This window comes from Mytilus edulis, chromosome 8 (assembly GCF_963676685.1).
Source record: "Mytilus edulis chromosome 8, xbMytEdul2.2, whole genome shotgun sequence".
NCBI classification, from domain to species: Eukaryota; Metazoa; Mollusca; class Bivalvia; order Mytilida; family Mytilidae; genus Mytilus; species Mytilus edulis.
The window spans coordinates 14,271,284-14,380,126 of NC_092351.1; the positions used below are offsets into that span (position 1 = coordinate 14,271,284).

Below are 108,843 nucleotides of genomic sequence, written 5' to 3' on the forward strand. Positions count from 1 at the left end.
CTTCATGTTTGATATTTCCCTTGACTTATATGCGTTTTTTTAACAACACAGAAAATCAGAATTAAGCAATATTTATATTTAATGTTTTTATAAATTTAGAAACACGTCAGAGGGAATTCCCCAGTTGTTGTCGAGCCTGCAACTTTTGTTGCAGAAAGCTCGACATAGGGATAGTGATCCGGCGGCGGCTACGGCGGCGGTGTTAGCTCACTTCTTAAAAGCTATATATTTTAGAAGGTGGAAGATCTGGATGCTTCATATTTTGTATATAGATGCCTCATGTTACGAAGTTTCCGTCATTCACATGTCCAATGTCCTTGACCTCATTTTCATGGTTCAGTGACCACTTGAAAAAAAAGTTCAGAATTTTTGTAACATTGAACTCTCTCTTATTATAAGTAATAGGATAACTATATTTGATATGTGCGTACCTTGCATGGTCCTCATTCCCGTCAGACAGTTTTCACTTGACCTCGACCTCGTTTCATGGATCAGTGAACAAGGTTAAGTTTTGGTGGTCACGTCCATATCTCAGATACTATAAGCAATAGGGCTAGTATATTTGGTGTATGGAAGGACTGGAAGGTGTACATGTCCAACTGGCAGGTGTCATCTGACCTTGACCTCATTTTCATGGTTCAGTGGTTATAGTTAAGTTTTTGTGTTTTGGTCTGTTTTTTTCATACTTTATGCAATAGGTCTACTATATTTGTTGTATGGAATGATTGTAAGGTGTACATGTCTAGCAAATGTCATCTGACCTTGACCTCATTTTCATGGTTCAATGGTCAAAGTTAAGTTTTTAAGTTTTGATCTTTTTATCTAATATTATATGCCGAAAGTCAACTATATTTAGTGTATCGAAATATATTATGATCTATATGTCAGTCCCGCAGGTTTTATTTGACCATGACCTCAATTGCACGGTTCATTGGACAGTGTTAAGTTTTTGTGTTTTGGTCTATTTTTCTTAAAACTATAAGTAATAGGTCAACTATGTTTGTTGTATGGAAGCATTGTTAGCTGTACATGTCTGCCTGGCATGGTTCATCTGACCTTGGTTCATTTTCATGGTTCATTGGTCTTTGTTTAACTATATGGTTTAATGTTAAGTTTATGTGACAGTTGTAATAACGCTTTATACTTAGGACTATCAACATAATATCAATGATTAGTAAAGAAGGCGAGACATTTCAGTGTGTGCACTCTTGTGATAAAAATGCGAGAGTTCTCTGAATTCCGATAAATCTATTTCTGTCATATAAGAACTGAAGTGGAGTTTCTCTTATATGTCACTGTTATGAAACTGATATTTGATAATGTACTTCCATAAAGAAATAGAGAACCATCTAGGTCATTTAATTAATGTACGTTCTTGCTACAGGGTTTGTTTAGGTAATTGTGCGCATGCATATAGTTTTCTCGACTTCAAGGGGTTACTCTGGATTGCCCACTCAATTGACTAATTTATAACACATGGGATCCTTTCTTTGTCTATCTGCTATTGAGGGTTATTGTTGTTGCATTATTTTAAATCATATGCATCATTTAAATTAAAATAAATGTAGTCCACATCGTAAAAGTAACTACAACACCCCTTCAGGCGAAATGAAGTCTTCCATATTATCGTTTCGAGTTGTCTCCCTTCCAAAAGAAACTTCCGTGAATTCTGAATCAAAACAACACGTTGAGAAAAATAAACTTGTTCTGTCAATAAACATCGTATTATATTGAAAACGATTTAAACCGAGGAATGTGTACGGAAAGAAGTCATAATCACTGACCCAAAGGAAATTAAATATTTAAAGATTTAGGAATGGGGTTCCTCCTAGAATAAACGTAGGAAAATAGGTGATACATGTACATGTAAGATACGAGGTGAAATACCTTCTATCACTCTGAGTCTCAGTGACTGCTGAGGAAAGTAAACTTAGAATTGATAGTACAAAACTAAAACACAATAGGCCTAAGAATATTGTTCACATACTTTTATTGGGGATTGGCTATTTTTTAACTATTTAGATTACATATATTTTACATTTTACATGTGCAGTTGAATTATTTTTGAAAATAATATTATCCAGCTACATGTATACATGTGTCAATGAAAACAATGGCAATCGTATACCTCAGAGCAATCTGCTCTTTGATTAGGGAAATTTGACTTCCTATGAAAATGACTTGTTTTGTATGGATCAGCCTTACACAAAAATGTGAAAGCAGGCCCTTACTGACATGTCAGATTTGTATATTACAGTTGGTGTGGGTATTGTACTGTGACTTGTTATGCTTGGACTATGATGGTAATGTGACAGACACTTGTGTGTTGGCATTGTTAGCTGCACTCAAAAATGGTAAGTAACAAAAGTTATAACATTACAAAATTATTTTTTTTTATAAATAAAAAAAGACTAGTAATAGGTCATATTTGAAAATTCTGTATACAACCAACTAAGACTAAGAGATTAAGTGCTTTTCATAAGGTGATTGCACCTGTCCATTGTCGAGGCAGTATTCCCTATCCCTAGATCTCTATTAAACCTGAAGTTGAGCATCAACAATCAGTCAGTCTTAATTATTTTTTGGGTAATTGAAGTTCATAAGTTGTCTAAATAATATTCAAATTACATTCAAATCACATCTCAATTATAAATCTCTTTGTAATTTCAAGTTATTATAGAAATAAGAGTATGTGGTATGATTGCCAATGAGATAACTATTCACCAGAGACCGAATGACATAGAAGTAAGCATCTATACATCACTAAATGGCCTTCAACAATGAGCAAAACCCATTCTGCATAGCAAGCCATTAAAGCCCGGAAATGACAAAAGAGAAAACTTTACAGCCTATATGATGGACAACCACTGAATTACAGATTCCCTGACTTGCTTACTCCAAAGCATTGCAGGCAATTACAAAATTTAAAAAAAGTAGCAACATTTTACCATTTTACAGTCAGGACAATTGTATGAATCAGTTAATACCTTTAATAAAAAATATGGTGTGGAATTTTATATCTATTCATTGTTTTTCATTCCATTTTATATTTAGTATGTTTACCAACTATCAGTATAAATGAAGAAACAGACAATCCTGAGACAGACCTAACAAAGAGGGTACCATTACCTATATCATCACAACCTGTATCGTCTACATACGCTATATTTGATGAGTAAGTGGAATAGGTTCATACAATTTTTATTATTTTTTATATATCTCGTAGCTAATGCCCCTTTAAGTGATTTTGGCTTTGGAAAATTGAAAATCATCATTTTAAGATCAAAGGAAACACCAGAATCACTTAGATAAGTGATAACTGAATTTATTTAATCACTGACATGTGTGATAATGAAATCACTTGTTTTAGTTGTACCCCTGAAGTCTGTTGGAAGATTACTATGTTTTGTTTCTTTAGATTGTTCCTTAAAATATATTGAAAGATTTGAATTATATTGGTGATTATGAGACAGTTTACCCTTATGACGTCCTTAAAAAAAAATAATTGTGATTTCTAGGGTTAAACAGAGTCAAACTTGTTCATGAGGTTTTATTTTTGTGTTTTTCTTTTCCTGATTCTTATCTTCCTTAAAGAAAAAATATCCTCCCAAAATAAACTCCAATTTATTAAAACCTTAAACTTTACAAATGACATAATTAGTAAACGGAACAGATCTCTATTTCATTTTGAACAATGACTTCAAAAGAGTTTTGGAGTGATATAAAATGCACCATTATTGTTTAAACATTTAGAAGAATTCTTGTTGTTGCATTTGTAATAATTTAATTAACAATGGCAATGATGTGAGACATGACATCATGTTAGCCTGTGTTAAGAATTAGTTTGATTGATGGTGTTTTAACGCCTTTTTTGGGCTATTTCGGGGAGGCCAGTTTTTATTAGTGGAGGAAGAGCAGAGAAAACCAACCATCTTCAATAGAAACGTTAGAAATTAGAAATGTGACAGATAATTAGATTTAAAGAAAGAATTTGTATACCTATTTCTTGAGGTTGCCATTGTTATAGATCAGATAGTTGTTTGTTTGTATTTTTATATTGATTTATAAATTTCAGTAACATCCTGTTTGTTGACCCCACAGCGGAGGAAGAGAACTTAGCAACTGGTATTGTAACCATAGTAACAACAGATGATAAATTATGTCTAGTTCACAAACCTGGTAATTAATTTTTAAGCAACCATCAACCATTTTACTGATTTTGAAAGCTCAAAGATGAAAATTCTAAAAATAAATTGATGAATTTTTTACAGATATGTTTGAAAGAATACATTACCCATACCACATCTTCCTATATTCATTAACAATTGCTCTGCAATACAAATGGATTTTTTTCTGTAAGTGGGTGATGAAATTAATATAAACATTATCATGAAATTTTTTTGGTGCAGTATAGTGAAGCTATTACATGTACCAAAGCCATCCAATTAATAAAATTTATCTTTTTTATGACCCACATAGGGGCATTTTGTTTATTCGTGATATGATCTTTCTAATTTACATGCCAAATTAGAGTGTTTACCTCAAATACTTGATCCACTGAACATAGAAAATGATTGTGCATGCGGGACATCCGAGTACTAGTATGGACACATTCTTGTTTTATTAAGGTTTTGCAAGGAAATTTTTTGAAAATGATGTGACTCTATGCAGATAAAATGTAACCAAAAGCACTCTTTAACTATAAATTAACCATCAATTCAGCAAGTTTTTTTGTTTTGTTTATATAATGTTTTTTTATTTAAATGTTTCCTTTTATAACCATGTGAGCTGTTTCTAAATATGAATATTTCCATTTGTAGGTGGTAGTCCATTACGTCCTGAACAGCTGACCAACTGTTTTGACAGATCATTTGACAGAAGTAAAGAAATTAGTAGACTTATTGATGAAACAATACACAGTATAGATAGATGAAATAAAATAGTTGTGTTTCTACATTTACTTTATTATGGTTTGAAGGAAATTTGACATTGGAGGATGTACTGTGGATTTATTTATTTTCGTGTGTACCAATTTTCATGGATTGAGGAGCAATGGTATTTTCGTGGATATTGGATTTTGTGGTTTTGCCAATCTCTGTATACATTCTTATAGAAATTTGTAGTTGTTGTACTTTAGAATTCCAGGTTCCTGGGTAACAATAAAATCCACTTAAATTGGTATCCAACGAATAATAATGAATCCACAGTATTGATTGTTTGTTGTTGTAAGTTAAATGTTGAAGGCAAATATTTCATGCATATTCAGGATGATGGCAAACTCAATCATCCATCTTTTTATTGTATAAAATATTAAAGAAAGAAAAAGCATATTAATTCGTAACTGCAATTATATAAAGTTGATCAGAATTAGTTATTTTAGTTACTTTATAGTATTTAAAAGCTTGCTCGCATTGAGTTCAAATGGTGTGTATGCTAAATCTCTAAAATTATGAGTAGGACTTGAATGCAATTATGTAGAGATTGTGTATAACTATATTTAGTATATGTTTTCCTTGTACAGACAGGGTCCACCTGACCTCATCCTCATTTCATGGATCATTGATCACAGTTATAGTTATATAATTAGGTCTACTGTGGATTTATTTATTTTCGTGGATTGCTGAAAACTTGCATATTTGAGGATATATGATTTCATGTTTTTGCTAATCTCTGTCTACAAAGGCTATTGAAAATATGTTATTTGTTGATGGTTCACCTGTACCAACAAAACCCATGAAAAATTGGTATCCAACGAATTATAATGAATCCACAGTATTTCTCAAATACTATAAGCAATAGGTCAACTATATGTGGTATATGAAACGATTGTAGGTGGTACATGCCTGTCTGACATGTTTCCTTATCCTCATACTCATGGTTCATTGGTCAATGTTCAGTTTTTGTGTTTTGATCTGTTTTTCAAATATCATATTCACTATAGGTCAACTATATTTGGTGTATGGAATAATTGTAAAGTATACATGTCTGTAGGGCATGTAGGGAAGATTTCACCTGGATGATAATAGGTTGGGCTGATGCTCTTAGTAAAATGCTTCTCATCTTAAAGACTTTAAACATAAAATCAATGATTAGATTAATTGTTGTTGGTGTTTTAACGCCACTTTTGGGCTATTTTGTTGCGGCAGTTTTTTGGGTAGAGGAAGCAGTAGTGCCAAGAGAAAACTACGGTTCTTCGATAGGAAAACTGACAATTCTAGTCAAAGACGCTTGGAGGCAAGTGCACGGGCACGAGGGGGTTCAAATTCACAACCTCACTGGCTAGTGATTACAGTAGTAGAACTACTAAGGCCACTTGGCCATCAAGGCCCCTCAATGATTAGTAAAGCAGGCAACCATTTCAGTGTTTACCTTCTTGTTATTAATTACATCGTAATAACAAATTTTATGAACCATCGTTTTGAGCTAGGATTTCAACAAAAGCCGATATATAAGTTTATTATATTTTAATTGATTCCCAGTATAAGATTTTATCCTTTAGCAGTGAAAAATATTAACATTCTTAGTTATCTCGTATGATTCATTAGAAAATGCAGATTTCCAGGTACCAAAGGGATATTGCCAGAAATTACATGAGACCAATTTAATCAACTTCATTGGTATAAATTCTCACAGAATTAGAGAACATGATATATCCTCGATTAGTATTTGGTTTCAAAATTTATTTATCAGTAACCATTTTCAAAACGACTGCAAGAATGTACCATGGAATCCACCAAAGAACATGTATTGCTTTGGTTGCATCAGTACCAGTTTCTTTTTCTATATATATGTAAACCGTCACATTCTCTGAATTTAAATCAATCTGTTCAAACCATTCATTTTAAAAACAAGTACTTTTTAACAAAACTTTGGAATGGACTGGGAAATTATAATTAATTAAGCAGAATATTTGGATAGCATTCTATTCAATTTTGTATGCAAGTCATGTTTGAGATTATTAACACACGTCATCAACGTTATTTCTTGGTTTTCTACGGTTTAAAATGGAATTTAGAATTAAATTATAAGAAATGACTGTAATATTTTCTGTCTATGAAGAAATAACATAAATAATTTGGTGCACTCTGAATAACTCGCATAGAGAGTTATTTAACAATGTGCACCACATTTTTTATGTTATTTCGAATAGACAGAAAAAATATTACAGTCATTTCTTATAATTTAATTCTAAATTCCATTTTAAACTGTAGAAAACCAAGAAATAACATTGATGACGTCACGATCACATGACTAAATTATGTCTATGGGCTGATAACAAAATAACGTCAGCCAATCAGAAGACGCGTTACATCCAAAATTAAATTATACAGATATAATCATAAATACAGATTACTCTACAGCAGGAACATGTGTATATTATTAGTAATGACATGACAAAAATGGTCATTTGACTCCTTAAGGAGTTACAGCCCTTTACAGTCAATTTTTAACAATTTTCATAAATTTTGAAATTTTTTGTAAATTTTTAACAAAATATTTTCCTCTGTATTAACTAATGGGCCAAGTTCATTAAAGATGAAGATAATTGTAAGAAGCAAGAATGTTCAGTAAAGTAAGATCTACAAACACATCATCATCACCAAAACACAATTTTGTCAATAATTCCATCTGTGTCTTTTGTTGAATATGCACATAGACCAAGGTGAGCGACACAGGTTCTAAAGAGCCTCTAGTTTTCGTTGGTACCGATTTACATGAATGAAGGAACAATTGTATTTTCGTAGATATTTGATTTTGTGGTTTTGCCAAAGTCTGCATACATTCTTACAGAAATTTTATGCCGCACCTACTATAGTAGAGGGGCATTATGTTTTCTGGTCTGTGCATCCATCCGTTCGTTCGTAGCACCATGCGTCCATTTGTCGGTCTATCCCGTTTCAAGTTAAAGTTCTTTGTCAAGGTAGTTTAGACCAATTTATTAGTAATTGAAAATAATAATAAAAAAATCTAAAATATTCAACAATTCGTCGATCTTCGATTATAATGGAGAAGCCAAACATCACTACAAAAGCAAAACATAAAACATCTTTTTCATTGTGCATTGTAAAATAAGTATGTGACCAATTCTATCAGAAGTAATGGACTTCCTTTTATTTGTTCCTATTTAGCCACAAAAAACGTATAGAACTAAGGCAGCAACCATTTGATTTTCTGGGGGGGGGCTATGGTTTTTTTTGGAAAAAAAAGTTTGTTTCCAGGTTTTGGTGAAAAAAATTATTTGTTTTGGACCCTGAGTAAAAAAAATTGTTTGTTTCACCCTCAGCTGCCACTATATGTAATGCTAAAATTGAAAGAAAAAAATTGTCTTCGGTTTGTCGCTAAAAAAATAGATTGTTCTTCGCCGAAGGCGAAAAAAAAAGTTTGCACAGAAAAAAAAACCATAGCCCCCCCCAGAAAATCAAATGGTTGCTGCCTAATGTCACATGTTCCTATAGAAGTTTTCATCAGGCATGATCTAGACCAGAAGTTCTGGAACCTAAGCTTTATAAGGCATGCTCTAGATCAGAAATTCAGAAAGCATTATCAGGCATGATCTAGACCAAAAGTTCAGGAAGCTTTATCTGGCATGACCTTGACCAAAATATCTGGAGGTTTATCAGGTATGAACTGGAACAATAGTTCTAGAAGCTACAACATTTTGAGCAGTCTAAAGCAAGTGAGCCAAAATAGAAGCACCAAATTAATGTAAAATCATCTCTGAGGAAAATTACTTGGAGCATGGATCTCTTTAAAAGCTCAGATGTCCCCAAAGGCCAAGTGAGCTATTCTGATCATATGGTTCTCTTTTGCAAAAAATCTTTTCTGAAACTACTGGGCTTAATTTAATTAAACTTAGCCACAATTATCGTTCAGTTTTCAAGATGGTCAAATAATCTGAACATCTTAAAATGACTCCTTCAATGACAAATCTAACAGGACAAACAATACAGAAGATAGAAAGAAACTTAACTGTAAAAAATAACAGCAGTACAAGATCAACAAAAAGTTTAATTTTTATACGACCGCAAAAATTGAAAATGTTTTTGTCGTATATTGGTATCACGTTGGCATCAGCGTCGTCATCGTCGTTGTTGTCCGAATACTTTTGGTTTTTGCACTATAACTTTAGTTTAAGTAAATAGAAATCTATGAAATTTAAACACAAGGTTTATGACCACAAAAGGAAGGTTGGGATTGATTTTGGAAGTTTTGGTCCCAACAGTTAAGGAATTAGGGGCCAAATAAGCATTTTCTTGGTTTTCGCACTATAATGTTAGTTTAAGTGAATAGAAATCTATGAAATTTTGACACAAGGTTTATGACCACAAAAGGAAGGTTGGGATTGATTTTGGGAGTTTTGGTTTCAACTGTTTAGAAAATAGGGGCCAAAAAAGGGCCCAAATAAGCATTATTGTTGTTTTTTGCACAATAACTTTAGTATAAGTGAAAAGAAATCAATGAAATTTAAACACAAGGTTTATGAACACAAAAGGAAGGTTGGGATTGATTTTGGGAGTTTTGGTCCCAACAGATTAGGTATAAGGGGCCCAAAGGGTCCAAAATTAAACTTTGTTTGATTTCATCAAAAATTGAATAATTGGGGTTCTTTGATATGCTGAATCTAACTGTGTATGTAGATTCTTAATTTTTGGTCCCATTTTCAAATTGGTCTACATTAAGGTCCAAAGGGTCCAAAATTAAACTTAGTTTGTTTTTTAAAAAAAAATTGAATTCTTGGGGTTCTTTGATATGCTGAATCTAAAAATGTACTTAGTTTTTTTACGACCGCATTGGTCGTATATTGGTATCACGTTGGCGTCCACGTCATCGTCGTCTTCTTCGTTGTTGTCATCGTCGTCGTCCAAATTCTTTTGGTTTTCGCACTATAACTTTAGTTTAAGTAAATAGAAATGTATGAAATTTAAACACAAGGTTTAATTTATGACCATAAAAGGAAGGTTGGGATCGATTTTGGAAGTTTTAGTCCCAACAGTTTAGGAATTGGGGGCCAAAAAGGGCCCAAATAAGCATTTTCTAGGTTTTCGCACTATAACTTTAGTTTAAGTAAATAGAAATCAATGATATTTTGACACAAAGTTATTGACCACAAAGGGAAGGTTGGGATTGATTTTCTGTGTTTTGGTTCCAACTGTTTAGGAATTAGGGGCCAAAAAAGGGCCCAAATAAGCATTATTCTTGGTTTTCGCACCATTACTTTAGTATAAGTAAATAGAAATCATTGAAATTTAAACACAAGGTTTATCAACACAAAAGGAAGGTTGGGAGTTGAGGTCCCAACAGTTTAGGAATTAGGGTCCAAAAAGGGGCCCAAATAAGCATTTTTCTTGTTTTTTTCGCACCATAACTTTAGTATAAGTAAATAGAAATCTATGAAATTTAAACACAAGGTTTATGACCATAAAAGGAAGGATGGGATTTATTTTGGGGAGTTTTGGGGTCCCAACAGTTTAGAAATAAGGGGCCCAAAGGGTCCAAAATTAAACTTAGTTTGATTTCATCAAAAAATTGAATAATTGAGGTTCTTTGATATGCTGAATCTAATTGTGTGTGTAGATTCTTAATTTTTGGTCCGGTTTTCAAATTGGTTTACATTAAGGTCCAAAGGGTCCAAAATTCAACTTGGTTTGATTTTAACAAAAATTGAATTCTTGAGCTTCTTTGATATGCTGAATCTAAACATGTACTTAGATTTTTGATTATGGGCCCAGTTTTCAAGTTGGTCCAAATCAGGATCCAAAATTATTATATTAAGTATTGTGCAATAGCAAGAAATTTTCAATTGCACAGTATTCAGCAATAGCAAGAAATCTTCAATTATACAGTATTGTGCAATAGCAAGAATTTTTCAATTGCACAGTATTGCGCAATAGCAAGAAATATCTAATTGCACAATAAAATTTTCAATAGGAGTTATCTTTCTTTGTCCAGAATAGAAGTTGAATCAACTTAAATCATTGTTTTATACAATATACAATGTACTACCAACTGATAAATTAAAACAATCTTTACCATTCAGTGATAACAAGCACTTTTTTTTATATTTTAATATTTTACGATGTATTTAAATGAGTATATAGTTATTGTTGCAAACTCCATTAGTAATTTGTATTGAATCAGTTTTGGAATAAGGGAAAGGGGGATGTAAAAAAAATTTGGGAGGGGGGGGTCAATTTTTCCCATTTCAGATTTCATAAATAAAAAGAAAATTTCTTCAAACATTTTTTTGAGAGGATTAATATTCAACAGCATAGTGAATTGCTCAAGGACAGAGAACAAATTTATAAGTTTATTAGACCACATTCATTCTGTGTCAGAATCCTAAGCTGTGTCAACTATTTAATCACAATCCAAATTTAGAGCTGAATCCAGCTTGAATGTTGTGTCCATACTTGCCCCAACCGTTCAGGGTTCAACCTCTACGGTCGTATAAAGCTGCGCCCTGCGGAGCATCTGGATTTTTATAAATAAGGCCGTTATTTTTCTCGTTTAAATTGTTTTACATTGCCTTATCGGGGCCTTTTATAGCTGACTATGCAGTATTGGCTTTGCTCATTGTTGAAGGCCGTACGGTGACCTATAGTTATTAATGTCTGTGTCATTTTGGTCTCTTGTGGACAGTTGTCTCATTGGCAATCATACCACATCTTCTTTTTTATATTTTAGTAATGAATTGTATTTAAGTCTACATTGTTGGAGAGAATTCATTGTTGAAGAAGCACATAGACATAGGTGGGCTATACATGCCCTTTAAAGCATCTAGTTACTTTTTTTCGCTTTAAATCTATCTTTTGTAAATATTCTTTGAAATTTCAACTCACACAATTTTGATCAGTTCAAAAAGTTATTAACATATGTCAAATAAAAAAAGTCAGTCTGAGTGTATAAAATTTTAAGCCACTGAGGAGTAACAATACAAACTTTCCAAATAACTGAGTAAATGAACCAACATAAATGAAGAGGACAGTCTGATTTTGTTGAGAACAAGTCCTAATCTAGATAAGTTGTACAGCGCCATAATGAGTTGATTGACCGTTATGGAATGTATCTTTCACATGATGGATATGTTCCAATTGTTATCTTAATCCCGTCCCCATTTTCCTCGAATCTGAGTTACCGAATTAGACTTAGCACCGGTTTTGTACTTAAACGCGCAACATGATAGGTGCCCTGTGTGGAGCTGAAACGGCTTACCCTTCCGAAAAACTTGAAATAACCCCAGTTTTTGGTGGGGTTCGTCTTTAGTTTCATATATATAGTGATTTGTGTACTGTTGTTTTTTAGTCCTGGCGTTGTCAGTTTATTCTCGACTTATGAGTTCGAAAGTCCCTTTTGTATCTTTCACTTCTCTTTGATAATATATTGTGCGTTACATGTCAAGGGTGAAAGTTTTTTTTCTACCTTGGAAATAATTTGAAAAGAAGAGCAACATGTATGAACTTCAGTTATTGTACAAAAGTGTACACATGAAGTAAGTAAACAAAATCGTAAGGGTTTCGCGGAAGCCAGTGTCTCGGCTTCTTTTGCTGTTAATCACAGGCTCAATGAAAATGAGGGGAAAAATCAATAAAATTTTCCTGTTGATATATGTTTTCATTATAAAAAGCTTCTGTCGAAGTTTGGTAAAAATCCAAGATCGTTTATGAATCTTATAAATGTTTTAAAAACTTTAACTGCAGACTGTATGTAATGTTAACTGGAAGAAAAACTGAGTCCATTTATAAGTAAAATACAGATAGACAGGTACAAAATTTCCCTTAAGATAGTAGCTTTTGATCATAAACAAGCTTCTGTTCAAAGGAAGAAATCCAGTATAGTTTCAGAAAGTTATTAAAATTTACCATCAAATGTATTTTATAAATCACATAAATGCTGAAACATTAATGTCACTGTGTCCAAAGTGAACGCTGCTTATAATTGGAAATACTATCAATCATCAATATAAAAATAAAGTGATGTGGTATAATTGCCAATGAAACAACTGTCCACCAAAGTTCAAACGTAGTGGATGTAAGCAACTATTGGCAACCGTTCGACCTTCAACAATGAGAAAAAAAAATCCCGTGTTGTCTGTTATAAAAGGCTCCGACTTGAAAAATATTTAATACCCTCTTTTTTTACTTTGAGTTTTTAATACATAAGTTATTCTCTAGTCGTTGTCTTGTAAGTACTAAGTAATAGAACTTAGTTTCATAGGGTTCTACAATTTGTTCTCTTGTTTATCGATCCAGGCGGGGAGAGGGGGTTAGAACCCCCTTTTAACGATCAATGCATTTGAATTGGAACATGGTTTGAACCCCCTTTTCATCCTGGGTTGGGAACCCCCTTTTGAAAATAGCTCGATCCGTCCCTCAGGGCTGCAATGTCCGATAGAAGAGATTCCGAATTTAGATGTCGAAATATAGATTCAGCGGAATATAAATTTAATATGATATATATTATTTTTGTATTAAGTGATTCTCTAGAAGACATGATAACGGTATAATAAGTCGAAAATGGATTTACAATAAGAATATCAAGAAAAGTGTTTAATTAATGAAATTACACCTCTAAGTCAATAAGAGATTAAATCTCATCAAACAGTATTGCGATTATGAACTATGAACTACGTATGCATTAATTCTATATACACCATATCTACATCTTTAGGTCAAGCCTTACAACCCGATAATAACAAATTTAGATATCGCTAACTATTTCTTTTATGATCTTTTATTATCTCTTTATCAATATAAAACTTAAGATTGATTGATGATTATTTTCTGTCCAGTGACACATATTTCAATCATTCAGGACGAATATAAAGATAAGGAGTATGCATGGTGTGTTTGGTAGAGAGAAAAAAATATTCAAATAAAGTTAATATAAGCAATTACAGGTCATCGTACGGATACCGGTATTCGGCTTTTATATGCCCCGACTTTACAAATAAGAAAAATTTAACGGCCTTTTACGAGGGGGGTGGCAAGGGGGTCCCAATAACAGCAAAACAGCAAATTGATTTGGCTCATAACAGATAACAAGGAATTAAAATGGACAAAAACAGATAACAGTAAATGAAATATTAAAATAATTCGGTCTTTGACAAATCAGTATTTCTAATTAAGGATATAATCCTTTGTAATGCATTCCCTTTTCTATGACTTTGTTTTTAGTATTAATTTATGTATCTAGAATGTGTTAAAATTACTACTCAATATATTATAATATTTTTTATACGCTCGTTTACGAAACGTATTATGGTATACTGTTGTCCGTCTGTTGTCAACATGTCAGACATTTACTCAAAAACTCTTTAACCAATTTGTATTAAACTTTGGGAAATTGTTTATATCTATTGACGTGAGCTCCCTTTTTTTTTTTTTTTTTTTTTTTTTTTTTTTTTATCAATTTTAGATTTTAAGTTTCTGGGTAATGGGTTTTTATTCAATAAAATTGGTGTTTTTTTTTAGTTTTCGGATAATATCTCAAAAATGCTTTCACAAAGCAAGGAATTTTGGTGAATTGTTTATATCTATTAACATGAGGTCACTTTCAATTTTTATAAATTTTAGATTTTACGTTTCCGAGTTAACGGGTTTTATTAATTAAAAAGGGGGGATTTTCCAGTTTTCAGACATTAACACAAAAAATGTGTTCAGCAGTTCTCATGAAACTTTGCTGAAATGTTTATATCTATTGTTGTAAACTCCCTTTCGATTTTTATTAATTTAGATTTTATGTTTTGAGTTAAGGGATTTTATTCATTAGAAAAAGGTGGTATTTTCTAGTTTTCAAAAATAACTCAAAAATGCTTTCAGCAGTTCTCATGAAACGTTGGTGTATTGTTTATATATATTGACTAAAGCTCCATTTGTTGCTAATAAAAAAAAAATGACCTTAAAGAGTTTGAATATTCTGACTTTTTCTAAATGACCATTTAATGAGGTGTGCGAATTTTTCTTAATAAGACTATGAGGCAAAGTGGTATATAGGGTAGAAAAATCAAAAGCACCAATTATAAGCATGCAATTTATCAAGTACTTCGAACGAATTTTGACACTCCAAAAGCAATTTATTCCACTATTTTCAAAGGCCTTATTTGAACAATTTTTTATCAGCTGATGTTTTTGATTGTACCAAGTGTACTAGTAAGTAGAATACATAGTTTAGTAGGGAAACAATGGCTTGAAACGAAATAAATCTTTGTTTGTAATGAGTTATGTGCAGCTTTGGACCCAAGTACATGGTTGGAACTTTCATTGTACAATGCATTTGGTTTTGCTTTGAAAAGAATCACAGAGCTGAGTATATGTACCATGTTATATAAAAGGTCAAGTGGTTGTTAGGACCTAGTCCTTAATTGAGATTCTTGTCAGATATTCCTGGACATATGTTTTAATTCCTATTTGTCATATTAAGAATTGTTTTAATTTAATATGTTCGTAGTGTACGGGAAACAAAGAACATTATTCTCATACAAAAAATTAAGATAATTCTAAATACACATTCATAAAAAAAAATGGAATTTATTACAAAAGATAATCATAAGATATACTTGAATTGTCCTGGACCTCACTTCTGAGATGGGTATATGTTAATGGAATCCTTCCCTGAATACGGGACAAACATATTAGTAGTGGTAGACCCCAATGTCCAATGATCTTCAATTTATACCGAATATTGACTGTCAAACAAAAATGCTAACATTCCTATTTTCAATAACAGTTAACAGCAAATACATTATCACAATAACAGATAACAAAAAAACTAAAAGCCCAATAACAGCTAACAAAGAAGAAGACAATAACAGATAACAACAAACAAAGAAGAAGACAATAACAGATAACAGCAAATATATTTTCAAAATAACAGATAACAAAGAATTAAATTGCCCCATAACAGCATAACAGTTAAACCCCTTGCCCCCCTCTTTTACAGCTATTTTCCTAATTTCCTATATATTGTTTGGAGATGTCAATCTTAATTACAAAGCTTGAATAAACAATTATACAGTACAAACAAAGCAATCAAGCCTACCAATGTTTTACTCTACAAGCATTGGGAAAATAGCTGTAAATTTTAAACAGGCACATTACATAATTAATGTAGCGGGGTTTCATAAAGTTAATTGAACGCTTTCAAAGGAACATAAGACCGTGGCTCAATTACAAGTAACAAGTAATCTTAAGTTGACGCCACTTCGATCGTGCCTAAAACAACCTTTACAAATTCCATATAGATGATAGATCCATATATATACATAAGCCTATCAAAAATTTCAATGAAACTAATTAAATCACATCATACATCTATAACATGTGTTTATAAGTTAAACACTGGTGTGTAAAAAGGTCAAAAATTTTAAAACAAATATAATCACCCACAAATAGTTTTTCTTGGAATCTATTTGAATTTTAAATTTTAATCTGTTTACATCATTTAAGTTAAGTTTCTATATATATAAATATGATCTATGTTTAGACCAGGAAGTGATATGCGATTGAGAGTAATTAACTAACAAACATGATACGAAAGGTAAGAATTGAACTTTGATTATAAACTAATTCATGACAAATTCATTAGCTGTTCTTTCATGTCTTCTTCAACCATGTATAATATTTTTCATCTTCATTTCTAGTTTTCGTTTTATTTTCCTTCTTTCCTTCTGTATTGTAATGGCGGAGAAACTTTCTAAACAATATGGGGTAATGTATTTACGCTTCTCTACTTTGTTAGTCTTGTATGTTTTTTAATTCTAGTCCATATATAACTTTGGTTTGGTGTGACGTCCATTTTCATTGCAATTTGACTAGTACCCATTTTGATAATGGGCCAGCTTAAATAAGCTCGCCTTTGGGTGCGGGATTTTCTTGCTGTGTTGAAAGACCCATTGGTGGCACTGTGCTGTTTTCGGCTCCTTGGTCTGGTTGTTGCCTCTTTGACACATTTCCCATTTCCATTCTGAATTTCACCATTTATGTGTTTATGTATTGGGCTGAATGAGTTACACATCTAATATATATTATAAAGATAATATATGATTGATGATGATGGTATATATATGGCTGCATGAGTAACGTATGTATAGCGGTTAAACTGATGTATGTCTCCAAAAAGCCCATCAGAGCTCCATATCAGAGCTTGTGTTTGTAATGTTTCATAGATTTTGATCTCATTTCACGGTCCACTGAACATTGAAAATGATGGACACATTTTTGATAACATGATAATTCACCCCGTTGATATATTCAGAGCATGGTTTATTAGGATAACGGTTGTAGTCTCAAGTCTACATCGAGTAATTCACTTGTAAACGTTATTTCTTTCCGTGAATATTTTTGTTTGGTTAATTGTATTGTTATAAATAGGGCCTTTTGTTTTTGACGTTTTGTCATGTCGGGACCCATTATAATTGAGCTATTTAAACGGTGTGTATGGGTTTTGCTCATTGATGAAGACATTTATAAGGTAAAATTCAATTGCTTAAATCCACTTCTTTTGAATTCTCGTGGAAAATTGCCTTACTTGCAACTATGCCACATTTCCTGATTCATATATACTAGTAGTATATATATGTATGCAATACTATACGTACATGTCCACCTCTGTTTTATTTGATGACCATTAGATTTTCAGAGGGTTTGGGAAGGAGGAAATGATTTAACTGACCTAAGCAATACTAAAGGTCATTATCTTTTACCAGGTTCAATCCACTATTTTCTACATTTGAAAATATATGTACCAAGTCAGAAATATGACAGTTGTTATCCATTCGTTCGATGTGTTTAATCTTTTGATTTTACTATTTGAACTTTCCGTTTTGAATTTTCCTTGGAGTTCAGTATTTTTGTGATTTTACTTCATTGATTTGCCTAATAAAATTGAGAATGGAAATGGGGAATGTGTCAAAGAGACAACAACCCGACCAAATAAAAAACAACAGCAGAGGGTCACCAACAGGTCTTCAATGTAGCGAGAAATTCCCGCACCCGGAGGCGTCCTTCAGCTGGCCCCTAAACAAATATATACTAGTCCAGTGATAATGAACGCCATACTTATTTCCAAATTGTACACAAGAAACTAAAATTAAAATAATACAAGACTAACAAAGGCCAGAGGCTCCTGACTTGGAACAGGCGCAAAAATGCGGCGGGGTTAAACATGTTTGTGAGATCTCAACCCTCCCCCTATACCTCTAACCAATGTAGAAAAGTAAACGCATAACAATACGCACATTAAAATTCAGTTCAAGAGAAGTTCGAGTCTGATGTCAGAAGATGTAACCAAAGAAAATAAACAAAATGACAATAATACATAAATAACAACAGACTACCAGCAGTTAACTGACATGCCAGCTCCAGACTTCAATTAAACTGACTGAAAGATTATGATTTCATCATATGAACATCAGGCACAATCCTTCCCGTTAGGGGTTTAGTATCATACCATCATAACATATATGAGAAGAACATAACCCGTGTCATGCCAACAACTGTTTTTAGAATAAATGTGTTTAGTTCCGATGCATGCATGGCTTACAGAGAATTTCCTTCACCCTCAGAGATAATGTGACGGGGTTAAGCATGCCTGTTAGCGCTCAACGTATGTTTATTTTCTTTATTTTTAGGAGAAATAAACGTAAAAACCATCAAGCTCAAAGACAGACGATAAACAGGGATACCGATAACAGTATGGTAAGGGCAATATATCGAACTGACTTTGTAAGATAGATCTTATCTAATGCCATGATAAATTTTCTAGTATTTTATTCATTTTATATGCCTGCAGAAGAACGTTTTGCAAGTATTTCAAACCGGTGTTCAACAAAATTTTTTGCTTGAAAACCTTGGGTTATATCGAAAACGGAGAGGGGATGTGATCGGATCCTTGTTTGACCTAAACTTTACTGAATTTTAGCTTTTGTTTCATTCCAAATATATTTATTTTAACATCAGTGGGCGTCTTATTTGTCAATTTCTTTAGACCCAGTTGATTTAAAAAAAAAAAAAACAACAACATAATCCTTGTTGCCGAAGTTGAAAATACATGTTTTCATTCTAATAATATGCAACAAGAAGATTCTGACCCCCCAGTCAATGCAAATGTGCACTACCTTGATTTATTATACATACGCCTGTTTATAATTATCATATAACCCACGTTTTCGGCTTTTAAAAATATGCCAAATATTCCAATACCATATAGACTTGACTAATTATTACATTTGAGTATAGCATCAGTGAGCATTTTGTTTGGATGAATTTGAAGTATGCCATGGACAAGCATTTATTAAACTGCTGTAAAAATGGTATGATGACAAGTACACATGATTCGGGAATAGGGCCGAAGGGGCCTTATTAAAACAGTAAAATCATCTAAGATCAATTTTGTTGGAGATGTTTTCAATCTAGAACTTAAAAAAATGAACTAAATTTGGGAATCGAAAAGTAACTAACAAAACATTACAATAAAGTTTAGCCAGTACCGAAGCACTGGCTTCCGAGCTAATAACACACTCGGGAATGTTTTAAAGTTCACAACAGCTGATAGTTAAATAAAGGATATCATTTTTTTGCACAAAACATGAATTTTGAAAAATATGAAATTGAAACAACCTCGACGTGTTATCTATGATGGTTATTAAAAAAACCATGGCAACCCCTGTACATTGATATCACATGTTTATAATAACTGCAATTGGTGTTCGTAGTAAGTTATTCACTTTATATTTTCATTTTGTGTAGAGCGATGACAGTCTAATATGTATAGAAGAAGACCCTGTGCCTGTGAAGAGGAGGAAAATAGACATTCAGAATGTACCCTTACGGTACGTTTAATTGATTAATTTGCTATTCTACGCATTAATATACATGGTCGAATTTAAATAAACTTCACAGTCTATTCCACACCATATAGATTGAAGTTTTGATCGATTTTCAGTTTTAATTTTCAATGAATTGTGCGTTTATGTCGGTTATGTAATGGTTTGGTCGTTATCACCGTATAAGCGGCCTGGGGAAGGTATCTGTCGTTAGATACGGTATTGGGTGATATTGAGGCTTTAAATTTAGGTTTGGGAAATATGGGATCCCTGTTTGTCTATAGATTAAATGGTAGTGTTTATAATGGTAGTTGTAAATTCAAAGATATTCAAATAGAGTTCTTCAAAATTAGAAGTGAAAGTACCATGATGAAGCGTCGGGGAAAATTGCTATTGGTTGAATTAGAAACACAAAGATAAGCACTATGCTAGAGGCGAGGTACAATTCAAATTACAAACATAAGATTTAAAATGCTGGTGTGAGAAATTGAATGCAGATGCCTTTTATAAAATGAAAAGTTTTTGGATAAATAAAGTGTTTTACTGTCAGATAAAACGTTCTATAAATATTTGCTATTACAAAAATGATTTACTAACTGCTTTCAAACTCTCCGGAAATGACATTCCTTTATGATGGTCGTTTAAGAAGTAAACTTTATATCCCTGCAGACATGGCCGCCACATGGCTTAGATAGTTTAACTGTCAAAGATTAAAAAAAAAAAAAAAAAAGAACCCGAATCATACAATTGATTTCAATTTTTTGTTAGTTTCCAGATGGTTTAAAAACTATTAATTTTCTGTTTATTTTTTGTCACTTTGATTCATATTGAGATACAAAAAAAACCCACAATTTTGTTGATTGTTCAACTCCTAAATTCAGGTTGAATGAACATTATCAACAATAAATCTATTGAAAATTTTATATTGTAGAGAGGTTTTGCTTGAACCTTATAGAAGAATTTGGAAACGGCTGATGTCGACATTTCCCTTCAGGTATCAATTTTGACATTCTAGAGTAGTACCCGTCACGGTTTAACTTTTTGCAATAAAGGTATGCCAGTTAAGCAATTCACGCTACATCTAACTATTAGCTAACAAGTTAGTTTCTTCAAGGTTATCGTTTTTGTCTCTTTCTTATTTTCTGTCTCCAACAGCTTTGTTGGCCCAATAGATCTTAGTTCTGGAATCAGATCTTTATAAAACTATAGTGACTTACTATGAGGGTTCGATCATGGGACCATTTAAGTTTGATCAATTATATAAGTAAATAAGACAAAAGTTTCTCCAACTTTCCAATAATGTCCTCTCCTATATACACAATGATAACACTATTATGTTTCTCAATGCTTGCGGTGATTTCCAAGTCCCTTTGGTGTATTAGTTCCAGGTGTGCTGCATTTTATACATTAACCGAACCACCTAGTGAACATCTTACTAAAGAGCTTCACAAATATCTACGAGAACGGGTAAATGTTTCCTCTCTGCAAACCGTTGTTTGGAAACAAATGTACGAGGAATTTCAAACGTGAAAGGAACTACACTGGACAGCCTGTTTCATTCAACCTTTACATTACAGCTGTACCCTGAGTATAAGTCCAATTGCATATATAAACTGACAATTTACATTCAAAATGGATTATTCTAATACGCTAATGTCAAAGCAGATGTACCGTCCGTTACCAAAGTCTATTTGGTCTTGCATTATTTCATTTAAAAAAGTAAACAGATATAGTGTTAATAATTGGTTCCAGGTATATTGAAATCATGGAAGGCATGAAGATTTACAAAACATCTAGTTATCCTTTCACCGTTACACTCAGTTTTGGAATCTTGAATAATGTATATTGACCATTTGATATTGACTTACATGTACATGTGTAAGACTAGCTGTTACTGTTCACTAAGGTAGCAAAATACTATTTTGTAGGTATTTAGGAAGATGTATATTAATACGTTGCTGTAAACGTGTTTTACACTATTGGGGCTTTTCACGTTGGCTAAGGTAATGTTTATTAGACTGTGTATGTGCATCCATCGAGTCCCCCTTTGCTTTGTGGTTTGTTCTTCCTGCTTCAAAAATACTTCGGGTTTCGGTATTTTTGTTATTATATTCTTTCCTTTACTCCTCGACTAATATCTTAATGCGTAACATTAGTTAAAACCAAAGAATGTATATTGATTGCCAATATGTGACACTTTACTTTCCGATGGGCAAGTATAATAACTTATTACAGATACATTTTTACTCGTCCAAAATTAAGCGACTTGACTATGTGAAATTCTACATTTTGCATTAAAATTAAGATTAATAACGAATTTATTTACAAATTCAGAAAAAAGAAAAAAAGGTAATGGTCCTAACTTTATATTATTGGATTCTGCATGTTAGAATACCCTTTTCACATTTGCATACATATATAAACACGCCAATAGTTATATTTGAATGTTTGCATAAATTGCATGCGTATATTGGGGATTTTGAATCGGTTCAACGTTTTGATTTTTCTACCCTATAAAGGCTATATATACCATTTTGCCTCATATTCTCATAAAGAAAAAAATCACACATCTAACTAAATGGGCATTAAAAAAGTTAGAATGCGAATGTTTAAACATTTTTAGGTCATTTTTAAGTAGCAACAAGCAAAAGAACTATGTCAATTGGACATGCTTTGATACTATATCTGCCCTTGAATTTATACTAGATAACATTTTGTTCGCTTTGAAGATTCCGTATATCTTCAAGTTATCGGAATTCCAATGGGGACTAACTGTGCACTACTTATTACGGACCTGTTTTTGTATTGTTATGAGTTCCAATTTATGACTAAAATCAGCAAAGACCCATCGAAACAACATTTTATCGAAAATTGAACAATGCTTTTAGATTTTTGGATGATTTATTGGCTCTCAATAATGACGACTTTAGTATGTATACTAAAGAAATTTATCCTGTAGAACGAACTTCAAATAAAGCTAATACTGACAATGACCACTGCCCTTTCTCGATTTTGATATCTATATCATTAATGGGAAGCTTAATATAAAAATTTATGATAAAGGAGAAGATTTTTCATTTCCTATCGTTAATTATCAATTTTTAGATGATGACGTTCCCTTGTCACCATCTTATGGTGTTTATATATCTCAACTTGTACGATTCGTTCGTGTTTGTAACAATGTATTAGATTTTAGCAAGATAAATTAATGTATTACTGAAAAATTATTACACAAGGGTTTTCGTTATCACAAACTAGTCAAAACATTTACTAAATTTTATCATCGGTACAAGGACATCATTCGTAATATAACTCAACATGTAGACATCTTATACGTTCAGGTATTTCACATCCAATTGTTTATGGTAATATTCTTTACAAAGCACATAAATGTCAGTATTCACCTCAAAATCTAACAAAACCTTTGAACAGACTTATTAAGAAGGGATATAGTTACGATACTGTTGTCAGGTCATTAAAGATTGCATATTTTGGCTTTGATAATGATTCACTTATAGGGTCTTTGCATCGGAAGTAAACATATTTATTCTAAAACCAGTTGTTGGCATGACACGGATTATGTTCTTTCATATATTTTATGATGGTATAATACTACCTTAACGGGAGGGATTGTGTTTGATATTCATATGATGAAGACCTATTCTTTCAATCAGTTTAATTGAGGTCTGGAGCTGGCATGTCAGTAACTGCTAGTAGTCCTTTGTTAATTTATGTATTATTGTCATTTTGTTTAGTTTCTTTTGTTACCTATTCAGACATCGGACTCGGACTTCTCTTAAACTAAGTTTTACTATGCGTATATTTGTGCGTTTGTTTTTTCTACATTGGTTAGAGGTATAGGGGGAGGGTTGAGATCTAAAAAAAACCAAATGTTTAACCCCGCCGCATTTTTGCGCCTGTCCCAAGTCAGGAGCCTATGGCTTTTGTTAGTCTTGAAAGATTTTTAATTATAGTTTCTTGTGTATAATTCGGAGTTTAGTATGACGTCCATTTTCACTGAACTAGTAACATATTTGTTGAGGGGCCAGCTGAAGCACTCCTTCAGGTGCGGGAGTTTCCCGCTGCACCGAAGAACCTTTGGTGGCCTTCGGCTGTTGTCTATTCTATGGTCGGGTTGTTGTCTCTTTGACCCATTCCCTATTTCCATTCTCAGTTTTATTGAAGAAAAGTAATGATAATGAAATTGTAGAATTATTTAATTTTTTAAATTAATTTTACAATGTTTTATGTATAATTCTTTAGGAAAAGAACACAATTAATGGACAGCGAAAATGATGATCCGTAAGTATAGTAGTTAAAATGGTACATACTTTATATCTTTTCTTTATCACTTAATAGTTATTTTGTTAAATGAAGATCGAATTGACACTGTAGTCAGTTTTGATTGTATATGTATAAGTTCCTCGTTCATTATAATCATAATACGGAAACAATATTAACCTAAAACAAGAAAGAATACAGGTTCCGATGACAGGTTTATATACCTGAACTCCTGTTTATTTATATCATAGAAAAGAATGGATATTTAAATCCATCCATGACACAAAATCAGCATATGCACATCAAATAAACACAAACAGCAAAGTAAGCGATTTTATTGCTTTACTTTGTCTCAAAGTCACAATGAGGCCTTCAACATGGAACAAAAAATCCACCTCACTCCAACTTTAAGACGTTCCATAGCACCGGATTGAGCGGGATTCTTTGATAAAAAATTCGGAAGGACTTTAAAATGTAACGCCACCAACTCAGGCCCAGTCAAAGAGAAAGTATAAGTACTATATATTATATATTTAAATGAAAATAATTCTTATGCATTGGTATCAATATCAAACTATGTAGAAGATAATTGGTAATTTAGGTATCAAATGAAAAGTAAGAACAAATGACCATTGTACACCATCTTTTGTGATTTCAATTTTGAATAAAACAATTCTGTATCAATGAATTCAAAAAGTGAAGGCATAATATTGCCTGTTCCTCAGATATGAATTCACAATCTTGCATATGTGGTTCCAATAACCCATTGATATATTTCCAGATATCATGCTTACAGCTGGGAGTTCATCGTCATATGACCACCTGCAATAAATTAACGCACATATAAAAACCCTATATGTGGGTTATTCGTCAATGAGACAGCAATTAAAACAACCAATAGACACCATGAGATCAACAAGAAGCCCTTCATAATAGACAGATATCTGAGAATAACTAGTCAGTAATCTGCATTATATAACATTCAATGTTGAAGCTCTATTCACAAGAAAATTCAAAACGAGAAATAAAAAAGATTTGTCAAAGATATCAAGTTATTGAATTCGAACACCTGACAAGACTTTCAACTTCAAAAGACTCATCAGTTACGTTCGAATACAAGAAAATATGAAAGGCACACATGTGCATAGCGAGTTGCTACCTTAGTCCAATAAGTACAATAACAAACATTATTAATTGATAATTTTAATCAGAAATATTTAAATAATGTCTTGCAAATGGTTATGACTGTGGCTGAAAACTACTAGTTCCGATACCTACTAATGAATATTTAGTTATTTCTAAATGTTTTATTCAATTAATATTTTTCGCCAGAGCGGGATTATACTTTTTCTGTCTTTCTGTTTTATATTAGTAATATTAATGGTGTTATATTTAAAGCGATGAAGAAGAAAGACGGGAGCTAGTAAATCAGATAAGAAGTCTACAGTCGCAGTAAGTTGCTTCGTTTTAACGATATGCATAGTTCCAAAAATGAAGGCAGTAGTATACCTCTGTTCGAAATTCATAAATCGATTGAGAAAAAACAAATCCGGGTTACAAACTAAAACTGAGGGAAACACATCAAATATAAGATGAGAACTACGACACAACAGAAACACAACATTAAAATGTAACAATGGCTATTTTCCTGACTTGGTACAGGACATTTTAAGAAAAAAATGGTGGGTTGAACCAGCTTTTGTGGCTTGCCAAATCTCCCGCTTTTATGGCAATGTTAAATAAAACATTAAAATGCCAACATTACATGACAGGACTACAATACAAATAAATGGGAGACATATAGGATGGAGAAAGACTCGAATAATAGCTATAGTCCATCAGCTAGTTTTCAAAAGAGCTCTAGTTAAGGAGTTTGTGTTACACCCCAGGGAACCGCGATTTTTTTTGATAGAATTCAACTTCATTACCTTATTGATAAAATACAAGGTGTTAGACTTTAAAAAAAAAGTGTCCAAAAGAGGTTTAATAACGTCCCTTTCAATGGTCCTCTAATTTATTCATTACGATTAAGTATTTTGTATTCAAAATTTTTAATATAAAGCGATTAAAAAAATAAAAGTATGAGTATAAACATCCAAAACAGATATAAAAATATCATATTTAATGTAACACTTTAGATTTTTTGCTTTAAAATTATGTTTATTTACATTACAAACAATCCGATTTTTTGGGTTAAAATTAAGGCATATTTTCTCATTTCATACAGAAATTCATTATACAATTACCCGTTTTTGTGAATTAAATTTTAGAATTGATCATTATGCAATGTTTAAACTATTCGCAGTATATATATATTGTCTAAAATATGAATTATTTAAAAAAATATATGTACGTGCAAATACTTGTAAAATACCGGAAATCATCACATTACCGTCTTCGATTCAGTATACAACATGTACAATGTATTCACACATAAATATTATCGATTTGCAACGGAAACAAAAATTAAATTGTCGATTTATGTTGGTTTTGTGAGATAAATTATTTTATAAAGTGAATGTGTAACGTAATTTTTATGAAAAAAATACAAATTAAAGTTACTTTTTTTGCGTTCAGAAAAGATGCACTCTATCGAACTCAATTAAGGTGTACTTGATAACTGTTTGTGTTTTAAGGTCTGTGGTGATTGAGTTAAGACTATAAAGTCATTCAATCGACAAACATCCAAACATTGCTTTGAACGAAAGTCAAATAGTCAGTTGTGGGATTTGGTCAGAGTTTTTACTTTCTTAGGTTTTTTAGAAATACAAGAAAAACTGGCATTGTTGGTTTCAGTTTTAATAAAGATTCTGTTAAACATTGGTTGTTAAATGCACATGAAAAAGCTTCAATGTCGAGATTTGGTAGGAATTGGTTAACCCTGAAACATCTGCACTAAAAGAACTTAGAAAAACTCGAATGAAGCGATATGAAACTGATGTTTTGAAATTGCTTCAGATTCTGCAAAGCTTGCCAAATTCATTTGAAACATCTGAGCAGGTATATGTCTTGTTCTCAGGTGAGGTTGCTTCTTTGGAATTATTGTGCTACCTTCTAAACGCGTATGAAAAGGGAAAATATGCATCAGAAATTTTTATTTCTGAACAGCTTGTTCAAAAGTCAAACGATATCTTCAAAAGAAAATCATTGCTTACATTTTCCAAAAAAAAAAATAAAAAATAAATAAATAAAAGGCAAGCAGTTAATGACTGATAAGAACAAACAACATTGAGAGCAGATAACAAAAATTGTCGCCTGCTTGTCATAGCCCAGACAAGACAGTTGGTTATGCGAGAGGTTCTCCAGTTTGAATTAGGTCCTCTTCCATGACCTCATGCGATCATTGATGGGACACATGTGGTGGTGATCTGGTGGTCTTTTAGTTTGCACAAACACTCCATCTCTCACTTGTTTACTTATACCATATATTTGCATAAAAAGCAGCAAACATGTAGTTTGTACAAAGCATAAAATCTTACATTTATTAAGAGGTAAAATTTATTTGTATTAAGTTTTTAAAAACAATTTATTTGTTTGATGACCAGTGCTTTCTTGAAAATTTGTTCTATCTAGCCATTACCATGTAATTTATTTGTGTATATAAACTGTATTTCAATAGCACATAGGTATTGTAAGACTGATTGACAATTTGTGGTATTGTGCTCATATGTGGATGTACATATACATTTGGTTATGATTTTAATCTGTACTATTAAAAAGATGGTAGAAACCGGTAAAATAAACCACAACTCAAACAAAAAGGGTATGAAATATAAAGAATAACTTGGAATAGTTGGAATGAAGCAATCCATCCTGATTTAGTCTGTATTCTGTTTGTACTTTTTGGTTGTGACATTAATATTTAAATCAAACATGTTTTAGTTGATTGACATGTATAATGTTCGTAGGTTTGATATAGCATACACACTTTTACTTTCAGACTGGATAATTTAGACAGTGAACATAAGGCACTCCGTTACAGGTAAAGGAAATAATTAGATATTTTAACATGGTATCTTTTTCAAAAATAAAGGAGAGTATGTGCGTTCATATAATCATGTTTTATAGGCAAGTGCTTTTCTCAAAGCGATGATACCTGTAATGTCGATCAAAATATCTAATCACTGGAAGCGACCAATGTTTATTTTAAACACCATCTATAAGGTCGTGTCACATTTTAATTCTAAGTCATGGAAACAAGATTTCTATACTATAAAACAAACATATTAACAAAAATATCAAATTCGAATGTAAAATAAAAGGAGAGAGGTCCATAAAACCTGACAAAATCGAAGCTCGACTTTATAAACTGCACAATTCCTTAATATTTGTGAATACACGTAAATTATCAGAAGAAAGGTCCCATATGCAGTTGGACATACACGAATATAAAAGTAAATGAATAAAGATCCATGTGACAATGTGTTGTTTAGAAGCCAATGCATAGTCGAGACGTTGGGGTGTTCATTAGCTAGAAAACGAAATTAACAGAATTCAGAATGCCGAATTCTATTATGTGCTTCTGATTTAAAGAGGTATACATTTCTTCTTGTGTCTTGTAGTACAGGAAGTACGTTCTAGAAAAGCTTGGGAGATCTAGATACATAGAAAGTGTATAGTAACTAAGTGCTTTCTGTATTTAAAGCATCATTACAAAAATTATAATTATTGACTTAAACTACAAAATATTAATAATTTTTTTTTCCTTTCGATCTTAAATCTTTATCTATGACAATGAGTATGATCAATATATGATAGTTTAAAAAGTTATTATTTTCAGGCACCATGAAGAAACAGCTAACAATCAAAGAGAAATAGAACATTTTAAACAATTGAATAGAAATAGTGAATTAAGGTAAATTATGTATGTATATATAAAGGTATATTCGAAACTGAAACAGGCCGTTTAAGCAAATGATGAATACATCAAATTATACAATGTGATATCAACAGATAATCTAAATAATTTATATACAGAAAAAAATCGTATAGTGTGAGTTTGGTTTTATACTTTGTAAAAGTGAAATACATTTCTGAATATGTTGTAGGACTCTAAAATTGTACTTGTTATCCGCCTACAGACTATTCTATATTTTGTGGATATAGTTTAACGAGGAGTTATTCCAATACTCTCTTGACGAATTTAATTTTGTTGGTTTAACTGAAAAAAGAAAAAACATGTTTTGGTTCATTGTTTTCGTAAATAAAAGAGTAGTTAAAAGATGTCAACCAAGAGATTTTTGTAAGATACCAGATAAAAGTTGATTAATATTCGCTTTACAAATTTGACTTCTTTTTGATATATTCTTTTTTTGTTATACATGAATGAGCAATAGTTAACGAAAAACAAGATCATCTACAAAGATGGGAGTGAGCGAAAAATATATTTTGGTATCTTTGATGAGTTTTTACATTAATTTTATTTACCATAAATCGATATATTCTATTTCTTGTCAAATTTAGGTGGTTTTTCTCCGGGCACGCCGGCTCCCTCCAACAATATAAACTTGCCGTCAAGAAATAGCATAAATGCGGTGCTTAAAAGTGTCGTTAAAACACCAAAAATCAAAAATAAATCTTGTCAAATTTACTATGTTCTGGCTATTCCATTGATATCCCAAATGATATTCTTGAACAAAAATAAGCACAATATGACTTTACTCATTGTTTCTTTTGAAGGTATTGAAAACAAAATTCTTGTTTTTGCAGCTTTAAAGGATTAGTCATAGCTATTTTGACAAAGACGAGTACCCATTTGTCTTTTCAGGAATACATTGCTTAGCAATTGGGTGTAATTTCTTTTACTCATTATATTTTCTATATGAAATGTTATTTTTTTTCACAAATATTTATTGATAGGATTATGGAATTGAATCGAGAAAGAGATGAATTGAAAAAGGCAAAAGACGAGGCACTTTCAAGGTAAAAATAAGGAAATACAAAACCTCCTTTTGTTTTTAGAGACAGATATTTCAATTGAAAAAAAAGATGTTAATTGATTTCGTTAATTAATTTTTTCTTCTTTTTCTCTGTGGAACACATTTCAAATTTTGAAAATAATCAAACCTTAAACATTTTTGCAAGTGCAACACTATAGCTAGCATGATGGAAATAAATGCCATTTTATAGGTTAAGTGAGATGATGGGTGTAAAATTGAGAGAGAATAATCCTGCCATCACTGACTTAAATGATCCCAATCGTCCAATGAAACTTGGAGAACAGTTTAATGAGCTCTATGAAAATGAATGGACAGAAGCATTTTTAGAGCTACAAGATCTGAAAACTGACGACACTTCGTTAAATGAAGAACAGGCTGTCAAAATTTTACTGAATATATTAAAGGTGAATAAATATGTAGTCAATTTCACAATTGAAAAGTTATTTAAGTATTGTTGATATGACACATTTATTTGATAAATATGTAGCATTGCATCATGATTTTTTATAAACAAAGAAAACCAATATACCAGCTGGAGTCCGAACCCATTAACAGTAACCCTCCCATCTACCAAACGAGTTAAAGGGTATCAGGAAGAACAAGTTTTATGTCTTATGATTTCAATCCGAAGGACCAAATGTGTTTGAAGCAAGTTTATGCGTTTCCCTCAGTTTTAGTTTGTATCTTTTCTCAATCGGAATTTATGAGTTTCGAACAGCAGTATACTACTGTTGCCTTTAATTATAACACATACTTTTCATTTCAATTTTAAAAAGGTATCAACTAATTTTGTATATTTAAAGAATGTATTTCATCAAAATATACAAAAATTAAATTCAGTTTAAATGTACATTCATTTCATTTGATATACAGGTCGACGTTTGTCATAAATACAATTCAATTTTATATTTTCAATCTACATTATGACTTTTTTCATAGGAGATAAATGAGCAGAGTATTGCAGAATTGACACTTCAATTATCTGGCTTGCTGCAGTCAGTTCAGGTCAGTTTGTATAAGTATTAGGTTTTTTTTTTGGGGGGGACCACAGAACATGCGTGATATATGCTTTCCACTGGGCCTTAAGCAAACATCAGTAACTAAAACTATAACTGTATACATGTTTTATCTATATATCGATACCATTTCATGCATTGATTAATTTGTCTAGTTTATTGCAAAGCATAACGACATACTTACTTAACGACAAAATACATTAGTTTTAAGAGAGTAAAAAATATCTCCTCAAATGTAATTGCATCATTGCTCATTATTTAATTTGAATTATTGAAATTATTATATCTGACATTTATCACACTGAAACTAAAACTGACATTCTTCTGAAGCCATAGTTAACATAAAGCAATAGCAACATATATATAGATGTTTAACCTTATGTTCCAACTGATTATGTTTTATTTGTTTAGGGTCTTCCTGAAGATGATATCAAAGATTTTATCAAATCAATCAAAGATGCGTATAAAGCTAATTCAGGGAAATATGCTTCCTTAATACACAAGGTATGTTGATAGTTTTTTGAATCTTTGAGATTCAGAATTGTAATCACCCATGACTAGTGATATTTGTCGTGTCTAGGGAACAAAATCGTACATCTTTTTAATAAACAAACAGTATTTCAAGACCAAGAATCTTAATAATATATTAAATTTCCTTATGTTAATATTAGATAAAAATTAATTTGTCTTAGATTTTTGTTGTGCCAAATGTAGGAAGATTTTAATTTAAACTACAATGTTTTAATGTTGATAAAACCGTGTTGCATAGTAATTTCAATTTTGTAAAACTCTCAATCAGAATCTTAAATTGAAAGTAAGGACACTTTTTATTATGTTTAGTCGTCATAACTTGATGACTTTTTACTGTTGAATTGTAAACTATGTTCTATTATTTACTTTTAGAAAATTAGTACGGACGCTCTACATTGCCCAACAGTCGTAAAGTATGTTCAATGTTGTGAGTCGTATATAGAAAACTGTGCAAAGATCTGCTACCTAGCGGCTGTACAAGATCCTCCTATGTTGCTCCATTTTGACCCAGAAACTGTGTACGATAAACAAATTTTCAAAGAGTACACAACAATGGGACGCAGAGTAAAGTTTTTGGTGTGGCCTGCTTTATTTTTACACAAAGGTGGTCCTCTTCTTTCAAAAGGGGTTGTACAACCTTTACCAGATGTTGATTGAACCTTTATTCTTCAAGTTATTTAATCACAACGATAAATATATTATACCTAGAATCATTATTTTTGTTTTCATTCAATATTATACATATTCTGATATCAGTACATGTATGAGATATACTTGAATATCAGTAATAATTCAGGTTATGTAATATAAGTCAGGTAAATACAATAAAAGTTTTAGTTAAAAATGAATTTCTAAGTTATTAATTTCAAACTAGTTGCAGTACCATTAAAGTCAGATTATGGGATTTAGTATTTACTATGTCTGGTTCAATTGAAGTAAGGAAGAATACTATAGGTTTGTTGTCATAGGTAAATGCCAAAATATTTGAAAGCTAGGGATGTATAAAACACGTAAACGTTATGAGCTTTCTGACCAAAGGGACATTCATTTAAAGTCAACATTGTATAAGGGAGCTAGAACCTTTATTTCTGTGAGCTTTAAGATCAAAAGGACCTTAAAAGAATAGCCGAAATGTACGATAATATTATTTATTTATGTATTTCTCTGTCTTCAGTATTCTTGCATTTATTTTTACTGTATTCTTGTCTTGTAATGTTGTCATTTAAGTGGTATATTTATCATTGCCTTAAAAAAAGTGCGATGTTTTGCTAGCAACAAAACCATGTTCAACCCACCATTTTTCTTGAAATGTCCTGTTACAAGTCAGGAATAGGGCAGATGTTATCTTATAGTTCGATTCTATGTTTATTGCATTGTCGTTTGTTTTTTGTTGCACTTCAGTGTTTCTTATGTTTCGTTGTTTTCCTCTTATAGTTGATGTGTTTCCCTCGGTTTTAGTTTGTAACCCGTATTTGTTTTCTCTCAATCGATTTATGACTTTGGAACAGCGGTATATAACTGTTGCCTTTATTTATTTATTGATGTTGGAACCGTAATTTCGTAATTCGTTACCGAGATTTTTTATGTATGTTTTAATTCATGTATGTCAGTACATCTATAAAACGTTTAACAATTCAATACAATTTCGATTATGAATAATACATTTGAATCATGTTTACTCTGAACATCAGGACACAATGTTCCAAATTGACAGAAATAGTGTTTTTAACTTTTTGCACTTTAGTAATACATAATCTGGAATTTGTGAAGTTTGCTTTCAAGGCGATATCTTGCTTGTCATATTACAAATGCGCGAAATAATGATTTTCGAAGGAGTATGCGTTTTGTTGGAATGAAAACTCTACTGATAATGTGATAACGAGAATATGCTATGTCCTGTCATTTATCACTGGATTAAGTCAATACACGATATGCATTTTACTAAATATACACTGTTATTTGGATGGAGAGTTGTCTCATTGGCACTCACACCGCATCTTCCTATATCTACTTATCCCAATACTTAAAAATAACAGAATTGAATGTTGATGTTAAACCTTAAATAAGTGGATTTCCAATTGCTCATAATACACCTACGTGTACAAGTATCCACCAAACACCAAAATAAATCAGGATTTAATAGAATACAGATACCAAAGCAATTTTTTTTTAAACCGATACGCCAAATTACAAGGTGTAATCGACTACGGGTTCTATATGGTTTTCAACGATTTGAAAAACCAATGTGTATAACAGGCTACAAAAGACTCTAAAATAACAGAATAGCCTGTCGTTTCACATGTTTCATAGCTGCGTTTGAGATTTTTTTTTGCCATTTGCATATGGACTTTCTGTTTAGAATTTTCATCCGATATATAAAAAAGAAGATGTGGTATGATTGCCAATGAGACAACTATCCACAAAAGATCAATATGACACATACATTAACAACTATAGGTCACCGTACGGCCTTCAACAATGAGCAAAGCCCATACCGTATAGTCAGCTATAATAGGCCCCGATAAGACAATGCAAAACAATTCAAACGAGAAAACTAAAGGCCTTATTTATGTAAAAAAAAAAATGAACGAAAAACAAATATGTAACACATAAACAAACGACAACCCCTGAATTACAGGCTCCTGACTTGGGACAGGCACATACATAAATAATGTGGCGGGGTTAAACATGTAAGCGGGATCCCAACCCTCCCCCTAACCTGGGACAGTGGTATAACAGTACAACATAAGAACGAACTATAAAAAGAAGTTGAAAAAGGCTTAACTCATCAGATGGACAAAAATACAAGTGGACGTAGCCGGGTACTTATACAGCTCGTTTTAATGTTATTTTAGTTTTGTCCTGATGTTTAGGTGTTCTGAAGGTTAGCTGCTTCATTGCTAGAATCATTGGATGTTCTGATGGTTAACTGTTTCATAGCTGGACTTATTAGATGATCTTATGGTTAGCTGTTTCATTGCTGGAATTATTGGATGATCTAATGGTTAGTTGCTTCATAGCAGGAATCATTAAATGGTCTAGTAGTTAGAAGTTCAATAGAGCTCTGGAATACTTCAATGCTCCAATGGTCAGCGGTTTGAAAGCTTGAATCCTTAAATGCCGTCATGATCATCCTTTTCAAAGTTCGAATATCTGTTTCTGATGCTCAACTGTTTAACGGCTGTAACCATGGAATGTTCCGTTGGTTAGCCTTTTCAAAGATACAACTATTGAATGCTCTGTTGATCATCAGTTTTTGGACGGATATCGCTCTCCCAGGAGCTCAATCTTTACCGGTGCCACGATAAATAAGACAGAATTTGATTTGTATCCGCGTTAAACAGATTGTTGTTTGCTTCTGACAAGTAAGAAAACAAAATGCAATAAAGTTAAAAGAGCGGCGAAAGCTACCAAAGGTAAAACAAACCTAATAAGTCGAAAATAATCTGACAACGTCATGTCTAAACAAGAAAAACGACAAACATACAACATGGAATTGTGTCTGGCAAAAATTAAGAACGGACCATTGAAAAGTTCCCACAAGCGTTCGTTTTCATGGAAGGAGCATCCGTCATCTTCCCTGTCAAACTACGTATTACTCTGTATTAAATATGAATTCTTCACACCAAAACGGACGACTATGAACACCATATGTTTCCATAGTTATATGCAGTATTCATAGTCCAATCCATTTAGTTTAATAAAATTGAAAAGATGTATTTTGATTTCATTGAAACCTGGTATTATAATAATATTGAATAAAAAATCATCCTTTTTGTATTGCTCATAACATGACCTCTTACGTTCTGAAGATACCCGATGTAATAAAAGTGATTTTCTTGATCTTTTTCTATTATAAGTGGTATCAATATGATATCTGATGCAGAAGATAAACTTATTTTTCACTTTTTCTTTTTATCTATTACACATGGTTATATTTTTGCATGTATTCTTTTGATATCAAACTTAGAACATTTATCGGGCTTTGGTATTTTTTTATTCTGAGTTAACTCAAAGTTTTACAATTTTTACATTATTTTATGCTTTCTTGGAATGATGCCGTTGGCGTATTCCCAAAATCCAGTGTACTTCAATATACAGTCATGCAATGTATCGTGCTTCCTACTATACATTAAGGAGCTGTTACAGAAACATTATCCTCGGAATATTTCTACAAAAACAGAAAATAGGACGGAAAGATGCACACAGTTGTAGTTGATAAAATGCAAATATCAGTTGTTGTTATCGTACTTGTTGTGTTTGCTACCAAAAAGTCTTATGGGTACAGAAATTATGTGATTAGGCAAATGGAACGGAACCTGAATGATCTGAAGAACATGAAATGGTGTGAAGGAACTGTGAAAGGTATTTTAACTAATGTTTACTTTCTTCACGAGTTCATCTTGTTCCTAAGTTTGACTTTTGACTACTAGTTTCAATGGCACTTTAAATGGGTAGATTATCGGATGTATTTGAATATAACGTGTAGCGGCTAATTTCAATTGCATATAAGATCTAGAGCTAGGACTTGTCAAAAATTATATGCATGATATATCGTTTTTATATTAAATCAACACAATAAACAGAACGTGTTAATCTCCTGATAACATATAATAGAAAGACATGCTACTCACCGGGAAATTATGACTCGTCTGAGTGAAACAGTCTTCTTTGATCTTACTCATAAATGCCAAGTGTTTATAGGAAAAGCAGTCAATTCAATTTGACACCACTGTTTCGAACCGGTCGCCGATCGTATCCTCCACCCCCTATACTCAAGGAAACACGCTACATCGAGACCAAAGAGGCACCAACAGGCTTATCGGTTATTTCTGAATTATTTCTATACATTGTAATACAGTTGTATCATGGCAAAATTATATCTCATTGTTTTGTTATATATTCAACAAATGTTAAAGTGGATAATAACATTTTAATTTTATAATTAAAGTGACTCTCGTCGTTTTTTCTTGTATTTATAGCTAAAGCAGGAGTTACATATGTTAGATGGGGCAGAAATACTTGCGCAGGGGATGCAACACTTGTGTATAATGGTGTGTAACTTTTATTTCTTCCTCCATGATTCATGCAATTAAGAAAATACTGACTATTTCAAACTTTCGTAACCGGAATTACTGTGCAAATGGTTAAATTTTGAATCAGTTAGAAATAACCATGTAGACTATTTATTTATCAACCTTATACATGTTATAGACAGGAACGATTTAAAACTTGACATTTGCTATATACAATTGTATTCTCTTTTAAACTGTATTTGTTTTTGTAAATTGTATTGGAATGATATTTCTTATTGACATACTGTATACTACACATCTATTTGTGTATGTAAGATAATGATAGTTTCAATTTTCTTGATTAAAAAAACGAGCGTTAACGATCATTGCAAGATGCCCAAAATGCCCTAGTTTTTTTTTGAAATCTGGGAATAAGAATTATAATCAAACAATTTAAACATACAGTGAGTGGTCAGTGAGAATATTTATATTGTAGTTCTGCACTATAATTTAATAGTGTAAAGAATATTTTTATTTTTTTTTGAATTTTTCAAACATTATATTATACAATGCTATAGCAACACATTATTCATTTGTTTTCCTACAGTAAGGGTAAATAAATTCAAGGCAAGAGATGCAACTGGTCTCTCTTTCTCTCTTTTACTCCTGTATTTTGCTTTTGACACCAAATAATACTTAAAACTGTTTTGTTTTAGGATTATTGCCTGAATTCAAAATATTCAAATTTCAATCATTAGAAACGTTCTGCATTTACGACGTTCTTTAAATGTCACTCAATGATGTATTTTTTTCTTCATTATATTGGAAATAGGAAGGGATCCAGAAAACAAAATTTTGAATTAGTACTTTTATCTAAATTATAAGGCAGAATATATCAAAGGGACAAACAGTTTTTTTAATTATAGTAAAAAAAACCCAGACAATACATGCAGATACGTAGACAGAACAAACATCTCCTATACCAAACAGACCAATAATAATACTACATATGATCTTATCTCGAGATTTGTTTTAATAAAAAAAATAATTCTATTCAATTTTAAACGATTTGTCTTGATTTGTTTTTTTTATTATTATTGTAAGGTTACATGGCTGGAAAACATTATTCGAGTGGCGGAAATGGTGCTAATATTCTATGTCTCCCAAAAGATCCCGAATGGAAAAGGTATGCTAACGGTTTGAACAGTTTAACTTCCAGAATTTTTGGACTAGAAATGGACATTTTAAACAACAACCAGGCATTTGGGAGTTCGTCGAATGCAAAAACTATGCCATGCGCGGTATGCAAAACATCCAGGAGATCAGCTGTCCTCATGGTTCCGGGACGAATGACTTGTCACAGCGGCTGGCACAAAGAATTTTAAGGATATTTAGTAGCACATGCAAGTCGAACGGGACGAATTGCAACTGAGTATATTTGTGCAGATGAAAATTTGGAATCAGTTCCCGGTTGAGGTAGAGATGATAACGAGGCTGTTTTGTATCCAGTTGAAGTTGGGGGCTGTGCTACTTTGAAATGCCCTCCTTACGTAAAAGGGAGAGAGTTGACATGTGCCGTCTGCTCACAGTAGACTAGAAATAATATTGAATAAAGTATTTATTAAGGAGAACTTTTATTTATAAACATTTATAATAGGCTAGTATTATTTTATTGGAGCAAATCAGTTGTGTTCGGTAATTTAATGCGAAATGAATTACATCATACATATTTGTAAAGCCCTCTCGAAACACTGATTTTGCATATCTCGAACATTTTTAATATGTGTTAAAATACTGGTAAAAATCCAAGGAATGCTATTCCATAATTTATAGCTCATTCACTACATGTACTAGTTATGTAATTTGGCAATTATCTAATTAAGAAATTAGTTAATATCTATAGAAGAATTATTACTCAAATAACTAACAACAGTATTTAGGAAACCGTAAAAAATAGTTAATGATCAACAAAGCTAAAGGCTGCATGATGATTAGAACTTAATGATGCCTTTTTAAAATCAGGCCAGTACTTCGCCCCTATTCAACCATCGGGATATCTGATATCAGATTATGACTGAACAACAGACAATATATCAAATGAAAACTATATTTATTTACAAATGTACAATAAACTCATTAAACAAAGTCGGATAAACAAGAGTCAGAAAACTTTCTTAAATGAAGTTTAATTTCAAATATAAAATGAAAAAAATTAAGCGTTCTCAGAGTTAGTCTTATGTAAAGTAAATTTGGTTCGCGTTGTGTTTTTAACGAGGTAAAAGTTGCATCAAGAAGGGGTGACCAACTCTGGCGAACTGCACCGAATTGGTGGCTCTATGCTCAAATAGGGCTATTTTAGTCCCGGAGAGCCTCGAGTGGCATGAGACATTGCAGCGAGTATTTGGAGGCCTGTGCAAAGCCGACTCCGACTGAATATTATATGAAAATCATAAACTTGTCAATAATCAGGCTAACTTTATCAGAAAAGGTACTGAAGAAAAGTTGAATAAATGAATATTCCTGTTTCATTACAGAAACATCAAAAGTTGAATACTAACACAGTTATTTAACGATTCTTTTCTTTTATCTTTAAATTAAATTAAACTTTAAATAAACATTTAATTACTAAGTAATTAATCTGTCCAAATTCAGGGGGATTAACCAAGGCACATCTATTACAACAGTATAACTCGAATGTTATTTTAATTTGTATTAATTTTGATTAATATTTTTTTTTTCTGAGAGGTGCTCTTAAAAAAACTATTTTTTTTAGCATTAGAAAGCAAGAACATTCTAAATATGCAACCGATTAGTCGAGTATCATTTTGGTAATCGATACTCGGTACTACCGAGCGATACTCGATTACTCGAGTACTCGTTGACATCCCTAATTATAATCATGAATTTATCTAGTCAACTCTGCTATAAAGTTAATATTATACTTCCATTCTAGTTGTTGGAACTATATTGCAATTCCCTTTTCCGTCTGTCCGTCCTTCCATGCATCCAAGAAATATTTTCGTCAAGTTTACCTCACAAACTACTTACCTCAATGATTTCATATTTCATCAACAGCTTGATATTTGTAATGTGTGAGCTTTTATATTAGGGTTCTTTCAAATACCTCTATGATCTGTTGGCAAATACTTTGAATTATCAATATATTAAATGAACTTAAACTTTTCGGATTCATATTTCTCAAATAACATTCAACAGAATCATTCATATAATGTCAGCAGCTAAACAGTGATGGGTTGTATCATGCCTACAACTTTCGGATCTAACAGACACGAACTACCTGTTTACCGATACTTTAAATTATAAGTGGAGAATGCTTAGAAAGATTATACGTGTATTCTTGTTATTAGTAAACGATGTCCTATTGTAAAGCATTCTCATTTGAAGATCATGTTCTGATGGTTTTGTAACGTAAACACAGGGTAAGCGTGTCTGTTTCTATTTTAGAATGAGTCCGTTACGAGTTTGAAACTGGATCCAAAATGTTCAAGTTACAAAATTTACAAAATAAATAACAAGTAAACTTTATTCATAAATTAACGTCAATGAACCAAAACATATACAACTGCTCTTTGCGTTCTCTATTAAACAATCTATATAACTATTCTACTTCAAATATATACAACTAGTACAAATTTGTACTATTACATATTACAAATTTGTCCTGGGTCAGGAACATTCTTGTCCTCCCGGTTCAATTATGTACTCAACAAGTTTACACATTTTTCCTTGTCCTTTCGGTACAATTATGTACCTTCCAAGTTGGTCACACAGACTCACACTTGTCCTATACAGTACAACAATACGGTTCAGCTTGTAAACGTACAAGTCTGTATTTCTAACAGGCATTAACCTTTTCCTTATTATAATTTATATATTTGAAAAAATAACATAAAATATAGGTCACCGATGAGTTAAACAAGAACTATCTTTAAAAAAGATATCCGACGTATTTAAATTTGAGTATGTGTTTAAAACTATCATTTCGATAAAAGAGGGACGAAAGATACCAAAGGGACAGTCAAACTCATAAATCTAAAACAAACTGACAACGCCATGGTTAAAAATGAAAAAGACAAACAGAAAAACAGAAAAACAATAGTACACATGACACAACATAGAAAACTAAAGAATAAACAACACGAACCCCACAAAAAACTAGGGGTGATCTCAGGTGCTCCGGAAGTGTAAGCAGATCCTGCTCCACATGTGGCACCCGTCGTGTTGCTTATGTGATTACAAATCCGGTAAATAGTCTAATTCGGTAGGTCACATTCATGAAAGGGAAGGGGGTTGTAGTTACGACGTAAGGAACATATCCGATATCATTTGTGAAACGGTTATTCCATAACGGTCAACCAACTCGTGATGGCGTCCGTAAAATTTACGAAGGGATGATTTCAACTTCACCATTTGGAACTCTTGGTTTAATAGCTTCCTTGTGAGCAGTAACCCTCTATCAAGAAAATCATGATAGGAAATGCAAGCACGGGAATATTGTATCAATTGGGAGATATATACCCCGTATGCAGGTGCTGCTGGAATGTTGCTACTTAGAAATGGAAAGTTCACAATTGGAAAGCTGAAATCATCTCTTTTGTCGTAAAGTTTTGTTTTCAACCGACCCTCATTGTTAATTTCTAGATGTAAGTCAAGATATGAAGCCGACTTAACTGTATCTGTAGTATCCTTTATCTCCAATTTGATGGGATAGATGCGTTCAACATAGTCACCAAATTTTGAATTGTTTAGTGAAAGAACGTCATCTATATAGCGGAAAGTAGAGTTAAAGGATATTGCTAACTTCTTATCTTTCTTTCTAAGAAGTACCTGCATGAAGTCAGCCTCATAATAATAAAGAAACAAGTCGGCAAGTAGAGGGGCACAGTTTGTTCCCATTGGGATGCCGACAGTCTGTTGAAAAACACGTCCTCCGAACGTTACAAATATGTTGTCAATCAAGAAATCAAGCATCTTGATAATATCGGTTTCAGAGAATTTTTTGTTTGAATCAGAGTGATTCTTTACAAAGTATGATTTATCCCTCTCTCAGACAAGATACTTGTTTCTACGTTGGCCATTCTTTTTTATGAAGCAAAGTAATACCAACTCTTTCAATTTGTCTTTTAGTTTGGAATGTGGAATACTTGTGTAAAGAGTAGAAAAGTCAAATGTTTTAATACTGTTACAAGATGAAAGAGAGTTATATTGTATGTACTTTAAAAGATCTTTGGAATTTTTAAGTATCCATATCTGATTCACGCCACCTCTAGAATAGGTATGGAACGCCGGAACTGTCTTATAGTGTAAATATTTAATGTGTTATGTCGCTTTGTCTTTACGTTCTGTCGTTTCTTCTTTATGTTATGTGCAAATGTCTGTATTTCATGACATGGCATCTCTGTGTTATGTCAAATTAGTTATTTGTTTGGTCAAACAGTAGTATGATTTGTCATTGCCGAAGTTTGTTGTGTACAATAGGCATTACATCATGCTTATACTATTATATATTCTGTGAATACTTCGAAACTTTATGATCAACCACCTTTACATTCTCTCATATTTTATCTATGTTCTATCTATTCTTCTTTTATGTAAGTCAGTTAAAAATTGTGTCCTGTTGCAAGTGTGATTGTTATGCCGAATTCTCTATAGGTTTTGTTTTGATACACCTTTGTTCTACGTAAACCTTATGATATTATAGTCTTTTGGCGTTATGTTGTGTTAATACATATATATCTCCAGTGAAAAACACAACACATTATGGTATAGTTCCTATGCGTTTTGCCGAACAATTGATACTCTCTGTGAGCATTCATTACGTCATATTGGTTGAAATATTGAACAAAAAGATAAATTCATATCAACAACTGTGGAATAATGTATTGATTATAAATGTACTTTGTCGGTAAACGTGAAATTTATTTGTACGAGATTTAGAAACAGGACGAAAAGCGAGGCTTACCGAATTTTCTCCTGTTTCGCAGCGAGAACTAATACAATTTATATTTCTGACAATGTGCATATATTGTTTACAATTTACACCTGGCATTTGAGCATAAGTTGTTTAAATCTTAACCATTGTCTTTGATTTTTACAATTATTGAAACGCGGACTCGAAGAAAACCCCAAAATGAACTATTACCCAGAAAGAAATATCCATATTACCGATTGATCAACATGGAAACGGATAGTAGGAAAATTTATTTGTACATGTACAAACAATGCAAAAAAAAAAAGTTGTTTATCTGTTATTTGTATACAATAACTAGCTAATTACAGGATAAAAGCGAATTACTTAACTGTAACCATTTTTTTAAAACTGGTGAAGAATTAAATTGGGTAGAAAAATAAAAAGATTAGATGACTATGCGGTATGTTTTTTTTTGTTAAAGGCCATAATAAGATCTATTGTTATTTATTTCTTTGTCATTTGGTCTCTCGTGGAGAATTGTCTCATTGGCATTCATACCACATTTTTGTATAGATAGTCAGGTTTTTTTTTCTGAAATTCAAAGGGAAAATTATGTTATGATGACCATTTTAGCAACGAAATTATTTATTTATTCTTATAGACAACAAAATAAACGATATGCATATCACTTATACAAGAAATAATAGAAGAAAACATTTCAATTTACTATAATATGTATTTTTTTGTATCGTTCTTGATGACACGGTTCGGAAAGTTACCGGACCAAATACGGATAAATGAAAGTCATCATCTGGAGTTTCAAGTTGCGGGATTTAATTTCGAGTATGGCCAGCGAAGGTGAAACAAGGCTGATAACCCTTTCATTTAAAAAAAATATATGTGTATGCGTCATTTTTGTAGATTACAGATTACAGTTCTTAATATGAAAACAAAAGTTTTTTTGGAGAAAATGCAGCTTTTTGTTACACCATTCTATCTGTCTGATCAAAAATCGGATCAAATTTTTCCAACTTCCTTGTTAGTTTTAAAAAAATTTGTCAGATAAGAGGGGCGGGTCACCTGACCACCCCTTTTCAGGACACCCACTCGTCTCAACATGCCTTGTCAGGGACGGAGGAAACAATAAGTCTTAGGAAGGTTATTCATAATAATATTCACAACTGTTAAAGGAAATAAACGAAAATAAAATCTTAAACATTTGTAGGATTCCTTAGCTGCTACATGAATCGTGGGAGACGTAATTACATTTGTAGCATTAATCTAGTACACTTTTCTCGCTAGATGAAAACCCTACTGGGAGGGTAATAACAAATCATCCTGGTCTCTTGTGAAGAGTTGTCACATTGGCATTCATACCACATCTTTCTTTTTATATCGAATTGTTCCTTTCGGTTGCACCTCTTGAAAACTAAAGTCGTGTCTGTATATTTGTCACAATGTTCAACAAGAAAAGTAAACAAATTTTTAAAGCATGGATGCATAACGCACACTCTTTAAGTAGAGCAAAATAATTTCCCATAAAACTAGATACATTGTATGTATATAGCATTTTTACACCAATCAAAATGATTAATATAAAAATTCACAGTTTGTTAGAAAGGTCAAACTTTTAATTTTCTTCATTTTTAAAATGCATATCATTGATGCGTTTTGTTTTAATCTGTGTCAAAAAAGCGTTTACCAGAACGTAATAGGTGTTTGGACATAACGTAATAGGTGTTTGCACATAACGTAATAGATGTTTGGACATAATGTAATAGGCATTTGCACATAACTTACATGGTGTTTGCACATAATGCAAGGGGTATTTGCACATAACGTAATAGTGTTTGCACATAATGATGTAGTTTTTAGACATAACCTAATAGGTATTTGCACATAACGTAATAGGTGTTTGCACATACGGTAAACGATGTTTGCACATAAGGTAAACGATGCTTGCACAAAACGTATTAGTTGTTTGCACATAATATAAAAGGCATTTGCACATGACGTAATGAATGCTCACAGAGAGTATCAACTGTTCGGCAAAACGCATAGGAATTATACCATGATGTATTGTGTTTTTCACCGAAGATACATATGTATAAACACAACATAACGCCAAAAGACTATAATATCATGAGATGTACATAGAACAAAGGTGTATCAAAACAAAAGCTTTAGAACATTTGACATAACAATAACACTTGAGACAGGATGCAATTATATTACGTAAAAGAAGAACAGACACAGCATAGATGAAATATGACAGAATGTATAGGTGGTTGATCATAAAGTTTCGAAGTATTCACAGAATATATAGTAGTTACAGCATAATGTAATGCATATTTTACACAACAAAGTTTAGTAATGACAAATCATACAATTGTTTGACCAAACAAATTACTAGTTTTACATAACAAAGAGATGCCGTGTCAGGAAATAAAGGCATCTGCACATAACATAAAGAAGAAATGACAGGACGTAAAGGCAAATCGACAAAATACATTAAATAGTTACACTATAAGACAGTTCCGGCGTTCCATAATAGGCAGTTTCACAATAACTTTGAAGCCCGTCTTTGATTGCTGATAAAAAAAAAGGTTTCGTGATAACCTTCAGAAGCGTGATAACCTTCAGAAGCACAAAGATACCATTTAAATAACGTTTTCTCTGTTTGTGTTCAGTATTCTCGGTCCTCGTATAGTTCTGTTTACATTCACCAAAACCCCGCGGAAATATCACATGCGTAGGTGCGTTCTAAAAGTCATGTACGTTCGTACAACAAAGTTTACATTAAAAATTATATAATTGTCCCGAATAAACAGCTGTCACGAATGCAAAGAGCTATTGGAGCTAATTTAATAAAAATATAAATCTTTGTAAGATCTAGTTCATAAATTTATAGTTTTTTCACTTGCTTTCCATCACGATATAATTAACGAGACGTTTTTTTCAAACACAACAAAATCACCCACCATGACAGCATTTTGTCCAATCACAGAAAGGATTTTCGAGCATGCGTATTCTGTTGCCATAGTTAAGCGTCCTTAAGTTTAAAGGACACAAACCGAAACTTATACCGACTACGTCTGAAAAAGATATTGCAATTTTAAAACAAAAAAATGGCATTGTTTTCACCAAAGGGAGATAATTTGGAGTATTTTCAATGATATCAACATTTTTTAAAAGTCATCTGGGGCCAAAACGAATTGATTTTTGTACCATAGCATAAAGTAACAACTAATAGTGAAATAAATAAAATTTATATGTAATGAAAAAACATTTTTTGATGATTTTTTTGTACCCTCAAGTACTAATAACTATCATAAGAGAAAACGATCTCTAATAACAACGTACAGTAACTTCAGGTCTTCGTCTTCTAAATGTATAAAAATCGACCCGGAGGAAGGAATCTCTCCTAATTATATACCCTAATGGTAGCTATACCATTCTTAAAGGAGGGGTGTTCTATCAAAGTGCCTCTTAATTCATATAACAGTTTCCTTTGATACACCCCTTCAAATTTGACCTGACCCAAAGTTCACCCGCGAAACATCTGATTCTTTCTATGTTAAAGTATTATACAAATGTATAAATTAAGGCTTCTGCCAAACTGTAACTAAGGCAGCAACCATTTGATTTTCGGGGGGGGGGGGGGGGGGATATGTTTTTTTTTTGGAAAAAAAGTTTGTTTCCAGTTTTTGGAGAAAAAAATAATTTGTTTTTGATTCCGAGAAAAAAAAATTGTTTATTTCATCCTCAGCTGCCACTATATGTAATACTACAATTGAAAGAAAACAATTGTTTTCGACTTGTGTCGAAAAAAATAGATTGTTTTTCGCCGTAGGCAAAAAAAAAAACAGCTTGTACAGAAAAAAAACCCATAGCCCCCCCCCCCCCCCCCCCCGCCTCTTGAAAATCAAATGGTTGCTGTCTAAGGTGAACTATTGAACCTATGATCTAAAATCATCACAGTTCTATTCACTCACTCAAATTTTAGTATACAAATAATCATAAAAAAGATTTGTTATATATACTCCGTACAAGTGTTGTCTTGTCACGCATACGACAAACATCCGTAAAGACAAGACAAAGCAAGCTTACATTCCGTCCTCGTTGTGTTGTTAACATTTATATACAGTCTGTAGTTATTTTCTAGACTTCAAAAACGTTTAAGCAAATTTCAATTATTGGAACTTTACTAAACTAAAACAAAAGTTTCATTCCAATGAAGAGATGGCACTCAGAGCAAAATTAAAAGAGAAAACAAATTCCAATTTTTCAATTTTTATTGATAAATGAACTTCGTACTGTTGCAGGTGATAAAAAATAGCTCATCAAAAAGTGGATGTATAAAAATCGATGATAGTAGGTGGAATTGCAATAACAATAGTCAAGAGAAAGATAGACTTCTCCTGGTTTGTCAACCCTCATAGAACTTAATGCAACTTTTGATGTAAATTTCTTTATTGTCAAGAAAAATCATCTGCCAATAAATTTTGATTAATTCATTTTCTATACTAATAAATGTACTTATGGTGAGTTAGGAAGATTTCAGTTCATATACGGTCTATAATCAATTCCGAGATACCGTTTATTGTAAAATTTGCGGGTTTTCTCCCATTTTTAGTATTTTACTCAGAAATAGAAAAGTTTCTTGCAGTCAACATTTAGATACAGTCTGAGGTAAAAGTTAATAAAACTAAACCAAATGTTTTTCTACGGAAAATAAAGTTATCAGCAATATAATCATTTCGGAAATTTTGAAAGCATCAAACGTTAAAGAGCCATAAACTAAAACGATACAAAAACTCTTGGAATGGTATAAGAATGACAATTAGGTACGCAAACAGAGGGGAGTGCAGAGTGTAATGAAAAAAAGAAAACAATTAAAATATAGACATGATCAAAATAAAAAGATGAAAGAAAGATAGACAATCTACTACCCCCCCCCCCCCCCCAAGCAAACAAAATAAAAAACAAAACGAAAAACAAAAATAAAAACAAAAAAACCCAAAAAAACAACAAACTAACAGACACATACAGACGTCAAACTAATTCAAGATTAAAAGACACAGCTACATTCGGAAAACTGGTGTATGGTAGTTTTGGAACTCATATGTTCCAGAAGGTTACATCAACTTCACAAGTGACAATGTATTGATGAGTAATCACAAGGAGCAAGACATTATGTAACTGTAATTTATTATGCAGACCTTCAAGTATAGCCAAACTCTGATTCGGAAAGTAGTCGGAAATAACCTTTACTTTCGTTTTCTGTTCCTTTTTCGGTTATAAGAGATACAAGTTCTGTGCCACTGTTATTGATTTTCAAAGCCATGGTTCGCTTCCCTGTCATCCGCTCAGTTAGTTTAAAGTGCAATGACCCAATCCGGCGACAGCCGTCATCTGTGACATACTTTGGTGATTTACTCAAAGTATCATAAAAAGTAAAATTTACGCTAGCCTGATCTTTATATAGAGGAACATATTCCTGTTCTTCGAGATATTTGTCCTCTCCAACTTCCAGAATCTGACCTATTTCTATATGTTTATCAAAAACATCTGTGCACCGTTCAACACCGTCTACAATAATTTTCTTTGATTCTGGATCACCGTCTCTAAATGCTCGTGTTGTTCCGATACCATATGTGAATCTTGCAACGCGACTAGTTATTGTTCCAGGATCACATCCGAACATAACAGCACCTTTTAATACCGCTAGTTCCGGATCTTTAGGAATGACCATTCCAATGTTTGGGAATTTCGTTTTGAGCGCATCGGTTAGAACTGTTGAAGCTGAATGTCCACCAACAACCAACAACGTTTTGACCCCCTTTAATTCCCTTTTCGATAGCAATCTCTCTAGTTCTCGAATAACATTTTCAAGAGAATAATCGTAGAAAGTTTTAATCAAATTGTTTTTGATTCGAAATATATCTCTGTTAATTTTTACCCGATCTTTGAAATTCGTTTTTTTTACAGCCTCAGGCAACGAAAGTGATCTAATGGCCTCGAAAGTCTCGGTCCATTCAATAGGTAATCTAAGTCTTACTTGCCCTTCCGGTTCGCCTTCATCTTCTGTTTTGAATGATGTCTTTGCATTTTCAAAGTTACGTAGTAGTGAATAAAATGCCGACGGATTTCTTTCTTTGATGATATTTATAACATCATTACCAAATATCTCTTCCAGAAAATTATAAAACTGTTTATTAACTGTTATTCCTCCCCAGTGACCTCCACAAGCCGGGTGCACCTCTTTAAGTGTGTTCTCCCCTGTCACTTCATGTACAGCAATATCAGTTGTCCCACCTGGAAAGTACAATAAATAATGTTTAATTTAATAAACAATTTTGATGCAAAAAAACGACCTTTTTACTGTTGTACATAGAAAACAACTACCAAATTGCTTAACTTCTAGATATTGCGAAAATATATTCCATTCAATTATTTTTGCCAAATATAAAACATTGTACCTCCTTGGTCAAGCACAATGAATTGTGCTCCTGGTGCCATTTCTGCAATACTTTTACTCCCATCACCTTCTGTTTGAACACCAACTGGTACCATTCGACAGTAAATAGAAGCTGCTTCTGGTTCCAGTGCTAACATGAGCTGGTTGTGATCTATTCCTGCCTACGGAAAATAAACACAATCGAATTTAAGAATTAAAACAGGTTTGAGCTTTCTGAAAAGCTATGTACTGTTCGCTCTATCATAATTTAAGGTAATATGTTGATTTAGTATTGGAAATGAATAATTTTTAGATATTGATTGATATAAAATGGATGTACTTTAAAAGTGTGCGTTTTACATCCATGCTTTTAAAAATCTGGAATTACTTGTTTAAAATTAAAACAATTATAAATAGACACGACTCTGTGGGTGTGCCTCTTTGTTGGAGGTTTTGCCTAGATTGTCAGAATTTATAAAATACAGATACTGCATTTTTGTAAACATTGTATAGGTAGTTATCAAAGGTACCAGGATTAAATTTTTAGTACGCCAGACGCGCATTTCGTCTTTATAAGACTCATCAGTGACGCTCAGATCCAAAAAGAAGTGCCTAATACGACTAAGGTAATCTATTCCTGGGATAAGAAAATATAATGTCCATTGAAACTAATAACTCTGCACTTTGATATGGATACTTCTTAATGTATGGTTGTACTGAATATGCATGAAATATTTCCCACTGAAAGTAACGTTAGCAACAAACAACAAAATATATCGTATTTGGGTAATACATAAATCTATATGAAATGAGAAGATATATACGGTATGATGAGTGCCAATGAGACAACTCTCAACCAGAGACCAATTGACATAAAACGTAATAAATTGCAATGTTTCCCCATTTAGATCCGAAAAGGAGGAAGATACATATTTTACTTTAATATAAAAAGTTTGTCGGGATTACAAGTTAAACGGGTCTTGCTTATAAAATTCAATTTACTTTCTTTAATAGCGGTACAATTAGATTAAGAAATGAAACGATTGTCAGAAAAAAGGTTAATTATAATTCATCTCGTATCTTATCTCATCTTGTATGATGTGGAGAAGTATATTGCAAATGGCACGCTTTAGGCCCAATTTTCAAGTTCTATACATGCGAATCTTATTGCAGAGAAATAAAAACAAAATTGAAGTGTGAGTGCTGCAAAAAAATCGATTTTGATATGGTCTATGTATGTACTTTTGTAAGCATAATTTACACAAACGAAATATCATGTAATCTCATATTTGAAAACCTATAAATTTTGATAATTTAACATTTTCCAAAATCTGACCATAATCAACACTATTTGTTTTTGCCAAAAAATAGCGTTGGTCGTTACAGGAACGCATATTCAGTAATATTGTAATACTTTATATATAAAACATATCATTCATTCGAATTTTCGTGGATATAACACTGTTTTGAAGAATACAAACACCCCTGCTAAAGTTATTATGCGTCTGACAAGCAAATTTTTGACGTTTTGTCAAAATGTTGTCTTTATTTTAGACTATAGTAAAATATGATAAAACAATTTGTACTTTTTTTCGAAATAGTGTTTACCTGTATAGTCTATGGATATAAGTTTCATATATTTTTGCTATTATGATTTTATAGAAAAGCTGTTTATAATATAAGTGTGGACTTGTTGAATACACGGTATTGACGCAATAAAAGAGGGACGAAAGATACCAAAGGGACAGTCAAACTCATAAATCTAAAACAAACTGACAATAACGTGCGTAACGTCTGAACATTTGGTGCAAGTTTGAAGACACTATTCAAGCTTGATACTGTCTGAATTTGGATAGTTATCATAATTTGGGTGTCTGACACAAAATAAATGTGATGAAAGATCTTAAAAATTTGAAATGGGTTGAAATATTTGTTTTGATTTTCAATGGAAAATTTCTTACAATTGCGCAATACTGTGATATTGTGCAATACTGTGCTATTGTTCATTACTGTGATATTGTGCAATATTGTGATACAACCTAGTACTATGCTCTTGTGCAATACTGTGCAATTGAAGATTTCTTGCTGTTGCGCATTTCTGTGCTATTGATGATTTCTTGCTGTTGCGCATTACTGTGAAATTGAAGATTTCTTGCAATTGCGCAATACTGTGCTATAGCGCAATACTGTGCAATTGAAGATTTCCTGCTATTGCACAATACTTCATATAATAATTTACACTTCGTATTCAGTGTGTATCTCCTGCCATATTAGCAGTTTTTGCCTATTATATATCTAAGGGTTTAAGAACATCAGTTGTTCGACCTGTTAGTCAAATGCGTTTTGTTTAAATATACTTTTGCACTTTTTTGGTCTTTTGGAAAATGTTGTTTCTGCTGTTTTTAGACCCTTCTACAACGAAAATTGTTTTATATGCACACGAATAAAAATTGCGGTTTTTATCCAACGCAATCATAGGTTTGAACGTAGTTTTCAATTTAGACTCGTTTATATTTTTTCGTTTGGGCTTGTATCATTTTTTCCCTCCGGTTTATATGATCCGTTCATCCTATATTGACTCTTAAAAGTCAAGAGTTTATCTAAAAATGAGGGTACTTTTTCTTAAAATGAGGGTACTTTTTATATGGCCTTCCAAATACCGTTTCGATCCCTAACATCACTGAAGAGACATTTATTGTCGAAATCCGGATCTGGTGTACAAAAAAATATTGACACCTTATGTTTGTGGCATAACATCTTGGCCACAAGTTTATTGTATTCTGTTTAGTATCAAATTTATATTAAGATCCATGTTGTTATATCTTGTGATCAATTTTATTTGGCAATCGCCAATGGCGTTGTTATGCCACTAATTCATAAACTGTAAGGATCATAACCCCTAAATCAATCCAAACCACATTTTCGTGGTTTCAAACCTTGTGTTTAAAGTTCATAGAGATATATTCACTACACTTTTGTCCGGAAACCAAGTGTCTTCGGACAACGCTGACGAAGACGACGACAACGTGATATATGCGGTTGTATAAACATCAGAACAATTTGTTAAGGGAAATTTCGTTTTGAACTTTCTTAAAGTTCTGTACTTTTGTTATTTTATTTTTACAGGTTACATATTCACTTGTGATCAGCTCGAATGTCCATTGATATACAATAAATATCCATATGCAAATATCTATATTGTAATTACTAATTGATATGAATCACATAAGATTATGGTAAAACTTATTACCTCTTTAGCACATTCTCTCATAAACTGCTTTGCTCTCAAATCCCAAATTGCAGGAACAGTAATGACCCACTGAATGTTTTTACACTCTTCACCTGAAGTCATTAACGCGTCTAGTAACGTATCTCGAAGGAAGCGGATTACAGCCGCAAATACCTTTACTGCTTTCATCTTTTTTCTCTTATTAACATCATCTTCTTTAATCGTTTCCTCTAAGTACATTTCTGTGGTAAGGTCCTATAAACAAATGAGACGATATTGTGAGGTATAAGAGTTTAAAAAAGTAAAGTTGTGGTCAATCTGGGACATACCTTTATTGATTACGTATATCTTATTGGAGCTTGCAGAGAAACGCCTTATGGTAATCTGTGAGTTCATCTGGTCACGAACCACATTCGATGCAAGTACTAAGGCTTCTACGCCACAACCGATGCGGAATTTGATTGCATAGAAAAACTGCATGCACTTCAATGGTTATCAATATATTGCCTAATTTGTTCTTTGAATTTCAGCAGTATAAATTATACCGATGCTGTAAGATTACTTTATTAACAGCATAAATAAAATACGTTATCTCACAAAACACTTCAGAAAAAATTAAAACCTAAACCACTATGTGGAATAAAACCTCCTGAAAGTGAAATATTAGAATGAGGGAAGAGGATATGATAATGAGTGCATTAATTCGTTTCTTTTCTCCAATGAAAAGTCTGTTTAACAGCTAGTTTCATCGTAGCATGTTGATCTATTATAATAAAAATTCATAATATCTAATAAAATTTGTAGATTTAGCTAACAAAGTCCTAATATTTGTATAAAGTAACATTCGTTTATAGTGAAAAAATGTTTCAACGTCAAATAAGCTACACTTTATAATTGCTTGCTAGTCCCTCTCTGTGATTAATATTGGATAACTCTGGCTAATTTCCCAATCAATATATCATGAAGGGGAGATAAGTAATTTGACTTTCATTTATAGTCTTTTTCATAAATGATGAACGGTTCTTTATATTGGTATGTAATCTTTATATTGGTATGTAATCCTTTTAAATGTTTCAAATTTATGAAATTATATTCGTAAATCCATGTATTTGATACACCAATATAAAAAAACTAAAGCATATTGAATTGATACAGTTTATCATTATTCAAAATCAAATCTGAAACCTAAACTTAATTATAAAATAATGAATCTGTTAAAGGGAGACAACATTCGCATAACAATTTTTCGAATCAGCACATAATTCAAAGGAATGTCACTCTTGCATACAAAAGGCACATCAATATAATTAATTAACTGTGCATTCGTGCTCCACCTTCATTGAAGATTCTAAATTATAAATATTACCAAAAGTTGTTAATCTATAGGATAGTGAAGACTAATGAAAGCTAACTCACTGTAAACAATATTACTTTGAAATTTTTTAAAACTTACTCAGAAATTTTTTCGAGCCACTTGATTTTCATAGCTCATAATTAACGTTTTTACACAATATTTTAATAAAGTAGTTAAAGATTATTTGCTTCTCAAAGTGTAAGACGCAATACAAATCGTATGCTTGCATAAACTTACCCACATACAGTTTTAATAAAGTCCTGAACATTTCGACATTGTTTTGTTTATTTTTATCAATGAACACTGGACACTTTAAATTTGCAAAACACCTCAAATAAGAGCTACAGTGTCATGTATATAACCAAAATGTGGGGAATTACATGGGATTCAATAATTTCATTAGTTTTCTACTGTTACTATTATATTTATTTTGCTATTTGATTTATAAAAACATGGGATTTTCATTATCCCATGGGACAGGGCAAAATCCCATGGGATTTACCATTATCCCATGGGATTTTGGTTAAATCCCATGGGATTTTTTTTGGTCCCATGGGATTTTTTTTGGTCCCATGGGATAATTGTAGTCCCATGGGATATTTGTTGTCCCTTGGGACAAAAATAATCCCATGGGATTATTATTATCCCATGGGATTTTTAATATCCCATGGGACAAAATAAAATCCTATGGGATTCAAATTATAAATATATAGATATAAATATACAGTATGTGTATGTTGCAATGAATGCTGTTTGGTAGTAAAAAGTTTTAAATGTATACAAATTTGTTTTATATTTTATATATATATATATATATATATAATTTTTTTTTTCATTTTGTCACAAACATGTTTTTTGTTTGTTAATATGACAATAAAGATTATAATTATAATTCTGATTTTGGAATGTATAATAAAATTTAAGGTCAAAGAGTAAAGTTCTTTCACTGAAACAAAATGATGACATGTTTAAATAAATGAAAAAATATTGTTTTGAAATCTTTGTCTTGTTTATTTTATAATGAAAAATAGAACTGAAAAAAAATATTCTGACTAAATAGTTTACTCTTTTCATGAGGTAAGGTTTTCTTTGTTATAGCTTCATTGCAATACATGAATATGCAAACAATTTGAATGATATACCTTTGTGGTGTACATAATATTATGCTTATATTTGCAAATTTATAATTTAAACACTTTTTGTGTTACAGTTTTAGTTTTCTTTTTCGCTGCTTGCTATGTACAATTATTCAGTCCACTATATAAGAGTCAAGTCAATAAATTATTTCATCCACTAGAATATTCCCGCAATTCTTAGACAAAACATTTTTCCATCTGTTCTTCAAAGATCTTCCTCCGTACATCTTTATTGGATGGAGCGATTCAAATGAGAAGACAAAGCAGGTTTATTTGGACAACAAAATACTAATATTTTTTTCATTTGTTCCTTCTTTCAATTGATAATTACATTGTTGCATTTACATGATCAAGTTCTTGAGCATCTATGATCGTGATGATATGACTCCTTTTTGTTTATAGTCATTATGTAGAAATTTCCTTTTTCTATTAAATGTAGGAAAAAAACGTTCCATTTCAAATTAATTTAAAAAGTCGCACTATTGAGAAAAATATCATCTTCAAAGTTTTCTGTTCAGTATTGATCTGTTGAATGATGACTATGAAAACCGAGATGTCTGACCTACAAATACACAAAACTCAAAAATATCAGTGAAGAGAAATACAGCAATAAAATGGCTATTTTATCATGTTTATGAACATTTTAATAAACTATCATTTAAATATCTATTGTTAGTACTCTTATTTCAGTGCTTTGCGTCTATGATTTACATATTACTGGTTATTGTTTGGTTCCTTGTTGCAGTCTTTTGAGTTAAGCCCATTGCAACAAATTTTTACAATTTGTTCAAATGTTGTGCTGTTATTAAAACCACTGTCCGGTATAGCGTTTGCTCATTGTCAAAGGCTGTACAGTGAACTATTTTTGTTAAATTAAGGGGGCTCGCAGGTTTCAATCAATTTTTTTTCTTAATTAAAATTACGCTATATTTTTCTATAAATGAACTTTTATCTTATACTTTATAGAACTAGAGGCTCTCAAGAGCCTGTGTCGCTCACCTGTTACTGTATCTACTGATGTTGGCCAATCTTGGTTGGTAGGTGGGGTCATTAGACACTTTTTTTAAATAGATACCCTAGTAATGATTGTAGCCAAGTTTGGTTAAATTTGGCCCATAGTTTTAGAAAAGAAGATTTTTGTACAAGTTACAAAAATGACGAAAAGTTGTTCAATATTGACTATAAAGGGCAATAACTCCTTAAGGGGTCCTCTAACAATTTTGATCATGTTGACTTATTTGTAGATCTTACTTTGCTGAATATTATTGCTGTTTACAGCTTATCTCTATCTATAATAGTATTCAAGATAATAACCAAAAACTGCAAAATTTCCTTAAAATTACTAATTTTAGGGCAGCAACCCAACAACGGGTTGTCGGATTCATCTGAAATTTGTGAGGGGATAGATCTTATTCTGAATGACATTTGAATCTTGAAAGATTTGCCCTAAATGTCTTAGTTTCAAAGATATAAAGCAAAAACTGCATTTTACCACTATGTTCTAATTTTAGCCATGTTGGCCATTTTGTTTGGTAGGCGGGGTCATCAGACACATTTTTTAAACTAAATACCACAATAATAATTGTGGCCAAGTTTGGTTAAATTTGGCCAAGTAGTTTCAGAGAAAAAGATTTTTGTAGAAGTTACAAAAAATGACGAAAAGTTGTTAAAAATTGACTATAAAGGGCAATAACTCCTTAAGGGGTTGACTGACAATTTTGGTCATGTTGACTTATTTGTAGGTCAACTTTGCTCAACATTATTGCTGTTAACAGTTTATCTCTATCTATAATAGTATTCAAGATAATAACCAAAAACTGCAAAATTTCCTTAAAATAACCAATTCAGGGGCAGCAACCCAACAACAGGTTGTCCGATTTGTCTGAAAATTTCTGGGCAGATAGATCTTGACCTGATCAACAATTTTACCTCAGGTCAGATTTGCTCTAGATGCTTTGGTTTCAAAGATATAAGCCAAAATATACATTTTACCCCAGTGTTCTATTTTTAGCCATGGCGGCCATTTTGGTTAGATGGCCAGGTCATCGGACACATTTTTTAAACTAGAAACCCCAAGGATGATTGTGGCCAAGTTTGGTTAAATTTGGCCCAGTAGTTTCAGAGGAGAAGATTTTTGTAAAAGTTTACGGATGACGGACGCAGGACGATGGACGCCGGACGACAGACAACGGACGCCACGTGATGAGAAAAGCTCACTTGACCTTTCAGGTCAGGTGAGCTAAAAATAGAAAAATTAAATTAAAAAAATGGGGACACCATTCATTCACACTCACAATCCGCCTTTGAAAGAAGCATATATACATTTTTGTAAAGGTACTTTTTTTTCTGTTGAACTAATAGGAGAAATAGAGGTAATTTTGAAATGAAAAAAGAACTTAATTACAGAAATCGCTTAAATTTTACAATAGTTTATTTCAAGTAGTTAGTTGAAAATGATAACAAAAAATATAGGTCACTCAGATGAGCTAAAAAAGATATTACAATTCTCATGCCAAAAAATGGCATTTCTGCACCAAAGGGAGATAATTTGGAGCTTTTTCAATGATATATACATTTTAAAAGTTGTCTGGGGCCAAAACGAATTGATTTTTAAGAATGATTTCTGTACCATATGATAAAGTAAAAACTAATAAAGTTATAAATAAAATTAGTTATGAAAAAAAAAATTTAATATTTTTCTGAAATTTTTATACCCTCGAGCCTCCTTTAATGTCATTTGATCTCTATTGGAGAAAAGTCTTATTTGAAATCAGACTGCTTCTTATTTTTATATCAACTCAGCCATATTATGCCTGTCCAATATCAGGAGCTTGTAGTGGTTGATGTTGGTTCATATCCGTCATTTTTGTTTTTCATAATATTTTGTTTTTTTATAAATTAGTCTGGTATATTTGAAGTTTGAATTGATGCTTCATTTCAAATTTTGTTAGCGTTGTCTTTTATAGATTACTATATCATGTATAGGGTATGAGTTTTTTAATTACTAACAGGTCATCATTGGCCTCTAATAAGTTATTACAATGGTTACATCCACTTAATTGAACTCTGATGGATAGTTTTCTCATTTATCGTACCACATCTTATTTTAATAAATATTTAATCATTACTCAAGGGCTATTACTTTTTTTAACAGTGGACTTACCATTTAGGCTTTGTTGACCTTTGTAAATCTATTTTTGTTGTTAATTTCTTCTGTTCATAGTTTCCCTTTATCTTTAATATTCTTTCCCTACACATAAAAGGGTAAACAATATCATTTAATGACAAAAATAACTACTGTTTTTGTTGTCATTTCCGGACCTTTTATAGCTGACAATGCAGTATAACTAGGAGTACTCTCAGATCCCTATTAAAAAAAAAAATGATGACAAAGTGTGACAAACATGGTCAAAAAATAAGTCATTGCTAATCTTTTTTCTATCATTTTTCTTTAATCCAGAAACATTCAAGTTTACAAAACTACCAAGGGTTAATGCAAAATAATAAAAACAAAAATTTTAACAACATTTTACTCATAAGAATTCATCCACTTTTCAAAGGAAACAACAAAATAATAATATCAACTGACAAACATAAATAAGAATATAAACATCAATGTAATTTTTTTGTTTGTTGCAATAAAGGTACTAAATGATTTTCCTGCAATTTTTTTTTTACTTATAAACAGTTTTTTTTTAAATATGTAAATTTCACCAATTTTTAGTGTATTCTTTAATATCTTATTTCAAAAGTTTTTATATCTCTTTGCAAAAGCTTTAATTTTATATAAAAAGTATAAGGAAGCAAACATATATGATCTAATTACATCCTCTGAAAATTTCACAACAATTGCTTCAGTCAATTCTAAGTTTTCTTCATTTAAAAAATACAAACATGTGTTTTTTATCCTTTTGTTACACTCCTGACATATTTTTTCAGTAACTGTAAGACTGTTTTTTAATAGAATGTTTAGAAAATCAGTAATGATATCTATTTTAGATTTACAATCTCGCAAATAAATAAATTTATTAGATATTTGATTACATATTTTTTTAATTTCTGAGCAAAGAGCAAACTTTAACATGTTTAATGAGAATTACACTTTAATTTTTAAGAATCTTTGGTGAATAGTGTGCAGAAAAATCACTTTTACAAGACAGATCGGCTTTCTCATTACATTGTAAAGATGTTACAATTATGTTACATATTGAATTTTGTTATAGATAAGCTACATCAGAAACTTGTCAGGAGTGTAACAAATGTTACACTCCTGACCATAATTTATTGCTACCATATTTTAACCTGAAACTGACCTGAAATCATGTAGAGTCTTTATATTTCACATATTATTTTAGTGCAAATTAAGAACAGGTTAAAAAAAATTATATACTTCTTACATATTTACAAATTTTGCTAATTGTCTATTTAAAAAAAAAGATGGCTTTCCTTTAAACCTTGTTCAGTCTCTTGTTTGATACTATATATATGCTGTTTTTATGTCAGATAATGTGTTATGATAAGTTTGTTCGTAATACCAAAGATGGTAGCAGTATGTGCTCTGTATATTAAAAATTGTCCAAAAATGTACCCAAAAATGTCAGGAGTGTAACGCTTTAAAATGTTTAAGTGTAACATTCATGTTGTTTTTTATAGAAACAATGTTGTTATTATTGGTTTTCTTTTCTGGAATTTGAGTGTGAACACCATCTGTTGCATATTTTCAGTAACAAACATGCCATTATTATGGCCTTTATTGCTTGTTTATGCTCAATACTTGTATGTCAGGACTGTAATACATTTAAACAAGCTAGTTCAATTGCAATTTTAGTTCAAAAATTTCAAAAGTAATGATGTAGACTTGTATTCTGTGTTAAGCTGAGGTGTAGTAATGTCATTTTATAATAATTGTCAGCTTGTTTTTCTTCCAATAACTTACCTTTGCTTATAAGATTGAAATAAGGCATTTTTTTGTGTTACACTCCTGACATTGAATTATTGAGCATACAAAAGCAATGAAGGCCATAATAATGGCATGTTTGTTACTGATAAACTGTAACAGGTAATGTTCACTGAAATTCAAGAAAAAACAACAACTATAACAACATTGTTTCTAAAAAAAATACATCTTAACCCAATTGTTACACTCCTGACAGACCTGGGTAGTCCTCTTATTGTAACCATAATATTCCAGTAGTAGAACTTCAGGGTCAACTGGATGCACCTGTGCCAAGCTATGATACTAAACAAAAAAAATAAACCGTGCAAGATGTACAGAAACATGTTATTTCACCTACAAAGACATTTTCTGGCAGCATACTGACTTTTACTAACATTTTTTTTTTTACACAAACTTATTTGACTTACCTTCATGACCTTATGAGGCTCATAAAAATGTAAATATATGGAAGAATTTAACAAGAAATCATAGTCAAGATATAATAGTTGGATGAAAGATATTGTTTGGTATTGTATCTGCCCTTATTTATTCTATATCATCAATGGATGGACATGCTCTCTTCTAAATGTCACACTAAAAGCGTTACACTCCTGACATTTTGAGGTACAATTTTGGACAATATTTTTTAAACAGAGCACATTTGTCTTTGGTAGTTAGGACCAACTAATCATAATACATTATCTGACCTAAAAACATTACAGATATAGTATCATACAAGAGACTGACTAAGGTTTAAAGGAAAGGCATCATTTTTTTAGAAATAGCCCAGATCTGTTAATTGTGTCTTTTTGTGTAGGGATGTATAAATACCCGGCCACGTCCACTTGTATTTTTGTCCATCTGATGAGTTAAGCCTTTTTCAACTGATTTTTATAGTTTATTCTTATGTTGTACTGTTATACCACTGTCGCAGGTTAGGGGGAGGGTTGGGATCCCACTAACATGTTTAACCCCGCCACATTATTTACGATATGCCTGTCCCAAGTCAGGAGCCTGTAATTCAGTGGTTGTCGTCTGTTTATGTGTTGCATATTTGTTTTTCATTCATTTCTTTATATAAATAAGGCCGTTAGTTTTCTCGTTTGAATTGTTTTACATTGTCTTAGCGGGGTCTTTTACAGCTGACTATGCGGTATGGGCTTTGCTCATTGTTGAAGGCTGTACAGTGACGTTTAGTTGTTAATGTCTGAGTCATTTTGGTCTCTTGTGGACAGTTGTCTCATTGGCAATCATACCACATCTTCTTTTTTATATTTGTTCATTGTTAAGGCTGTAGGGTGACCTTGAGTTGTTAATTTCTGTTTCATTTGGTCTCTCATGGGGAGTTGTCCAATCATACTCCATCTTCTTTTTTTATATTGTCCTATGTACTATGAAAATAAAGTAAGATGAAACTTCTCAGTCAGACATATGCACCTAGTTGACCTTTTGCTAATTTGAAAACAAGAAAATAGAGAAACTGGCCAAAAAAACCTAAAAGGTAACATTAAGCAATGAACCATAAAAATGAGGTCAAGATTGAATAAAACATGCCAGTCTAGCATGTACATCCCTAAAAATTTTCATACAAAAAATATACTTGACATGTTGCATACAACATTTTTTGTACAATATTAGACCCGACCAAAACACAAAAACTTAACAATAACCACTGAACAATGTAAAATGAGGTCAGAGGATAGAAAACCAGATAAATTGACACAAATCACTGTGGTAAGACAAAATGTGCCATAATATTAGTCCAAATGATAATGAAGTCTTGCATGGCTATTCTGTTCTGTTCTGGTTTAGAAAATCCCTCCTTCTGGCTTCAAAGGAGCACTTCGCACAATGACGAATAAATGTTTATATATATATATATATACCTAAAAAGACATACTAAGTACGCCTCGTGAGATGAGTGTTGGTTACTGTCAAAGACCCTTACGCTTGCTTGGCGGAAGGTTTTTAATTGTGAATACGATTTCGTAGTCCATGAAGAGCAAAGCAAAGCTTCCTTGTCATGTATTCTACATGAATTCTACAGTATAGCAGGCATCCATGCATTTACATTTGCAACCACAAGCACATATAAAGCTACTAGGGTCCAATATAAATTAAGTTAGTGTCTAGCTATTTCAACTTTTTTCTTGGACGCCGTCATAGTAAAAAAAAATCCTTTCAAGGCGTAATAATTGTTTGTATTAAAAAAGAAGAAACCTAAATCTTACTTGTTAGTTGTTACGGGCTAACAAAAAGGATTTTTTAAAAGTTGGTTATACATACAATACAACATAAACTCAAGAGCTTTTATCCAACATACATACATGTATATGACAAGCACAATACATAAAACATTAAGTTCATCACTGAGATAGTAGTCTCAGATAGAGGGAGACGGGGCCAACCAAAACCATATTCAATCTGAATGTAGGACAGAAAGTCACAGGACAAAAAGTCACGGTCAACAAGTCACAGACAAAAAGTCACAATTCAGTTTAGAGATTATTTTTCTTTGTCAGAACAAGAAAACACTTTTTTTTGTATTTTTCTTCAAGTTTTATATAAGAAGCAACTTAGTAATTAAAATTTATTCAATAAATATCAATAATAATCAAATAATTGTTATGAAAACAAAATGTCAAAGTGGCTTGGTACTTAAATGGCTTCAATTTGCCAATAAATATGGCCCCATAAATATATCCTTTGCAAGATTAAAATATATATAATACATTTCAATTTATCATGTTTATCAAGCTTTATGAGCAATTTCCTTAAATTAAAAATGAATATATGTAATAAAAAGAAAATATTTCAAGATCTTTTTCATATATATTCAAACCATGGGCCAATTGTCAACAATTTGTTTGTGACTTTATGTCCTGTGACTTTTTGTCCTGCGACTTTCTGTCCATTTACCTTCAATCTAAATCAGTGAACTGAATTATTGTTTTTGCAATATTCCGGGTAACGAGTCGATATCTGTTATTAATCATGCAAATTGCGAGTCAACACTTACACACCTTTTTTTCAGAATGTCAGCTAAAAACAAAGAACCACTGGTGATAGGGGAGTGTAACCGATGAATTGATCCTGAATCAGATAAGATTTTCCAAGTATTACAGAGAACCTCTTTATTTGATCACACTCGCCTGGAGATTTAATAATAAGGCTACTAAAAACATTTTATTTCCCCATGTTCGCTGTTTTTCGCTATAATTATTAAGCTGAATAAAGCTATTTGAAAAATACATTAATTTGTGTTTTTTACTACTACAAGATATTTGAATAAAATGCTAATTACGCACCAGTTGCTGAGCAGAGAATGATTCTAAGCCAGGAACAGCATATAAAAAGTGTTAACAGTAAGAATAGAAATTCCCTGTAAAAAGGCAGTCAAATTTTAACAGAAATGTAACTTAATGATGTATATCAAGTTCCAACACCTCACCCAGCACCCTGGCCCAGCACACTGAGTTAGCAAACTAGTGTGTGTCAGTCTTATAATATAAATCTGCGTAAGTTCATATCGTTAGATTTATCGTTTGTTTGGATAGTTTTAGGATCGTTGTAAAATTATATATCTTAAACTTTGTTAAAATACTATCTTAAATTGTTCAATTCGTTATATTTCATAATTTTGTTAAAGTGTACTTTTTAAAGTGTTAAATTTTAAAGATATAAAAATGAATATATCTTAAACTTTGTTAAAATACTATCTTAAATTGTTCGATTCGTTATATTTCATAATTTTGTTAAAGTGTACTTTTTATAAAGTTTTAAATTTTAAAGATATAAAAATGAATATGTATATATATATATTCCATTTTGATTTGAAGAAGAAGAAAATCTGTTTGAACTGTAATGACATGGTCAGTCAACTGATTTGTTGCAAAGCTGATTACAGGTAATTATAACATACAGTAATTTTCCATTACGACAGGGCGTGTACTCTCCGGTGTGTATAACGTAAAGTTTTCTAGAGAACATCCTGTCTACGTGTAATACAGATCTCGGATACAGATTGATGACATTACACAACATTTCTTTTGTTAAATGTGCTTAGGTATCTCTGTGTCTATTCCCTATTTCAACACCACAAATTTTTCGAAGAAAGAAAATCAAAAAATCAATTATATTATGAAATAAAGAAGAAAAGTAGCAAATATTAACTTCAGTAACTATTAACTGCGCATTGAGTAAACAAATTTCAATATTGCATGAACCAACAAATGGAAGTTTTTAACGACCTTGACTGGCTATACAGCCCTTGCACAGTCGGTAATGAACCAACCCTTGACAAAACGTATACATATAGGCCTATGCAGAAGTGTTTAAAAAGACCAATTCCTATTGGTTATATTTCACACTAGGACCTTAGATAACTAGAACTAAGCAGTGGTTGATCCAGAAATTTTCATAAGTGGGGACCCATTGACTCGGCCTAAGAGGGGTCCCTGCCAGTCATGCTTCAGTGATTCCCTGTATAATCTCCCATTTTCCAAGATTAGTGGCTGGAACCTAAATCCGCCTCTGCTACTTGGGAAGTCATTTTGTCTGATACACACATATAAATACCTATTATGAACAAAATGCTTCAAATATATGCATAAATAATAATGGTACGTCTAAAAACCGTCAAGGGTCTCCTCGGTGCACGCAAGACATAAAAAGTCACTTAGGACATGTATTTTAGTGTTGAGGGTATTCATTCGATTCATAACTTATTTCATAATCTTGTAATTTTTGTTTTGATAAAATTTTAAACATAAATACATGTATTGAGACATATATTACATATTATATGTCTCTGATAAAATAAAACCAACTTTAAAGAAGTTATTTAAGTTTGAATCGGCTGTCACCTGTGTTTTGCATTGGGATGCCAAAACATTAATGGTATTTACAAAAATGCCAAAACCTGCAAATATATTTTAGGCAAAAAGAGACATTTATAAATCGATGATTTTTACACTAAACGTTTTTGTAATTTGTTATAGAAATATTAATAAGTACATGTACATAGTTTTATCAAGGATTTGTATAGTAACTATACACATCCTTGGTTTTATAAAGTCCTTCATTGCTTCAACCCCTTCACTGGGGTAAAGCTGATGACCGTAACTGCATTCACGGTCATCCCAAGATGTCGGATGAAAAATTAGGTCAGTTTCAGTATTGTCTGTTAAAGTGTTTCTATATCATTTTCTTTACAAATCATACATTGAAACGATGAATATTTATAAAAGAATCACTCGAAAATCACTAATTACTTCCGAGAAATGTACATGAAACGGGAAATTTGATTTGAAAAAATCTTTAAGATGACCGTAAATCATAATCAAAATATTTTCAAGATGACCGTAACATAAAACAAGGATGACCGTGATTGGTAAAAAGATGACCGTAACTTGTAAAGGATGACCGTAATTTTATAAAGACTGACTGTAATTTATATAGGACGACCGTAACTTTTATAGGATGACCATCAATTCTAAGAAATATCCGTATTGTATTCAAAGCTTTTTTGTTGAGTTTGTCGATCTCAATAAGGGCTCGGTTAGCGGATATAAATATGTTTCATAAATTTCTTTTTTTAAACTATAATATAATTGGCCATATTTAGGATTTATAACAATGATAGTAAATTGCATATTTCTCGTAAACAATGAAATATTTATTGATATCGACGTTAAAATTTTAACACAAATTGACAGCGATACGACGAAAATTTGAAGAAACATGAATGTGTCCCTAGTACACGGATGCCTCATCTACACTATCATTTTCTATGTTTAGTGGACTATGAAAATGGGATGAAACTGTAATTTGGCATTAGAATTAAAAAGATAATACCATAGGGAAAAAGTGTACTAAGTTTCAATTTTATTTAACTTGAAGCTGGACAAACGGACAAACAAACAGACGAACGGACGAACATACGCACAGACCAGAAAAACATAATGCCAATAAATGAAGCATTAAAAACATTATTATACATACGAATATTTGGTAATCGAGCCCATGTGTATGGTTCCAGAGGAAGCAGATTAAAATCTTAATTTGTCTTGATATATGCAGGCGGAAACACTTTTGAAATAGAACAAAAGAATCGCAGCTCTGTGTTTATCGAGAAAGCGATAAATGTTAACTGTAATGTTTGATATAGTAAATTAAGTAACAAAATTTTAAAAAAGTTAATAGAAACAAATAAAACGACAATTTTCTTATTTTAAAAACACCATTTGCATAAGTTTTCAATGTATCTATTACATAGTAATGCAAAACAATAAGATATCAAGTCGACGACATGGTTCTTATCGGGGCCTTTTATAGCTGACTATGCGGTATGGGCTTTGCTCATTCTTGAAGGCCTTACGGTTACCTATAGTTGTTAATGTTTGTGTCATTTTGGTCTTTTCTGGATAGTTGTCTCATTGGCAATAATACCACATCTTCTTTTTTTTTATATATAGTAACTATATGGATGTAGAAAATGCATAACCTCCGATTTTTTTTATCACGGACGGAGAACATACCATTCTTTAGTTCTGAAATTTTCGTGTCTGCCCTTCCATTATGTGAATCAAGAAAAAATTTCCCAAAACAGGTAACGATTGTATCGAAAAGAGAAAAATCGAGTGTACCTTTTTATGTTAGGGCATGTTTGGGGTGTATATTTTGTCTTTAAAACGTACAAAGCAAAAGTATTTTATAAAGCATCTCGCTTCAGATTCTATCATTATTATATATCAAAGCTACAGGTTGACTTTATAACGTAAAAAAATGACAGTACGAAAATATGAAATATATGGGTAAAGTGAGATACCTATCTAATGAATCACAAAAACAGAGTAGGTGTGTTCGAATAGCTATTTTTTCTAAAAGTACTTGACGACAGTCTTTTAATTTGGATGATGAAAATGGATATCTTCGAAAAAATATGATTTTCTTGTGTGTGATAACTAGGGTTTATAATCTTCAACCACTGAAAATGTTTAGTCTGCCCTTCCACGAAATATTTAATTAGAATTTTTTTAAATGCTTAAGAATTTTCAAAAATTCCATCTGACATCCGAACAGACAATATTTTTAAGTTTTTTTCAATGCAGACAAGATCATTAACGAATGTTCATTAGCTAGTAGATACATTTGTTTTTTAAAATATAACTGACATATAACGATCGATCGAAATGGTGCTATGTGGATAAATTTATCAGTTTTCAAGAGCAAAATTGGCAGAGCGTCATCCCTACAATGGCTTCCATTTCTACGATTGTGAGCATGAACTGGCGTAATGGGGAGATAATTTTGAAGAAGTAGAATCCTGACTGTATGAATAACATTTCTGTATACAAATTGACAAAGTTCCGCCTTGTGATACGCTTTTCGTACAATACTATTTTAAGGATCTACTTTGCTGGAGCTCACCTTCACTAGTTTATTCGAATGATATTTTCAAATTATTTCTTTTATTTTATTTGCACGACAAAATGAAAGACGATATAATATCAATGGATGTACATGCAATTTTTTGGCATTTTTAAAAATGTGTATTTATTATATGTCATTAAAAGGAATCCCAGAAACAAAAAAAAAATCTTTTGTCGAGCAGTTGAAGGCTGTGCACCGCATTTTTTTCATTATGCTTGTAAGGTGTCATTTTATCGCGCTTTTGTAGCATGTTTTCCCGTCTTGTTCATTTGCATGTCTTTTGGCAAATTCATTTTGAAAATTAAACCCTCCACTGTAAAAAAGATACATATGGTAATCTTTGCATTTGAAGCAAGTCTTATTTTCTTCTACCTATAGGATAAAACTCTCATATTAATATGTGTATACCAACACGATTAATCATTTGATACAAAAAGATAGTTATATAAATACGGATATTTATTAGAATTGAGGGTCATCCTTTAAAAGTTACGGTCATCATTTACAAATTACGGTCATCTTAAAAGCAGTTACGGTCAGCCTTGTTATGAATCGCTGATTCTGTTACGGTCATCTCGATTGTGATTTACGGTCATCTTGGCGATTTTTTCAAATCAAATTTCCCGTTTCATGCACATTTCTCAGAAGTAATTAGTGATTTCCGAGTGATTCTTTTATAAATTTACATCGTTTCAATGTATGATTTGTAAAGAAAATGATATAGAAACACTTTAACAGACAATACAGAAACTGACCTAATTTTTAATCCGACATCTTGGGATGACCGTGAATGCAGTTACGGTCATCAGCTTTACCCCAGTGACCCCTTGGTGAAATTTAAATGGCGAGACGATAATTAATAAACTATCTATCAATCTATCGACATGCGCCGTTTTTTGGGATTTTAGAATACGTCACGGATGACCGATACCAATCATCATTTGAATTATGTCAATTGATCTTTAATGATTAGAACTGATTGGTGATGGCAGAGAATGTGTCTCTGTTGATGGTTATAAACACATAGAAGTAAACTTTACAAAAAAAGTTTACTTGGAAAAAAATATAAAATTATATGAATATGCTAAAAAAATAATTCTTTGGTATGTAATAATTGAAGACGTTTAGAAATATAAAAAATCTTCACATAGTTGGGAAATTTTCTATTCACGTAATATCATTTAAAAACGTTTAGAAATATAGATCTTTTTCGATGTACAATTTGGCCCGCTTGGAGATCTTATATTTTAATAATTGTTTGTCTACTTTCGTCTATTTATATTGCTGAAATTCTTTAATCAAGGATTTGTACAAGCCCTTGCTATAATATAATGAATCTCGTCCGCCAATATCACCATAATTACTTAAAGAACAGAAACAATCTTATCCTAAATAGTTTGCCATCTAACAATTCAAAAAGAAATTTTGAGTCGAAACTGAAGTACCAAATCTTTAAAAAGAATCACCTTTTGTTGTAACAGTATAGACGTCGAAAATTAAACTGTATATATATATATATATATGTATTCTTTTTTCAAAACTCCTGAAATAATTTAATATTATCTTTAGACAGCTTTCATATGCAAATCTTTTTAGAAGTATGTGAGCGTTTTACCCCCCCCCCTTTTTTTCCTTCTATAAAATTTATTTGTAAACGATTTTGTGTCTTAATTTGTGTTTGCTAATTAACTGGGGTTCATACTGTCAAAAGTCAAAAATGTCTCCTTGCGTATAAGTTATTGATAAAAAAAATATTTGAAGCCGCCAGAAGAATAAATCATTTCCTCAAGGACGTATATTAGACGTATATATGTTAGTTATACGTCCTTGATTTCCTGAACTTAAATACATTTATCTGTCAGTTAATAAAGACAATTTGCCTAAAACATTCTCTCATATATTTAATCAATTGTAAAATAATTAATTCAACGACTTTCTTTCACTTTTTACTTTTCTTCTTCAGTTTTTTTTTAACCCATTGCTCTGCATTTATTCGAAAAATAATTACTGATCACAATTTTTTCGAATGCTTTTTATCCTATTTTCGTATCGAACTTACATGTTTGCAGTTGAACGGAATTAAGTACATTTTTCAGGAATTTACAACTTAAATTTTCAGCAACAAAATTCCACACTTTTTTACTTGGATTTTTTTTTTCTGTTTTGAAGGCGCCACCAGTGACCCCGTAGAACACATAACCAACACCTCACATGGCGTATTCACGATGTTGAGGTATTGACATACAATCACATTTATCAATATACAGCAAGTAGGTAATTTGGTGTTGAATGCCAGTAGGTCAGAATTTGTTAATTGAATTTTACCTGTAAAAGGGTCACTAGCTGTCAAATTCAGGTTCATCGATTTAAATCAAATTCACATAACGTGTGGTGTTGAATTGTTTATTAAAATTCCACGCACAATCTTGGCTGATATGCATAAAACCATTATTTCATGAACCTGCATGAAATAATTATTTATATTGACTTATCACAGAACTAAAAAAATAAACCACCGAAAGTCCACATAAGAGGTTATTTAACAGAATAGAGAATAACGGGCAAAGAAAAAAAGGAATAAAGAATAGTGAAAGAAAGAGAATAATGGTAAAAAGTGTAAGTCATTAAAAATATAGCTTAAAAAAAAGAAGCCTCTTGCATCAATTTGAGGAATTTACCCAAGGTTAATTTTACGGCGGCTTATTTCATTTTGGATTAAAAATAAACACAATTGACAAGTTTCCTTCCCCTGCATTTTCGATCGCACATGTAAATAGCACGTTGGTCTCAAGTAAGACACTGATACATTACAACACTTGCCGTCAGTATTTCAAAATATTAATTGAGAAGGTATAGAAAATTAATGCACGAATACTATTATCCACCACAGGCTTAAATCGTTAGTCCGCAAACAACGAGGGTGATAAAAAACCCCAGCACTTTGAAAACAGCCACCGGCATGCTATGAATATTTGACAGCTTCCCAAATTAGTAACTATCAATTTCTACCCATAGAAAACTTTTGTCCTTCTTTATCAAAAATGAAATATGTTGATATTAATGGTATAAAGGTTAAATCAATTTATTCATATATATTTGACCGACTAGAATTAATTGGGGAATTTAAACCATTTTTTATTGTATAAGTGATAAAACTATTTATATCAGAACATATCAGGGTGATTGAAATGAGGAAAAGGGGGGGGGGGGGGGGGGGTGATCAGGTTTTTTTGGGGGAAGAAAGAAGGGAGGGTGAGTCCCTCAGGGGTAATTCCCACCCCCTTCAATTTGAGAATATGCTATTATCTTGTAAACGGTTTAGATCCCCACCCCTAAACCATATATATTCTTGAATGGGACAATAAAACGAATCAATTAAAATTAAAGGGAAGTCCCTGGGGGTCACCCCACCCAGATCAATTTGAGAATGTGTGTGCTTTTATCTTGTAAACGGTTTAGATCCCCACCCCTAAACCATATATATTCTTGAATGTGATTTTAAAACAAATCAATTAAAATTAAAGGTTAGTCCCTGGGGGTCACCCATCCCCGTTCAATTTGAGAATGTGCTTTTATCTTGTAAACGGTCCAGATCCCCACCCCTAAACCATATATATTATTGAATGGGACGATAAAACAAATCAATTAAAAGGAAGTCCCTGGGGGTCACCCCATCCCGTTCAATTTGAGAATGTGCTATTATCTTGTAAACGGTCAAGATCCCCACCCCTAAACCATATATATTCTTGTATGGAACAATAAAACACATCAAATGAAATATAGGGAGAGTCCATGGGGGGTCACCCCCACCCTCACATGTTTGAAAAACTTTTAAATGGTTGAGATCCCCAGTGGTTAAGTGAAAAAAATTCTGGATCACAGGGGGAGGATTCTAGGGGTTGGAAGTTCAACTTGGAACCCCCCCCCCCTTTTTTTTGGACAATCAATGCATTTGAATGGGAACATATAGTTGGAACCACCCCTCCTAAATCTTGGGTTGGGAAAAGGGAACCCCCTTTATAAAATGGCTGGATCCATCCAGGCATACCATCTAGTTAGCTATTAAGGCTTTAAAAATATGAAATAAATCAAACAAGGAAATTAACGGTGTAGGCAACTGTTTTGAATTTAAAAAAAAAGCCTTTATTAACAATGTTAAATTTTGTGTGCATTTATTTTTGCTTATTTTCAATAACAAATAAATAATGGACAGAATTGCGTGATTGATTATTGTAATTTACGAAAAATCTGCATACATGTTATAAAATGGGAAGTAGAAACTGGGAATTTGTCAAAAAGACAACAACACAACCAAAGAGCAGACAACGGACGAAGGTCACCTATGGGTCTTCAATGCAGTGAGGAAATTTTGGCACTGGTCTTCAGCTCATAAATATGTCTCAGAAATGAGAATGATATACAGCTCTCATTTGCATTAATAAAAATCTCACAATATGTTCTGAATATCAGAATATACAGTATTGCAAGATACTCTCATATTGTACACATTGAGCTGAGAAACTGTAAAATTAATCATGCTAATTTAACATTTAAGTCCTCGGAATCAATCTTAATATGCATACTGTTGTACAAAGGAATATAAGTATGCAAAAGACATATATATATATGGTCTTCAAAAATAAGAGTATCAACATGATCAATGCTATTAATTTATGACAAGATCTTAATCAAGTAATAATTTTGGTTTGTTTAAACATTTCGGAGGTTAGGCCAAAATTAAAAATATGTTTGTTTCCCCTCCCCCCACCCGGGTCAAAAATAAGCCCCTGGGTCAAAAAATTATTTTCCACAAAAAAATCGAAATTATTTTTTTCCTGAAAATAATTTGTTTCCATTTTTGGAAATTTAAGTGCTTGAAAGCAGAAGGATTGATAATCTAAATAAATACAATCAAATTGAGCACAAACAACTGATAAGTGGCCTGGACTGGACAAGTCAAACCATTCATGTGACCATGCTATGACAATCACATCCAGTTAAAAAAAAAAAAAAAAAAAGAACCTGCCTTCCTGGTCTGTTTACAAAGGGTAAACCGGGAGGGGAAACAGACATTCTTTTAAATGTGACCTTAGTATGACCTCCTTTTTTGTGATGATGTTTTCCTTTTAAACTTGGAAAAATTGTTTGTATCAACAAAAATAAAAACACAAAGTTAATCTAGAATTATGTTTTTAGTGGAAGAAGACGTCAAGTCTTCTGAAGACTTAAGGGGCCGACCATTTGCATTGAGTCTCCGTATGCCGCATTCATTTCGTGTATTACAATTTCAAAACAACTTAGATTCCTGACACCGATTTTTACACATGATTAGGCATCTGAATCATTTAATTTGTAAATTATGATTGTAAAACAATCACTATCGTAAATATGACCCTTTTATTTATGTAAATTATTAGATTTCATCTCATCCACATGAACGTTATTTGTTTACTTGTAACAGGATGTTTTAACTGTAGATATTTGTATTACGCATGCGTGAATTTGGTATCGGGACAACTCGCCCTGTTTAGAAGTTCGCCCTTGAAGTTACGAATTTTCAATCCTGCATACAAGAAGATTTTGTTTTTATATAAATAAAAGGATATATAAAGTGTTGTCATTATTCATGGTTTTCCTTTGTCATGTGAATTAGATGCCCTTCGTAACATACATGTGAACCTTCCGTTAAGGAGAAAAAACTCCCGTGTATGAAATTTTTCAGACGCCATATTTGATCATTTCTTACTACTGTACGGGTGTAATTGACACCTGTGTTAAATTTTACCTGAACATCAAAGAAGATGTATAATTATATGGCTTCACTTGACAGCTTGGGTGTCAAACATACTGGTAATCAACGATGTTTACCTCCGGCTAACTGCCGTTGTGTTATCAAAACGATGTGTATTGGGAATATTGAAATACTTTTTTGTTACTTCCCTTTGTTTTATCCTGTTTTCAGTTATTTTGCTTTTAAAAATGTAAATTGTAAAAAGACTATAAATGATTAATATTTTAATCAAATAATCATAAAAGGATGTTGATTAAATGAATTTAAATGATTTTGGACAAATAAAAAAATTAATATTTATAAATTATTTAGCAATCTAGACCTCCTTTCAAGGATTAAATTGAAGTTTATATCATAAATTTGTTGACAACTGAGTAGAAGTTAACTTACAATATGTGCAACTAGACTAATAAAAGGTCTAGTAGTTAGATTAATTCCTAGTAAAATCTTGAAATTTAAATTTGTAAATGTTAGTACATATTAGATTTTATTGTGTAAGCTAAGAAATAGCAAGACATTTTACACTGTTTTTAAGTCTTTTTTAATAAGCTTTCTACAAATATGACTTTCATAATGCTTAAAATCCATGCAGTACTAGTGTTAGTGTATGCTATTTTTTTAATTAATTTACGATGTTGCAAATATACATGTGGAGCTTATTTCTTTCTTATTTGTCTATACATTTACAAATGATAAGGAGATGGAGACATGAACAAAAATATATACAGATAAGATATATAAATATAATGATTCATTTGCAAGCAGTGAACAATCATTTGTCAAAAACAAAACAAAACAAGAAACAGATTCTTCTTATTATTTTATAGAGAGGCAATAAGGGAACTATAAACATTACAATTTGATGGAAATTTGAAGAAAAAACACAATTTCTACATCATTTGGTTACATTTACGACAAAATTTATGTCAATAAAAAAACATGATGTTTTGACCATTCAGTACTTAATAGATGCATAGTTCTTGGGGAAAAGTTTCATCAAATAATATGAATATAAATGACTTTTTTTGTGCTCATTTTTTACAGTGGGTTGTGATGATCTTCCAGTTAGGTTACCCTCATTTGGAGTGTTGTTCCCAACCTGTTAAAGGTCCATCTGCATAATTCAAAATTGGAAATTTCAACAAGCATCTAATATTCTTAATTTGGAAAATAAACCCTTGTCTGCTAGCTTCATGTATATTTTTTCTTCCGATTTAATATATAACTAGAATCATGCAACCAGACTTAAGGAAAAGGCATGTAAGTTCATCATACAAATATGACACTTTTTCTAGACAATCCAGATTTTGCAAAATACGTCGCTAAAAATTGTAACCTTTAAAATTGTTGTTGTGCAGTAAAAACCCATATGGGAACTTTCAAAAGTTGGCAGGTATGTAACAAGTCTTGCTATTTTAATGCTCCATTTATGGGCATTATGTTTTCTAGTCTGTCCGTCCGTCCTGCTTCTGGTTATAAAGTTTATGGTCGAGGTAGTTTTTGATGAAGTTGAAATCCAATCAACTTGAAACTTAGTACACATGTGTTCCTCTTGATATGATCTTCTTAATTACTGCCAAATTAAAGATTTTACCTAATTTTCATAGTCAACTGAACATAGAAAATGATTGTACGGATGGGAAATCCATGTACGTATGACCTTTTCTTGTTTGAAGAAAAAAAAAATACATTTTAAAGATAATAGAACAAAGCAGCCTGGGTAAGTGGGGCTGCTTTTATGGTTATTCAAGTTACCTTTTATTCACCTTCTTCCACTTCAGAGCTATCAGCTCTTTGATTATCATTTTGTTTTGTTTAGATCATGTAGCTTGTCAGCAAGATGAAAAGAAAAAAAAATAAGCAGCTCAAAAGTCAAAATGTGGATAAGCTGAGGTTCAAGGTCCTACTTTTGCGGATTTTCATATTTTGCATGAATGAATTTAAAGTTTATACCATGGACCGCAGAGAAAGAAAAAAAGACTTTTCAATTTTCCGGCTTCTGAAGGATAAATGTAAAACATCTTGTTTTTGGTAAGTTTTATTCTCTGCTTTAATAGTGTTAGTGTATTCATCTGTCCAGTCCTTCCTCTAAATTGTATCCTCTTTAATTTTTTGATGAGTGTTTGCCATGAATTTCAGTAAGTAGCCTGTGGATTTACATATATTAGTGGCAGATCCAGAAATTTTCATAAGTGGGGGCCCTCTGACTGACCTAAGAGGGGGCCCGCTCCAGTCATGCTTCAGTGATTCCTATATAAGCAACCAAATTTTATCCCAAAAAGGGGGGGCCCGGACCCCCTGCCCCCCCTCCCCCCTCCCCCTAAATCTGCCTCTGTATATATATACTCAAAATTTAGTACGAATATTAAGGGATTTTAGCATGACATCCTGTTGAATGCTTGTTAATCATGTTTATGTTCCAGACCATATGAGTATTTTGACTACGCGTACAGTCTGCCCAATTTTAAGAAGTTGGTCAAGTTTATTAGAAACAAATATACATTACAGATCAACATAACTGAAATCTTTAATAGATTAATACAAAAAGTTAAATTGCAGTAGAAATAAAAATACATGTTTGGTTGAGCTCTGGTATTAGACAGTACAAGTACCGGGTATACTCAAATGGTCTGATTGTATGAATATGGTCGGACTGTTAGAGTATACTTATATGTTTCGGACTGTAAACGTATGGTCCAAATACTTATACAGGCGGGGATCCAGAAGGGGGGGGGGGGGTTCCGGGGGTTGGAACCCCCCTCTTTTTTTTTGGCCGATCAATGCATTTGAATGGGAGCATATAGCTGGAACCCCCCCTTTTTAAAATGGCTGGATCCGCCCCTGCTTATATGGTCTGGAACATTTATACATGTCTTAAAATTAGTATCTGACAAACACATTGGTGTTTGTGAACTTGGTAATAAGTTATTTGATAGAAATATAATGTTTTCAGATTATAAAAATAAAAAATATCCCATATTTACTTTTAATAAAGAAGAAGATTATTGATGTATGTATAACTGTAAAATGAGACAGTAAGCCAACAACACAAAAAATAAGGATAAAACAATATATATTTTTTTTGTATCAATGTTATAATTTCCAATATGTCCGAAGATTTCAAGGTATTTTTACATTGAAATAAAGCACAAATTGAACTCTGTCAGATCTTCAAAAGCTTAAAGATATATTGTTTCTGTTGTCTGCATTTTGTATAATATATTGAAAATTCTAGTGAATAATGGAATATGTTATTATAATTGCCTAAAGTTTTAACATTGATCTTTATATATATGAAATATATAACTTGGGAAAATACCCAAATGTTATAAAGAAGAATAAATTAATTGATTGTTATATACCGGTAGTATTAAAATAGGAAGATGTGGTATATTGCTAATTTGACAACTCTCCATCAGAGACCAAAGGATGTAAGAGGTTAGCAACTGATGACACTGGACAACCTTTAACAATCAGTGAAATCCATGCAGCATAGCTATTTTTATTAAAAATCATATTATTGCTACTTGTATGCAAAAACATTTATATAATACTTCAGATTTTATTGGTTCTTTTTCAGAAGGATTGAAATTCATCACCTAGAATAAATGGAGGAAACATAGAAACAAGACCAGAATAAAATTCAAAGACAAAAGTTGGATCAGCTATTATTTTCATCACTCAGTCAATGATTTAAAGTTCTTTTAAATACCAAAAGATATTGAAACCACAATAATGTCAATGTTCTGTGCTGAATGACCAAAAAGTGGACTATAGGATCACACAATGCTGGATGATAAGAAACTATTAATGTTTTGTGTGGAGGGATATTGTGAAAAAAATAGATTTACTTAAATAGCTACTGTAAATTCAAGAATTATTGTGAGGGTTTATATTTGCAAAAATTGCAACACAGTTGTAAACGCAATAATTTAAACTCCCATTTAGAAATATTTTATATGAATTAAACTGATCTCAAAATCGTAAAAAATTAAAATCTCATTTTAGTCTTAAATGACAAAAATCCAATAATAAATGCACGCAATAATTTCTGAATTTACAGCACTAGTATGTTCAGCCTTATATTAGAGTTTTTCATTGATTTCAAATGGTAAATAATAGTGTTTCAAGAAAGTATTCTATAATTTATAAATAAACATATATTGATACTCACATTATCTACTTTGTTGTTTAAAGGTTTAGTTTTGAACAGTTATAGAACAATATGTTGAATTAACATTTCCAAAGAAAAAAGATATTCAATTAAAAAGATTCATCTTATAACAATTTACTACCAAATAGAATACATTGTAACATACACATTACTGTATATTTATATCTATATATTTATAATTTGAATCCCATGGGATTTTAATTTGTCCCATGGGATATTAAAAATCCCATGGGATAATTATAGTCCCATGGGATTTTTTTTGTCCCATGGGACAACAAATATCCCATGGGACTACAATTATCCCATGGGACAAAAAAAAATTTTGGTTAAATCCCATGGGATTTTGCCCTGTCTCATGGGATATTGAAAATCCCATGTTTTTATAAATCAAATAGCAAAATAAATATAATAGTAACAGTAGAAAACTAATGAAATTATTGAATCCCATGTAATTCCGCACATTTTGGTTATATACATGACACTGTAGCTCTTATTTGAGGCGGCGGCGGATTTGCAAATGAGTGTTTTGCAAATTTAAAGTGTCCAGTGTTAATACCTGTTTTAACAAATCACAAGTGCATGTTAAGATCCGACTAAATACCTATATCCAGATATCGTCAGGTAAATACGTTTCATGATTTCATGATTTGAAACGAATCGTGTGACAGATCACAAAACTCAATATTTGTCGTCGCATCTTGTCTCGCTCACTACTTTCGATGTTAATTGATTGGCTCAGTTTATGTTTTCTAACTTGGTGTTTATATTACTATCCTGGTATTTATGTTTTAATTGGTATCGTTATAATTCTGTTAGCTACTGTTGCTTATAATTTATGCAGGTTAATCATTTTTTTTTCCAAATTGCATAAATTTTATTTGATTGTACAATTTAGTGCAAATAAAAAAAACGTTAAATAGCAGTGTGTTTAGTTGTCAACACCCAGTATGTCATACCATGTATACCATTAGAGTACAAGAATTTATTAATAAATAAACTCATTATAGATATCAGGATTAAATTTTGTATTTACGTCAGACGCACGTTTCGTTTTCAAAGGACTCACCAATTTGTTTGTCTATATCTTTACATGGAAATGATTTTTTTATAAAGTACTGTGACTCAACAATCACAAAACAAAATATTCGTATAAAACACTTTTAAAATTAGTTTGCTGCCTCACGGCTGAATACACGTCTCCTTTTATTTCTGTATAAAATATATCATTATTGTAAAGAATAGAAAATGGTAACTACAGGTATTCTTCCGTTGGCAGTACAAACTCTGTGGAGTCCGTTTGTCTGTGCAGCATGTATAAAGTACTCTGAGTGAGTAAGTTAAATCTGATGTCTCGTGTAGAAGGAGCGGTGTTGAGAACGTCAATTTCTGTCCCTATCCAATATTCCCTAAATTTGAAGGGCAGTCGAAATTCCACTGCCCTTATCCCAGATTAGAAGACCTACCTTTTTTTTATGTATTGTACTCTGTTCTCAACCTGAACATGCATGAAATACTTACCACTGGACGTAAAGTAACCAACAATCAATCAATTGATAAATCATTCAAAGAACTTTTGTTTAAGAAAAGATTTTAAAAGACATACCTCTTGTTCATACAGCATCATCTTGAAATATTCGAAGTAGTAATATTCATTCAATTCCAAATTGTCAAGATTTCCATAGTAATTTGCTATTGCCTCATGACCAAAGCTATGGAATTCCTTGTTTGGTTTAAACAGTACACATGTTGGTGCTTTAAAAGTCAAACAGCTGCCGTCACTCCACATACTACATTGTATACGTGGGTTAACAGGATTATCATCGTAATCATACTGCTTACAATAGGCATAACCTGAGTATGTTGTCCCAAAATCTATGGCCGCTACAATACGATTGGGAACCTGCAAAATAATAAATGAATAAATAATAATAATAATAATAATAATAATAATAATAATAATAATAATAAAAAAAGTGATAACAATAAAAATAATAATAATGATATTTTATTATTATCGTAAGAATAATCTTCAATTGTTTATCTTATTTTCTGTGACGTTGTTTGCAAGATGAGGCGCTTAACCTGTACGAATCAGTATGTCCTAGCAACTTCGATCAAAGTTTAAATTAAAAAAAACAAATGATATATTCTTTAATATTTAAGTTCCTCTTTATTGGACTTATGTATTCCAGAGACAAACCTACCCTTGATACTAAAAGTACATTTTCTAAATAAATCTGAAGTTATCATAACTGCAACGAATTGTAAATTTACCTGATCAGAAACCCTTTTTTTGATTCCTTTGAATTGATCTACTGCGTCATCTATTCTGATGTCCATAAATGTCCAGCGTCCTTTCATTGCATCTTGTAACATGATCTTTAGTGATTCCACCTGTATGAATGGTCAAGTAGGAAATCGATAAGGGTTGGCACATGAAATGAGGGAATACATACGTTTTTGCCATTCATAAACGTTAGCATTATATTTTTGATAATTTCAACAAAAATCTAGTCTTTCAGCACATCTAGAAAAGTAATAATAAAATAAAAAAAATACACATATTTGAAATTTAAACTGGATCATCAATATCACAATAATAGTGGCATATATTTTAACATCCATATAATTTTACAATTAGAGTACTTCATCGATCGCTTTTCATTTCATCTACAAATTAAAATCTCAAGTTGTTTTTCGTCGTCTTATTTCACTTACCCTATTTTCTGTAACACCAGGCATGTTTTTGATCAATGCATCGAGCGCAATTAATGCCCTGCCGGCCATTACTTTATCCGGACGAACGGGTCCATTCTGTGGGTCCAGAAAGGGGTCAATGAAATCTTCCAATTCTCGGAATACAACTTCCATCTGCCAATTAGATAGTATGACGATTTTAAATCGTTTGATTAATAACAGATTATCCGTCTACGTCTTAAACAGAGCAACCAGATGACACATAAATACATCATACACTATCCCGTATTTGCGGCAAACTGTACTTCAATAGGTTTTACATAATATATATGTTTTTATAACGAAAGGATTTACAAATTCTTACGAAATTAAGTTTCCACCTCAGACAAAGTTTACTGTAGATGAATTGGGACATTTAAATGTTTCTTACGGTCATATAGTTCTTGATATGTCTACTTTGTAACACATCCCTGGCTTTTAAAAATGCTAAGGTTTTACCGTTCCATGGTGAAGTTAATCCAGAAAAACGATTTTGATGCCCATTTGTACTTTACTAGCCGTGCGATCGGTTAATACACTTTGTAAAATAAGAATGATGCATCCAGTTTTTATAAAGTGTTTGATAAAGCGATCAATTTATTTGTAATTTTATACATATGGATATATATGATAGACATGCGCATAACCAAGGTGCTTACTGTACTGTTAGCGCTTTACTACAGAACGAAAATACAACAATATGCATTCCTTTCTCAGTTTAAAGCTTAACCATCAAAGGTCCCGTTCTTTATTGTCCTATGCGATAACAGTTTCATTATGTATTCAAAGTGTAATTGTAAATGTCATTGAAAAAAAGGACTCGCTTCATTTTGTTCAATGAGTAGCACAAATTCTGTACATTTACATATACAGAACTCGCCGTTCATTTGATTATAGATTCATATTTTACAAATACATGCCAAATCAAAAACAAAATGATGTGGACTTTCTATTATTAATAAACAATGAAATAAGATATCCCCTTTACCAAAGTTACCATATTGAACGAGCAAGTTCGTTTCGCTACATTACAAACGATTAATTTACGATTAAACAATTCATAAATAAACGGTTTAAACTTTCGTTATTTTCAAACAACTAGAAGACCTACATGAATTCTAAACCGATATTGTGTCCTTCTGACTATCGGTTTGTTAATCAAGAAAAATCTAAATCAGTCTGCTATTTCAAAGTTGCATAATTCTTGTTTGAATTGTTATAAACTTGCCGTTTCGGGGTCTTTTACAGCTGACTATGCGGTATTGGCTTTGTTCATCGTTGAAGGCCGTACAGTGACCTGTAGTAAATGTTGTTAATTTCTGTGTTATTTGGTCTCTTGTTGATATTTGTCTCATTGGCAATGATAAAACTTCTTTCTTTTTTATATACATACATGGAAAAATAATATTAATAAGATTTTATATTAACTCATATTAAATTAAAATATACTTTGAAATACACAAATAACATGTAGCTTCGAGATACGAAACTAAGTTTATTGTTGAGGTGTAGCTTTACACGAGCGGCTTCGTAATTAAATAAAATCAATAGAGACGAGTACCGTTAGAATAGAAAGTCCCTGTTGTCTCTCAATTCCCTCCAACCTAACTTCCTTTCATTCCCAAGCTTCGATTCCAGAACCTACTGTTTACCCTCTTTTTTTGAACGAATACATTTGAATAGGACATATGGTTGGAAACGGCATCTCCTACAAAGGATAAAAGGAAACTGAGCTATATGTTGAATACATGGAAATCCCCCTTTTAGTGAATTTATTTTAAGTCCAATAAATGATCCAGACAATAAATCTGAAGTTTATTAGAATTAGAAGGGGTATTACAGCAGTAGATATAAAAGTAATCACCAAAGTTGATGAAAGTGTTTTTGAGCTATAGTCTGAAAACTGCAACCCAACCTCTTTTTATCCAAAACATTAAATCTTAAATTTCAAAAACTCGAGAGGGATACATCAACAGATATTCATTTATAAACAATTCACCAAAGTGTCTTGTGAAATGATGACGGCAGGTTGTAGTTTTTGTACCACCTGAAGATGTAAGACAGACGATCAAGACAACGGTATACCACAATTTGTTCCGTGTTTAAACACAGGCGTATATAAATGTATACAGCTGAAATCTTCAATCAATTAACTCAATAATAGTGATGTTTCGGTTGAGAGTTAAAAGTACTTCTATCAATAAAACTGTTAAATTAGTGTAAAGAAATTGTAAAAGAAACCTAAAATAAAAAGAATTCTTAAATTAATTTAGTGACTTTATTCTTCAATTCATTTAGTGACTAAATACACTGACCCCTGAAATTGAGGGGGTGAACATGGGATGATTCCCCACTTCTCTCTCCCTTACAATTTTTTTGTCAGTGAGGCATACGTTATTCCTTATTTCCTACCCTCTTCATATGGTTTCCGTTCCTGTTATTGAGGGATGAACATGGGATAGTTCCCACTTCCATCCTCATTACTTTTTGTCGAGCCTTCGACTTTTGGCAAAAAAGCGAGACATAGCGATACTACATTCCGTTGTCGGCGTCGATGTCGTCGTTGTTGTCGGCGGGGGCGTCCTCAAATATTCACTCTGGTTATTTTTTTTTGAATTTTAATAACTTTCTTAAACTATCCTGGAATTCTACCAAACTTGGACAGAAACATGTTTATGATCACAAGATTATGATAGTATCCAGAAGGAGATTTTGTAAAAATAAAGTTCCATTTTCCTGCATTTTACTTATAAATGAACCTTGAACTTTGACTTTAAGGGACAAACTTAACTAATCTAAAATTAAACATGATAAAAATGATCTTGAACTTTGACCTTGAAGGACAGACGCATACACATTCAATAAAAAAGAATGACCTTGAACTTTGATTTTATAGAATAGACGTTATTAAAATAATAATAGCCTACAGTTCCACCTATTAAACATCAGAAGGGGTCGAATCAGGACCTTTAGTCTTATCTTACAGTTCTGCCTATTAAACATAAGTAGAGATCGAATCAGAACCTTGTGTATCCTCCTTCAGTCCCACCTATTAAACATAAGTAGGGATCACATCGTGACCTTTAGTTCCATTTTAATAAAGTCCTTTCAGTTAAGGTATATTTAGTCTCTTGTCGATAGTTGACTCATTCGCAATTATACCTACACTTGCTTATTTTACACCTATTTTGAGTATCAGTATGGTTTAACAAATATATAGAATATAAATATGTCCTATATTTTGTTATTTCTTATTATTCTGAAAGAACAGGATTTAATCATTTGCTTTATTAAGGGGGCTCCTGGGTATAAATATTTTTTTTTTCTAATATAGGATTTCGCTATATTTTTTCATGAATGAACTTTATCATATACTTAAAAGAAAAATGAAATAAAAAAATGGGGTCACCGTTCATTTAAGCTAAAATCTGCCTCTGGAAGAAGCATACATTTTTGTTAATGTCCTTTTTTTTCGTTGAACTAATAGGAGAAAAAAGGAAATATCGAAATAAAAAAATAACCTAATATAAGAAATCGCTTAAATTTTACAATTATTTAGTTTATGTACAGCTTATTTGAAAACAATAATAAAAAATATAGGTCACCGATGAGTTAAAAAAGATATTTCAAATTTAAGGCCAAAAAATGGCATTTTTGCACCAAAGGGAGATAATTTGGAGCTTTTTCATTTTTTAAAGTCATCTGGGGCCAAACCAAATCATTTTTTTGGGTTGTTTTTTGTACCATATCATAAAGTAACAACTAATAGTGTAATAAATAAAATTTGTAATGAAAAAACAGAGGTTTAATTTTTGGCTAAAATTTTTGTACCCACGAGCCACCTTAAGGTCAGGATTATCACAGTGCAATCACTTACAAGGTCGGTAAGTAGTGGTTTTTCTTTTGGCGATTTATGAATGGAACGTAAACTATATCACGAGTGAACGTGGTTGATAGTTTAGATTATTTTTTTTTTACCGAAAACCGCTACAAATTTCAGCTGATGGCGACTATAGTAGTCATTTGTTAATTTATGTATTATTGTCATTTTGTTTAGTGTCTTTTGTTACCTTTTCTGACATCGGACACGGACTTCTCTTAAACTGAGTTTTACTATGCCTAATGTAGTGCGTTTGTTTTTTCTACATTGGCTAGAAGTATTGGGGTAGGATTGAGATCTCAAAAACATGTTTAACCCCGCCGCATTTTTGCGCCTGTCCCAAGTCAGGAGCCTTTGTTAGTCTTGTATGATATTTAAATTTAGTTTCTTGTGTATAATTCGACGTTTAGTATGCCGTCTGTTATCACTAAACTAGTAAAACATTTGTTTCGGGGCCAGCTGAAGGATGCTTCCGGGTTCGGGAGTTTCTCGCTGCATTGAAGACCTATTGGTGGCCTTTTGCTGTTTACTGCCCTATGGTCGGGTTGTTGTCTTATTGACACATTCCCCATTTCCATTCTCAATTTTATAAAAATAGAAAGTGGTTGTATCATTGCATATATATGATACAACAATCAACTAATGTTAATAAGTTGGAACTGTATGATGATAACATAAGACATGATTGGATCCCTACTCATGTTTATTTGGTGGGACTGTAAGAGAATACTATAGGTCATGATTGGATCCCTAATCATGTTTATTTGGTGGGACTGTAAGAGAATACTATAGGTCATGATTGGACCCCTAATCATGTTTATCAGACTGTAAGAGGGTACTATCCGTCATATTTGGATCCGTACTCGTTTTTATAAGTTGGAACGGAAGGAGAATACCATAGGTCCTGAGTCGGTCTCTACTGATGCTTAATAGGAGAGACTGTAGGTGGAAACCATAGGTCCTGATTCAATCCTTACTAAGGTTTAATAGGTGGGACTGTAGATGGAAACCGTTGGTCCTGATTCAATCCTTACTAAGGTTTAATAGGTGGGACTGTAGATGGAAACCATAGGTCCTGATTCAATCCTTACTAAGGTTTAATAGGAGAGACTGTAGGTGGAAACCATAGGTCCTGATTCAAACCTTACTAAGGTTTAATAGGAGAGACTGTAGGTGGAAACCATAGGTCCTGATTCAATCCTTACTAAGGTTTAATAGGTGGGACTGTAGATGGAAACCGTTGGTCCTGATTACGTTCCCTACTTATGTTTAATTGGTGAGACTGTAAGAGGACAACATTGATTCTGATTTTATCCCTACTAATTATTAATAGGTAGGATTACGAGGATACTATAGCTCCTTATTCAATCCATATTTATGGTTAATAGTTGGGATAGGAGGACAACATTGCTCCTGGTTCGATCCCTTCTGGTGTTAGGTGGAACTGTAGTAGGAAACAACAGGTCTTGATTTGATCTCAACTGATGCTTATTAGGAGAAACTGTAGATGGATACTATAGGTCATGATGTAATCCTTATTCATGTTTGTTAGGTGGAAGTGTAGGAGGTTACAATAGGTCCTCATTTGATCCTCATCCATGTTTAATATGTGGGACTCTAGGTGGATACGATAGGTCATAATTACGTTCCCTACTTGTGTTTAATAGGTAGGACTGTCGGTGAATACCAAATGTCTTGATTCGATCCTTACTGATGTTAAAAAGTTTGAACTTACGCAGTCTCACCTATTCAACATAAGTAGGGATCGAATCAGGACCTTTACTATCCTTATACAGTCCCACCTAGTTAACATAAGTAAGAATCGAATCAGGACCTTTAGTAGCCTAAGACAGTTCTACCTATAAAACATCAGTAGGGATTGAAACAAAACTGTATACGGAATAATGCAAATAATAATTCCCTTTTCTTCTATCATGATTAAACATAACAAAATCTAGTCAATTCCTAGTTATTTTTTTTTTATATACAATACTTTTAATCGAAACTCGATCCTTACTTATGTTTAATATGTAATAATGTAGTAGGATACCATACATTATGATTCAATTCCTACTATGTTTAATAGGTTTGACAGTAGAAGGATACAGAGTCCTGATTCGATCCTTACTGATGTTAAAAAGGTTGAACTGTAGGATGACATCATAGGCCTTATTTGATCCCTATTGATTTTAAAAGGTAGGATTGTAGGAGGATACCATAGGTTCTGATTTGGTACCCTATGATGATTAATAGGTGGGACTGTAGGAGAATAATGAACGTCCTGATTCTATCCCTGTTTTGTTTAATAAGTGGCACGGTAGAAGGATAACATAGGTCCTGATTCGATCCCTACTTATGTCAAATAGGTAGAACTGTAGTAGGATAACATAGGTCTGATTCAATCACAAATCTTGTTTAAAAGGTGGGACTTTTGTATCATTATATAGTCCCACCTTTTAAACATAAGTATGAATGGAATAATGTACTTAAGTATCCTTAAACAGTCCTTCCTATCAAACATAAGTAGGAATGGATTCAAGACCTTTAGCATTTTAGTATTCTTATACAGGGATTGAAACAAAACTATATACGGAATAATGCAAAGAATAATGCCCTTTTCTTCTATCATGATTAAACATAACAAAGTCTAGTCAATTCCTAATTATGTTTTTTATATATACAATACTGTTAATCGAAACTCGATCCTTACTTATGTTTAATATGTAATAATGTAGTAGGATACCATACATTATGATTCAATTCCTACTAAAAGGTTGGACAGTAGAAGGATAACAAAAGTCCTGATTCGATCCTTACTGATGTTAAAAAGGTTGAACTGTAGGATGATATCATAGGCCTTATATAATCCCTATTGATTTTTGAGGATACCATAGGTTCTGATTCATTACCTACGGATGATTAATTGTTGGGACTGTAAGAAGATACTGTAGGTCCAGATTCGATACCTGTTTCTGTTTAATAGGTGGAACGGTAGAAGCATAACGTAGGTCTTAATTCGATCCCGACTTATGTCAAATGGGTGGAACTGTAGGAGGATACCATCAGGCCTGACTAGATCCAAACCAATGTTTAATATGTGGAACTGTAGGAGGATACCATAGGTTTGATTCAATCACTAATCTTGTTTAATAGGTGGGATTTTAGTGTCTTTATACAGTCCCACCTTTTAAACATAAGTATGAATGGAATCATGAACTTTAGTATCGTTATAAAGTCCCACCTGTTAAACATAAGTAGGGACGGAAAAAGGCCCTTTAGAATCCTTTTTTTATATGTCAGCAAAGACAGAAAGGGTCATTCCCAGGTAAAACTTGTATGACTATAGGAACAGAATGAAGCAGGAAACCCTGCAAACCATACGGAATATTTAGCTTAACAGTGACCAGCAATGCCTCGAACACTTTTGTGACAAGGTGGTTGACAAGGTTTTTCAGCATAAAAGTAGACAGATAAAGTTTTATCTGGGCTAACATTAACATCTTTATTAAAACATGCCCTTTTCATATAATCATATCACGCGATAAAAGCCCTTTTCATGATTGGCACCCTGCCCTTTTGAATCCTAGCTGGAACACTGTATGTCATGATTTAAATCAAAATTGTGTTTAAAAAGAAGGGACTGTAGGAGGATAACAGCAGTCCTGATTCGATCCAGTTTTGTGTTTTAGAGGTGGGGCTGTAGGAGTGTACCAATAGTACTATCATAGGTCCTGATTCGATTCCTACTTATGTTTAATATGTGTGACTTGAAGAGGATACCAAAGCTTTGTACACATCAAGTGTGTTGTCATGTAACAGCATGGCATTCTCAAAATGTGCCATAGACTCAACATTCCTAATAAGACCAGATTTTGATGTTTATCTGCTAGATATATGATAAATCATGAAAATCTTAAAAAAGTTAAATTTATAAAGTAAGTTTATTTTGCCATGAAGATTTTTATTGATTTAAAGCTTAGGATTTATTCATATGTTCCTAAAAACCATGATGTAAGTCTCAATTTAATACCCTTTCAACTTGACTTTCTTGCTTAATAAAGAAAATAAGATTGACATACCATATCTCCATAGTATGATTTGTCTCAGTTTTAATCTAATCAAAAGGATTATGTTACTTACGTTGTCATCTTTTGGAGCCGCCATGATAGTTTCCTAAAAAAAAACCAGAATTTGAACCCAAATGGAAAAATCCAAGCTTCCAACATTGTCTTAAAAAACTTCAAAACAATTGCGAGTTATCGTAAAAAAGTATATAAACACTAAATATATAGCAACACTAAACTGAAGACTGATATGTATATTATGTCATTTTGTTTAATTGTGTCTTTCTGATTTGTCTTTTTTTATTTTACATATAACCCCTTATTTTATTGATTTTGCATTTACATTGTGTCAAAGATCAAATGTATCCTTTTAGTGTATGTTCACTTGTTTTAATATGTCTTTTAATTGAGTTAGGCCATTTCAATTGATATTTTAATGTGTAACCTTTTTTCATGTTGTGATGTTACATTACTGCTTCAGATAAGGGCGAATGTTGGTACCTTTTCAAACCCACTGCAGTTTTATGCACATATCCCAAGTCATGAATCTGATGTTCAGAAGTTCTCATTTGTTATGTGGTTCATAAGTGTTTCTCGTCTCCCGTTTTAAATGTAGATTAGACCGTTGGTTTTCCAGTTTGAATGGTTTTACACGTGTCTTTTTTGTTGCCCTTTATACAGCTTGCTGGTGAGCCAAGGTTCCATGTTGAAGACCGTACTTTGACCTATAATGGTTTACTTTTATAGATTGTGACTTGGATGGAGAGTTGTCTCATTGGCACTCACACCACATCTTCTTGCATTTATCACGGCATTTATTATGGATACTTCCTCTGGCTAATTAAGAAGCGTATAATTCTTTATCAATCCGGAAACAATAGTCTGACTCTGAGCCGACTAGCCTTTGCACTAACTCATTGAAACCATGTTTTTAACGGCGAATTAAAATATAACACCGATTTTTTTTAAAGTTTTTGATTTTATCAGACCCGGGCTAAACCCTACAACACCACGCACCAGAGACGAACACGAAACAGCTAAGGTGGTTATAAAAAACGTAATTGTTATAGCTTGACGACTTGTTCATAAGTATGAATTTTCTCAGTTTTGATTAAATCAAAATTTTATGTTATCTACTATGTCATTTCCTAGAGTCGACATGATAGTTTCCTAAAAAAAATAATTTGAACCCAATTGCAAATGAAAGAATCAAATCTTCCAACATAGTTTAAAAAACTTAAAAACAATTGTGAGTAAAAACATATAGGTTGCATTTCTGTAAATATTGACAATGCAATTTCACATAGGAACTCCTTTTACGGCTAAAACTGTACCACTTTTACTATGAAGTTTTGAAAAATCTTATCCTAGAATTGACAGTTCATATGCACTACAATTGATTTCAAAGGTCAAAACATAGGACTGTGCTGCATTATTTCAACGTTTATATGCCCTGAACTTTTCAGAGTATAAACAAACACCAATTTTCTTAAATACCCCTACCTCGAGTGAAGGGTTACCACCGATTTCAGTGAAAACAATTTGCACATGTATATTTACTGGTAACACTCCCAAGTTATGTCTCTATGAGATGGAACACAGAGAGCATAACTGGGAACCAGTATGTAAACAAAATTAATTTTCTATGAATATTCTAGATCTCCACAAAAGAGGCGTGGTTTGAGAAACAGCTGTATTGACAAAGTGCAACCTATAAACACACGCATATAGCAACAGTAAACTGAAGACTGATATGTATACTTAAGACCTAAGCATATTATTGTTCCTGTGGTTATTTATTGTTTTATCAAGTCAAATTTTCCAAACTTCACACAAGAAAAATATGGAAACATAATGCTAATTGGAAATATTTTTTATTATAAAGTAAAAACATCGTTTAAACTTTCTTTTTAATATAACACAGAAACAAATAAAATATTTAAAAGTTTAATGATGGAAAATGAGACAAGTTTTATATTAATTGTGACGATTTAGTGATCGTATTATTAAATTAATGAATCTCGTGTTATCCATAGTTTACAGCAGTAATTTTACGAGTCAGCTGTTTTTGTTTACGTTTTCGCAACGCTATTTTTACGATGGAATGTCACCTCGTACAGAATATTCACGGTTGGTTGCCATTTATTTTTATGATACATGAAGTGGTAATGTGTTTACCTTATTAGCTTATTTATTTTCTTGATGTAATAACTTGTACTTTAGCCGTAATCATCAAAATGCAAGCAGTGCCATAGTTTATTTACTAGAGAAGCCATATTTATTTGTCAACCTTCTATTGATGCAATAACATGAAAGAGGTTTTTAAAGTCAGGGTTCACCCACAACTTTTAATATACATGTATATGATATTTTAAAAATTACATGTATATCTTTCTAACAAAAATTGAATACAAAGTTAACATAAAATAATGCGGATGATTGAAAATAAAAGAATTTAAATCAGGCATTACAACTCCCTTCCTGATAAAAAATAAGACACTCTTAAAACAATAAACGACAAATAAAAATGGTAGACGGCATCAAATGACATCATCGGAGTTTATGAGTTACCAGTGTCTACTTGAGACAGGCTCATTATTTTGATATATCGATGTGTAAACCATGAACGGTCAACCATCCCGTATCCTGGGACGATAGTGTAACAGCACAACATAAGAACAAAATATACTTTAGTAGGACGTGTATTATTGCGTTTGTGTATGAAAAGTAATAGACAAATAAAAGATTGAATTAAACATCGGCAATTTGTTTTGCTATTGAGATTAAGAATATAATTACCAACAAAAAATGCACTTTTAAGTAGGTTGTCAAGGAAGCATGTCCGAACCTTTGAAGGTCAAAGAATAATTTAAGAAAATTAATATTAAAAATGAGACAATGTGTGCCCCAAAATGCTTTGATAGCGATATCTGCTTAAATATGGCAACATAATATGAAGTATTTTTGTGGCTTTTCTGTCATAGCTTGACAACTTCTTCATAACTATGATTTTCATTTAATCAAAAAGATTATGTTACTTACTCTGTCACCTCCCTGACCCGCCATTATCGTTTCCTTAAAAAGAAAAAAGAATTGAACTAAAATGAAAGATGCTAAATATAGTATTGTTCCTGTGGTTTTTACTGTACACAATTAAGACATATTTCCAAAACCACGCACAAAAATATTTGAAAAGAAACTGCTAAATAGGATTTGTTTTCATCAAACTAGTTTTATTATCATAAAGTAAAGTCATAAAACGTTTCAACTGCACAGCAACACAATTAAAATGTTAAAAAGTTTGATGATCGAAAATGAGATAAGCATTATATAATATGTAGGACTCAAATCTATGGCGGGTTCCAAATCTATGGCAGATTCCTAATCTATGGCAAATGTGACGTTACAAACGCCAAACAACTCAAATCTATGGCAGATTTTTGTTTTCTCCAAATCTGTGGCATATCTTTAAAATGCGTCCAAATGGAATAACGCAATATTACATGGTAGCTGCTACAAACGATTGCGAAGCTCATAGATTTAAACACAATTCCAGATGAAGGTATTATCCTTGACAACAATTTGCGGATGATTTAAAGGAAGATGTGACCTATTATTCGGAAGAGGGTCAAAATGTGCTGTATCAGCGAAATAAACTCATCATGGATACCATGACTAAACTTAGTATATACGCCAGACGCGCGTTTCGTCTACAAAAGACTAAAACCCGCGATGTACAAGCTAGGGCACCATTTTTTTCAGTACCGGATTATTAAAAAAGGAGTTATTGTAAATATTTTACTATCTGCAGCTGGCAAAGTTTATAAAGTGAAAGATAAAATTAACGGATATCTATTTGATTTAAATTGTCAACAAATAAAAAAGATGTATTAACGATAAAATAAATATTATTTGAAAATTCAAACTGTTTATTTATATTTTTTTTAATTATTTTTGTTAAGGGACTTACTAGTTGGTCTAAGGAATGGGTATAATATAGGTACCATGATTATATATATTTTTTAAATTTTTACGGGGCACAACATTTCAAGCCTGAAGTTTGTATTGAGTAATTCATCATTTACAAAAAAAGATTGTTTACCATCACGATTAGGTTGACCATCATATCACCAATGTTTATAGACATGTCGTACATTTCCACTGGTTTCAGACAAGTCATTTATCATATATGTACTGCATTGTTTTCCATTAGCTCAAAATTTGCCATAGATTTGGAAACCACACAAATCCGCCATAGATTAGGAAATTACAAAACTTGCCATGATAGATTAGAATTGTACAAATCTGCCATAGATTTGGGATGGTATGACGTCACATATGCCACAGATAAGGAATCTGCCATGGATTTGGAATCCACCATATATTTGAATCCTACATATCTATGGCTACAAAAGTTGAACGATGAATTTATAACACTTATCAAATCATTCGATGTGCAAACTTTATGAAATTCAGACTTTGGATATACATACCTTTTTAGTTTTGTTTTGTCCTAACAAAGTCCTTGGTCTGTTGATTAACCTTCCGTATACATACCAATCCAGTCACAGGTGATCGAAGAAAGAATTTAAAAGGCGTAAACCTTTAAATATACTTATGACGTTTATTATGAATAGCTGTTTAACTTCAATCGGCAAAGAGGTAGGGACAATTTGTCGGCAATTTGTTTCATTCGATAAGATAGGTAAATAATGTTTTAAATAGCCCGATAGATGCTATTTATAGTACATAAAAATACGTCACATCATTTATTTTCATACCTTGAACAGGTATTCCTACAAAAACAAGGCCATGACTATTGATTTGTTAATATTGATTTATTTTATTATTAACATCCTTTATGCAAGGTGCCATACCATGTAACTTCCCAAGGAGCCAAATGATATCGAACTAATTCAAATCGTGATTTTCTCATTCTGAATATGTATATCTGTTACACAGTATTTGTCCTGGTCTTTTAAGGTTTTATCGTCTATAAGATTAGACAAGAAAATACATGTACATGTATATATTTTAACCGCAGAACATCTTACATCAGTTGGTCTTAGATCACCCTGTGTTACTACTTCATGTTGTATTGCCTTTCCTGTAATTTTAACAAATCGGCCCTTGTTGTGATACAGATGCAACAGCTTCTTGATGTTTTACCTACAATCACGATTTGTAGTGTAATTGATTTGTTCTGTTATGTTGTTTTATTTTTCTGATGAGTTATGTACCCGTGTATAGACGGTGGTAAAAATTTCAGTACTAGTATCTTTACAGTTTGTGATTTGGCGACAAAATTGTTGTTGACTGCATTTGTTACATATAATACCATGTTCAAAAAAGGTTTCGACGAAATGTGTTTTGTTGTTATGAAAATTGTATACAATGGCCTTATTTAAGTTATGTGTATATTACACCCGCAACATGTAGGCTTAATTTCTATAGAATTAATTCTCGTGTTATTGGTTATGTACAGGCACCTACATCAGTTTGACGACAGTTGTCCCTTGGATATATGTAATAACGTAAACACATGAATAGAAAGTAATTCAAGAGTATTGACAGTCATAGGATTGCACACAATAAGCGATACATTGTTTTTTCTTTGATACACGTAAAATTATTTACTAATACACTAACTGAATAGTCAAAATAAACCAAGATGACTCTATGAATCAAGCAAACAACCGAAAACATATGATAGAAACTTTAAAATTTAATATAACAACACAAAAAAATGCAAAAGTTCTGAGCGAGGTTCGAACCCTTTCTTCAAAACCGTCATTTATTAGTAGTTCTGTGCTCTACTGGTGGAGCTACGGCGATTCTTATCATTATGACTCTTATTTAGAAACTATATTGGTACAATTTATCGATGTGTAGCAGACAGAGTTATTAGTTAATTTTAAGCTCCCTTTGGTAAAACTCTAAATTTCATATTTGATGTATTTCATTGTTAATTAATTTACATGAAGCTTATTAAGGATATATTTGTTAAATTACATAGCTTTTGCTATTTTAATTCATTGGTTAAAGATATTTATTTATATTGTAAAGTTTAATATTTGCATCGTTGCAAATTCTTTGGTTACCTTCTCAGTGTGAGAAATTGATATATTTTATATAACTAGTTTTAAATTCTTAGTTTGAATCCTCTAAGAACTGACATTCAATCCAATTAAGGAAAGCCTGGCTTTCCAACCAAGTATCCATTAGGTTAGTGCATTTGCTACATGCCTCCATAGTACGGGTATATTTGAAGTCATTGAATGTTTCATTTCTACACTTTTGGCTTTACATAATAAAAGTTGTACATTGTTGATTAAATTATATATTGTTTTCAGTTTTTGGTTTTCATTTACTTAGATATATTATAGCGCATCACTTGTGGCATCAGTCGTTTTCCGCACACATCAGTTTACAAACTAGAATTAGCTGTGGTCCGCATCCCCGAATCTTAGGCAGAATTGTTCCTGCTACATTTGGTAGTGCGGGTGGGGTGCGGAGTTATAAAGCAACTTTTTCTGGTTTGTAACTGATCAAAATTATATATAAGAAATGGAGCAGACATTTGAGTCAATGTTTGGTGCCACTGGATATGACATTCCTAATCAGAGCAGTTTTGCATAGTTGTTCCTGGGGTATTTGCTTTTCATAGTTTGGTTTACTAGTATTTTGTAATGTTTATTCAGTTATGATTAGGTTTGAAGAAAAACCTTGTTTGTTTGATGGTATCAGCATTGATATTACAGATTATTTTGTTCATTTTGAGACAGTTTCTCTTTGGAATCAGTGGAATGAATTTGAGATGGCATGTCAGTTGATAATGAATTTGAGAGGTGATGCTCAAACTATTTTACGTTTCTTAAAAAGGCCACAGTTGTATGATATGACTGCTTGAAAAATGTTCTCATTCAGAGGTTCAATCCTAAGGAGAGGGTGGCATATTTTAAATTTCAACTGCGAGTTTGCAGTTTGAAGAAAAATGAAACAATTTCTGAATTTGGTCAGCGTTTTAAGATACTAGCTCACAAGGCTTATCCTGATAATTTTTCCGATTTGGATTCATATTTTACTGACTTATTTACATCATGTTTGAATATTGAGATGGCTAAATTTGTCACTTTTAAGCACCCTCATAGTTTAGATGAGGCTTTATCACTAGCTATTGAATATGAAGCTGTTCATTTTTCTGGTGATCCTGAGATTATTGATGAGACAGAAAGTTTAGATTGTTGTAAAACAGTTCATAACAGTTTTGAAATTTTAATAAATATATTGAGGAGGCGATTGAGATCACGGAGGAAACGTAAACCTAAGAGATGTTTTAAATGTCATCAGTCAGGTCATGTTAGGTCTAAATGTCCAAATATGTCTTTTAGAGTTCATGCAATAGTTAAAAAGTCTGCAGACAGTCAAGTAAAGCTCTCGGAAATAGGTGGAAAGTTGAACAATGATTATTGTAGTTCAGATTGTGTTACCTTTGTTTAATGTTTGTTTTTACATTGTGTTGTGTGTATATATACAGATTTATACATTAGATTATTTCAATTTACTCATAGGTGTCATGTGTCTCAGTTTGACTGTTTGGTTTTTCTTTTTCAAAGGGTGGGATGTAGCACATCCCAACTTGTTTAATTCTTCATTTTCATTATGGACTTGAATTATGGCTGATCTTCTGTGTAGTTTAAAGTGTAGACTGTTAGCTAGTATTAAGTAGGAATTGGTTTGTTTTATGAGTTGTTGCTCGTGTGTCTGGATTGTAATCTCTAGCTAAATATTCAGTATTTAGGGAGTTTATGAGAGTCCGACTTCTTGACTTTTGTCATGGCAGAAACCAATAGGGTGAACGTTAAGTTTGAAGTTAGGAACACTTCTAGCCTATACAGATGGATCTGATCCATTATTTGGTACCATGCAAAATTTGGGCATCGCCCATTTTATTTAGAACCTTGCACAAATTTGGGCATCGTCCATTTTATTTTGAGAACCTTGCTATTACAATTGGGCATCGTCCATTTTATTTTGAGAACCTTGCTATAAAGTTTGTGCAACGTCCAGCTTTATTTTGAGGACCTTGCATATAGATGGACCCGATCCATCTCCGGTGGCGCAACGTCTGTGTTACCGTTATCAACAACGTTGGAATGCAGTAAAAGAACCCGGTGGTACACGTCAAATGTGCCACTGTGAGATCAACATTGGTGAACATTGCCTGGTATAACTTTTCATGTTGGATTTCAACCGTTAGCTGTGCCTTATCCTATATGCCGTTCCACTGATTCTGAAGCCTACTTACAAAGAAGACCTCAAGTTGCGTCCGTTATCCTTTGAAACTGATGCCGATGTTTGTTTGTGTATGCGTTAAACAGTGACATTTATCTAAAAGTGATAGTTTTACATTTGCTTGAAAGACATTTAATCTGATGAACGTTAATAGACTTTTGTTAAATTTCACCGTCAAATGTTATTTCATATACATTTATTTTCGAAGGGAGGAGGAGGGTATCAGACTGGTGTTGCGGTCTCCTTGAACAGTCTTGTTATTCAACTTTAGCTGATGTATATTCGATTTGATGTTTGATCCTGACATTTGGATTTTGCGTGCGTATTGGTGCAGGTACATGAATTTGATAGACATTTCAATTTGAAGACTTTATTGATGAAATTTTTCGTTTGTCTTAGGGGGGAGGAATGTAGCAGACAGAGTTATTAGTTAATTTTAAGCTCCCTTTGGTAAAACTCTAAATTTCATATTTGATGTATTTCATTGTTAATTAATTTACATGAAGCTTATTAAGGATATATTTGTTAAATTACATAGCTTTTGCTATTTTAATTCATTGGTTAAAGATATTTATTTATATTGTAAAGTTTAATATTTGCATCGTTGCAAATTCTTTGGTTACCTTCTCAGTGTGAGAAATTTATATATTTTATATAACTAGTTTTAGATTCTTAGTTTGAATCCTCTAAGGACTGACATTCAGTCCAATTAATGAAAGCCTGGCTTTCCAACCAAGTATCCATTAGGTTAGTGCATTTGCTACATGCCTCCATAGTACGGGTTTATTTGAAGTCATTGAATGTTCCATTTCTACACTTTTGGCTTTACATAATAAAAGTTGTACATTGTTGATTAAATTATATATTGTTTTCAGTTTTTGGTTTTCATTTACTTAGATATATTATAGCGCATCACTTGTGGCATCAGTCGTTTTCCGCACACATCAGTTTACAAACTAGAATTAGCTGTGGTCCGCATCCCCGAATCTTAGGCAGAATTGTTCCTGCTACAGATGTTACAATTTTTTCTTTAAAAAGTTGTTTTTTATGTAATAAGGACACACTAAACCAATTTCATTTTTGAAGTAAAAAGTAGTATGAATAACAACAGTCATAAAAACCATAACTTTTCTTTGGTTTGAAATGTCCTTCTTGGGGGATTCCCTGTTTTTTTCACATAAAAACACCCGAAAATCCGGATATTGGACTTTCATCCTTTTTTAGGGTTAAATTAACTATTGATCACACATATCATACTATATGTAAATCAAGATATTGATCAAAAAGCATTTTTATTTTTGGTTTTGATAGGAAATTTTACTCTGTTGGCACTTTTTGAAATTGGCCCTTCTGTGAAAAAAATCCTCGGCATATTGGCCCTACCTCTTTAAAAATGCATATTCAGAACAACGTTACAATCAACAGGAAGTCATGTAATCCTATATATCAACAATGAATGAAACAAGATTCTTATTCTGAGCCGACCAGCCTTTGCACTTTCTCATTGAAGCCGTGTTTTCGACGGAAAGTTAGAATATAACACCAATTTTAAAACCAGGGATTCAACCCACAACCTCACGCATCATAGACGAACACAAAACAACTAAGGTGGTTAAAAACTAAATAAATTTACAATGATTACGCGAAAAGCTTGATCTCGTATGTCTTGTCTCAAAAAATTCACGTTAAAATGCTTTGAAATTAAAACTAATTTAAACTAGATACCTATTGAAGAAGAAATAAGAACTCTGAGGTCAAAGTTATAAATCATACATTTAAGTTCATGCTATTATAAAAAAATTGCCTTGATATGTATGATAACTGACATCAAAGATCTACTATTCGAAATGTGCATGTTCCACTTGCCATTAAAATAGAGCAGAGGTCTTTGAATATCGGCTGATGGATTAGATATACTTCGAAAAGATGCATCATCTTATATTAAGATCCTCATGTAATTTAATGCCATTCTACCACTATTGCATATTCAATTTCTGTTAAGTACATTTATTTTTATAAATTGCAAACAACCCCAAAACCAGGTAATACATTGTTCAAATAAGGCCTTTGAAAAAATACTTTTGGAGTGTCAAAAATTCGTTGGGAGTAAATTGCATGCTTATATTGGCGATTTGAAATCTGTTCAAAGTTTTGATTTTTCTACCCTATATACCACTTTGCCTCATAATCTTACTAAGAAAAATTGACAGATCTGATTACATGGGCATTTGAAAAAGGTCCGAAACCGAATATATATGTTCAAAGTCTTTCTTATATCAGTTTTTCTAGTAACGACAAACATAAGAACTATGCCAATTTAAAATTAAGAATGGAAATGGGCAATGTGTCCAAGAGACAACAACCCGACCATACAAAAGACAAAGCAGAAGGTCACCAATAGATCTTCAATGCAGCGAGAAGTTCCCGCACCCTGAGGCGTCCTTCAGCTAGTCCCTAAACAAATATATATACTAGTTCAGTGATAATGAACGCCATACTAAACTCCAAATTATACACAAGACACTAAAATTAAAAATAATACAACACTAACAAAGGCCAGCGGTTCCTGACTTGGAACAGGCGCAATAATGCGGTGGGGTTAAACATGTTAATGAGATCTCAACCTCCCCCTATACCTGAGTTACTGACATGCCAGCTCCAGTCTTCAATTAAACTGATTGAAAGATTATATCTTCATCATATGATCCCTCCCGTTAGGGGTTTAGTATAATACCATCATAACATATATGAGAAGAACATAACCCGTGTCATGCCAACAACTGATTTTTTTTGATGTGTTTAGTTCCGTAACGTAACTATATCCATTCTTAATAAGTCTATTTTAAGTATTTTTTAGCTTCTGAGTTGAATACTGACATTTTTTTGCTTTCTAAAAGATTGAATGTGAAATACCTAAACGTATAAGGAGTCTGCATGTTGAGCTATATTTACGAACTATGTCCTTGTACCGATGATAAAATTTAGTAAATGTTTTGACTAGTTTGTGATATCGAAAACCCTGGTGAAATAATTTTTCAGTAATACAATACATAAAGTTCTCTCGTCAAAATCTAAAACGTTGTTACAAACACGTTTACAAGTTGAGATATAAACAACGTACATTTTGTAAGATGGTGACAAGGGAACGTCACCATCTAAAAATGGATAATTAATGAAAGAACATGAAAAATCGTCTCTTTTAACATACATTTTAGTATTAGCCTTTCCGTTAATGATATAGATATCAAGATCGAGGAAAGGGCAGTGGTCATTGTTAGTATAAGCTTTATTTAAAGTAAGTTCAACAGGATAAATTTCTTTAGTATACATAATGAAGTCGTCATTATTGAGAGCCAATATATCATCCAAATATCTAAAAGTATTATTAAATTTTGTATCAGATGTTGTTTCACTTATTGAGAACCTGGTTCTGTATTATCATGAGTTACAATTTATGACTAAAATCAGCAAATGCCAATCGTAACAATCTGATTCATTTTTTTAGACGATCTGTTGGCTCATAGTATTGACGAATCATTATGAACACTAAATAGATTTATCCTTCTGAACTGACTCTGAAGAAAGCTAATACTAACAAGGAACCCTGCCTTTTTCTAGCTCTTGATGTCTATATCATCTACTGGAAGCTTAATTCCAACATTTTTGAAAAAAGATATTTTTCATTACCTATTGTTAATTATCCATTTTTAGCTCACCGGAATATTGATTTATTAAAAAAACACCTTTGAATGCCAGCACAGACTTCGGTTTTACTATAGCCACTCTAAAAGTACAGTACAAATTATGTATGAGGTTATTCAGCGATAAAAAATAGTGAAGTTCGATAGATACTCCCTTTTGTCGGGTTATTTATCGGGGAATAATAGGTTGCTCAACGGAGGCTTCAATTTGTTAGGGTAAATAATCGCTCATATCAATTTTTAGGAAAAAAAACATGGAAATTAAATTATGATACGTGACTCGAGTTTAGCCAATCAAGTAATTACTATATAACGTCTTGACTATTTGATAGATGTATTAGAAAAGCCTAGTAACACGTCAATGTTACGTGACGTAACATAAAGCGCGGTACATAGTAAACGTCAATTGTGCGGTATTTACGATATACTTGTGGCCGCACAAAAGTGAAATTAGTAAAAATTACTAAATAACATTGATTGAACCATTAAGAAATTTAAATGACTGAAAACTTTAAGCATTTCCCAAATGAATTAATGTCCATGAAAAACTAAATTGAATCTCGCTATTTACACATTTAAAGTCTTTGTATAATTCACTTAGTCCATTTCTTTATCTTCTCCATGGCAATCATTTTTGCTTCGCGATATGTTTAATTGCACTGTATTGTCATCATCGCTATTCGAACTAACTTCAATTGGGTACAGTTTTGTGATCGGACGCGATATTAGTCCATTTTTGGTCCGTATGACGGCAGATCTTACTAGTCTGTCTCCTCCTAGATTGAGTTTTTTTACAACGGCTAGCGTCCATTTGATCCTCGGCGAATCTTCATAGATTTGTACCACGTTTCCAATGCTGATCATCTGTTTATTGTTTCCCATATTGCGATGAAATTCTCGTAGGGCTTTTAAATACTCATGTTTCCATTTATACCTAAAACTTTGAATTATCTGGGTTTTCATCTTAAACAGTTTATTCGTAGATTTACATGTCATATCATTTAGTGAATGCTCCAATTCCTGATTCGTAGGTTAAGGTAGTGATGTTTTTCTACGTCCGTAAAGTAAGTGGGACGGTGTGAGCGGTTCATCTAACGGGTCGGATGATACGTATGTCAAAAGTCTGTCGTAGTGTATAGCTTCAACTTCCATAACCATGGTTCTTAATAGTTCAATCTTAATCAAAGAATACCCTAATACCGCCTTTTAGATACAGTCCTTCGCAACTCCTATAAGCCTCTCCCAAAAGCCACCATACCACGGTGCTCTTTTTGGTATAAACTTCCATGTAGTGCCGAAGTTGTTCAGTTTTTCTATAACGGATGATGATCTTGTTAATTGCTTAGCGGCTACGATAAATGTTGTACTGTTGTTTGAAATCATAGTTTTTGGTAATGATTTTCTACTGGCGAATCTTCGAAACGCTAATATGAATGTCTCCTCAGATAAATTCATCACCACTTCCAAATGTGCGCACAGGGGCTTGTTACAACTGCCGGGTTTACTATCCATATGAACTCCTAAAAAAACACAAGGGAGGAAGCTCATTTGCGACAATGCTTCAAATTATTGTTGTAAATTTTTTATAAGACTTTCACTTACTTTGTGACCTAAATAAATCTGTTCCCACTTGAATTATCTCTTCAATGATATATATTTATTGCCTTAAGTAACCTCTATAACTATTGTAATCTTTAAAACAAACTTGAAATTTCTGAAATAGAACGAATCGAGGCCCTACTTTTGAAAATGAAAGTACTAAGGCGACACCTACCGGAAAATATATTTTCGGGACTGTCGGGTGTTTACCATAAATGTTATGTTTTCGGAAGTCTACGGTATTTTAGATTTTAATAATGTAAAAATTGGCGGGAGTTATTAGGTACACACTGTCTTTCGTATCCGTATTGTGGTAAACTCCAGAGAGTGCCGAAAATATATTTCCCGGTAGGTGTCGCCTTAGTACTTTCATTTTCAAATGTAGGGCCTCGATTCATTCTATTTCAGAAATTTCAAGCTTGTTTTAAAGATTACAATAGTTATAGATTCATCGGTATGACTTTCCGAATAAATCTGTGTATCTATTTCCAATTCTGAAAAAAATAAAAAAAGTCGTTTCAGCACTTTAAGACAATAACACTTTTATCGCTATATATTTATTCATTCTGAAAACAATATGTAAGTATAATTGATTTCTTCTAGTATACCTTCACAGGTCACATATGGATAAAACTTTTGATTTTAACCTTCAAATACAATATACAGACCCAGTTTAAGCATTTAATAAAATATTTATGTGTCTAAAAGTGCATTTTGACTGAGAAATTAAGCCAAAATAAAGATTTCATAAAAAAACTTTTTAAATATAGAAACCACGTGCACTTAAGCTGTTGTGAATGTCATATTTATCATATAATTTAAGTGTAATGAAGTACAAATTTTCAAACTTGTCCTTTTACATAGTTATATTTAAAAAAAGTTTTCTTTTAAATGTTTTACAGCTCACAGTGACAACCTTTCTTTTTAGGAAGAAATACATATAAGTTTTGTTAGTTTTTAAGACAACATAATGCCCACTGTTATTTCAATTGCATAAATACAAAAAAAAATTTAAAAAAATTTAGAACGTGCCTAATAAAACTAAATGCTTACCGGTAACTCAGAACTTTTTAAAACCTGTAAATTGCTGTCTCAGGCTAAACTGGAACGATAGGTCTGAAACTGAAATAAGACAAAACATTACCTTAGGTTAACGTTGTGTTATCATTCCATTTAATACAAACAGTATTATTTATAGAGAAAAAAACCCTCACTCTTTTTTTTTTAACAAAAATGGAAATTGCTTCTCCCTTGTGGTTTCACAATCTCAATTTTAACCTTTTTAATAAGGAAAAATCAATAGTTATAGTTGAATAGTTGAAATGTTTGACCCTTACCCTTTTCTCGGAGAAATGAAACTATCTTGTGATTTGTTAATGTACATTAAAATGTAAAAATATGCTTTTCTTCAATATCTTTGTCTGTTTATTTACATACTTTCGTGACCAGATGCTAATTAATGGTCAAAAAATGATTTAAAACACATGTGTCAAATTATTATTTATACTCATGCAATTCAAAAGTGTTATTTCCCTTGATTATCAGCTATTCCTGAACACGTGTGTAGTGAAAAGAACGATAATGACAAAGACATGTCTATAGTGTGTTATATTCACTTACAATTTAACAATATTAAATGTTCACCATAATGAGATCAGATTGAAGTTAGTGCCTTTTTCAAGTCACTTCGGAATCACTCGGGGTAAACATAGTTTTTATAGTGCCTAAAAGAAATGCACCAGCCCGTGACAGTAATACATTTTAAAAGCGAAAGTTGATGCTGATCTTTATAAATACTCTTAATCTAGAACCAGCAGAGATAATTTGATGGCTATAAAAGACAACTAACCTTCATTTTCAAAATTTATCTCTGGTGATGCAATCATGGATAAATCAGTTTGACAACTTCTCAGATCCATCTGTCAAGATGTGGCAATATGGGTAATAGTTTCTCCATAGGCGGTACCCCGAAAATTTAACGACATATGTGAAAATGTTTCAGCTTCGAAACAAGCAATCATACATATACAAGTTTACGATATGGGCTGAGATACAGAAGAAAACGTTACTATTAACGCCTATGGAGAAAAAATAACGCATATTGCCCCAGTTAAAACCCAGACCGCTCAAGTATCACCGGGTGAACTCTTGGCACGCTGCATTTCCTTATTTTGTTGCATTTGTCAGTAGCTGACCAGTGATGGGTTGTATCATGTGTACAACTTTCGGAACTGACAGACACGTACTACCTGGTTCAAATAGTTTCAATTATAAGTGGAGAATGCTTAGAACGATAACACGTGTATTCTAACTTGTTATTGGTAAACGATGTCCAAATGTAGAGCATTCTCAATTGAAAATCCTGTTGTAACAGTTTTATTCACTCACCCAAAAAAGAACATGAAAAAAATGTTTTTTACATACTCATTACAAGTGTTGGAAATGTGATTAAACAACAATACCTGAATAAACAAATGAATGAGTTATAATACTAATAGTAGCAATAATAAACATTAAAATAATAAATCTATATATTTAAGCATTTGGTGAAACAACTGCATACGCCCTTTTGTCATGCAAGTGACTAAAGTCGTAAAAGCAAGACAAAGCAAGCTCACATTCCGTCTTTGTCATGTCGTTAGCATTTTTGTTATTCTTCAAAAACGTTTAAGAAACTTTTAATTAATGGAATTTAACGAAAATAAAACCTAATGTTTCATCTCGACGAAGAGATGGCACCCAGAGCAAAATTAAAAGGGAAAACAATTCCCATTTTTTTTTCAAATTTTACTAATAAATGGACTTCGTACTGTTCTAGGTGATGAAATAACTTCAAAAAGTGGATGAATAAAAATCGATAGTAGTAGGTTGAATTGCAACAATAATACAATAGCCAAAATGAAAGATAGACTTTCCAGGTTTGAATTTTTCACACATAAATAACTTTATTGTAGTAATAAAACATTATCTAAGACGTTTATATGAATAACTTTGGAACCTTTGATGTAAATTCCTTTATGGTCAAGAAAAGTCATCTGCCGATAAATTTTGATTAATCTATCTTTCTACATTTTACTTATAAATGAACCTGTTGTGAGAGAGAAAACAAGTTATCATTTATATACAGTCTATACTTTAATACGAGATACTGTCTGTTGTAAAATTTCTCCCATTTTTAGTATTTTACTCAGAAATAGAAAAGTTTCTTGCAGTCAACATTTAGATACAGTCTGAGGTAAAAGTTCTTAAAACTAAACCAAATGTTTTTCTACGGAAAATAAAATCATGTCATGTAAACCATAATAACACGAAAATTTTGAAAGCATCAAACATTAAGAAGCTATAAACTAAAACGATAAAAACAACTCTTCGAATAGTAGAAGAATTACAATTAGGCGGGAATAAAAGGGGTTCAATAAAAAAGCAAAACAAAAAACCCAACATGAAACACACAATGGATATACATGACCAAAAGAAAAAGATAAAAGGTAGACTAACAATCAACTATCCCTCTTAAAAAACCCCAAAAGGAACAGAAATATACAGACGTCAAACTTATTCAAGATTAAAGATACTACTACTTTCGGAAAACCGGTGTACGGTAGTTTTGGAACTCACATGATTCAGTAGTTTACAGCAACTATACCAGTGACAATCAATTGATGAGTCATCACCAGGAGCAAGGCATTATGTATATGTAATGTATTATGCAGACCTTCAAGTATAGCCAAACTTATAAAATTTTATAATCTTTATTCATTCATAACGTTCCGTTCAGAAATAGCACAAACATTTAAAAGCAAACGCAGATGCAATATGAACTTTTAAATTAAAAGTTACGTGAATGGGAATGCAGTTCAACTACCGGCACCTGTCATAATTTTCGTAAAAAGTAATCAATCGGTTTACACGCGATGGTATCACACTCAGAGCAAAGAGGAAGGAACTGTAAGAACAGGTGACGAAACTCTTGTGAAAAGATGACGGTACTCTGAGAAAGGATGACAAAAGATGACGGGACTCTGAGAAAAGATGACAGAACTCTGAGAAATGATGACCGAACTCTGAGAAAAGATGACAGAACTCTGAGCAAGAGGATGGAACTCTGAGAAACGCTGAAGGAACTCTGAGAAAGATGACAGAACTCTGAGAAAAGATGACGGAACCCTAAGAGAAACTGACAGGACTCTTGAGAAAAGATGACGAAACTCTTGTGAAAGATGACGGAACTCTGAGAAAGATTATAGAACTCTGAGAAAGATGACAGAACTCTGAGAAAAGAAGACGGAATTCTGAGAGAAGGTGACGAAACCCTTGTGAAAATATGACCGAACTCTTGGAAAATGATAACAGAACGCTTGTGAAAAGATGACGGAACTCTAAGAAAGATGACGGAACTCTAAGAAAGATGACGGATCTTCTGAGAAAAGATGAACTCTTGTGGAGAGATGACGAAACTCTTGTGAAAAGATGACGGAACTCTTGTGAGAAAGATGACGGAACTCTTGTGAGAAAGATGACGGAACTCTTGTGAGAAAGATGACAGAACTATGAGAAAAGATGACGAAACTCTGAGAAAAGAGGAAAGAACTCTGAGAAAGAGGACGGAATTCTGAGAAATGATGACGGAACTCGGAGAAAAAATGACAGAACTCTGAGAAAGATGACGGAGTTCTATGAAAAGAGAACAGAACTCTGAGAAAGAGAACTGAACTCTGCGAAAGAGGACTGAACTCTGCGAAAGAGGACTGAACTCCGAGAAAGATGACGGAATTCTGAGTGAAGAGGATAGAAATCTGAGAAAGAGGACGGAATTCTGAGAAATGATGACGAACTCTGAGAAAAGATGACAGAACTCTGAGAAAGATGATGGCACTCTGCGAAAGATGATGGAATTCTGAGAAAAGATGACCGAACTCTGAGAAAGATGACGGAACTCTGAGAAAGAAGACGGAACTCTTATAAAAGAGGAAGGAATTCTGAGAAAAGATGACAGAACTGAGAAAAGAGTATAGAAATCTGAGAAAGATGACGAAATTCTGAGAAAAGAGGGTAAAACTCTGAGAAAGAGGACGGATTTCTGAGAAAAGAGGACAGAACTCTGAGAAAGAGGACAGAACTCTAGAAAAATGACGGAATTATGAGAAAAGAGGATAGAACTCTGAGAAAGAGGACAAAATTCTGAGAAAAGAGGATAGAACTCTGAGAAAGAGGACGTAATTGTGAGAGAAGACGAAACTCTTAGAAAAGATGATGGAGTTCTGAGAAAAGATAACAGAACTCTGAGAAAGATGACAGAATTCTGAGAAAAGATGATACAACACTGAGATAGAGGACTGAACTATGAGAAAGGTGACGTAATTCTGAGCCAAGATGGATAGAACTCTGAGAAAGAGGACAGAACTCTGAGAAAGAGGACGGAACTCTGATAAAAGATGAAGGAACGCTGAGAAAGATGACGGAACTCCGAGAAAAGAGTACGGAAATGTGGCTAAATAAAATCAGGGGTCATTAGTAACACAGGCATTTCAAAAATGGTAAGCCAAACCATGGTGGCGTTCATCAATCGTTCAAAGAGTCCTCGACTATCATTGAAACAACAATTTGGCTCAAATATCTTTCATTGTAAAAACCTTTTGTCGATTCATTATGAAAAGGAATTCCAGTCTAAAAATATCGTTTCTATTTTAAGATATATTACCCATATGCAGGTGCTGCCGAATGATGGAATAATACCATAATTTAAAAGTTGAGATGTGCTAATAATTATACAACTGCACACTAAATAGCAATGACTTATTAAAATGGTTAATACATCCCTAGTTAGACACAAGGCAGCAGCTAACATAATAACCTTTTTGTTTATATGAAAGGAAAAAAATATAAATACTCAAGAATTTATACATTTGAAATAGATGCGTAAATATTTTTTTTTTTTTAGCTATAGTATTAAGTTACCAATGACTGTGTATAAAAATAAACTACTTGTGTGTGTCAGTTTACTTTCGTGCATCAAAGATTTTTTATAATTAGTCAAGTAAACAAAAGAAGCCATCGGTTTCGTGTCCATTGTCTTTTTCAGTTACAACAGCAACGATTCGTGTTCCGCTAGGATTAATTTTCAATGTCATGGCTCTGCTACTTTCCATTCCACCAGAGTTCACAATACAATATACCTATGCAGCTACACCCCTCATCTGTAACATTTTGCATTATCAAAAAATGTTCCAAATAAATTATTCTTTATTCTCATTTTGTCATCGCGAATCCTCACCCTTCCTTTAAAATTAGAATTTTTGACCGATTCCGTCAAATTAACTATGTTTGACTTCTCAAAATACTCAATCCAGTCTATTGGTATAAGCATTTTCATGTTCCCTTCGATATCTTCAAGTATTTCCTTGCTCAACAATTTTTTCGTGTCTTCGAAATTGTGCAACAATTTAAAATAGGCCGAAGGTTGTTCTTGCTTTATCTTGTCGACAACATTTTCTCCAAATACGTCTATCAAGAATCTGTAAAACGCCTCGTTGACGGTAATACCTCCCCAATGATCTCCACACGCATGGTGTATTTCCTTCAGTGTGTTCACACCTTGTATTTCATGAACAGCAATATCAGTTGTTTCACCTGAAAACAGTTACAAGATGATTGAACTTTTCAATCATATGATCAACTAAATTATTAGCTCTTTGGAAACACTCTTTATACAAAAATTTTTCTTTTTTAATTTATAAAAAAAACATTTCTCCAAATGTTCTAGATGGACATTAGGCAACAACTAACATAAGATTATTTTTGTTTATATAAAAGGCATCAAATATGAATATTCAAGAATTTATACATTTGAAACCGATCACTTTTGTGTGAAACTACTTGTGTGTGTCAGTTTTCCTTCGTGTATTTGAGATATTCATAATTAGTCATGTAAACAAAATAAGCCATCGGTTTCATGCCCATTTTCTTTTTCAGTTACAACAGCAATGATTTGTGTTCCGCTAGGATTAATTTTCAATTTCATTGCCCTGCTACTTTTCATTCCCCCAGAGTTCAAAATACATTGTACCAATGCAGCCACACCCCTCATCTGTAACATATTTTGGATTTTTGTTTGTTGTTGCATAAAACTTAAAACGAACTGTCATTTGCTCCCGTCTTGCAGGCACGTACTCGTGCTCCTTGAGAAACTCACCAGCTTTAACCGCTTGTCCACGTTCGGTGTGTTTATCAATTACATTGTCAACTAATCCGTTGACCAAACTGTTTCTCTTTGAATCAAGACCAACTCCTGGTATGAAAGGTCTTTGCATAGCAATTTCATATGTATATTGCATCACGCGACTTGTTATCGTTTCAGGTTCAAACCCATAAAGGACGGCCCCCCTTAGAATAGCAAGAGATGGCTGTTTCGGTACTACAATGTCGAGATTTGAGAGGTGTTCATACAACGCATTTATCAGAACAGGTGATTCTGAATGGCCACCGACTACTAATAAGGTCTTCACGTCCCGTAGCTCC

At 32.3% G+C, this 108,843-nt stretch overlaps 3 protein-coding genes and 1 long non-coding RNA gene across 10 annotated transcripts in view; 3 read left to right on the forward strand and 1 right to left on the reverse strand.

The window, feature by feature from the left end:
* The window catches only part of LOC139484874 (exosome complex component RRP43-like), a 17,196-nt gene extending 12,242 nt beyond the window's left edge, over positions 1–4,954 (forward strand). For all 3 annotated transcript variants that reach the window (XM_071268893.1, XM_071268892.1, XM_071268891.1), the window contains 4 exons: positions 2,258–2,354; positions 3,055–3,175; positions 4,076–4,179; positions 4,821–4,954. In XM_071268893.1, the coding sequence (XP_071124994.1) occupies positions 2,258–2,354; positions 3,055–3,175; positions 4,076–4,179; positions 4,821–4,933 (435 nt within the window). In that variant the 3' untranslated portion in view covers positions 4,934–4,954. The remainder of the gene's footprint in view (positions 1–2,257; positions 2,355–3,054; positions 3,176–4,075; positions 4,180–4,820) is intronic.
* An 11,484-nt stretch (positions 4,955–16,438) lies between these two features.
* LOC139484878 (uncharacterized) lies at positions 16,439–32,437 on the forward strand. 5 transcript variants are annotated; one of them, XM_071268897.1, is made up of 14 exons: positions 16,439–16,536; positions 18,629–18,695; positions 19,746–19,828; positions 20,754–20,816; positions 21,751–21,825; positions 24,086–24,124; positions 25,502–25,555; positions 28,044–28,085; positions 28,884–28,958; positions 29,963–30,025; positions 30,233–30,446; positions 30,982–31,047; positions 31,470–31,562; positions 31,962–32,437. In XM_071268897.1, the coding sequence occupies exons 2-14, from the start codon at positions 18,693–18,695 to the stop codon at positions 32,244–32,246; spliced, it is 1,155 nt and encodes a 384-aa protein (XP_071124998.1). In that variant the 5' UTR covers positions 16,439–16,536; positions 18,629–18,692; the 3' UTR covers positions 32,247–32,437. The 5 variants fall into 5 exon arrangements, with proteins under 5 accessions (XP_071124998.1, XP_071125001.1, XP_071124997.1 ...); XM_071268896.1 differs by lacking the exon at positions 16,439–16,536 and adding an exon at positions 16,576–16,706; XM_071268900.1 differs by lacking the exon at positions 21,751–21,825 and having other exon boundaries at positions 16,460–16,536.
* Positions 32,438–35,813: 3,376 nt separating this feature from the next.
* On the forward strand, positions 35,814–37,846 carry LOC139484879 (uncharacterized). The gene is made up of 3 exons (XR_011655184.1): positions 35,814–35,954; positions 36,572–36,643; positions 37,709–37,846. It is a non-coding gene; the product is annotated as an uncharacterized lncRNA (long non-coding RNA).
* Positions 37,847–47,730: 9,884 nt separating this feature from the next.
* LOC139484875 (heat shock 70 kDa protein 12A-like) lies at positions 47,731–92,295 on the reverse strand. Its single transcript, XM_071268894.1, has 9 exons — positions 92,224–92,295; positions 90,773–90,805; positions 87,807–87,839; positions 79,769–79,921; positions 79,325–79,444; positions 78,654–78,950; positions 52,247–52,480; positions 49,019–49,178; positions 47,731–48,854 (listed from the first exon to the last, which is right to left on the reverse strand). Exons 2-9 carry the CDS (start codon positions 90,794–90,796, stop codon positions 47,761–47,763), a joined length of 2,115 nt encoding a protein of 704 aa, XP_071124995.1. The 5' UTR covers positions 90,797–90,805; positions 92,224–92,295; the 3' UTR covers positions 47,731–47,760.
* Positions 92,296–108,843: the final 16,548 nt, after the last annotated feature.

Bases quoted from the DNA above. Each gene is read 5' to 3' on its own strand.
- LOC139484878 (XM_071268896.1), top strand. The intron at 21,826-24,085 runs GTAATGTTTATT...ATAATTCTTTAG, and splicing joins GGCTTTTCACGTTGGCTAAG to GAAAAGAACACAATTAATGG. The intron at 28,959-29,962 runs GTAAATTATGTA...ATTTATTGATAG, and splicing joins AATAGAAATAGTGAATTAAG to GATTATGGAATTGAATCGAG.
- LOC139484875 (XM_071268894.1), bottom strand. From the start codon at position 90,796: ATGGCGGGTCAGGGAGGTGACAGA. The intron at 87,840-90,772 runs GTAAGTAACATA...GTTTTTTTTTAG, and splicing joins CGGGTCAGGGAGGTGACAGA to GAAACTATCATGGCGGCTCC. The intron at 78,951-79,324 runs GTAAATTTACAA...ATTATTTTGCAG, and splicing joins AAAAAAGGGTTTCTGATCAG to GTTCCCAATCGTATTGTAGC.